The sequence below is a fragment of the Pongo pygmaeus genome, chromosome 2 (assembly GCF_028885625.2).
Source record: "Pongo pygmaeus isolate AG05252 chromosome 2, NHGRI_mPonPyg2-v2.0_pri, whole genome shotgun sequence".
Taxonomy (NCBI): Eukaryota; Metazoa; Chordata; class Mammalia; order Primates; family Hominidae; genus Pongo; species Pongo pygmaeus.
Genome location: NC_085930.1, coordinates 7205497 through 7349675, shown reverse-complemented (window position 1 = coordinate 7349675; position 144179 = coordinate 7205497). Strand labels below are relative to the sequence as shown.

Sequence of the window (144179 nt, the reverse complement as noted above, 5' to 3'; positions counted from 1 at the left end):
CTCAGTAAAAATTGGCAAATGATTTGACCAGATACTTTATCAAAGAAAATAGCAAATGGAAAATAAGCATATGAAAAGATGGTCAGCATCATTAGTTATCAGGGAAACACAAACTAGAATCATTGAGATACAACTCTACATCTATTAGAATGGCTATATTTTAAATAAAATTTAAAACTGATCATATCAAGTGTAGGACAGAATGTGGATGAACTGGAATGCTCTTAATACTGGTGGGAATAATAATAGTGGGAATGTGGGATAGTACACACACTTTGCAAAACAGTTTAGGCAGTTCAGTTTCTTTAAAAGTTTGTCATACACCTACTCTATGATCCAAACGCTCCACATTCCACCCAAGAAAAATAAAAGCATATATACATACAAACACTTGTACATGAATGTTGATAGCAATTTTACTTGTAAAAGCCAAAAAGTGGAAACAACCAAATTCCATCAACAGGTAAATTTGCACTAAAATGGAATGAACTATTGATAAGCACTCCCATATGGTTGAATCTCACTATAATTATTCCGAGTAAAAGCCAGAAGAAGAGTACATGCTATTTTATTCATACATACAAAATTTAGAAGATGAAAACTAATGTGTGGTAACAGCATGGAAGTGGTCTCCTGGGGTTGGGGATCAGTAGGGATCAGTAGGGACCAGCAGGAAGGATTACCAAGGGGCTTCAGAAAACTTTTGTGGATGATGGATATATATGTTCATCACGTTCACAGTCTCACGCATGCACACATACATCAAAGCTTAGCACACTGTACATGTTACATACGTATAGTTTATTGTGCATCTGTTATACTTCAATAAAACTTTTTTTAATAGGCATTAAAAATAAGCTGGGTGGTTTGGCTTCTCTGGGCTGAGCTTTGTTGGTCAGCTGGCAGCTGGCTGGTCTAGGATGGCGTCAGCTGAGATGACTTAATTCCGTTCCGTGTAATCTATTATTGGCCACAAGCTAGCCTGAACTTTGTCACACTGTGGTGGCAGTGTTGCAAAAATGAGAAAGCAACATTGTATAAAAGAGTAAGCAGAAAGCACACAAGGCTTCTTGAGGACCATACTCAGAACTGGTATAGTGTATTTTCTGCTGCCTTCTATTCATCAAAGCAAGTTATAAGGCTAGGTTCAAGGGATGGGGAAAAATACCTCTTTATAGAATGAGCTGCCAACATATCACAACGAACATGAATACAGGGAAGAGAATACTTTAGGCTATTTTTGCAGCCAGCCTAACTTAAGATCATTCTTCCAATTATCAGATCATTATTCTAAGATCATTATTAACTCATGGATTTGATTGTATGATGTATTTGTCAATTGCAGTTATTATCTTCATTGATATTCAAGTTGTCCATATTTGGAGAGTGGGGTCCTGTGTTTACTTGAGAATTTCCTGACATCTTCTGTGGCTGGAAACTACATTTCCCAGAATCACCTTCCCTATGTGGCTTTGAGTCAGATGTAACTTAGACAAAATTTGGAAGTTGGAAGTGGAAGCAGATATTCAGTGGCTTCACAGACCTCTCCATGAGCTACCATTTTGCCTGTGGGAGGAAGACTAAAAGCTTCTCACCCTCTTCTCAAATTCTTGCCTTTCAAGCCACTTGAAGCTTCAAGCTGAAAACATTAATGATGTGATCCTCTGGCTTCCTTCCCAGCCTTTCCACACTCATATAAACTCAAATTCTTATCATAAACCTTTCTGTTTCCATAATAGTTGTCATGGCTCCTCTCTTGTCTGAATCTGAGTTGATAAAGTTGGCTCCTGAGTCCTTTGGATATACACAATATTGTAGTCTTTGGTAACTCAGTTGCTTTCTGGAAGAAGAAGATACTATAAGGTTGTCTTCTTGTATTCCTGTCTAAAATCTAGAACCAACTATTTCTTCAGGGACTCTCTCTGTTTTTTAAGTTACTTGGAATAGTTCTTCTCCATCTGACTACTTATTTATTAATTATAGATGTATTAATAATAGCCTATACTACTATCTGCTATTAAATCCTCTCATTGCACTTATATTCTAATGGAGAAGACAGAAAATAAGCAAATAAAATGAGCAAATAAATAACAAGCAAGTAAAATGAGTAAATAAGTATTTTCTCCACTAGAACGTAAGCCCAGTGAGATCAAAGATATTGATTTGCTCACCACTGTATCCCTAGTGCGTAGAAAAGTGCCTGGCACATCACACGCACTCAAAAATTTGTTAAAGATTAAATGAAATGTTTCTTCCTAGTTCATATCCTTTTCTGCCATTTTAGACCAATGACATGGCCACCACTTATAACAATACTCTGCACAAACAATGCTCGGCATAAAGTAGGGAGAAACATTCACATTGCAGTTAATGAAAACGGCACCCTAGGATGGTGGACAACCTCAATAACAATCCACAGCAGCCCTGCGACCAGATTAATGGACATCTCTAACTGAATGCCCACAGGCATTTGAAACTCAACATATAAAAATCTTATTTCATTTCATTACTATTATTTATTGCCCCATTCTCCTCTTCTAAGCTTTCCTATCTCTGTTTTAATAGTTCCATTACACTCCCAAGAAACCAAACTAAACCGGAAACCTGAGAAGCTTCCTCAATCCCTCCTTTCCCTTATGAGCACATCAAGTTAGTGTGTACCTTGATAGTGAGAGGTGACAGCGTGCTGGCAGTCCTCACCGCCCTCGCTCGCTCTCGGCGCCTCCTCTGCCTGGGCTCCCACTTTGACGGCACTTGAGGAGCCCTTCAACCCGCCGCTGCCCTGTGGGAGCCCCTTTCTGGGCTGGCCAAGGCCGGAGCCGGCTCCCTCAGCTTGCGGGGAGGTGTGGAGGGAGAGGCGCCAGCGGGAACCGGGGCTGTGCGCGGCGCTTGCAGGGAGGTGTGGAGGGAGAGGCGCGAGCGGGAACCGGGGCTATGCGCGGCGCTTGCGGGCCAGCTTCAGTTCCGGGTGGGCGTGGGCTTGGCGGGCCCTGCACTCGGAGCAGCCAGCCGCCCTGCCGGCCCCGGGCAATGAGGGGCTTAGCACCCGGGCCAGCAACTGCGGAGGGTGTACTGGGTCTCCCAGCAGTGCCATCCCACCGGCGCTGCGCTCAATTTCTCGCCGGGCCTTAGCTGCCTTCCCGCGGGTAAGGGCTCGGGACCTGCAGCCCGCCATGCCTGGGCCTCGCACCCCCTCCATGGGCTCTTGTGCGGCCGGAGCCTCACCCACGAGCTCTGCCCCCTGCTCCAGGGCGCCCAGTCCTATGGACCACCCAAGGGCTGGGGAGTGCGGGCGCACAGCGCGGGATTGGCAGGCAGCTCCACCTGCGGCCCCGGTGCAGGATCCACTGGGTGAAGCCAGCTGGGCTCCTGAGTCTGGTGGGGACGTGGAGAACCTTTATGTTTAGCTCAGGGATTGTAAATGCACCAATCGGTCCTCTGTATCTAGCTCAAGGTTTGTAAACACACCAATCAGCACCCTGTGTCCTGCTCAGGGTTTGTGAATGCAGCAATGGACACTCTGTATCTAGCTAATCTGGTGGGGAGGTGGAGAACCTTTGTGTCTAGCTCAGGGATTGTAAACGCACCAATCAGCGCCCTGTCAAAACAGACCACTCGGCTCTACCAATCAGCAGGATGTGGGTGGGGCCAGATAAGAATAAAAGCAGGCTCCCCCAGCCAGTAGTGGCAACCCTCTCAGGTCCCCTTTGACAGTGTGGAAGTTTTGTTCTATTGCTCTTTGCAATAAACCCTGCTGCTGTGCACTCTTTGGGTCCACACTGCCTTTATGAGCTGTAACACTCACCCAGAAGGTCCGCAGCTTCACTCCTGAGCCAGCAAGACAATGAACCCCACCAGAAGGAAGAAACTCCGAACACATCCGAACATCAGAAGGAGCAAACTCCAGACACGCCATCGTTTAAGAACTGTAACACTCCCTGGGAGGGTCCGCGGCTTCATTCTTGAAGTCAGTGAGACCAAGAACCCATCAATTCCGGACACAATAGGTCTCCTATTCATCCCCTTCTCTCCTTTTCTCATTACTATGTCTCAAGTTTAAGATTTCATTGTCTCTCCTTTGGTATCTCTACATCCAACTCCATCCAAGTGCAATCTGTCCTCCATAAAAATTTTTGAAGTCATCTTTTTACATCTCAAGGGTGGTCCAGGTTTTCTCTTGTTTACATCCTTCAGTGGTTCGCCACTACCTGTGTGGGATCAAGTCCATGCTCCTTAGCAAGATGGAGAAGACTGGTCCCCACCCTCCTCTCCAACTTTATTTTATACTCTGCCCCAAGATCTTACACTTAACTTGCTTGTAAATTAAAGCCCATGATCAATTTTATTCTTTTTTTTTTTTTTTTTTTTTTTTTTTGAGATGGAGTCTCACTCTTTTGCCCAGGCGGGAGTGCGGTGGCGCCATCTCAGCTCACTGCAAGCTCCGCCTCCCGGGTTCGCGCCATTCTCCTGCCTCAGCCTCCCAAGTAGCTGGGACTACAGGCGCCCGCTACCACGCCCTGCTAATTTTTTGTATTTTTAGTAGAGACGGGGTTTCACCGTGTTAGCCAGGATGGTCTTGATATCCTGACCTCGTGATCCGCCCACCTTGACTTCCCAAAGTGCTGGGATTACAGGCGTGAGCCACCGCGCCCGGCATTATTCATTCTTTTAAACTCAGCTCAGGTAATACCTCTTTCCTAAAACCTCTCTTAGTTTTCTCCACTCCAGTTTAGCATTCAACTTCTTCTCTTGCTGTATTATCCTGTATTATCTTGAACACCTGTTTTCTCTGTGGTTCTTGTTTTCATTTTCATCTTCTCCAAACCTCTTAGCTCCTTGACATCAAAAGCCATACATATTTTTTTCCTGTTTCCTTAGCTTGTAGCCTAGCAAAGTTCTGGGACAAATACGGTAAAGCTTGATAAATGATTATAGAAGGATGAACAGATTTATATGTTTTTATTTAATAGAGTATTATATTGAAACAATATTACGGGAACTACTACAAACTGAAACCCAAGCTACTAGTATTTCCACACAAGTCTTTATAAAAAGGCCCACTAACACCTTAACACCTCCTCCCAATGTCTTTGTAATGAGCCTGAAAAAGACTGAGGTCATGGACTGACATCCTTGCTAGCACTTTCCCCAGAATGTGCCTGTATGGTTGATATCACCTTTGAATTTTCACCATGTATTGGGGGAAAAAGAGACTGAAGAGAGTTAATGACATAGCATGTGGATAGAAAAAGCAGAGTGGTAACTAGCCAAAGTTAGAGATTTCATCCTCATATTTGAGTAAGCTTACCAAGGTCAGGAAAATTCCACCGTGACTGCAAATGATCACTGTGGAAAGACTAGAAGGTCTAGACTCATCCAGCATATTCTTAATTCTTAGATTGAAAGGACCTTTTCATTAACATCTGTATTTATTGTTTGAAAATGCAGCCAATACCAAAAGTACAGAGAGAAAGAGAGGAAAGAAAAAAAGAAAAAAAGAAGGATTACGAAGAACACCAGGTGTGGTGGCTCACACCTGTAAATGCAGCATTTTGGGAGGCCAAAGTAGGTGGATCACCTGCGGTCAGGAGTTTGAGACCAGCCTGGCCAACATAGTGAAACCTTGTCACTATTAAAAATACAAAAATTAGTCAGGTGAGGTGGCACACACCTTTAGTCCCAGCTACTCAGGAGGCTGAGGCATGAGAATCACTTGAACCTGGGAGGCAGATGTTGCAGTGAGCCGAGATGGTGCCACTGCACTCCACTCCAGCCTGGGCGACAGGGTAATACTCTGTCTCAAAAAAAAAAAAAAAAAAAAAAAACGAAGAAAGAGTTAAATTTAGGCTGAAGTTATTACATAGCACCAAGTGATTTAATCATTAATAATAACTAATAATTTTTAAATTGTTTGAAAAGTACTCATTTTTTGCTCCTATTTTTAACTTTTAACAGGTATGCTTGTAAGCCATATATTATTTAACTTCTAAATATTATGGAGTATTAAAATGCAAATTGAAAACAAAAAATCAGACCTTGCACTGAAAGAATTTCAAATGAATTTAAGATGACGGAGACACACACACACACACACACACACACACACATAACAAGAAGATGGTATAATATAGAATATTTTTCTTGCAGGAAAAGCCTTGAAAATTTTTGGAATACATAAAGTAAGAATGCACTTCACTGCAGCAAAAGTAAGTGTGGCTTTGAACAAAAGTTTGCTTCAGTATAGCTGTTATGTGACACCTAGTAGCTCTGTGGTTTTTGTGGACACGTAAAATCTACTGAACTCTGAAATGCATTTCCACAGTAGTCTATTTTACATAAGTACACTGGTGCCAGACATTTAAGGCTAACCACAGAGTGAAAAAAGCAGCATGCATATAAATATGTAAATAAAAATTGATGTGTAAATAATCATAATCACATCACTACAAACCACATGTTTTTCATAAAATATCCTAGTTTTCAAATTGGCAGGATGATCACTTGTAATTGGAGAAAGCCTTCAAACTAAATAAATATAATCTATTATAAACATAAATGATTTGAATTTATTGGGATAGGGGAGTAGCTATAAATTATTTGATATTTTATCAAATCCAAATTACCACAGCTAAGGCCCGGCATGATGGCTCATGTCTGTAATCCCAGCACTTTGGGAGGCTGAGGTGGGCAGATCACTTGAGGTCAGGAGTTTGAGACCAGGCTGGCCAACATGGTGAAACCCCATCTCTACTAAAAATACAAAAATTAGCTGGGCGTGATGGCACACTCCTGTAATCCCAGCTACTCGGGAGGCTGAGACATGAGAATCGCTTAAACCTGGGAGGCAGAGGTTGCAGTGAGCCGAGATCGCACCACTGCACTCCAGCCTGGGTGGTAGAGCGAGATTCCATCTCAAAAAAAGAAAAAAAAAATTACCATAGCTAAATTTAAAAGTGTAGCCAGGGAGGTCCTTTATGCTTTAATATAAAAATACACTTATTGAATGAAACTGGAGGACACTATGCAAAGTGAAAAAAGCTAGGCACAAAAAGACAAATACTATATAATCTTAATTACGTGATGAATCTAAGAAAGATCTCATGGAAACAGAGACTAGGAGAAAGAAGAGAGATTGGGAAAAGGAAGATGGTAAACAAAAGCTACAAATTTCAGTTAGAAGAAATAAGTTGTAGTAATCTATTGCACTATATGGTGAGCACAGTTAATGTATTGTATACTTCAAAATTGCTGGAAGAATAGATTTTTAACTTTCTCACAAAATGCTAAGTTGGTCAGGTGGTGGATATGTTAATCTTTCTATAATGTATACATATATCAAAACATCACATTGTATCCTATAAATATACATAATTACCATTAATCAATTAAAATAAAATTTTATTTATTTATTTATTCATTTTTTGAGATGGAGTTTCACTCTTGTTGCCCAGGCTAGAGTACAATGGAGCGATCTCAGATCACCACAACCTCTGCTTCCCGGGTTCAAGCTATTCTCCTACCTCAGCCTCCCGAGTAGCTGGGATTACAGGCATGTGCCACCACGCCCGGCTAATTTTGTATTTTTAGTAGAGACGGGGTTTCTCCATGTTGGTCAGGCTGGTCTTGAACCCCAGACCTCAAGTGATCCGCCCGCCTCGGCCTCCCAAAGTGCTGGGATTTTAAGCCACCGCACCTGGCTTAAAAGTAAATTTTAAAAATAAACAGATTATAAATGAGAATTAATAAACAAACATTAAAATTGTATAAAGAATGTTTCCAAATACAAAAGGTTTAAAAAACCAGTTCTCTATGTGATAAAAACCCTCAACAATTTGGGTATAGAAAGAACATATCTTAACACAATAAAGGCCATATATGACAAGCCCACAGCTAATACCATTTTGAAGGGGGAAAAATTGAAATCTTATCCACTAAGACCTGGAACAAGACAAGGATGCCCACTTTCACCACTTTTATTCAGCATAACACTAAATGTTCTAACCAGAGCAATTATACAATAGAAAAAAAATTAAGTGCATCCACATTGAAAAGAAAGAAGTCAAATTATCTTTGTTTGCAGATGACAAGATCTTATATTTAGGAAAACCTAAAGACTGCACCAAACTACTCTTAGAGCTGATCAGCCAATTTATTTAAATTGCAGGATATAAAACCAACATACAAACATCATTTGAAAGGGAAATCAAGAAATTCCATTTACAATAGCTGCCAAAAAATAAAATAAAATGCCTAGGAATAAATTTAACCAAGACATGAAAGATCTCTACAAAGAAATCAACAAAAGACTGATGAAAGAGAGGGAAGAGACCAAAAAAATAGAACAGATATCTGCAATAGTTTGGACATGTGTCTCCTGTAAATCTCATGATGAGTTGTAATCCCTGGTGTTGGAGGTGGTGCCTGGTGGGAGGTGATTGTATCGTGGAGGCAGATTTCTCAGGAGTGATTTAGCGCCTTCCTAGTGGTGCTGTCCTCTCAATAGTGAGTTCCTGCAAGATCTGATTTTTTCGAAGTGTGTGCCACTTCCCCCACCTTGCACCTGCTTTCACTGTGTGACATGCTTGCTCCTGTTTCACCTTCTGCCACAAGTAAAAGCTCCCTGAGGCCTCCCCAGAAGCTGAACAGATGTCAGTGCCAAGCTTGTACAGTCTGCAGAAGCATGAGCCAATTAAACTTCTTTTCTTACCCAATCTCAGGTATTTCTTTATAGTGTCAATCAAGAAAAATGATAAGACAAGTCTCAATCATTTTAGGAGGTTTGTTTGCCAAAGCTAAGGTTTGTTTGCCAAAGCTAAGGACAGGAACCCATGACACAGCCTCAGGAGGTTCTGACAACATGTGCCCAAGGTGGTCAGGGCACAGCTTGGTTTTATACATTTTAGGGAGACATGAGACATCAATCAGTATAGGTAAGAAGTGCATTGGTTTCGTCCAGAAAGGTGGGACCAACTCAAAGCAGGGAGGGGGCTTCCAGGTCACAGGTAGGTGAGAGACAAATGGTTGCATTCTTTAAGTTTCTGATAAACCTTTCCAAAGGAGGCAATCAGAATATGCCTCTATCTCAGTGAGCAGAGGGATGACTTTGAATAGAATAGGAGGCAGGTTTGTCCTGAGCAGTTTCCAGCTTGACTTTTCCCTTAGCTTAGTAATTTTGAGGCCCCAAGATTTTCCTTTCACAATAGCAACACAAGAAAAGACTAACACAATATCTCATTCTCATGGATTATAATAATTAATATTGCTAAAATGTCTATACTACCTGTATTAGTTCTCACACTGCTATAAAGAAATACCTGAGACTGGGTAATTTATAAAGAAAGAGTTTAATTGACTCACAGTTCCCCATGGCTGTGGAAGCCTCAAAAAACTCACAGTCATGGCGGAAGGCACCTCTTCACAGGGCAGCAGGAGAGAGAATGAGTGCCGAGCAAAGGGGGAAAAACCCCTTATAAAACCATGATATATCATGAGAATTCATTTACTGTCACAAGAACGGCATGGGGGTAGCTGTCCTCATGATTCAATTAGCTCCCACTGAGTCCCTCCCAGAACATGTGGGTATGATGGGAACTGCAGTTCAAGAATGAAATTTGAGGAGGGACACAACCAAACCATATCACTACCTAAAGCAATCTACAGATTCAATAAAATTCCTATCAAAATATAAATGACATTCTACACAGAAACAGAACAAAACAATTCTAGAATTTATATGAAACCAAAGAGAAACACAAAGAAACACAAATGGCTAAAGTAATCCTAAGCAAAAAAAGAATAAAACTGGAGGTATCACACTACCTAATTTCAAATTACACTACAAAGGTATAGTAACCAAAACAGCATACTACTGGCCTAAGAACAGACATAGACCAATGGAACAGAAGAGAGAACCTAGAAACAAATCCACACACTTACAGCCAGTTCATTCTTGACATAGATGATTAGAACACACACTGGGAGAAGGACAGTCTCTTTAATAAATGGCATGGGAAAACTGGACATCCTAATGCAGAAGAATGAAACTGTATCCCCATCTTTCACTACAAACAAAAATCAATGCAAACTGGATTAAAGATTGAAATGTAAAACCTGAAACTATGATACTACTAGGAGAAAACATAGAGTAAATGCTTCAGGACTTTGATCTGGGCAAAGATTTTGTAGGTAAGACATCTAAAGCATAGGCAATAAAAACAAAAATAGACAAATGATATTACATGAAGCTAAAATGCTTCTGCACAGCAAAAGAAACAATTTTAAAAAGCGAATATACATCCTACAGAATGAGAGAAAATATTTGCAAACTATTCATCTGACAAGAGACTAGTAACCAGAATATATAAGGAACTCAAACAACTCAATAGCAAAAAACAAAAATCCACTTTAAAAATGGGCAAAGGATCTGAATAAACATCTCTCAAAAGAAGACATACAAATGGCCAACAGGTATATGAAAAGATGCTCAACATCAATAATTATCAGGGACATGAAAATCAAAACCACAGTTAGGTATCATCTTACCCAGTTAAAATGGCTATTACCAAAAAGACAAAAAATAATAAATACTGGCAAGGATGTAAAGAAAAAGAAAAATGTATACGTTCTTGGTAAGAATGTAAAATAGTACAACTAGTATGGAAAACAGTATGGAAATCCTCACAAAACCAGCAATAGGCCTACCATACAATCCAGCAATCTCACTGCTGGATATATACCACCCCCACCACCACGAAAAGGAAATCAGTGTATCAAAGAGACATCTGCACTCTTGTGTTTATTGCAGCACTATTTACAATAGCCAAGATATGGAATCAACCTACATTTCCATCAACAGATGATAGGATAAAGAAAATGGGGTACATATACACAATGAACTAGTATTCAGCCATAAAAAAGAATGAAATCCTGTCATTTGCAGCAACTGGATGGAACTGGAGGTCATTGTGTTACGTGAAATAAGCCAGGCACAGAAATACCAATTACCACATGTTCTCACTCATATGTGAGAAATAGAAAAGTTGATCCCATGGAGGTAGAAGATAATAATGGTAATTACCAGAGGCTGTAAGTGGGAGTAGGGGAGGAGAAAGAGAAGTTGGTTAATGTTTGAAAAAATACCATTAGATAAAAGGAATAAGTTCTAGTATTCAATAGTACAACAGGAAAATTATAGTTACGAATAATGTATTGTATATTTCAAAATAGCTAGAAGAACTTTAATGTTTTCAACATAAAAGAATGATAATTGTTTGAGGTATCCTAGTTACCCTGACTTGATCATTACACATTGCATGCTTGTATCAAAATATCACATATACCCCATAAATTTGTGTAACTATTATATATCTATAAACACATTTTAAATGAGTAAAAACAATTATTTATGTTTTGAACATGAATTATTCTGTCTTTATGAACTTGCTTGTATAATTTACAAAAATATTCTGAATTATTGATGTCTAAATTCTTAAATTGTAGTGTTTTGTAAAGCATAACACACTAAAGGTAGAAAATGTTAACTCTGAGTCAGAAACCACTCACGGATTTCTTAAAGCCAAGAAAGTAAACAGGAACAATGTAATCAGTACCATCAAATCTATATCCAAGTTGTAATCTACTGTGGTAAAATTGGTCGGTTTGGTAAACTGTGAATGGGTTAAAGAGATAATGGTAAGCATTTGCATTCTTGTTATACTACAAATATAAAATATGTCATGTCTATCCAGCAAAGGCTATAGTAAAAATAATCTATAATAAAAACATATCTATTTTTGATAGCCCCAAATTCATTTCACTGCAAGCCCTGATGGGGCCAAGAATCAGAAAAGTAGAGGATGCTGGATGATGGTGGTACAACTCCATGGCATCATATGGAAAATTATCAGATTGCAAGTTCTCTGGGCTGGGCTTTCTACTTAAATACACAACATACACTCATTTATTCTTGTTAGTCCTGGTCCCCCAGAAGCAGACACCAAGATGTAGTCAGAAATTCAAGAGATATAATGCACTTGTGCAAGATAAGTATCCCCAGAAAGAGTAGGCAGAGATAGCCTACAGTCCACCATGCAAGTCCGACACCTGAGAAAGAAAAGGCATAAGGAAGAAAGATAGAGGGGGAAGAGCCTCACACTGTGGTGTAGAAAATCTTTGTGGTGCAGAAAATCTCAGTGAGCCCAATGGGGAGCTCTAGTGCACAGATTGCTAACAGAAGAGTTTCAGATTAAGAAGAAATTGCCATGCCCTAATATCTCTGCTTTGTTTAGTTATCTAGCACCCCTGATGTGCTTAGTGTCTCCAGAGAGCTGATTGGAGAGAGTTGGAGGCTGTCAGCTCACTACACTCTTGGGTGGCAGGCTCTCTCTTGAGGAAAGATCTAATACACCTCTGTGACTGTCACATTTCCTATTCAAATTATAGTGGCCCTTAAAGTTTTCTTTCCCCATAATAACATAGCTTTTGAATGCCAAATGTAATATATACTATCTTAGCAATATGTCATGTGGACAATTTGATCTTGCACTTACTGTGAAAGTAAATTATATACAAGAAAACTTTCCAAGAAGATGCAACAAGACCGTATACAATGGAGAAAGAATTAAAATGACATAAGGCTTCTCAACAGCAACAGCAGAAGCAAGGGGAAAACAAATCAGTATTTCTTTAGGGGTGAAGAAACTTTAAATTAGGATTTTATGTCTAGATAATCATTTAAATGTAAGGTAAGTTGAAGATGTTCTCAAGCATATGAAGTCTCAGAAATTTTATCACACTAAAACTAAAACCATTATTGAAAACACTTTTGGAAATAATGAATAACACTGTTTTTATTTAACCACTATCAAAAATAGAAAAAAAATAGAAACAGAAAGAAATGAAAACAATGCATCAATAAGTGAAATGGGAGAGTTCTCTGGCCCTCCTCATAGGACATGTGACGAGAATGCGGCTCATCTGTTTGGCCGCTGCCACTGCTCAAACCTTTCATGGGAGGGAGAGCACATAGACGGGCAGGTTCAGGAGCCAGGGTATGTGCTTTTGGGCTTTGGCCCGACAGTGATGTCTAGGGATGTGTGCCTGTGACTCTCAAAGCCCCCATGGGTGTGCTACTGTGCTCTTTTAGCTCTGCCATCCACAGACAGCTTAAGTGTTAACCAGCTTAGTGCCCTCTTGGTGCGCAGGTTCTTGTCTGGCATCCAGGAAGAAAAAGGTTACACGTGGACATAAAGGTTGGTGAATGCCGGGATTTTATTGGGTAATGGAGGCGGTTCTCAATGGGATGGATAGGGAGCTGGAAAGGGGATGGAGTGGGAAGATGATCTTCCCCTGGAGTTTGGCTGTCCAGCAGCTGATCTCCCCTCTGACCATCCCCAGCCAAACTCCTCTTGATATTCAGGCACTCCCTCTCTTCTGTCCTTCTCTGCCATGCCGTTCTGCCACTCTTCTGCACTTCTGTTTGTCTGCTTGTCTGCTCATCTGCTCATGGTGCCTGTGGTTTATGGTGTTTATGTGTACAGGATAGTGGGGGGTGGCAGGCCAAAAGACAGCTTTGGGGCACAAAAACAGGAATGCCTGTTCCCATTTAGGTCCTTGGGTTTCCAGGCTTGAGGGTGGGGCCTTTGCTAGGGAACTTTCCTCTTCCACCCAGTATTTCCCTGACCGCTGTTTGTATCATAAGGATTCTGAGATTAAACTAATAATAATGTCAATGTAGTTGAAGGATGATAGAAAGATTGGAGGGAGTTAAAAGAGGGCTAAGATACTGATCTTGGAAGGGAACATATCCATATTGTGTTAGGCTGGATTTTCCCAGAATCAGACCCTGAGCCAAGGATTTTAGTGCAAATTTTTGCGTGTGTGTGGTGATCTCAAAAAGCACCAATACAGGACTGCAGAAGTGAAATAGAGAATAACAGAAAACTAATCTGAATTCAGGATACCTTAACAAGCAGGTTACCACTTGGGGAAATTGGATTAGGTCTCACTGGGGCCCTCCAGTAGATGTAGAATTTACCTCAGAGTTGTTCCATTCAAGGGGCAAGAAAGGTGGAGATCGGCTTCTGGACGGCCAAACTCCAGGAGAAGACCAATTTCTACTCCTCATTGTTTAAAAGCTGTGCCCATGGACAATAACTCCCTGGAGATTACAGAGGCCAAGTACCCTCCACCCAGGAAACCCTCTGGCTAAGGGACGCAGGTACCTCAAGCAAAGAAGTTATTGGCATGTATGGGAAACATAATTGCATAGGGGATATGGCTGTAACTGCTCTACTGTACCCACTGTACTGCACAGATTCACTCATGCTTTGATTTAAATTCCCTCCGTCTAGTCACTATTCTTCAATGTAGTGGCTAGTCACAATTTTAAAATAAAATGAAATTAAATACTAACAATAGGAGGCCAATGGGACAAACTTCAGCCTCTGCTGCTGCAGTTGGCCTGAGGCTATGACTGCTATTCATCATCTTACCTTTTTAGCAGACATTTTACATTTCACTCAACCTTGGCCAGCACTTCTAGTCTAAGTTGCTTCACTTTAATGAAACTCAGACCCACATCCCTGAGGGATCTGATCCGCTTTTTGTTGTTCTCTAATCAGTTCATGGTTGCTGCAATTGCCTGTTCACTGTGATCATTAGACATAGAAGCACCTAGAGGAACCTAGTGAGTCCCCTAAATTCAAGGCATAATTCTCCTTGCTGCCATTAAGTAGTAGTAACTTTATCTCTCCACGACGTTAAGGATCAATTACACCTTCTGCATAGTAATTCTGTTCTTTGTTTGCTGGCCTATTGGCCTGAGGAGCCAAAAATAGCCAGTGGCTGCCAGAGCTTCAAATTTAGTCGAACCTTACTGATCCCCTGTAGTCCAGTAGAACACAAGTTTTGCAGATGAAAGCACAAACCTCCAAAGTGGTGCATTGTGAGTAATAATAAGACCCACTCCTACTTCTATCCTTTGATTCCTGAAACCATATGTTCTAGCTGTCACAGTGATAGGATATACAATGGCCATTGGTTCAAAATATATATCATATCCTAAAAAACAGCACTCAAAAGCCACAATGTCATCCACAAGCCTTATTGTTAAGAGGCCATTTCAACATTCTGTTGAAACAGACAAGAGTCAGGGAAACACTAGGCAGAAAGGGGCGGGGTCCCTAGCAAAGCCCCACCCTGAAGCCTGGACCCATGGCCCAAAGTGAGAACATGCACTCCTGTTTTCCCACCCAAATGCTGCCTTTTCCAAAACCACGTTGGCTCACCCCAACCCCCCATCCTGTACCCATAAAACCCCCCAGGCCCCACTAGCAAAGCAGCAGATTGGCAGAGAAACAGAGAAGAAGCAGCTTGACATCAGCAAGAAGCAGCACTTCAGAGAGACAGCTTAACGGCTATACATTAGAGAAGAGTTCAGCTGGTAACGGTTGAATTCCAGGGGAAGACCACCTTCCCACTCCATTCTCCTTTCCAGCTCTCCATCCTGCTGAGAGCCACTTTCATCAGCAATAAAATCCCCCACATTTACCATCTTCACTTTGTTCATGTGTCCTGATTCTTCCTGGATGCCCAATAAGAGCTCTGGATACAGAGGGCTGTCAAACTGAGTTGTTAAACGCTTAAGCCATCTGTGGATTGCAAAGCTAAAAGAGGGCATGTAACACATGCCCTCTGGGGCTCCAGGGGTCATGGGTATCCCCCTGGATGCTGCTGCAGGGCCAAACAGAGTTCTGCTCCTGCTGGCACCCAAAAGCACTCGTCCCAGGCCCTGCACCCACTCACCTGTGTGCTCCCCATTCCACGAGGGGTTGAGCAGTGTGGGCTGAGTAAACAAGCCAACCCCTTTGCAAGTCCTGCAAAGGGGTCCAGGGAACAATTCTGTTTCACTCTCAGACTTACAGATTAGGGTAATGTGGTATATGGTAGGACCAGTGGATCCTGGTCACCTGGTATTTTCATCCCTCCTTTGACATAAAGGGGCCCAGTGCAACCAACTTGCCACAAAGTTGATTGCTATTTGAGGACTCAGCATCAGTCTCTGCTGCTGGCAGATTTGATGTAATCAATAGCTGCAGTAGTTAGATAAATGTTGGTAGGAGGAATCTGTACCATTGAGCCCATGTGTAGCCTCCATCTCCACCATCATGACCACTCTTTGTGGGTTCATTGTGGGCATTGGAATGGCCAAGATAACAGAGGCTAGTAACTTAGATGAGTTAGTCTGTACACTTGATTGTTTGAATCCTTCACTTTATTTTATGCTCATCCCAAAGATGTATCTACAAGACTCTTCCTCAGTCTTTTTTGAATCTGATCTTCCAATCTTACTCTGAGCTCCTGACCCACCAGACAACCTACATGGCACTTTCCAAAATATTACGTATAGTCTTCTTTCAGACCACTTCTCCAACCACAAAGGTGCTGACCTAGTGTGCTGCTTGAACCCCAGCCCTGGAGGATTTTCCTTCATCATTGTTTTTCAGGGCCACACCTGAGTAGGTCTATAGTACAGCAGCAGTTCATTTTTAGCTCATTCCAACATATTAAGCCAGCTCATCTATAGAACTAAGCATAAAAGAATGCCTTTCATAATCCCATATGTTTGGAGATTTTAAATAGCATACTACTAAATGACTCTTTGGTTAACAAAAAAAAAAGTGGAGGGGAAATTATGAAATACTTGGTACTATACATCAAATCTATGGAACATTACTCAAGTAATGCTTAATGGAAACAGTATAGTTTTGAATACATCAGAGAACTGGAACAATTAAAAATAAATGAGCTAAGAGGTCAAGAAGCTAGAAAGGACAGAAATAAAAAAGATAGAGACATCATAAAATAGAGAACAGCAACAAAACAAAATAAAAAATTTTTAAAAATCAACAAAACAAAACCAGGTTCTTTGGGAAGACATATAAGATGGACATATAAATATTGATGACTTAGAACCTCTTCTAGGTAAAATGCCCAGAGACAATCTTATACAGACCCATAAAGGAACAGATACAAGTTTGTCACATTATTACTTATAAAAGTGAGGACTTGAAGACACCTTAGTTGTTCATCACCTAGATAATAGATAGGTTAAATGTGATGATGCATGTTGCAGAATGTTATGAAGTAGTCAAAAATAATGAATTAGATGTAATCAAAGACAATGGGTAGATCTTGAAAACATGCTGTTAAGTAAAAACAAACAAACAAGAAAACCCTAGTGGAATATCATTTGTGTAAATTAAAAACAAGTGAATACAAAAGAAATATTATGAGTTTTTTAAAGATACAAAAAAATCTCCTAGAATATATCCTGGGGAGAAGGGACTAGATACGAAAGGGAACAGAATCTGAAGAGGAAATATAATAAAGTTAAATGAGACAAAAATCAAACAAGAGAGGGTTGTACAAATAATCACAGCATAACATGATCCAAAAGTGAAACTAACAACTATTTTTGCCAGAGGTTAAAAAAATAGTGTTATGTTACTATTTACTATTAATCACGTGAAATGGAAATTGTATTTCACATAATATAAAGATCACACTCTTTCATAGAGCCAAGTTAATGGACATCTCTCTTGGAAAGATTTTGGGATTTGCTTTCTGAAACAGGTTTCCCCTTGGGTTTCATTTTGCTTTATCTCTGAGCAAACTTTAGCCATAACATCCTCAATCCCCTATTTAATAATCCAATATTATCAATTTTAATTGAATAAGTGTTTATCCAATTTAAACCTTTAGATTATTATCATTCCAAATGAGTCAATTAAAATAATAACATGCAATGAAAAAAGTCACTAGTATAATTTGTAAATAGAAAATACAGAAAGCGTCTTGTACTTTAAGTTATCTAAACAAAATATATTTATTCTTATGTGTCAAATGTATTAGGCCGATAGTTCTAGATTTTGAAATTCTCGTAATCCAATAAGAAATGTTTTTCTAGTAAACAGCAAAATAAAATTCTAAAAACAGGTATTCAGCAGAATAAAACATTTTATTGCATCATAATCAATTTTATAATTATAAAATTTTTTTAAATTTTATATTTAAATAGGAAAGCTAGGAATCATGGAAAAATGTAGTTAGCCAAATATTAAACTATTCTAAAAATAACTTATTATATTATCTAATCCTAAAGTCTTAGCTTTTATCACATTTTAATCTTTCAATTCTCTTTTTTACTTTAAAGTATTTTAATGATCTTTAAAGTAGCTGTACCTTAAGGCATTTTTAGATTAGTATCTAAATGCTTATTTACTTATTCTCCAACAACTGACTATCCTTAATGGAGATATTGTTTATCTCTGTTTTAGATACTTACAGAACATAACGACCAAATTATCTATTCGTGCATTTTCCATTGTATTGAAACTGGTGATAGCTTTGTCTTAAGCCAAACATAGTTTTGTACAGAAACAGACATACTTAAATTTGGTGATCAATTTTGGAATCCAGAGAGAATAGAACTCTCCTTTATGCCAAAATAATTGTCCCAAAGAAATCTTGGCTTCAGGACCTCAAGTTATCAAGGCTGTCAGAGGTCTTATGATAGATAGTCCATAAAAACCATTTGCTAAATGAATCATTTGTGTTGAAAATATAATTTACATGATTTGGTATACTGGGAATATTCCCAGTATACCAAAATTGAGTATACCAAATTGAGTATAGCTGGTACTCAAGTAATACTTTCGAAGGAATGAAGAGCCCACATATACAATTATAGCATACCATTTTTATTTAAATAGCCTTCATTGAACTCTTCTGTCTGGAATAGTAACAGGAAAGTTCAGGAGACAGGAGGTAGGGCCTGGAAGGTAGTGCAGATGGGGCTGAGTGTGAGTTCTGTCTATAAAAGGCCACTGGCTGAGTATGGGTGGGGAGGTGTTACATGTCCTTGAACATGAGACTAGGTGACTTTTAGAACAGTTGTAGATCAGATGTAAACATGCATATGCATGCATTCATGTTATTTCGTGTGCTACTGAGATTTTATTGCAATTAGTTTCACTTTCAGTTTCTCACAGTGAAAGGGTCTAGTTTGGCAGTGTTGCCTTAACGGGCGCTGCTGTCTTACTGGCATCAGCTGTTCAATTTAGCTCCCTTTAAACCTCTTTAACAAAGGACTAGCATCCTATACTAAACCTTTTACAACCTTTTACCAAAACTTTTTCTGATCTGTGCCGATCAGAAGCTTTTGCTAATTCTGCATGTTTAATTCACCTGGGGTTTTTTTGCCCAGGGTTTATTCGACAATAATTTTCTTGTTCTCAGTATCTCCTCTCACTGTGATTTTCAGAACATGATTTGGCTCCTGTCACACTCGGTGCTTTTGTAGAATCTCTCCTGTTGAGTTCTACATCTTAATAACTTCCCTAGATTTTATGTTTTGTTCTTAGGGCTGCCATGATGTATAAATGAGCCCTTCCAATGCCTCAGTTGTTGAGCTATATGTTTTTACATATATGATTTAATTTCCAAATCCCTCTTTGATCTGTGAGCTCCTCAAGGCCAGAGCTGTGACTTACCCATCTTTGTATGTCCAGTATCTAGATTACAGCCTGAAATGTGGCAGGCATTCAGTAATAGCTGAAATGAACAGAAAGAGAAGCAAAATGGGACTTGAACTTGGAAGAAGTTTATTCTAATGGCCAAATTTTTTCATTCTATATGTCATATTTAATGCCAAGTTGTTTTATAGCACTTTCTTTTCATGTATACACTTGCTACCAACCGCACAACAGAGTAGAAATTACTATCCTCATTGTATTAAAAAAAATTAAATAGTAAAGCTAGTAGTTTGCCTGGGGTGAAACAGGATTAGTTTAAGTAGAAAAATGTAATTACATTTTAAAAGTCTTAGCTCTTCTATCCCAATTCAACTGACTAAAAAATAGATATAGAATTTCTCCCAATTCCAACATGTTATCAACCATGGAAGCAGAAATATACGGGGGGAAATTGCCTGTTTAGAATAGGAGTTTGGCTGGGCAAGATGGCTCACATTCCTAATATCAGCATTTTGGGAGACTGAGGCAGGAGGCTCTCTCGAGGCCAGGAATTCAAGAGCAGCCTGGGCAACATAGTAAGACCTAGTATTAGTTCATTTTCACACTGCTAAAAAGAACTTCCCTGAGACTGGCTAACTTGTAAAGAGGTTTTATTATCTCACAGTTCCGCTTGGCTGGGAAGGCCTCAGGAAACTTACAATCATGGCAGAAGGGGAAGCAGGCATCTTCTTCACAAGGTGGCAGGAGACAGAGAAGTGGAGGAGGAACTTCCAAACACTTCTAAAACCAACAGATCTCGTGAGAACTCACTCACTGTCATGAGAACGGCATAAGGAAACCACCCCCATGATCCAATCACCTTTTCCCTCCACACAAGGGTATTACAAGTCCCTTCCTAGAGATGTGGGGATTACAATTAGAGATGAGATTGGGTGGGGACACAGAGCCAAACCATATTAGACCCCATCTCTACAAAAAAAAAAAAAAAAAAAAAGAAAGAAAAGAAAAATCAATGAATAATAAATAAAAAAGTTTTAAAAAATAAATAAGAGGCTGTTGGATCTTACCTAATAGGGCTTGGATTACCATTCAAACAGACCTAAAGGAATTCTATACCAACCCAGCCACCCAGAAATAGAAAGGAGAAGGAACAAAAAAGAGTATAGGCAATTCTATCTATATTTAACATTCAAGAAGTCATCAAAAAAGACCCAAGATTAGAAGGTATAATTTTATAAACTGTCTTTACAGCACACCACAAACCAAATAAAACTTCAGGGAAAAAAGGGTCTACTTTCTGGTTATCTATTGCATTTTATCACTTTATTCTGGTTATCTATTGCTACATAACAAATTACCCCAAGGTTTAGCAGTGTCGAACAACAATTTTCATTACATTATATCTCACAATTTTGTGGGTAAAGAAGTTGAACAGATCTGAGCTGAGAGACTCTTCTGCTCTGTGTGGGATTGATTGAGATCATCACTGGAACCTTTGTTAAAAAGTCTAAAAGGCTGACTTCGGTTGAAAATACTAAACAGAGCACCAACATGTGACCTCACCATCATGGCAGTTGCAAGATAATATTTCTTATATGACAAGCTACAGCTCCCAGAAAGAGTTTTGTAAGTAACAGTTAGTAAAAGCTGTGAGTTTCTTAAAGCCTGGTCCTAGAGACTGGCATAGCATTATTTCTGCCATAATCTATTTGTCAAAGTAGTCATTGAGCCCACTATGATTTAAAGTGAGGGGACATAGATCTTCATGTCAGGCTGGGAGGAATGTCAAGGAATTTGGAGTCATATTTAATCCACCACACAGCCCAATTAACTTTTAACATTTCTTGCTTGTAGATGATATTTTTCAAATTTTTTTTTTGCAAAACCAAAAATGAAGAAAGGAAGTTTTTTGTTCCTCTCTGTTCTCAGAGTACTACTTCTTATAGCTGTATACCATTCTACCTTATATTATGGCCACCGTATGTATTTTGTCACCACAACTAAAGTTGACACTAAGATATTTTTACATTTATGCTTAAGTTATTTATACACCAGTATAAATGAGTAGTTCAGGAAGAAATTTCATAATACCTACAGCCGTCTGTACTCTTTCCTTCTTGGCCTCTGACCGTTTAAATACCTCCAGACTCTGCTCTTCGAAGAGCAGGCGGAGTGTTCTACCATATCAGCACGTCAGCATACATCAGAACTTCTCTCACCGTTGTTAAGCCAAAAAGTACTTTGGGGACCAGATAGACCAAACTTGCCATTTCACAGAAGTTAAAACAGATTCAGAGAAGTTGATACGAACTCACCCAAATTATGCAAACAGTGTATGCACAAGCCAGAACTAACATCCAGGACTTGTTGAACATCTTCAGTTGTATTTACAGCATATGCATTTTGTGTTGGAAATTTTATTAGGAAACTAATAAACTATCAAAAAATGACAAATTAACTAAATCCAGAACACCAAATCATAGAAACTATTAAATTTCCTGAAAGCAAGTTTTTTAAAAAAACTTAATTAGAACTATTAACCATCAGTCAACGCCTGTCTCATGCCTCAGTCTGATTAGTATTCATGACTTTTTTTTTTGAGACGGAGTTTCGCTCTGTTTCCGGGGCTGGAGTGCAGTGGCGCGATCTCAGCTCACTGCAACCTCCGCCTCCACCTCCTGGGTTCAAGCAATTCTCCTGCCTTAGCCTCCCTCCCGAGTAGCTGGGACTCAGGCATGCGCCACCACACTCAGCTAATTTTTGTATTTTTAGTAGAGGCAGGGTTTCACCATGTTGGCCAGAATGGTCATCTCTTGCCCTCGTGATCTGCCCGCCTCGGCCTCCCAAAGTGTTAGGATTACAGGCGTGAACCACCGTGCTTGGCCGACTCTTACTTTTTTAAACTAACTTTCCTTCCTCAGCTGATCTTGCTGCTGCTTCTTTTTTTGTACACCATAAATGTATAAAAATTTTACCTGTCAATTTAAAAATAAATAATCGAAAATAAAAAACAAAAATGACAACAGAGAATCTCAACAAAGTGAAAAGTTGGTTCTTTGTAAATATTAACAAATTAATAAATTTTTAGCAAGACCTGCCAAGAACAAAACAGACAAGACATAGTTTATTAAAATCAGAAATAAGGACATCACTCAGACCCCATAAAAATTAACATTATACAGGCAAATGATGAACAACTTTATGCCAGCAGATTAGAAAAAGTAGATGAAATTGAAAAATTCCTAGAAAGACACAAAAATGGCATCAGAAAAAAATCAGATCAGAAATATAATAGATAGAGTGGGTCTCCCATCATAAGGAATTGGTTACACACACATATACACACAAATATACAACAGAACAATTCACACATAAATAACATTAAGAAGAAATTTAATCTCTCGTAAGTATAAAAACAGAACTTTATTTGGGACTAGTTGGTGAAAGATCAATCTAAATCAGTAAAAATACTTAATTTGGAATTTTTTTACTGTGGTTTCTTTCTTTTCCTTTTTTTTTTTTTTTTTGATGGATTCTCACTCTGTCACCCAAGCTGGAGTGCAGTAGCACGATCTCGGCTCACTGCAACCTCCTCCTCCTGGTTTCAAGTGATTCTCCTGCCTCAGCCTCCCAAGTAGCTGGGACTATAGGCTCCTGCCACCACGCCCAGCTAATTTTTGTATTTTCAGTAGAGGCGGTTTCACCAGGCTGGTTTTGAACTCCTGACCTAAGTGATCCACCCACCTCGGCCTCCCAAAGTGCTGGGATTACAGGCATGAGCCACCATGCCCGGCCTATTTATTTATTTCTATTATGTATTCTCAATTATTTTAGAGAGCTTCTGTAGGTGATAACCTTTGGAGACTTTGCAGGTCAAAATATTTATTTATTTTGATCTCACATCTAAATTCTAGTTTGGATAAATATATACTTTATATACTTGTGGTTTCAAAATAATTCATACTCAGCATTTCAAGCATTTATCTATTGACTTCTGCAGTATAATACCCATCCAATGCTACATCACCGCTCAGCTTCAGGGAACATTTTCTGGACCCTGGGACACAAAGCCAGGCAATATCGTGCACATGGGCTGCCTGGAGTTTGCAACAGCCAGTTACTGTGCAGACAGTGTTCTTTCTTTCTGGAAGCTTTTAGAAATTTATTTGAGTCCTAATAGTTTTGAAATTTCACAAATAATTGTCTAAGGCAAAAGTTTCTTTTGTTTGTTTTTGTCTTAACATTTAGAGCTCTCTGAAATCTCAATACTTGTGGTTTAGGGGATTATGGGAAATTGTTCTCAGTTACATATTTGTTTATTTATCCCCCTCATTTCCCCCTTTTTTTTTTGTCTTCTTGGTACCACTAACTGATAGTGTTATGTATGGTGAATTGTTCCTTTTTTTTTTACTTTTTTTTCTTATGGTAACCATCTCTTTGCCATTTGCTCTATAGTTTGGGGGAGTTCTGTAATTTTATTTCCCAGATCTTCCACTGGTATTGACTGTTTCTTAAATTTTACTTTTTTTAATTTGTAAGAACTATGTTTTCCTCTGATTGCCACCTTGTCATTGCTGTCTGTTCTTATTTTGTGGATATTTTATACTACTGTCTGACACCTTCTCTGAAGATAGTCAATTCAGTTTTTAAATGTTCTCTTATGGTTACTTGGATCATCTAATTGCCCATGTTAGTGAATGCCTTTGGTTTTGTCAAATATGTGGTAAACTATTTGACTGATGTCTAAGTTGATGAGTGAAGGTTCTGTTACGGATTGAATTGTGTCACCCAAAAAGATACTTTGAAATCCTAGACCCCATCCCAGAGAAAGTGACTTTATTTGGAAATACTGTCTTTGCAGATGTAATCAAGTTAAGATGAGGTCATTAGGGTGGCCCTAATTCTATATGACTGGGTTCCCCTATAAAAAGGGAGATTTAGATCCACATACAGAGGGAGAATGCCACGTGCCAACAGAGGCTGAGATTGAATTCCTGCAACTAGAAACCAAGGAACATCAAAGATTGCCCACAAACCACCAGAAGCTAGGAAGAGGCAAGGAAGGATTCTGCCCTACAGGCTTCAGAGAAGAATGACCCTGCTGCACCTTGATTTCAAACTTACAATCTTTAGAACAGTGGGAAAATATATTTGTGTTGCTTTAAGCCACCTAGTTTGTAGTGCCCTGTTACAGCAGCCCTGGGAAACTGATACAAGTGGATTTCCTGGGTTTCATTTGCAGCTGTGTGAGTCCTTTTCCTCCCAATCTTCTCCCCTGAATGGAAGAACTTTATAAGTGAGGCAGTCTTATAAAGTCTACATAGGTGAAGAGCAAACAAACCAAAACAAACAAACAAAAAAAACAAGGCTATGCCTCCCCATCCTCCAGAAGGAAGGCTTTACTTGAGTGATGCGTGAGTCAGGGTTTTATTCAGGGCTCACTCGCATTAGGGAGGGCTATCTTCTTTCCTCAGTCCACCAATTCAAATGTCAATTTCATCCTAAAACACCTGCATGGACACACCCAGAATAAAGTTTGACCAAATAGCTGGCCACCCCATGGCCTACTCAATTCACACATAAAACTATCATAAACCTACCCCTTGTCAACTTGGTACCCATATACATGTCCTTAAACCATACTCAATCTCAAAAAAGACAACAAGGTCGTATTTCCTCCTATCATAATAAAACTATTCTGTGTACAACCAGAAACACACTAACATTTTAGAAGAGGAGATAAGGTCCTGAAATGATGTTAACTCTTCTCCCCGATGTCCTGTAACTTACACACAATGATGTAAAGTCAACACATCTTATTTTACATGATGAGGGGGTACGAGGGAAGAAAACAAAAATATTTGCTTTGTCCATCTATCTACACACACATACACACACACACATTTGTAACAAAATAAGGAGAAAATATTCGTTACAATTATAGTCCTCATTTCGCATTTCTGTAACTGGCCATTTGGCCATAGCTGGTATTTTTGACTACCTTCTTTTGCTACCTAATCTGTATTCCCTTTGCCTTCAGCAAAAACTTAAGCAGCCATAATTCTTTACATGGTGGGTAGCCCAAGTTTTCCTTCCTGAAAAGTCTGAGCTATTAATAGCCCTGCCTGAATTGGATCTTTGCAGTTTTACATTGGCCTTAATCACAGAGCATAGCAGTAATAACAGACACCCTAAGGGACCTCTTGTAGACTAGACATACTCATCCTTACCACCATTGTTGTGTAGTGGTTCTATTCCCCTTGGTAGTCAGGATCAGTCACCCCCATCAGAACACTAACTCCCTTCTTTGCCTGGTGATTCATAGGCATGAGGAGCCCAAAGGGCCCAAGAGGCAGTCTTAACTTCCGGTTAAATGGACTCATTATGTCTCGTGGTGGAAGCATTCCTTTCTTTGGAACTAAGACTTCTAGACCAGCAGAACATAAGGCTGAGGAATCAGGAAGCAGAAATTTTGCTAGTGGATCATTAGGGGTACCAGTGAATGGTGCTTCTCCCATTTTCAGCCCTTGATTCTGGGACTCATGAATCCTGGCCGTGGGAGAAACAGCACCATGTATTGCATGCTGATCCAAAGCATATAAAGCCTTCTGAAGAGCCTTGTCCTAGCCTTGAAAGATAATGCCACCTAGCTGGTTCTGGAACTCTGTCTTTAGAAGGTCATTTCACCACTCTGTTAAGACAGCTTCTTGCGGATGATGAAAAATATGGTAATACTAGGGAATGCATGAGCATGCGCCCATTGCCATACTTTATTTGCTGTAAGTTGAGTTCCTTGATGAAAACAAATGCTGTATGGAATACTATTATGGTGTATTAGACATGCTGTAAGTTCACAGATGACAGATTGGGTAGAAATAGTGTGTGCAGGGAAGGCAAATCCATATCAAGGGTGTCTATTCCAGTAAGAACAAGATGTTGCCCCTTCTATGATGGAAGAAGTTCAATGCAACCTGCCACTGGATAGCTGGGTGACCACCCCAGGCAATCGTGCCTGTTAGTGTTAGTCTCTGCCACTGGCAGATTGGGAACTCAGTGGTGGCTATAGCCAGGTTGGCCTTGGTTGGTGGGATTTTATGCTACTGAACCCATACATAACCTCCATCCTGCTGAAACAGGAGAGTTCCCTGACCCCCTCATGGGACATGCAACAGAGGTGTGGTTCATTCGTTCGGACACCATGATTCAAACCCCTTATGGGCGGAGGAGCATGCAGGTGAGCAGGTGCAGAGGCCAGGGCAAGTGTTTTTGGGATCCGGCCTCACAGCAGTGTCTAGGGGTGTTACAGTGCTCTTTTAGCCCTGCCATTGGGGACAGTTTAAGTGTTAAACAGCTCAGTAAAGAGGCAGTGTGACAGCCTTTTTGGGTTCCCACACCCAGTATATCCCAAATTTTTGTCTTGCAGCCAGGAAGAATCAGATCACTTGGACTTGAAGGATGGTAAATGTGGGGATTTTATTGAGTGATGGAGGTGGGGAGCTGGAGAGGGAATGGAGCGGGAAGATGATCTTCCCTTGGAGTTTGGCCGTCCCGTGGCCAATCCCCTCTCCAGCTGCCCCCAGTCAAACTCCTCTTGATGTTCAGATGCTTTCTCTCTTCTCTACTTCTCTGCCACACCACTCTGCTGCTTTCTGCTCATGGATCCTGGGGTTTGGGCTTTCTGCTCATGGATCCTGGGGTTTGGGGTTTGGGGTTTGGGGTTTATATGGGCAGAGGATAGGGGGCTGTGGTGGGCCAAAGGCAATGTCTGGGGCAAAAACAGGAATGCCTGTTCTTATTTAGGGCCACAGATCTAGGCTCGAGGGTAGGGCCCTTGCCAGGGACCCTGCCCTCCTCCCTCCTGCCCGTATCGCTGCCACCATGGCCGCTTTGTTCATGAGCCCACTGGACAATGACAGGGATGGTTGGGGAAAGAGGCTGACTAGTATCCACAGAACAGGCCATCCTGTCTACTTAACTCCTAAAATCCTCCTCTGCTGAGGTCGCATGTTGGTGAACATTCCCATGGGATACAAATATCTCCACATTTTTTTCCTACTTAAAGAGGTCTATCCACATATCCTTTCCTCAGATTTCCTTGTCACCAATTTTCTAATCATTTTCCTTCCAAGTCCCTCGCCATTTAGCCAAATCACAGGCCATAGGCCATGAATCAGCATATAATTGCATGTCTGGCCATTTCTCCATCCATTCAAAGTGAACAACCAGGTGCACTGCTCAACATTCTGCACATTAAGATTTCCCTTCATCTTGGTCCTTCATAGCCTCCAGAAAAGGGCTGTATTGCTGCAGCTGTTCACTTTGGGATAGTGCCTGCATATTATGTGAAACTATCTGTAAACCATACCTGAATCTTATCTTCCTCCACCAGGTGAATGTAGAGAACTTCCCATGAGGCCATAGGTGCAGGCTGGGAGAGAGAAGGTAATGTAGCAGGTATGGAGACCATGAGCATTTGGGCCACTTATTCATGTAAGATACTTATGCCTGATTTAAATATTTACCACTTGTATTGGATGATGGAGTGCTACTGTTCACACCTAACTTTATGGCTAAGTAGATCAGATATCACTCCATTCATGATGGGCCACTCAGCTCATATGGTAACTTAGTGGTTGCCCATGGCTAAACAGCCTCTGCTAAGAGTTAGTAGCAAGCCAAGAGCTATTTCTCAAAAACAGAGTATTTACCTGCAAAGGATAGCAGTGCTTTGCTCTAAATCCTAAGGGCCTGCACTGTGACTCACCTATAGGGGCCTGCCAAAGGCTCCAAATGGCATCCCTATCTGCTGCTGACATGTCCAACACCATTGCAGGATCATACGGCCCTGGCAAAGAAGTTGCAAGGTAGCCTGGATCTGTGGCAGAACCTTCTTTTGTTCTGAGTCTCAGATAAAAATAGCTGTTTTTCTGATCATTCACTAGATGGGCTGGAGTAACATATTGAAATAAGGAATGTATTGCCTCCAAAATCCAAAAAAGCCCATGAAACATTGTGGCTCTTTTTTTTTTTTTTTGTAGGAGGGGCCATATGCAACAACTTATCCTCCATCTTAGAAGGAATATCTTAGCATGTTCCACACCAATAGACCCTGAGAAATGTCATTGACATGGAAGATCACTATTTTTCCCCTATTTTGTTTGTCTTTTGTTTTCTTGACTTTATGGGCCTTCAATTTGTGTCCGATTTATTTCTCTGACATACAAATGTCTTACCAATACGTCTAGGGTGGTGGCTGCTTCTTGTCCACTAGGTCCAATTAACATACTATCATGGACCAGTGTGATCCCTTATAAAAGGGAAAGGCAATAAAATCTCTGTGAACAAAATTATGACATACGGCTGGAGAGCTGGTAGACCCCAGAGGTAGGATCATGAAGGTGTATTTCTGGCTGTGGCAGCTAAAAGCAAACTGCTTCAAATGGTCTTTATTGACAGGTATGAAGGAAAAAGCACTTTTCAGATCAAGTACCAGGGGATGTGTTCATTTGCTCAAAAAATTAAACCACATCTGGTATAGCAGTTGCAATTGGAGTGACCACCTGGTGAAACTTACAATAATCCACTGTCATTTTGAAAGGTCCATCTGTCCTCTGCACAGGCCAAATAGATAAGTTGAATGGGGATGTGATGGGAATCACCACCTCTAAATCTTTCAAGTCCTTGAATGGGGGCACTGATCTCTGCAATCTGTTTAGGAATGTGCTCTGGCTTTTGTTTTATTGTATCCCTAGGTAGAGGTAATTCTACTTGGCCTTTGCCACCAGAATAGCCCTTACTCCACAGGTCAGGCCACCAATGTGGGGATTCTGTCAGCTGTTGAGTATATTTATGCCAGTGATTCTTTCTGGAACTGAAGGAATAACCATGGGCTAGGCTTAGGGACTCACTGGACTCACTGTGAGATGGACCTCAACTAAAACTCCATTGACTACCTGACCTCCATAGGCCCGATTCTAAGCTGCAACATTAAATGCAGAATCTCTGCTTAGTGGGCTCATATTAATAAATTTGGCCTTATCCAACTTTATATTTCTTCCACTCTTATCCCACACCTTTAGTAACTATTCCCACATATGTTGCCCCTGGATTTCTTCTTGTGTAAATTAAAAACTCAAGTAATTCTTTTGGAGTGTAGCACTCCAATTATGGACCACATTTTGTACCTCACCTCTAGGAACTTCTAGGGTCTTAAGTCTATTTAAGGGTCAAGAAGCAAGGAAGGGTGGTGGGCGTGAATCCTGAGACGACTCATGGTTGTCTTGCAAGGCAACTGCAACTGCTTTAGTGGAGGCCATTGCAATTTCCTCAGGTAATGCAGTGAATCTCCTCAGATGGGAATGGAGAGGCAGCTCTCAGTCAAGGTAGAGTGGCTTCTCCTACTGGGGTTCAGGAGGGACCCCATTGACATTTAGGGGTTCAATGGTACTGAGGTTCATCAGGGCCTTCCCACACGTGCCCATGCCAACGTTCAGGATACCATTCCTTCCCAATCAATATCCTCACTTTAGCAGTTCATACTTAACAAGGCTGGGAGTTCAACTTGCATTGTAATTCAGCAAGTCACAGAATGAGAATCTGGATTTGATTCTCAGCAATCTCAGCCCTGCAGCTACCAGAGCTAAGGGTCTTCTTCAGGGCACACATAGAAGCTTTTAGGTCATTTATGCAGCACTTGAGTTGGAAGCTCAAATGCCTGAGCTCGTCATTTTCTTTTCTTTCTCCACTATATTCAGTGACATTAGAAGCAACCAGCCCATCTCACTATACTCATTAGTTTGCCAAAAATATTTCAAAGTATCTTATACATAGTTAAACAGATTCTTGCTTCTTGTAAGTAGTTGAGTATCCAATGGTGACATGTTGTGTTTCTCCATTGTTATATCATGCCATGAACTATTAGTGCTCTTTTTACTACTGAAAATAAAATCATTAGTGTTTATAAATTTAATCAGCTTAGAGATCCAATTCCAGAAATCCCAGAATTAATTCCTAAAATTCATCCTTAAAATTCTGTTCTTCTGGAATCACTCTTAGTGCCAAAATTTGTATTAGTTACCATCCTATATAAACAAATAGAACCAATGGGATATAAATATTCACAGAGATAAAGATCTATTTATCTGGGTAAGAGAGAGATTTATTATAAAGAATTACCTCACACGATTATACAGAATGACAAGTCCCAAGAGGTGCGGTCAGCAAGCTGGAGACACAGAAGAGTTGGTGGTATCATTTCGGTGAGTCTGAAGGCCTGAAAACCAGGCAAACCAATCATGTGGCTTCATTCCAATTACTGATAGGCCCAAGACCCAGGAAGAGCCAATGTTTCAGCTTGATTTTGAAGGCAGAAAGAAACCAGTGTCCCAGCACAAGGCAGTCAGGTGGTAGAAGACTCTCTCTTATTTTCGGAAGGGTCAGCCTTTTTATTCTATTCAGGCCTTCATCTGATTGGATGGGCCCCCACACCCCATATTAGGGAGGGCAATCTGCTTTACTCAGTCTTCTGATTCAAGTGTTAATCTCATCCAAAACACCCTCATAGACATACCCCTAAATAATGTTTGACCAATATCCAGACACCCATGGCAAGCTGACACATAAAATTAACCATCACAGATACTAAAGGAGTTTGCTGCACTTAGGAGCTGGACAGATACTTGCCTCTTTTCTTTCATTGACAGTAGTCTAGACATCACAAATTCCTCTTCAGAATAATGTTTTCTAGGCCTTTCTATGTTATAACAGAAGCCATACTAGTGATAATAAGCAGTTCATTTTATTATAATGTAGTTTATAGGTTTTATATTCTACTCTTAAACCATTAAATAGTGCTACCTTGTGTTTAGCATACGTACAAATTATAGTAAGACACTGTATAATCATTTACCCTGATGATTATTCAGAGACAACATCTCCTGCTCTTCATTTTTGTTCACTTTCACTAGCCATTTTTCTGAATCTGTTCTGAATTCAGAAGTGGTTTTTTCAGAAAGTGTTTTTCTTTGAAGCATTTTGAGCTTTGGATTTTCTCTGTTCTCTTGCTTCTCAATCAATTAATACAATCTACTTTTCATCATTCATAAATCAACCTGTCCCTTGTCCAGAAATTCCTCAAGATATCTTATCTGCTCATAGGTTCCTTTCTTTCCTTTTAAGGCTACTATGAATTTCTTCTCAGTTATTAAGGTATTTGGTACACAGGAAAAGTTGTAATGAGGATGTGTGGGGAAAATATGTTTCTAATAGGAAAGAGACAGACTAAACAAGCAGTCAGAAATAGAGGAAACAGAGATGATGCAGAAATAGAAGAAAGCTTTAACAGATTATAATAGTTGGCTGGGCATAGTGGCTCATGCCTGTAATCCCAGAACTTTGGGAGGCTGAAGTGGGCAGAACGTGAGGTCAGGAGTTGTAGACCAGCCTGGCCAACATGGTGAAACCCCATCTCTACTAAAAATACAAAAATTAGCCAGGTGTGGTGGTAGGTGCCTGTAATCCCAGCTACTCAGGAGGCTGAGGCAAGAGAATCGCTTAAAACTGAAGGCGGAGTTTGCAGTGAGCCGAGATCATGCCACTGCACTCCAGACTGGGTGGAAGGGTGAAACTCTGTCTCAAAAAAAAAAAAAAAAATTATAGTAGTCACAGAGAGATAACGGAATATATTGTAATCATAGACCGAAAATGGGATCCTATTAAAAGTAAATGTTCTGAAAAGAATAAAGATATCTTAGAAATTCAAAGCAGGATAAAGTTAGTGTAGGAGAGTATATTATCAAAGTGATAATACAATATAACATAATTTATATTACATTTATTTTTCTGAAGGTCTCTCTTCTCAGGCCTCTTTTCTCTTTCTCCAATCTGAACTTATATTTCTTCAGGTCTAATACAGCAGTCATCCTGGGATATCTCTTTGCTTTGCTCTTTCTGAGGTGGTTAATATTTATATTATAAATATAAAATAATATAAAATCACATTATATATTTAAAAACAATATTGAGAAAAGCACTATACTTCTTAATAAAACTCCAGATACCAAAACACCAAATAGTGCACTGTGATTTATATTTATGGAGCAATGCCTTCATATTATTAAAGAAAATTATTTTCAATCTACTTAGCCAAACTTTTAATTAATCATGAGGGAATAATGAAGATATTTTCAGTCACACAAGATATTAAGAAATATCCCTTCAACACCGTCTGCCTCAGGAAGGTTTTGGAGGATATGCTTATGCCAAGCAATGGATTAAGCAAGGCATAGGATCTGGGATACAGAAAAGGAAGGATCTAGCCAGTAAACCAGTAAAGCGAAAGACATCCCAGGATAACCACTGTATTGGACCTAGAGAAAAATAAGTTCAGATTTAAGCAGGAGGAAAGAAGGCTGGCACAGGGGGCCTCAGGAAAAACAAAAACAAAAAACAAAAATGAATTTATAGTTTATTTGACATATATTAGCATTTGGAAATATTATTTATAGGTATTTGACATATCTGTTGGTGTATTTGGAAAAAAATAGAAAGCAAAGCAAAGAAAAAAGATAAAATTATTAGCTTTAAGAAAAATTATGTAAGAAGGGAAAGAATCACAGTGTACTATTTGGTTCGACGGTGAACAATCATTTACATGGTCATAAAAACTGAAATACTGTCTATTGATTTTAACTACAAAAAAATCCCATAGTGAGGAAAATGTGGAATGATAATAGAAAAAGAACAAAATCTTCATTTTAAGCATCATGTGTAAAACTGATAATTCAAAAATGGTAGTATAAGCATATTATTTAAAACTATGAAAGTAAGTCCAGGTGCAGTGGCCCATGCCTGTAATCCCAGCACTTTTGGAGACAGAGGCAGAAGGACAGCTTGAAGCCAGGAGTTTGAGACAAGCCTGGGAAACAAACCAAGACCTCCCGCCACAATACCCTGCCTATATCTACACGAAGTTTTAAAAATTAGCTGAGCATGGTGGCATCCGACTGTAGCCCCAGTTACTTCGGAGGCTGAGATGGGAGGATCCCTTGAGCCCAGGAGCTCAAGGCTACAGTGAGCTATCATTGCGCCACTGTATTCCAGCTTGGGTGACAGGGTACAAGGACCCATCTCTAAAAAGAAGGAAATAAAAAGTGAAAGTAAGTATCAGAAGAAATAGCAAAATGAGTTTAAAATAGGTGAATGGTGAGGCAGGGATTACTGATTATAAGTCATTTAGCATTATCTGATTTTTTAAACTGTGTACATGTATTGTTTTAGCAAAAAATCAAATCTAAAAAGAAAACAGATGCAAATAAAATGATACCAAAATATAATGAATATAATTTTAAAACATATTTGTAAATGTTAGTTCTTTCCTAAATGTGGCATTGATATGATTTGGCTCTGTGTCCCCACCCAAATCTCATGTCAAATTATAATCCCCACATGTCAGAGGAGGGACCTGTAATCCCCACATGTTGAGGGAGGGAGGTGCTTGGATCATGGGAGTGGTTTTCCCCATGCTGTTCTCATGACAATGAGTGAGTTCTCACAAGATCTGATGGTTTGACAGTTCCTCCTTCATATGCTCTCTCTTGCCTGCTGCCATGTAAGATGTGCCTGCTTCCTCTTCTGCCATAATTGTACGTTTCTTGAGGCCTCCCCAGCCATGCCAAACTCTGAGTCGATTAAACCTCTTTTCTTTATAAATTGCCCAGTCTCGGGCAGTTCTTTATAGCAGTGTAAAAACAGACTAAAACAAGCTAGTGCTAATACATTGATACTTTATATAGCCTTAAGGAAACAAATAAATTGATCACATATATATATATATATATCTGTATAGCATTAGCTTCATGGTTAATAGCAGTTAACAGACACAAAAGTCAAGGTGACAGACATTAATATTCACCTCATTAGTTTGGCAGACATTAATATTCACCTCATTAGTTTAAGGTTAATTGACCAACAATAGTGGCAAAACATTTTATTATAAAATCTATTTCTATAGACATGTAGAATCCAGAGACATGAGCATGTATGTCTTGATGAAGATACTAGATGCAGCATTCTGGCAGTATTTGAAGACTGAATTAGAAAAATCTGTTTCATTTCATGGATGTACCTAAAACTTCAGGCCAAAGGTGCACCATTTAGAATCCGCAAGGGAGAGGAGGAGACATTAGGAGAGAAAGAAGAAAGTAATATAGGAAAGAAAGATTAACAGATGGCCATTAGTATAAGAAAGAAGGCACCTTGACTGTGTTATATTACTACTACTACACTGAGTAGTAAAGGAACTAGTATTTTTTCATTCAGCAAGGAGATGCTAGGTGATCCCTCAGCAGGAAACAACACTCAAAGGACTGTAAATTCTGAATTAGCAACCTTCCTGGAGAGGAAGATGACAAATGATTACCAGGCACGAAGTTCCAATCCTTATCTGATACCGGTTTTCTGAAAAAGGAAATTAAGGTGGCATATAGAAATTGTCATAAGTTATAAAGAATTACCTGATGATATGTATGCCATTGATCTTATTCCCATTAACTAGCAGATTTTGAAACCTGTCTACAGGGTTTTAGTAGTGATTAAATTTATGTTTGTTATAGGCATTATTAAAGCACAGTGGAGTAATTTATATAATTACTGTAAACATCTAGAAGGCATAAGCTATTTTTAGAGTAAAAATGCAGGGATAATAAAGTCACAGCTTTGAAACTGACCCTCTTCTCCAATTACCTGCTTGGTAATGAATGACTTGGAAAAAATAATGATGACTTAACTTTATAAATGTGCAACTTAATTTTATAAAAGAATTCAAAAAAGATATTAAAAATATTTGCTAGGCCGGGCGCAGTGGCTCACGCCTGTAATCCCAGCACTTTGGGAGGCCAAGGCGGGCAGATCATGAGGTCAGATTGAGACCATCCTGGCCAACATGGTGAAACCCCGTCTCTACTAAAAATACAAAAATTAGCTGGACATGGTGGCACATGCCTGTAATCCCAGCTACTCAGGAGGCTGAGGCAGGAGAATTGCTTGAACCTGGGAGGAGGAGGTTGCAGTGAGCCGAGGTCACACCACTGCACTCAAGCCTGGCAACAGTGAGACTCCATCTCAAAAAAATAATAATAATTAAAAAAATAAAAATTTGCTCATCAATTAAAATTATTAAATGAAAACTAAAGAATTAAAATGATTTAATATTTTCATTAATAAGGTAGATGAATTATGTCATATTGCTATTCTTTACAGTTTGGATATAACTATTGTGTGAACAGGTTTCAATAAAAGTCTACTTTATATTTTGTGTGTGACAAAAATAATATATAATTGGTTTAAATAAGTCAACTATACAAGAATTTATAAAAAGGCAGATAAATATTCACCCCCTTGCCCCATTCAATGTCACAACTTGTCTGTGATTTTAACATTCGGCGTGTGTCTGCTCATCTGGTACAAATACATTGCACTTATACAGCATTATTCTATTTTTTTCAAAAGTGAGAAAATGCACTGTAATTTTTTAAACTAGCAATTACTGTAGACATCTCTTCTGATCCACACTTTCAGGTCACTTAAACAGCTCATAACATAGATGTGTTATAATGTTTTGACCATTGCCCTACTGAGGGACATTCAGAATATTTGTAGTTGTTTAGTATTATATTAAAATGAACCTCCTTTTACATGTATCTTTATATATTGCTAATTCATTTCTGTAGGATATATTCATAAAAGTAGAATTTGCACTTTGGGAGGACGAGGTGGGCAGATCATGAGGTCAGGAAATCGAGACTATCCTGGCTAACACAGTGAGACCTCATCTCTACTAAAAATACAAAAAATTAGCAGGGCGTGGTGGCACAGCCTGTAGTCCCAGCTACTCAGGAGGCACAGGCAGAAATTGCAGTGAGCCGAGATCGCACCACTGCACTCCAGCCTGTGCGACAGAGACTTCGTCTCAAAAAAAAAAAAAAAATTTGCTAGGTTAAAAATACATAAAAATCGTCATTATCATCATCATTATTACTATTGAATAGGTACTACACAAGCACGGTAAACAGAAAAACATTCAGAAAGGAAAAAAGGGATATAAAAACAAAGTCTATTACACACTGATTCCTGTTATGTTTAAAAAGTTTGGAGAGGCAGGGCGCGGTGGCTCACGTCTGTAATCCCAGCACTTTGGGAGGCCGAGGCGGGCGGATCACGAGGTCAGGAGATCGAGACCATCCTGGCTAACACGGTGAAACCTCGTCTCTACCAAAAATACAAAAAATTAGCCGGGCGTTGTGGCGGGCGCCTGTGGTCCCAGCTACTTGGTAGGCTGAGGCAAGAGAACGGCGTGAACCCGGGAGGCAGAGCTTGCGGTGAGCCAAGATCGCGCCATTGCACTCTAGCCTGGGCGAAAGAGCGAGACTTTGTCTCAAAAAAAGTTTGGAGAATATATCATCTAATATACATACTAACCCAGAAGACTTAATTATGATAATCATTAATGTGTGAATAAATACACCAGTGACTGTCTTGATATCAAATATTCAATGAAGTTCTTGTCTTTTCAGTAAAATGTCTGTGGCAGGTTCTTACTTTACAGGCATTTGAATTGGTCAGCTCCATCACCTAATAGATTCTGAAAATTGATATTTTATGGATTATATAGACTACCAGACTTTCAAAGGATAGGCAGACGTTTTCAAAATCTGCACATTTTGAACTTTTATTGCTCTTCCTATACAAAATGAGAATCCAGATGAACCAGTGATAACTATTTACTGGCAACAAGTCTGATGAATGCTTAAAGGAGTAGTCTAGAAAAAACAAAGACCTCCCCCTAATCACACCCAACCCCCAGGGTCACTATAAGATAACAATGACTCTTAACTAGAATGCATGCTCATTGAGGGCTGGGATTTTTATTTTTTCTGCTGTATCCCCCAGTGGCTAGTGTCAGAGATGGAGATTCAATACATACTAGTTGATTGCATATTATTCAAATTTGGCCAAGAACTTGAGGACATGGTCTTTCAAATTATCTGATTCCAACATTTAAGCCAGGAAGAGCTAAGAAGCATTCACTCTAAATAGTATACACAAAAACAATTGAAAGCAAGTAACATATGGGAAGGGTAATTCGTTAGAAGTGATGTTATACATATGATGCAAATCACACATCACATCAAAGTCTTGTTCTACTTCCTAGTTTTATTTTTAGCTTTCACAGTGCTAGGTTAGCTAGTCTGATCCCAGAAGTATCCTTGCATCATGACATATCACAGGTACATAATTCAACTCACACATAAATGGGAAAAAAAAAAAAGAGAAACTTAGGAGACTCAGAGGCACATTCAATAAGTTTACATTTAATAAAGGTTGTGGTGAGACACTTTAGGAAAACTGAAGACAGAACTCTCATGGTTTGGCAATATTAAACTGGAAGCAGGGCCGGGTGCAGTGGCTCACACTTGTAATCCCAGCACTTTGGGAGGCCGAGGTGGGCGGATCATCAGAGGTCAGGAGATCAAGACCAGCCTGGCCAACATGGTGAAACCCGTCTCTACTAAAAATACAAAAATTAGCCGGGCATTGTGGCACACACCTGTAATCCCAGCTACTTGGGAGGCTGCGGCAGGAGAATCACTTGAACCCGGGAGGCGGAGGTTGCAGTGAGCTGAGATCGTGCTATTGCACTCCAGCCTGGGGGACAAGAGCGAGACTTCGTCTCAAGAAAGAAAAGAAAAGAAAAGGAAAGGAAAGAAAAGAAAAGAAAAGAAAAGAGAGAAAGAAAGGAAAGAAAGAAAGGAAAGAAAGGAAGAAAGAAATAAAGAAAGAAAAGAAAAGAAAAGAAAAGAAAAGAAAAAGAAAGAGAGAACTGGAAGCAGAAGTATTGATTTAAGGCCCTTTCTGCCATTTTGATTCCAGAAAAAATAAAAACTGCCTGATTAACTTTTTGCCAAACAGAAGTGATTAGTAGCAGGATTATTTTCCCTCAAAATTACGTAAAATTGAAGTATTTTTGATTTGTATGCATTTTTTGTTACAAGTGGTAATGAGAATATAGCAGTGAAACTTATAAATTAGGTCCTTTAATAACTAATACTTCCAAAAGTAAAAAAACTAAAATATTTCCAAATAAAAGCAATGATTAAGCTTAAATACTATCTATACAACTTGGGAGCAAAAGGGATATCTGTAGCTATGATGTGAATCTGATTTGACAGATTATATATTTTTACATTGAGTATAATGACTAATATTATAAAAGGGAGCTATAACTAGTAGAAAAATAACTCAGTAAGATTCTGCTGTTTTGTAATCAGGGAATATATTTGTCATTGACTCACAAAACAAAATGTGCTTTCAAAATCTTTTGAAACAATTTTTCTGAAATTTATTTCTAAAAGTCAGAGACAAAACTTTAGAAGTGACACATTTATACTAAGCATACATGCGTGAGCAAAAAAATAAGCACGGAATACAAAAATGAAATAGTGAAATTTTAATACAGTATTCTGAATACAAGTAGAATACCACTAGATAAGAATTGTATTTACCTAAGAAATCTATGATAGTATGGGTGGAGATAAACCAGTTTAGGATAGCCACTTCACTATTCACATTTTAATCAGTGCTGACCAGAAGCTAAAGCAATTTCTTTTAGGCTAAGATTGGCAATAAAATCATAGACCCAATTTCCCTTGTTATGAATCAAATGAACATGTTTTAAGGTGATTTGTCCTCATTTAGCGGTAGCTGGGGTAAGTCAAACCACAGAGAGCCCTTACAAAGACTAAGCACCAAATGATGAACTGTTTGTGGCTTTTGTTTTGGGCCATCTTAAGTTTTATTTTGTGTTTTCCAAATTCTTACAGGCAAAAGTTTTAACATGGACGTTTCAGCTTGGAGATCTTGCCAACTGTACTTACAACAGTTTTAAATCAATTGATACTTTCAGAACAATCTCAAGCTTATTTGGTCCCTGAAAATTCAATAGGGCCAAATGCATTAACTGGAAATAGTATTTTTTTAGTCTTAATCAAAGATGATAATGGATAAAACAACTATATAGGCTCTCAGGCTCTCATACACAATCTTTCTAAATTTTTACCCTGTAAGAAATGATTACAATGTCCTTCAGGCTTGTTATACACCCCCACAGAATCAAAAAGAAAGCCAACAAAGAATTTAACATTTCAACAAGCTAGGAACTATTTACTGTAAGCATATCGTGAAATTCTGGAAGACATACTATCAATACTTTGAGAAAACACTATTAACATGTGTTGAAGAAGGCAGTTTATAAATGAAACATTACAAATCTTATGTTTATGCATACAACTTATAAAATAGAAAAAAGCTGCTATTTTTCCAATAGTATAGCATCACACTAACACTATATAGTTAAGATTGAAAACTTCTGTACACACATTCACTACACCTCCAAAGCAGCATATGCCTCTTAGACATCCTCATTTGTTATCTAACATATGCCAATCATGGTCTCAGGGATTTGTATCAGTTTGAGCAGGCTAAAACAATCATTCTGCCTTACTTAACTTTAGACACAGTTAACTAGCTTCAGGGAACAAAAGTTTCATAATCAATGAAGAAACATTAATACCAAATCCCCACAACAGGATGGAAAACATTTCTAAGGAGAGGATATAATCCTAACAGAATGGACTATGCCCCTAGGTACAGTGAATGTGGGAATTAATTAGGAGTCTGAAAAAATACATTGATATATAAAATTTAAGTGATTATCAAATCAGTAGTAACTACTAGAAACTTAAATATGAATTATTGATGTTTTTCTAATGCAACATCATCCAGTTTACTGCTTAGGACCACTCTCAAAGCTGATCTGCCATTACATTTTGCCATTAGTGCAAATTAATACCCAAATAATAGGGAGCAGTTTGAATCACGCAGAATTTCAAAAACAGAATGATTGTGTATCTTTTTGTATTCTGAAAATAGTGCTATAAAACTCAATTATTCCTAGCTTCTAAAATCTACCATCTTAGATAGTTCAAATTAAACATGGTTGCCTGCAAATTCTTTTCTAGAGGAGGTAAACACAAAACACATATGGTTATGTTTTGCTGCTGGTCTCCTCATATATGTGCTTCATCAACGAGAGCACTACTCTAGGCATGCATTTATCATACTACTTTAACGTAACTGAACATGAGGACAACAGTTCACATTTTGATAAGTGATTTATTTTGGTGGCAGGTTTATTTTTTAATGAAAACAAAACAAATCTCTGAAGTCAAATGGCCAGTTTGACAACCTGAATTAGAAACTTGTCAGTAAAAAAATCTTAAGACATGGAAAGCTGTTACTGAAAAATACACAATCTAACTTTTTTTCACTTTGGCTTTTTCTTTTATAAATGAAGATTTGTGGTAAGTCAAAGATAACTCCAAGTCACACAGGGCATCATTTGTCACTGCGTTGTAACAGAAATATATCTTGTAAGTATTTTTAACTTGAATTTCAAAGAATTTAAGATTTTTTATTAAAGCTCTTGTCCAAGTTTCCAGCTGTTAAATTTTTAAAAAATATAATTTGGGTCTCTGATAGAACTTAACTGGGCTAAGCTACTTGGATAACCTTACAGGACAGTGAGGTTCAAACAGAGATCATTTCCTGAACATGGTTGATCTTTAAGAGAACAATTTCCTCATCCAGTTATGCAGGATACTGCCAGATCTCCACTACAAAAAACCTGCCAGAATTTCTAGACAATTGTTTACCATCCATGTTAAAAACCTTGTACCACCAGAGGCAAAGCAGATAAAGTAAACTTGTTTCTAGTCTAGACTATTCACCTAAATAAACTCATAAAGTCGCAGAGAAAAATTAATGAATAAAGTAATTTTATCTGATCTGTCAGCCAAAAAAACATTACTAATTCTCTATAAAAAAGAGAAAACTCAACCATAAAATGTCTAAGTAAAAATGCCAATCTTGAAGTCTTTTAACACCAAGACATAGAAAAAAGTTTGCAAATTCAAGATGATGCTTAAAGTGAAAGCTATGGTTCGAAATTAGTATTCATAGTAAGAGACTAAAATCTTGTCACTGCAAAATTCCCTTTGGCTTTTGGCATTGACATTGAAAGATTTTAGTCTTTTGGTCACTTGAAGCTGCTACAAAATACAACAATAAGCCTTTAAAATGGGGGCGGGAAAAGTATGGAATTGAAAGATAGTTAAGGTAACTACATCATATACAAGTAAAACATAGTTTGAAATAAACAGTCATTTCTGCTAGGGATCTGAAGATATAAGAACAGTTTTCCACTATCCCTTCCTTTTTGAAGAGGATCCTCTAAAGAAAATAATTCCTTTAAGTTACTGTTAAGTGGTGTTGCCTGGCAGCAGCTTCAATAGGCTAGTCTTCAATCCAAGTAATTAAGCAATCTCACAAGGAATAATCATACATGGCAACAGGGTAAAAAAGCAGGGCAGTTCTTCCATGCACAAACATTTCAGGAGAAAAACCATTAATTTTAAAGATAACCATCAGGTTTCAGGTATCCTAGCACACTCTAAACCTAGGTTTTGCTTTATACCATTGGTGACTAAAATTAACAATAAGTTTTGCAGTGAGGTGTTTTTTTTTGTTTTTGCCTGCAACTATATACACATTGCAAAACTATTCTGTGTCACATGATTTTAAATGAAATAAATACAAAAATGAACCACACAATCAACACATAACTTTAATACTCCACATTTATCTTGATCACAATGGTGGTAACCTCCTAGTCAACAATCTTGTGAGTTGAGGAGTTGATTCTCATTCTCATATCCATCAGGAAGATATGCCCTCCGTAGCTGGTCTGACTTAGGTATGGAGCCTCCATTCTTCACATGGCGAGATAGGAAAGCACGGACTGCTGGGTGATCAGCCTTCTCAAGCGGGATGTTGGCTTCCAGGCACATTTTCACAAAGTCCTGGATAACACTGACTTTCTCTGTTTGCGCAGTACTGTTGCACTGAAGAGATGCAGTTAGGGGCCTCTGCTTCTTTCTCACATTCTGCTCTTCAAATTCTGCCTTCCTCTTGGTATGAGTCTTTGACTTGAGGTGGTCACTAATGGCAGACTTGCGAACATGATTCAGAACCACATTGCAAGAAGTGCAGAAGAGTTTTCCTCCATCTTCGTGCAGCTCACCTCCAAACTCAGTGACTCGATCCAGGGGAGTCACATACAAAGCAGTCTTAGAACGGTTTCGAGCAGGTGGTGCTGTTACTACAAATCGCTCCATTCTGACTCTAAATAAATATGGTTCTTTCAAGACAAAAGAAACAAAGATGAGTATTATAACAACAGTTCATTCTGGAAGTAATTAACAATAAAAGGCAGTATATAAACACTTTAAATACTTCAAAAAACTTAATTCAAATTAGTATACTGTGTGTCTATTAATCTTAACTTACCTGAAATATATAAGGGAAGGCAAAACTAGAACAAGTTACTAACCAGTAGCAATCAGGTCCATTCCTTGATTTTTATGAAATTCAAATAAATTAGACCATAAAGAAAGAACTGAAACTATCCTAGATGTCACTATTAGTTAGGGAAACCTAATCACAGTTCAACATTTAGGATATAAATTACATTCAGGATATAAATTGTATTAATCTTATCCAATTTAGATATGCATTCAAGTTCAAAAGAGCTTCTTTCCTGTCACAATTCTGGGACAACTGATTTTAGGAACACAACTGTGGATAAAGTTTTTTCAAACAGGTAGGCCTATAAACTGCCATAATTCTATATGAAGATGAATATAGTTTCCAAAATTGTTCTGAGGAAAAACCACAAAAAAAAAACCATACCAAATATAACTATAAGCAACAATGACATTAAATTGTAAAGCCAAAATACACAGTTCAAAGTTATTTTGTAATGCATGTATACCTCTGTTTTCCAAAAGGTGTTAAGATATGCAAAGTCTTACTTCTCTAATACTTGTTTCCTTTTCCCATTAAAATTAATAATTACATTTGTTAATACTTATTTCACTTATTAACTAGTAAGAACAAAATCAAGAACATAGTGTCTACTATACAGCAGAACCACAATTAAAATTTGCTGGAAAAAGTACATATCTTCACTATTTGTCCAAATATTTATATTTATTTAATCTAGAAGCAGCTTAATTAATTCCTCAATTTATCCTAATAACACACTTTTATGAGCACTGCACTAAATACCAAAATCACAGCCTTATGGGCATTGAAACCTTTAGATTATAAACATATTTTGGTAGGTGACAAATCATCAAGTCTTAATTGTTCCCTGGGGCCATACCTTTGGGCTCTTAACAATAACCAAGACTTAAGAAGTTAAAGTGAATTTGATAAAATTCAAGATGGAAGTCTGTCTGCATAAATATGTTAGAGAAATAATTCTAAGTGCGCTCTGAAGAATTATGCTTCATAAGTGTAATCAGAAACGATGGAGTATTCCATGAATACACACTAGAGAATAGCTGGGTAACATGAACTCTCTTTCAAAAGGACTTTAAATTGCCAACGTTATCAGATACTCATGGATCCAGAAGATTAAACATTCCACAGAAATTCTGAAAAGTACGATAAAGTCTAGGTTTTAATAGATTTAATTTTATTTTTTCCACTTTTTTTTTTTCTAGTGCACAGCTCTCATTTGCCAAATATTGTGTTAGGCTACAGGTTTGCAACGGCAGAGAAGACAGTTATGATTCCTACCTAGTACTTACCATTACACGTTTATACTTTAAGCAAATGGTATGTGTTTTACACTCCCACGACAAATCAGTACCAATTATAATTAATGGTTCTAACCTAGTTGTGGTAAATATATCAAATATAACCTAGTTGTGGTAAATATGAGGTAAATATACCAAATATGGTTAATGGTTCTAACCTAGTTGTGGTAAATATTAAATATTTGTGCCCCGTAATGCGTAAGTCTTACTTTCTATGTAAAAAGTCTTGTATCTTTAAATATTTGGATTTCAAAAACAATAAGTATGTAATTCTTTATAGCACAAAATGCTCAATCATTTGTGCTAATGTGAAAGGCCTATACTTTCCAATGTTTTCGTAATTTCAAAAAGTCTGTTTATGTTACTGCAGAGGCAAATTTCCACCCAGTAGAGGATGCTCGAGTTTACATACCCGAAGAACAAAAGTGTTTTCAATAGAAAACATTTTCAACAAATGAAGAAATTAAAAAGTGCAGGAATTAGCCAACAAAAGAGAAAAAGCAAATCGTTTGATAGATCAAAATAAAACTCATCATAAGTTTTCAAGTTTAAATGTTTACCGGATTAGTTTCCAGTTTTTTTCGTCTTGATACTTAGCAGGGAATGGTCTCCAGAGCGAAACCAGAGACACATCAAATCCTGGCACTTTCCGTTCGTTCAACCCCGGAGATGCCTTCAAATCAGTTTTTCAACAAGTGGTGGTGGGGAAATAGTTTCTGGGCTTGCACCCGATTTTCCCTGCGGTGCCAGGAAGTCATGCCTTTACTGTAAAACACGAAAAACAAATGGAAGGAAAAAATGGGGGACGGAAGGAGGGTGACTGAAAAGATGAACAAGAACGTCAACAACTGCCACCACGCAGGTGTTTCTAAAATCACTTTATAGGTAACTACAAACCCGATCCCAACGTTTACCCTAACACTTCCCCTCCTAGGTCCCCTCCTCGGTGGTCCGCCCGCTTGGCACCTCCTCCAGCTCCCCAGGCCCCGGGGTTCGGGCGGGGGCGGGGGAGAGGCGGGGCCCGGGACGTTCCCGGCGTCTGGGCTCTCTCCTCGGGCGCCAAGCCCAGCACGCCGGCGCCCAGCCGTCCCGACCCCGCTAGCCGGGCAGGGCCGAGTCCCAGGTGCCAGCTGTGGGCCCGGGAACTCGACAGCCGACTTGGCGGCAGTCTCAAGGGAGGCGGCGGCAGGCGCCTGGCGGAGGCGGCCGCTGTCAGGCTTCCCGTCTCCTCCCTCTTCCTCCCGCCGACAACTGTGCCCCGGCCCCGCCCCCGGTTCCAGCTTCAGGACGGAAGGCCCCGGGCCCAGAGCCCACACCAACGGTCGGGCCCACCCTCGGCCTCCCTAGCTCCTTGGTACCGTAGGATCGAGGCCGCCGTTAGGGAAAGTGGACGAGGCCCGGCCAGAAAAGAAAAGAGAAGGAAGAAAGAGGAGCAAGGGAATAAGGGAAGAGGAGAATTCGTCGCTGCCACCGTCGCCGCCGTTGCCCGATCGAGCCCCGCGGCGGCCGCCGTGTCCCCCGCCGCGCCCCGTCCGCCTGCACCGCCTATGGCAGAGCCCGTAGGCGGACCCCAGCAACCGCCGAGGAGCATTGACCAACAGACGGCCGGTTTATCAAACAGACTGCCGATTTCACCAATAGTAGTGGAAGGGCGGGCATGAGCATGATTGGCAGCTTGCGTCTTCCAGTAAAAACTGGGGGCGTGGGTGGGCGGAGCCGGAAGTAGAGCCCAGCCGAGAGGCCCCTGTCCGGCTAGGGAGGAGGGAAGGGGGAGGGAACTAGAGAGGAGGAGGAGGAGGTTAGCCTAGGCATCTACGGCGGCGGCGGCGCAGGGGCTGGTACGCGCTGGGCGGCGAGAGCCTCATGGCGGAGGAAGAGAGCGACCAAGAGGCCGAACGCCTCGGAGAAGAGCTTGTGGCCATTGTGGAGTCCCCGCTGGGCCCTGTGGGGCTTAGAGCTGCGGGCGACGGCAGAGGCGGCGCTGGCAGCGGCAACTGCGGCGGCGGCGTCGGAATCAGCAGTCGGGATTACTGCCGACGCTTCTGTCAGGTGAGGCGTCCGTTGGCCGCCCCGACTTGTCACCCGGGTCCTGGGCCTCTCTGCGTCTCCTGGCCTTCTCGTCCATGAATCTGGTGTATGTCCAGTGCCCGCTCCTCCCCAACAAGGAGGGTGAGGCTGAAGCTCCCTCCTCCACTTATCCGGCTTGGAGTGGGGGGCGGGGAGCAAGGCGAGGGTGACCCACGGGCTTAGGGCTGCTGAGAAAGTGAGTTTGTCGGGGATGGAGGGGCTGGAAAGAAGGAAGGTCGGCTGTCCGGAAAGCTCTGTCCTGACATGCCTTCCCTACCCCAAACAGACCTTCCTGCCCGAGAGTCCCGCCTTTCTTATGTTTCCTACACTGGTCTTTCTCACCTCATTTGGCACCTCTGGTAACATTTTCTGCCTTCCCCTCTCCGCCGATTGCCCCCCGTGTTCTCCCCTTTTTTTCCGGGATGAAAGACATGCCATCTTTCCTGTCACTGCCACTGTTCCCCCTCTTCTAGGGTCTCCTGTCATCCCCTCACAAGATCCCGCTGGGCCGGTTCTCCAGTTGGCGTAGACGCTGACCCACGGTGATTTAGTTACTTTTTTCGGACAGAGAGTGCGTTAAGGCAATGTGATTGTCATTTTTTTTTAACCTCCTTCCGTTGACACACGCACTCTTTTCTAATTAACTGCTTATAATGAAAGTAATTTTCCTTAAACTCTTGCTCCGGTTAACATCACCAACCCCCCTCATCCTTCAATTTATGATGTATTTTATTTAGCCTGTAAAATACAGTGTCTGAACGGTGACATTAAATTATTTACTCAGTCGACCGTCACAGGGGTTTGATGCTGTTCAAAGTGTTTGTAATCAAATATAACAAATATACCCTACTTTTTTAGGGGTAAAGTTTGTGTACTCTGCATTCTCGTCTACTTGGCATTTGTAATTTAAACGGTTTGTTCCCATTCACAACAGTCTTTTTTTGCAAGCTATTTTGGGAAAAAAAAATTAACTGCTCCTTTTCCATCCTATCCCTTTTAAAATGCGTCCATTATTTTGGATGTATAGGGTTCAGATTCTGGCTCTACCATCTCCTGGCAGAAATTATTACCTTGGACAAGTTACTCTGTGTCTCAGTTTCCCCTTCTGTCAAAGAGGAGTAATAGTTAAATAAATATGTGAAGGGTCTGAATCAGGTAGCTATTAATTTCATTCTAATAACAAGTAGGAAATAAAGTTAATGAGAAATGGGCATCATGTTTGCTGACATTTCTTTCAATGCTTGTAAGGAATTTCTTTAAATGCTTATAAGGGATTTCTTTCAGAGCTTGTAAGGGAAAGCTTGTAAGAATTCCCTTACAAGCATTGAAAGAAAAAGGATGGAGTTGACATTTTTCAGGTAAGTTTTTAATGCTTTAATTTAAATTGCCTTTTGATTTCATGTTTTTCCCCAGTGTCATAAAGAAGTTGGTTTGAAGAGAGTGTCAGTTTGTTTGGCATTGCTATTTAATGACTTTCTTGAAAATGTATTTTTATTTTGATAATTGGCATTCACTTTTATTTTGATAATTGGCATTCACTGAATTTAGAGGTTCAGTATCTTGTTTTCAGAGCACTTGTTTTCTAACTATACCTTTTACATCTAGAAACCACGCTGTTGGTAGATTTTGTATCTATAGGAATTGTAAACTTCTGAAAATTAGGATACAATTTATATTTTTAATATATTCAGGGGCTGAAAATCTATTTAATTTTTTTGTTTTGCTTTTTGTATCAATAACCAGCTACTAAAATTTTAGAACAAATGACAAATTTAGCCTGCAAAACAGTGTCTTAATAGTGACAGTACAATAGTTTAAGAACAAATGAAGTTGACTACTTTATGACTTCCCTACCTCCTGTATATCCAAGGAAATAAAACAGGAAAAACTTAATGAACGTTTATTTTCTATTGCTAAATTATGTTAGACTGACATACTTTCATGTTACCAACTTTTACCTGAAACATAGTTTATTACCTGAAACTTTACATATTTTATAATACTCTAGGTTACTGATAGATCTGCTCTGAGGTTTTGTCTTGATTTTACTTTGCAGGTGAGCTTTGTGAAGTCCTTTTTTATATTAAAGATTTTAGATGGAATAAAATATTCCTTTATTAAGTTGAATTTTATCTACTGAGAAATAAAATTCTACCGTAGTAATTGCTTCATTCGTCAGTAAGGGAAGCAGGGGATTATTTAATCTAATTCCTAGTCGAAGATTTCTTTTTAAAAATTTGGTTTTCTGACACTGAGGCTAATATTAAGTATAATAATTTGTTTTTATTAGTGAATGACTTAATTGTGAGTAATGAAATGGATATTGTGCAGTTGGGGTATGTGACAGTTAACTAAATACATGAATTATACAGACAGGCTAGTGGTGTTTCAAAGAAAGGCTCTGGTTTATCTTCCTCTTTTTAAAGGGAAATATGAATCAAAATTTCTTGGCAGTTAGTTGTGTGGGCAAAGGGAGAGAGGAAGGAACACTTCTTTTCCAGAGGGGTTTTTGTGTCTTTTACCATAAGGAAAAGTAAAACAAGATACAGTGTAATGTTGGACTGGCCCTATCACATCCTCCCTTGGCTCTTGTTAGCTGACTCAATAAATGCTTAAATAAAACTGGCCCTTAACTGATACTTAATTTGCTTTGAGGATGAAAGGTAGGGGAAAGTAACTTTTATGGAAGGCCTACTAACTCTTAAGCTTCAGTCAGCAAGTAACATAGTTGAAATTGAAGCATGAACAAGTTAATGTGTCTTAGTTTCCATTATGTAGACATGCTGGGATTTGAACTCAGTCTTCAGTTTCTGCTGAAAAGCAGTAAGTAAATCCTCAATTATGGAGGGGAATTTTTTTTTTTTTTTTTTTTTTGCAAGTGATGTGAAAGGAAAAAAGTTACTGGAAATAACTTGGTATTATGGATGAAAAGTTTAGAAAGTACTCTTTCATTATGGCACAGTAGTAAGAAATATTTCAAGAAGCAGACTTATTGTCTGACTTGTTAAGTGCTGTAAACACTTTTCTAATTCCTGAAAGTTTTAATGATTCAATTTATTTTGTCACCAGATACACTGAATTTTTTGTCATAAATTGATTGTAAACTAAGGAAGTTAAGATACTTTCTTCTTAGTTCAGTGCCAGAATGAATATAATGAGTAATAAAAAAGGATTTCTGGAACTACTTTGATATGTTGATTGAAATATAATTTAAAATTATTTCATATTACAGTGGGGTTAATAGTCATGCCACGAGGATGTCATGAATATAAAAAGAGAGAATATTTCTCTCTTGTAAAATCCTCTGAGGATTTATGAGGGACATTAGAGATAATCTGTAGGTAGCTTATAATTTGTGTTTCGCAGTAAACTTGAAAGAAAATTTAGAAATGTTACAATTCTTAAATTCTGTTATTTAACTAGAAAAGCCGAATGCTCCTGGTGAAACACAGTGATTTATAAAACAACTATGGCAGGGGTTCTCAGAGATTTTGTTTCCCTTAGGAGACATTTGGCAATGTCAGGAGATACTTTTGATTGTCATAATTGAGGTTTGCTGCTGACATCTAGTGCATGGAGGCTAGAGATGCTACTGAACATCCTACAATGCACAGGATAGCTCTAACAACAAAGAATTAACTGGTCCGGAATATCAGTAATGCCGAGGTTGAGAAACTTGGCTGTACCCTTACTTTGGGACTCTTAGTGGGTACCTTATATGCATAATGCTGATATAAATGGCAGTAAAGTTTTTAATGATCCTCAAATAGTTTTTAAGTAACGACGGTGGGCCAGGCACTGTAATAGATGCCTTAAGAGATGGTATTCAGCAGAAAAGAGAGTTTGTCTCATTGTATTATAAAATACATTCTAATGTCTCTTAATTTAGAGAAATTAAAATTTGTGTCAGGAAGAAACAATCCTTATTTCTTGGTCTTGATATAGGATTTACATAATACTTATTATAGCTCTATGAGTAGTTTTCTAGGGTATAATACATTTTTACTAATTCATGCTATTAATTGGGATTTTTAATTTATCTTTAATTTTTATTAATGTACTTAGTTTTAAGAAGTCATATAAGGCCTAAGTACCAGGAATTGCATTTTGGTGCTAATGGAGACCTGACTTAAGTGGTTTAAACAAGGTGGGCATTTATTTCTTATGCAAAAAAATCTTGAATAGACAGTGTAGGGATGGTACAGTGGCCATACCATCATTTGCTCTTTCTTACTAGTCATCCTTGTCTTAGCATCCCGAGTTTGTGTCATGATCCAAGGTAGTTGCTTGAGTCCCAACTATCACATCTGACTTCCCAGTGGCAGGAGCTGGTTGTCTCTGTGGTGTAAACCAAAACAACTTGTCCTAAATCCTACTTAATGACCCACTTTCATCTTGTGAGTTATCCCCATCTGAAAAGAATGTTAGGAAATTTTTCTAGATTTTTGTTTCTTGAGCAACACGTGCCTATGATTCTGTTAGTATGGAAGAAAACAAGAATGGATATTATTGAACAACCAGCTTCTTTTTTTTTTTTTTTTTTGCCACAGCTTATAACAAAAAATAGCAGTCATGCCCTGTCCTCTTCCTTTCCTACTTCTTATTCTCCAGAGGCTATCACTGGCAACTCTTTCAGTTTTGATGTTTACCTCTATATTTATAAGTAATTTTTTCCCTAGTTGTTTTAGATGGAATCAGTTGGCCCAGTACAGGAAGGAGATAGGGACTACCTTACTGTCTCAGTATTGATCTCACTATTGAGCATGTTCACTATGTACACTTTGATTATACCCCGTTTTTGTTTATCCCTTTCCTTTCTCCTACCTTCTTTGTGTCCAAATGTTCAGTGTCTTCAGAGAATTAGGAGTTAGTTGCCATTGTTTTGTTAGGGGAGGGATCTAGGGGAGATTTTGAACAGATCTTTTTGTTTCTGACTCTGTTTTCACATCTTTTGGAGGTATGTGGTGCCGCAAATTCCTGAGATGTTCTGGGGTTCTGGGGTTGATTCAAGCACACACTAGCTTGTTCCCAAACTCCCTCTACTGATTGATGGCTTGGCTTTCAGTTTCTTGGGTATATTAAGCCAGTTACCACCCATCCATCTAATTTCCAACTACCCATCTGTAGAGATGTCTCCTTTTTTATTGCTTTGTCCTGTGGGTTTAGCTCTTTTAAAACACAAATATTTTTACTGTTATTTTAGTGGAGTTTTCAAGTAGGATCAGACGTAAATGTGGTTCAATCTGTCACGTTTAACTAGAAGTCTCAAATTAGTTTTCTAGCTCAGTAAATAATAGTATGAAAGATGAAAAGGAAAGTATTGAGAATAATTTGCAGTCACTTATTTACTTTTGAAAAAGAGTATCCTATTTTCTGATCTATTCTGTAGTGAATATCCAGAGCTAGAAATGATTTAATTGCATTGATTTATGTTATGTGTTCTTTTTGGCAAAATTATTTTTATTTCTCAATTGCAAATGAAAATTTTAGCTTTTTAAAAAGTTTTCAAATTTTGGCACATTTGGGATATTTCAGGTCTTCATAAAAGGTGAATTCCCTGGAAAGACATTAACTTGTTTATTATAATTAGGAAAAAACAAAACAAATGAACCTTAGATGTTGATGGCTGTATTTGGGGAGCTAAATCCTTTTTTTTGTTATTGTTGCTCCTTAATGCCTTTACAGGTTGACTTTCAGAGTTGAGTTGAACTGATTGTTCATAATGACATTGTTTGTAATAGCAAATCATTGAAAACCACCTAAATGACTATTGTTAGGGGAGGTAGTACCTATAATGTAATCCTATGTCCCTTTTCCCTAAACAATCATGTATTTAAAGAATATTAATACGAGAAACTGTTTATAGTATAACTACTGAAAAGACACAGGACACAGGTGATTTCACCTTTGTAAATAAAAAGACTGAAATATACCAAATTGTTGTTAACTTTGTGGTGGTATGCCCATGGCTGAATTTTATTTTTTACGTTTGTTTATTTTTTTAGATTTTTAAAAATTAAACCTACTTTATAACCAAAGAAAAAATTAAGTATATAAAATAAATTTCATTTTCTTTTCCTACCTCACAGATTGTTTATTATTATTATTTTTTTGAGACAGGGTCTGGCTGGCTGTGTTGCTCAGGCTAGAATGCAGTGTCTGCCACCTAGGCTCACTGCAACCTCCCTGTACGGGGCTAAAGCGGTTCTCAGCACCCATCAGCCCCCACTCCCAGTAGCTGGGACTTCAGGTGTGCACCACCATGCCCGGCTAAATTTTTGTAGTTTTAGTAGAGACGAGGTTTTACCATGATCTGCAGGCTGGTCTTAACTCCTGAGGTCAAGCGATTCACCCACCGTGGCCTCCCATGATGCTAGGATTACAGGCATGAGCCACCCCGCCTAGCCCTAGATTGGTTATTTTGTACAAATAGATACAAGGTTATTTTGAGTATGATGAAATTTTAATTCTTTGTTTCCCCAAAACATGTGAGATGCTTTTTTAAAAAAATGAATTTGTTAAATAAACTTATGAACATCATTTTAGAATGACCAATGAGGTTCTAAACTTCAGTGACTTTTTTATACAGTCTTTCATTAGATACGTGACTATTACTGCTTTCCAAATAACCACTCATTACATTGCTTCAAAAAATCTATCCCTGCCAGGGTGTGGTGGCTCACACCTGTAATCCCAGCACTTTGGGAGTCCAAGGCAGGCAAATTGCTTGAGCTCAGGAGTTCGAGACCAGCCTGGGCAACATGGTGAAACCCTATCTCTACAAAAAAACAAAAATTTAGCTGGGTGTGGTGGCACACACCTGTAGTCTCAGCTACTTGAGAGGCTGAGGTGGGAGGATGGCTTAAGCCCAGGAGGCGGAGTTTGCAGTGAGCGGAGATCTCCAGCCTGGCTGACAGAGCGAGACTGTATAAACAAACAAACAAAAAAACAAAAAAACCTCAATTTTAATTTTGTAGATAAAATGGCAGGAGGAAATATATTTAAATGGAGTCATTGCTTTTAAGTTTTTTAGTTATATCATCTTTTCACAGTTTTGCCAAACACAAGTAAGGCACCATTTGTACTGTTATTATTGGCACTGAATTTTCTTGCTTTCCTGCCAAATTATGTTAAACTACACCTTAAAAATTACAAACAAAAACAAAAACAAGAACTTTACGAAACCTGTAGTAAAATATGTGTCTGGTAAGATATGTGAAGAAATAAAATAAGATCAATTAAATCTGGCCCATTGAATGACACGTTAATTGTATATTAATATGTAACGTTAAAGATATTAGGAGATGGTGGGACATTGTGGCAAACTAAATTTGAGAGGAGGTTGAATTGTATAATTTATGAAATCCTAAAGTCTAGTACATTAACACTCTATACTGTCAACTTTTCAAAGCAGTGGTGAATACAAAAATAACTGAAAGACTCCATCTAAACAGTAAAAAAGTCACTAATGTGAAGGTTGAAGCTTGTCAATTATATAAGGCACTGGGGATACAGTGGTAAGCAAACAGACATTGCCCAGTTTTGTGTGCAGTTATAACTTTGGTAAGTGCTATGAAGAAAAGATACACAATACTATAAATGGGAACTAATAGGCTTGACTATGTATATTTGGATACCTGGGCAAGTTCTGCTCTACTGAGATCCTTTGGTTTGGTTTGATATGTTGAATTTAAGGTGCTTTTGCCTCATCCAAGGAGAGATCTTAGAGATAGCTGGACTTAACAGAAGCCAGAGCTCAAAAGGGAGGTCCGGTTGTCATAGCTGTGTGGATGGTATTCAAAGTCATATGTGTGAATGAGCTCATATAGGGAGAGAAAGTAGACTAGGAAAAGGAGGACCTTAAAACTAAAGCTTGAGGAACCTCAAAATTAAATGTCTCAGTAGGAAAGGATGTGTCTTCAAATAAAGTTTGAGAAGGATTAAAGAGGTTTCAGAAACCCAGAGAACTGTGGTGTCATAAAAGGCAAGGAAAGAGAATGTTTTAGGATGGGGTGAATGGTAACTGGCATTGCAAACTGTTGAGATCCAATCGTTGAATTAACATGGAGTCTTGGGTGACTCTAAACAGCTGTTTTGGTGTAGTGATGGGATCAGGAGTCAGGCTGGAGTAGTTCCAAGAGTGGGAGGTGAAGGAATAGACAGTAAGTATAAATAACCTATAAAGGAGAAGGAAAGATATGGTGGTAGCTGGAGGCATTGTGGATTGAAGGTAATACTTTTCTTTTTTTTTTTTTTTAGTAAATTGGTGTGAACTGTGTACACTTAAAGTCTGGTGAGAATGAGCCATTTGAAAGGAAGATACAAATCTACAAAAGAAGGGATTATCTATATTATAAGACCCCTGAAGGGGAGGAAGGACAACAGTCAAAGCACAAGTGGAGGGGTGTTGCTTTATATAGGAGTTTTGTGGTAGGAGTAAAGTTCATCTGTTAAGAGTACATGGAGGCGGTTGGTAGCTGATTAGAGAGGTATGTTGAATTGACCCACAGAACCATTTGAATTTGATCATTGTGAATGCAGAGTGACCATTAGTATGTACCTTTGTTCATCAGTGCTTATTTGTCTAGGTGAAGGCGTGAAAAATGAGTTACATTCACTCAGGATTAGGTGTAGACTATGATAAATCAGTTAATTAACTTTGAGAAAGAGAGGGACAGGTTCATTTTCGGGCTCCACCTGTGGCAAAACATAGCACAGGGAAGTAAGAGGAGAAGAAAAGTGGTTGTATCAGTACATATTAATAGACAGGTGCACAGAATTGCTCTGTGTACTGTGAAAATAAGTATGCATATATAATGTCATAATAAAACATGTACAGTTTGTTAATATGTATTTCTACAACTAGAGTTTATTGACATTAACCAGTATGTTTTGGTTACTCTAAAGTTGAAATATTATAAATACTTTTCCCAGTGATTTGATGTGTGTATGTTAATGTTTTTAATATCTGAAAGCTATTATTGGAATACTTTGTATGTGTATATGCTGTATATATATATATAACTCATTTTGAATGTTTTTCATGAATCGGATTGTGATAAGTCATTTACCTGTTTTAGCTCATTTAATCCACTACCCTACAAGTTATGTGCCATTATTCTCATTTTTATAGGTCAGGAAACTAAGACCAGAAGAGATGGCTTGACCAAGTCCTGTATCTAGTATGTGATAATCAGACTGTAACCTAGCCAGTTTGACAGTCAAAAGCCAGCCCGTGCACTTAGCCTCTGCAGTGCAATACAATACATTGTATTGTATTAGGAATAAGCATTTGGTATCTATTGTACCATCTGTGCATATATATTTGATATATACTGTAGCTTACTAAAGCAGTTTTGATTGAGTGGAAGCAGTGGAATGGACACTGTTAAAAAGACTCAAGGCAGCAGAAACTAAAGATGTTCATCAATGTGAAACAGAAGAAAAAAATCAAATTCAATCTAGCAGAAGTTCCACATCAGAAGCGATTCTCAGGCCAGGCGCGGTGGCTTACACCTGTAATCCCAGTACTTTGGGAGGCCGAGGCAGGTAGATTACCTGAGTTCAGGAGCTCAAGACCAGCCTGGCCAACATGGTGAAACCCCATCTCTACTAAAAATACAAAAATTAGTCGGGCATGGTGGTGCATGCCTGTATTCCCAGTTACTTGGGAGGCTGAGGCAGGAGAATCACTTGAACTCTAGAGGCGGAGGTTGCAGTGAGTCTAGATTGCGTCGCTGCACTTCAGCCTGGGTGACAAAGTGAGACTCTGTTTCAAAAAAAAAAAAAAAAGAAAGTGAAAGTGATTCTCAACTCTTAGTCCACCCCCCAACCCGCTTACTTGCATGGGATATGCTTAGATGAGATAGTGACAATGGCTCAGTTATAACTTTTCTTCATAGCACTTATCAAAGTTATAACTACACAAAACAGGACAATGTTTGCTTACCACTATATCCCCAGTGCCTTATATAATTGACAAGCTTCAACATTCACATCAGTGACTTTTCTGCTACTTAGATGGAGAGTCTTTCAGTTATTTTTGTATTCACCACTGCTTTGGAAAGTTGACATTATAGAGTGTTAATGTACTGGACTTTAGTATCTCGTATAATATGTTACACAAATTATAGCAGTTTTCAAAATACCAAAGTTATGGTGACTACAAACCAGTAGAAGTTATTTTATGTTTATTATCTTGTGTTTTGAAAGCAGGAGAGTATGGGATGTGTTTTAAATGTTTATCCTAAATGATTAAAGTTTGTCAGTCTCTCCATATTTAGATTTAACCTTGAATATCTGGAAATCCTACCAGTCCCAAATACAATGGATGTGCTTTTTTGGCCTTTATCTGTCGTACTGTCATTTGACAAATCTCTCAAATTACGGAATTTATTTTTAAAGTCTAAAATTTACATATATTCCATGCTCATGAGAGCATGAAGATCTCTTTTTCAGCTGATGGGGTACAGATCACCACGACTTTTCTGGACTACAGTTTACCAAGATATTAGAAACCTTAAAAGAATTTGTACCTTTTGACTTAGTCATTTTTCTTATAGCATTCATTTCTGAGGAATTATAAATTTGGACACAATACTATTCTTCATAGCATTAACTATAATTAATGTAATGAATGAATTAAAATAGGAAACCAACCAGAACATCTAAAATAGGTGAATATCTTTTCATCTCCCATAAATTAAAATTTTATGCAGCCATAAAAAATGATCTTTTCAGTGTACATGTAATGATTTCGGTAAAGTTTTATTTGCATTTTCTTGGTGAGCAGATCCAAATTCCTTTTTTTTTTTAATCAGATTCTTTTAAGAATTTCAAAACTTGCCAAACAAATACAACCCAACAATAATTCAGACACACCAAAAAAAGTTATGAACCTTTGCTATATGCCACTGTGGCAAAGGCAACACTGCCTGTTTTTTTTTTTTTTTTTTGCAAATAAATCATATTGGTGTTTGCCCATTTAATTTTATATACTCTGTGATTGCTTTCATGATACAACAGCAGGGCTGAATAATTGGGTTGGAGAAAGTATGGCCCATAAGCTACTTTTTGGCCCCTTAAGAAAAAGTATGTCAGTTCCTGTCCTAGATTCTCGTTTATCCTTTGCAAAAAGTCTGTGAAATAAGTACAGTTTTTATCGTCATTTTATGAATGATGTAACTGAGACTCAGAGAGATTAAGCAACTACCTTAAGACACATAGCTAGAAAAGGGTCAAGATGTTAATAGTGGTTATATGTGGGCAGTGCAATGATGGATACTTTTTTTCTCATATATTATCCAAATTTAACATAGTGAGTGTACATAACATAAAACATAATCAAGATGAGGGAAAGATATAAAACGTAGGTAGAAGAGAGTTGTGAGAATGTTAAAACTCATTCATCTGTTCTCAATTTATTACTTTGATTTCCTGCATATCATCCTGTCATCCTGTGCTTATAAACTTAGAATAGATATACAATTTTTGCTTTCCTTCCTGGCACCTAAAACTGTATTATGCAGTTCCCCAATTCTTGATTTTATTTAAAAAGTAAGAAATTATTATCTCGTTTCTTAAAAACTTCCGTATTGGGCCAGTTGTGGTGGCTCGCGGCTGTAATCCCAGCACTTTGGGAGGCCGAAGTGGGCGGATCACCTGAGGTCAGGAGTTTGAGACCAGCCTGGCCAACATGGTGTTACCCTGTCTCTACTAAAAACACAAAAATTGGCCGGGTGCGGTCGCTCACGCCTGTAATCCCAGCACTTTGGGAGGCCGAGGCGGGCGGATCACAAAGTTAGGAGATCAAGACCATCCTGGCTAACACGGTGAAACCCCATCTCTACTAAAAATACAAAAAAATTTAGCTGGGCGCGGTGGCGGGCGCCTGTAGTCCCAGCTACTTGGGAGGCTGAGGCAGGAGAACGGCGTGAACCCGGGAGGCGGAGCTTGCAGTGAGCTGAGATCGCGCCCCTGCACTCCAGCCTGGGTGGCAGCGCGAGACTCCGTCTCAAAAAAAAAAAACAAAACAAAAAAAACAAACCCACAAAAATTAGCCGGGCGTGGTGGTGGGTGCCTTTAATCTCAGCTACTCAGGAGGATGAGGCAAGAGAATCACTTGAACCCGGGAGGCAGAGGTTGCAGTGAGCTGCGATCGCGCCATTGCACTCCAGCCTGGGCGACAGGCGTGAGACTCTGTTTCAAAAAAAAAAAAAATCAAAAAAACTTCCGTATCAAACTTCACTTGTGAAGCCATTTTGTACTTAACTTTTAAGACTTTTTATCTTCTCTCTTATATTTTAAAGTTAACTTCAACAACTATTAAATGCTCATAACTTATAAGTGCTCATAAAGTGCTGTATTTTTCTTGTCAGACAGTACATACTTTTTCTTAATATCAATCAGTTGAATATCCTTAGATATCTTAGGCATAAATCTACATATATAAAGTACAATAATTGAGTATTGTAGAGGGTATTCCTTTAAGAAAATAATAGGTACTATGTGAAAAGCTTCATTTTAGTGATTATAGGGAATTTAAAGGAAAAACCATCCTTGCCCTAAAGGAACTGAATTATCTAGTAGGGGGGAAAAGGCATATCTAACTATTATTTCTATCTATTATGACCCTGATCCAAACCGTAGTTACCTTTCTCCTGGATTATTTTATTTCCCTGTTTCCACCTTTCCTCACTTTCAGTTTATTCTTTACACAGCAGTCAATGTGATCCTTTTAAAGGTATGGGTGAGGTCTCTTCCAAACCTTCCATACTTCTGTGTCTCAGAGTCAAAGCCAAAATCCTTAATAGTGTACCGCAGGGCTCCGTAATCCTGCCCCGTCCAGCTTTGTGACTTTTTCTTTTATTACTATACACTCACCAACACTAGTGTCTTTGCCACTCCTTGTACGTATCGGCTTCTTGGCTTTTGTTTTGTCTGCCAGAAACATGTTTCATTTGGATATTATATAGTTTGCTGTGGGATCCTGCTCAGATAGCCTCTTATTAGAGAGATAGAGGCCTTCCCTGAACACCCCATGTAAAGTAGCATCCCATCTCTAGTATTCTTTTACCCCTTACCTGTGTTTTATTAATATTATATTTAAAGGTACTTAACACCATCTAATATATATTCATTTACCTCTTATCCCTCCACAAAAAAATGAAAGCATCAGTGAACTTGGTACACAGTAGGCACTCTAAGGTTTGAAAAAAATTAATGAATAAATATAAATAAACCCTAAAATAGGGAAAGTGTGATTAGTGCCACTATTTTAATTCCTATGCAAGTTCACATGGAGAGACCATTTCTGATAGAGATAATTTGGAAAATTTTAATGGATGAAATAGGATTTGACTTGACTCTTAAAAAAATTGTTAGTATTAAAATGAAGGCATGAAGAAAGGAAATAGTATGGGGTAGGTGGACATTTTAAGTAGAGGAGATAACTTGTGAAAAGATGGATGGCATGGCACATTTATGAATGGCAGTAGTTAATTGATTAGAAGTATGGTTCCTAATGTGTAGATCTCCAGACCAGCAGTATGAGCATCACCTGCAAACTATTAGCAGTACAAATTATTGGCTCCACCCAGACCTACAGAATCTGGAACTGTGGGACTAGGGTCCAGCGATCTGATTGTCACATTTTCCCAATGAGTCTAATGCATGCTAAAGTTTGAGAGCCACTGGACTAGAACATAAACTCAAAAAAGTATTGGTAGATAATAAGATTGGAAAACTGGATTGAGGCTTGGCTTAGGGGTTTCAATTCTGTGGGATAACATAGCATTAAAGGCAAAGTCATGCCAGTATTAATCTTAAAATGTTGTTTTAAGATACCATAGGAGGTAAAGAATGAAAGTCTACATAAAAAAAGTAAGCTATCGAAGTATCCCAGAAAAGGAATTGAGGGCCTGGCTGAATAATGGCAATGAAAATGGAGTGGCTGGAACAGTTTCAAGGAATGTTATGTATAATAAAGTACTTAGCATTTTGCTAAAAGTGGAGACAAAGCACCAAAGAATTCTATGAAATTATACTGGGTTTCTAATCTAAATATCTGAGAGTATAGTGATGGTATTAACAATAAATGGTGGGAGGAACAATTAAGGTATCTAAATGAACAGTATAGTTTTGGTTCTATTGGGTTTGAAGAGTTAGCGCATTCTTCTTAAAAAAAGGAAGAATAAAAATTGTTAATCAGTAGCTACAATGTACATTTTTATTAATCTTGAGTATATTTACCCCTATTTAAGAAGAGAGCAGTGGATTTTCTAGTAACTTATGGTAAATATAAAACTCATAATTTATTTTCTCCTTTTAGTAATGTCTCAGTACTTAAGAGTATAAGGCTTTTTAAGAGAGGCAGCCTTTTTTGTGTTTGAGAAAGCTAGTTAACCTATGATAGTTTTTTAGTTTAAAATTTCCTTTCCAGTTTTAATTTGAGGTTTTAATTTGAGCTTTGGTACAGGAGACCAAATGTCCACAAAAATAAGAATCTACCAGATTTGATCATTTGTCTCCCATTTTTGAGTTCACAAAGAAAAATTAAAGTCTAGAGTCTAAAGACGTTAAGATCCCAAATTCTTCCCTTTCTAGAGTATTACTTAATCAGAGCCAGGGGGTCTCTCATGTGCCCCTATGATTTAGAGATGGGTATTTTTCAGGAGCTGCAGCTTGGGTTTTCTTCCTCTGATTGGGAGTGGCTTCTTTTAGCCCTCTAAAGGAGAATTCTTTAACTTCCAGGCTCTTTTGTATCTTACTTTTTTTTTTTTTTTTTTTTGAGACTTAGTCTTGCTTTATCGCCTAGGCTGGAGTGCAGTGGCTTGATCTCGGCTCACTGCAACCTCTGCCTCCTGGGTTGAAGCGATTCTCCTGCCTCAGCCTCCCAAGTAGCTGGGATTACAGGCATCTGCCTCCATGCCCGGCTAATTTTTATATTTTTAGGAGAGACAGGATTTCACCATGTTGGCCAGGCTGGCCTTGAACTCTTGACCTCAAGTGATCCGCCCACCTCGGCTTTCCAAAGTGCTGGATTATAAGCGTGAGCCACCACGCCCGGCCTGTGTCTTACTTTCTTAAGAGTCTTGAAGATCAGTAGGGCAAACATTTATTACTGCACCCAACCCAATACACATTAAATTTAGAAATATACTAATATTTCTGTCAACTATACTGTGTACTAAATTCAGGGAATTACTTTTGCCAGTAAAAATTAGTGATATCAGAAGGACGATGGATGTACAGAAAACAGGATACCAAGTGACTTTTGGTTTAAACCTCACCAGGCTCACCAGTGTACCAGTTAGTTGTGCCAACTGCCAGTGTCCATAACTTGTGCTTATATTTTACTAGGAAAACTCATCAAGTGGTTAATTGTGCTACTGTCTCTTTACCATATTTTGTGGAGGGTGCTCTTACCTGACCATTTCCTCGTTCCTGAAAGTAGTATCCTAATTTCTGTCTTTTTGCAAAGTTTACAAATTTCCATGGACGGTAGCCCCAGGTACCTCATCTTAATTGATGTTTCCTACTTTATATTTCCATCATATTAAAAGCTTTTAATTTCTATTTCTTCTGTGTTTTCCCAGTACTCCTTGTGCTGAAATAAATGTGGAATCTCTTTAGTGGCACCGCTTCTACTACCTGTTATAAAGAGCATATCACTTACTTGTAGTTTGTAAAGCTTCAAGCATAGTAATTTCCTTGCAGTCTCCACAACCTGTGTTCTGCTCTTGCATCTGTATTTCTGTAGCCCCAAACATGTGCCAAGGCATTTTTAGTCTTGTGCTACCTGGGCTGTTGCCACACCCCCTGAAAGTTTTAGACCTATCATAAAAACACTTTTTTTGTGCCCCCATGTTGTATTATTTGGATAATAATCATTGAACAGGTATCTAAAGTGGAACCACTTTCGTTGTTTCTGAAGTCTGTGCTTTTAGGAGCCCAGTAAAGACAATATCTCTTCTGCTGCTTGCTCTTTTAGACCTTTTCTTTGCTCTGCTTTTAATTATTCTAGGCCTTGCATAATTTGTTCTACTTTATTGGCAGAATAAACATTCCTTTTTGTCACATTTCTTTCAGCAATAGTAGGATATGTCATTTCAGATAAGCAGCTGGTTTTTGCGTTTGTTTACATTTGAGCCTGTTATTAAATTTGCCTCGCCTATCTTCCTTTTCTTTTCTCTTGGTTTTTTTGTTCCTTCAGTTATCTCTTGTAGTGTCTTCCATAATGTTAGAGAAGGAAAGTCAAGGAGTTCCAAGTGCATCAAAAAGCATTCAATATCAAGCAAATTTTGCTCACTCTCGTATCTGACTTAAGAAAAAAATCTTACCAGCACAACATCAAACCCAAGACTGACCTCTTAACTTTGTTTCTCTTCAGCATAGCTTTTCCCATTCACTCCCCTGAGATCTAACTTTGACTTTCTGGAGCACTTTTCTTTATGGCACAATGCCATACTGTATGTTGTCCTTTGTGGTAACTATTCACCTGAAATGCTTCAGATATTTTAAGGTAATCTCCCTGCTTTTTAATTTATCAAATCTGTACAGATTTTATATTACTTGTATAGTATTCTCAGTCTTCAAGGTGTGGTTTTTCAGTTGCTCTTATTATAGACTTTCTGCCTTTTAAAAAGCAAGCTTCTGCCATATTGCCATAGTTGGCTCTCCAGTCTGGTTCACTCTTGACATTTCCATCCCATAGTTACCTTCTGTCCCTCAGTTAGGTACTTTTGTAACCAGTCACCCTTCCTTTATTATGAGTAACATCTATAATCTCTTTTTCCCCAATTTCATCTTTAAATACAGTTACTTCTGATATATATCTCCTTTTTCTTTTTTGATATCTGTCTAGTCTAGCCTGTAAGAGTGAACTCTTATTCCTAAGGAAGTCCCTCTTTTCTTCTATCTTAATCAGTATGCCCTCCTTTTATTTTTCTTTAATTCTTCCACTGTTAATTGTGAGTGCATCATCTGTTTTGTTTTTTGTTTTGTTTTAAACAAATTTAGTTCTTGAAACTGAGCAAACCTCATCCTAGAGTTGGTGTTTGTTCATCCCTTATTTTAATTTGATCTTCATATACTTCTTGTGCGTATATTTTGGGGTTCCCTTGTCCATGTACCAATTTTAATATTTATGAAGGAAGCATTTAATATATTACTCTCAGCTCTGATTTTGGAATCAAATGAAAAATTGGCAGGGATCAAAATTCATCTAAAGCCTTTAAAATGACCTACTGTTCATAAGAGGAAAGTTGGATCTTTAGGCAGATACCTAAGCTGCCACATGGAGGACTCTGACCTGCCTCAAAAGTGGTGGAAGTAGATAACTCAAGAGGGATATGAGAACCAGACCAATACATTAACCTTGGCCAGGAGCTGATAGACTCTTATTAGTATTGTTGATTTTACTTCCCTGGAGTAAAAGAATTTTAGGGAAGGAGGAAAATCATCCTCTCACTGGTATTTTTTGAGACAGAGTAAGTTCTTATTTTATAAACAGGAATGTAGAGGAAAAGAGAAAATGTTTGCCCCAAACTTACCATGTCCAGAATTTGGGAAGAAGATAAAAATATAAGAATCAGAATAGAGGAGGAGGATTCTGAATGAATTTTTGTTGTTTAGCCTTCTCTACTCATCTCTGTTTCACTCACCAATATAGGCAGTGTGCTTTCCATTTCTTTGCCCTGGCTTATGTTGGTAGTTACAAAAAAGAGAAAAAGTTGCAGACTTAAATTTGTTTTTTTTTTTTTTTTTTTTTTTGAGACGGAGTCTCGCTCTGTCGCCCAGGCTGGAGTGCAGTGGCGCGATCTTGGCTCACTGCAAACTGCGCCTCCGGGTTCACTCCACTCTCCTGCCTCAGCCTCCCGAGGAGGTGGGACTACAGACGCCTGCCACCACGCCCGGCTAATTTTTTGTGATTTTTTTAGTAGAGATGGGGTTTCACTGTGTATGGGGAATCATTGTTCTTCATTTAATTTATGAAATATACCTATGAAAAACTTGCATTTGTGGGAATGTCAGAAAAATTATACTGCTTCTGAGATGGGGAAACCTTTTCAAAATAACACATAGGAAAGATAAATGAAACATGCTGTAATACTTACTATTTTTATGTAAACTAACAGAATGCAATTTAACAATATTTTAAAAAACTGAAGAAGTCACAACTGATTTTAAATATTAATGTCAAATATCTTGGTTCAAAGAGTTATTTACTGTGTGTTTAATGGAAATCATTTCTCAAAACCAAGGTTGTTTTTTAGTGTAGAAGTAATTCTGTATCCTCTGTGTTGTAGCGTCACTGTATTTCATGAGTCACCAAAGCCCCTTGTTTTGTATATATGTTGAATTTTAGGTGACTATTATGAATGTAAATAAAACTACTTCATAGGCTGAATTCCTTTGTGAAATGTTGTGAAATTTTTTTGTATTTAATATAAAACATGCTTAATATGCTAATTCTGGAATCCCTATATTAGCAAGTATAATACTCTTTACATTTCAAATTTTTGTCAGTATCGGACTGATTTCTTTGTTAAACTAGTTAGTAGGGTTTTGATATATATTCTTTCCTCTTGGATGGAATTAATTCCTACAACATTAATTTCATTCCTTCTTGTGGATGTTCATTATCTTCTATTAAATCAACTGGTATGAATGAAGGGGGTAGACCCTCTGCTTTGCATAGAAAAATAAAACTACTTCATTTTATATTTGAAATTTCTAACAAGGTGAATGATTTTCAAATTAGTAACTAAATGTGGTTAAAAGTATTAAAGCCCAAAACAGATAGGGAAAGCTGGTAGGGTATTTTTAAATAAGTTTAAATCTCATCCCAGGATACTGGGGCAGGGGGTGGGACAGGAAGCACTTTATTTAAGATTTGAAGATACAAATAACTGAAGAGATGCTGTTAGTTTAGATAGGGGCAAATATTCTGTTTTCCAAAAAGGTAGATTATGGGAACAGATGGCCACTAAAAGTAGTATAATGTTGAGCAAAATTATTGAATGGTTAGAAAAGGAGCTGTTCATCTCTAGCCCATCACTATAGGTTCATTAAATCAGGTCATTCCAAATTTTTGTTTCTACTTTAAAAAAATGGATTACTGGTAATGGATATGAGAGATATGACAGGCTCATCATATATGGATTTCAGCATGGTTTTGTATACAGAATTTCTCATGGTATTCTTATAGATAGATAGGGAGATGGGGGATGGATTAGTATTACTAACTGACTTAACACCGTTGACTAAAGAATACTGACTAATGGTTCTAAGGATAGCTAAGGAACTGAACTTGGTTCTATTATAAATATCTCTGTGTGAATTTTTTTTTGTATACAACTTTGATGATAAAAAACTAACTTTTCAGATGTATAGGTGACAAACTGGGAGGAAAACCTAATGTATTGGCTAAAAAGTCAGTGTTGAAGGTTTGGGCTGAAACTAAGAATGGGAAAAGTGAGAGGATTAACGTACAGTTATACTGTAAAAAATCAACTATAAAAAGTTATGGGATCTATATGAAAAAGAGCATTTTTGCTGACTCAACCTAAAGTAACTTCAGGCTACATTAATATTATAGAGTCAAAAACAGGGAGATGATAGTCCAACTAATTCTGACTAGAGTTGACTGAAGTCTTATGTTCCACATTGGGCGCTGTGTTTAAGAGGAACATCCACATTTTGAAGCACAAACAGATATGCTAATGAGAACTGAAAATTTTGTAGACTGTGGAGAAATAGTTAAAATGGATGAAAGGATAGCAGATATTTAATCTAGGAAGAGACTATAATGAAGATGTATGTGATAGCTGCCTTATAATATTTGATGGGACATTGCATGTTTTGTTTATATAATTTTAAAACTTCAAACTGGAACTGATAGATGGATGTCACATCTATCTATTTTTGTTTCATAATGAAGAATTTTCTAATAAGGATATCTGTAAAGTTAAGTAAATTGTCATTTGAGATTGTGAATTACCCATCAGTAACAGTATTCATGTTGGTTAACTCTCTGGGAGTGATACTGTAATGGGTATTTTTGCTGTGGTTGGTAGGTTGGACTAGATAATCTTCAAGATTCCTTTTAACAGTATGATTGTATGGAATATTAATATTTAGAGATGCTTACTCCATTTTGAAAAGATTTTGTCTTATTACATTTACAGAACCTATCAAATACATTAATGTTGTATAAATGTCAACTTTTAAGGAGTAGTGAGTTGAACAGTCTGCTTTACTAAGCCCCCCAAAATACCAGGTTTTAGGTTGCTTGCTACTGTAGATTATGTTCTTTGCAGATTTCAAACAACTTTTAACTTAGAATGTATTTCTAAACCATTTTGGTGTTTTTTTTTAAAACATGACTTTTAGATTTCCATTACATGATTATACTGATAGAAAAGGTCAAATTGACAAGTGACTCTCTTTTTTTCCAAACAATTTATCTTTTTCATTCTCCAGGGAGAATTGTAAAAACAGTGAATCTTCAGGTATCTGTTCAGGCATGTAGCATTTTATTTATATTGCCGTATGTAGGATATGCATCGTTTGTCAGATGAGCATCGAACTAAATATCTGAAACTCAGCAGTCGTTTTCAGATCTTATTTAGGAGTGAACTGTCTGCTTGCTAAAAGTGAGTAAAATTTGTTGTAATTAATCATACTTGGAAACAAATAATGAACCAGTTCATACTGATGTAATGAAATTGTCACTAAAGCAAGCTTAATTTTGTTGTTTTCTTTTCTTAAAACAAGGTGCACTAGTAATGGTGCACTTTATATCTGTACTGTCTTTATATCTGATAGCTCTTGTTACATGCCAGGAATTATCCTATATTTTAATATATGTCTTATTTAAATTTTCAGTAGGCCTGTGATTAAAGTGATATTAAATTCATTTTATAGGTAATTTAGAATGGAAGTTTAATGATTTTGCTAAGGTTACCAGCTAATAAGTGACAGAGCTGGAATTCAAACCTAGGTCTGTCTGCTTCCAAAGCCTATACTCTTTCCATTCTGCTGCCAATTTACCTGCTTTATTTTTCCATCTGACTCTTAACATAATACCTACAGGCAAGGGCAAATCTTGAGGTGCAAATAGGCAATAAAGTAGAAAAAGTAAATGTAGAAATCCGCTTATGTTATCAAATAACATCCAGAAAATCTATAACAACATTGAAATTTGAGGGAAAAGGTTGGAACAGACAGATTTGTTTTTAAATTTTTTAAAACTGAACTAATTTTAGACGTACAGAATACAGTACAGCTATTAAGAACAGGAAAGTAACATTGGTACAATAGTCACAAAATTGTAGACCTTTTCAAACTTTTCCACTAATGTTCTTTTCCCATTCCAGGATGTTATCCGTGATCTCACGTTGTATTTAGTTGTTTCTCCTTAGTCTCTTCCAGTCTGTAACAGCTCCTCAGTCTTTCCTTGTCTTTGCTTGCCATTTTTGAAGAGCACTGATCAGTTATTAATATTTTGTAGAATATCCCTCAGTTTGGGTTTGTCTGATGTTTGCTTTGTCGTGATTGGAATCAATCTGTGCATTTTTGGCAGAAGTGCCACAAAAATGGCATTGTGTCTTTCTCAATGTATTGTTATGAAGAGATTCATGATAATAATGTATTTTATTATGTAGTTCACAGGTGATATTTACCTTGGTGGCTTTAAGTTTATGTATGTGGGGGTTTTCAACTGTAATGTTACTGTCTTTATATCTGTACTGTCTTTATATCTGTTGATAAATGTCTTGGGGGAGATACCTTGAGACTGCAAATCCTGCTTCTCCTCAAACTTTCACTCACTATTAGCATCGATGCATGGATGTTGTCTGCAACATTTGTCATTGTGGTGTCTGCCTAATGGTGCTTCTCTGTCTTACTCCTTCTTTCACTGTAAGAAACAGCTGTCTCATTGCTAACATTTATTTAATTATTTGTATCAGTATGGACTTACATATATTTAATTTATTGTATGGATTAAAGTCCAATGCTATCATTATTTTGTTGTTCAAGTTGTGCCAGCTTTAGCCTTTAGGAGCTCCTTCAGGTTGGCTTCCATATTCTCATATCCTGTTGTTTTTCACAGCATTTCTCTACTTTCTGGCACCACAACATGTTCCAGGCTCATCTTGTGTTTTCCCTATTCCACCTCTGGAATCAACTGCTTTGTTCCTTTTATTGGAGAATGGTGTTTAGAGGCCAAGATTTGGGCACTAAGTGTGTTTACTGTTACTGTAGAGTCATTGCTTCTAGGATCTCTCAATGGATAGCTAGGAAATATTTTTATATATACAACTACATTACAAATGAATAACATAAGCATACTGAAGGGGGTAAGACTAAGCTAATGTGTTTTAAAACATTTTAGGTATTTAGAAAATTAGCAAACTTATCAATGCACAGATTGTATTAGTCTGTGTTCAACAAATTCATACAGGCGTGTATCACAGCCATTCTTTGACACCCCTAAAATGGAGGGTGATTGTGACACGTCTTCTGGTTTGTTAATCAATTTTTTTTTTTTTTTTTGAGATGGAGTCTCGCTTTGTTGCCAGGCTGGAGTGCAGTGGTGCAATCTCGGCTCACTGCAACCTCCGCCTCCCGGGTTCAAGTGATTCTCCCGCCTCAGCCTCCCAAGTAGCTAGGACTACAGGCGTGTGCCACCACGCCCAGTTAATTTTTGTATTTTTAGTAGTGACGGAGTTTCACCATGTTGGCTAGGATGGTCTCGATCTCTTGACCTCGTGATCCACCCGCCTCGGCCTCCCAAAGTGCTGGGATTACAGGTGTGAGCCACCACACCTGGCCTGTGAATCAGTTTTTAAAAGTGGCTGGATTCACTGTAAACAAATGATGAACTTAATATTAGTGAACAGCTTGAATGACACCTATGAACTGTGAGGTGTTTGAGGTAATGAAAGTTGATGACAATGGGAGTCTTCAGGGAGGAAAGAATAATACGGATGTGAATAGCCAACTAATAGAAATAAAGACATTCTTGATGCTGTGTTAATGATCTAGTCTGTTAATAGGGGTTTAGATATGAAGATCATTGTTTGCTCAGTGACAAACTAATGTTTGGTAGTTTTCTTTGTTATATTACATAAAAGGAGAGCTCAGTTAAGAAACAGATACTCATATGTTAGTTGATCACTTTATATGTTTAAATAGTTGTGTATTACTTAGGCTGCCATAAGAAAATGCTTGGTGGCTTAAACAACAGAAATTTATTTTCTCACAGTTCTGGAGGCTGGAAGTCCCAGATCAGGATGCCAGCGTGGTCATGTTCTGGTGAGGGCTCTTTTCATGGCTTGCAGATGACCTGTGTGCTCACATGGCCATTCTTTGGTGCATGTGCATAGAGAAAGAGAGAGGTCTTTCCGCCTCCTTCTCCTTTTCCTGCCTCCGCCTCTTCACTCCTCGTCACTCCTCTCACTCTTCCTCAGTCCTCCTCCTTCTTCCTCCCTGTTCTTCCTCACTCTTCCTCCTTACCACCAATCCTACTGGAATAGGATTTCACCTTTATGACCTCATTTAAACTTAATTACTTCCTCAAGGCCCTGTCTTCAAATACAGTCCCATTGGGGGTTAGGGCTTCAACAAATGAACTTTAGGAGGACAAAATTCAGTCCTTAACAATTTAGATGATATATTTTAGTGTTCCTAAATGATTTAATGTAATTTTAACTTAATAGTTTTATATTGTTTACATTTTGACAGTTTTGACTGATGAGTCTTTTCTCATTCTCACATAAATTTACCTTGGTTAATTAAGATATGACATTTTATAGTATATACTATATCCCATTTAGAGCAGAGTATATGCTCTTGAAAGTGCTGCTGGATTATTAGAATAGTCTAACATCTTTCTTTGGCATCAGCTTTGTCCTCTTCAACTCCCTTTATATCATAGCATGCTTCTGGCCTTGGCTATTGCTTCTGTCAGCAGTGTTCCTATAATTTCTGTAAATATTCACTACAGTAATGTTTGTTATGCTCTTCAAAATGAGAAAAGGGTTTCCACGATCCATAAAAGATTGCTGGCTTTAATCTTTTGCTTCTTAGACCATTTTCTTTAAAAGTTTAGAACTGTAGTAAGAGTGGGTTTTTAAGATCCAGGAAAACACTATTCTTATTTGTTTGCAGCAGCTTCAGCGTTATCCTGGCCGCCATTATGTTAATGGCAACCTACTAGAATACCAAAAAAGAAAGAAAGTGAAAGATGTGGTGCTTACTGCCTTGTGGCCTTGTAGAGCACACAGATTAGCTGAGTGCGCACGATAGCACTCACAGCACAGGAGAAAAATTTCATTTTCATAGGGCAATGTAATGTACTTATTTCATATATATATATAGAGAGAGAGAGAGAGAGAGAATATTTCAAAGAGAAATAGTGTTGAAATAGTGTTAGAATGAATTACAGTGCCTGACACGACATTAAACAATGTAAGACAGTATCTAAATTTCAGTTGATTTTATTTATGTCCCTTTCAGGGTATTGTAGCAAACCTAATGGAGGTGTTGCCCACAAGGACTTTTATTGTGTTAGGTTTGGCCTCAGCTAGACCAGGCAATGCATTGGTAGCCGAATCTGGATGAATGAAGGAAGCTATAATGAGAACAGAACCTGAGAAAGTAGAAAGCTTGTCTTCTAAGGAGATAAACCCAACCCATAAATAGGGAGCAGATAAGGTTGCAAGTAAATATGGACTGGGAACAAGAAAAATGTGAGGCTGTCGGGTACCTATTTTTTATGTGGCACCGGAGTAGGGGTTTGGTAACCAGAGAAAGGCAATAAAGCTGGTCAAAGACTTCAGGGATGAGAAAATTTAGAGCCAGGGAACCAGTGTTTTTTCTAACATTCCTCTTTCTCAGTCTGTAGTGATGACTGCATAGTTAGTAGTTTTACTTTCCAGCTAGTGAGAACTGTAAGAGCCAGACGAGATACAAGTTCAGAGACAATCTCTTTTAGCTTTCTTTTTTGTCTGTATGTGTTCCCAGAAACATTGGAAAGATGTGTGAGTACCTGGTACTGCCATTTGGAATTGTCAAGAACTGTGAAGAGTGAGATTTTATCCAAGTTTGCCTGCCGCAGTTTTACAGGTGCTGGCAAAGACACGAAACTCTTGAGTCAGACATAATGGACTTTATTAATCATGGCACAGCAAGCAGCATGAGTTTCGTGTTTATGATGATGCCCCTTGCTACCTCAAGTCTCATGCAGTTGACATGGTAGCCCAAGTGGATGCTACACTTAGTAGTTTTTCATCACAGTTGAGGAACCTCAAGTTTAAGGAACGCTAATCTTTTATAATGGTCTACAAGCACATCTGCCTGACCTTTGCCCTAGAGGGAGACAATATCTTTATTATACTGGCTATAAACAGGTTCTCTGCTCTGGAGGGAGACATCATCTCTGTTTTTTGAGGCTGCTTCCTATAAATATCTTTGAAAAGATAAAGTCAGCTAGGACTTTTTGAAAAATTGTAGAAATGTGAGAGACCCATGGAAAATTGTCTCCCAGTAGTAAGTGATTAGTGTGAAGTCTCTTGGGCTCTGAGTGTTCTTGGCTTTTGTATTCTAGTTTTCTTAGCTTATGTATCAGGAGTCAGCAAACTTTTTTCTGTAAAAGGACAGACATTAAATATTTAAGGCTTTGTAAGCCATATTCTTTCTGTCACAACTACTGAACTCAGTTGTTGTAGCAGGAAAGCAGCCACAAACAATACATAAATGGATGAACCTGGTTGTGTTCCAATAAAACCTTATTTATAGATATTGAAATTTGAATTTCATGTAATTTTCACATATCACAAAGTGATTTTTTTTCCAACCACTTAAAAATGTAAAATCACTTTTACCTCGTGGATGTACAAAAACAAGTGGCAGGCCAAATCAGGCCTGCAGGCAGTAGTTTTAGATGATGGATTTTGTTAATATAATATATTGTTTTAATACAGCATTCTTGCAACATAGCAATTGATGTTTCTAAAAGTTTTCTCATAAATTACCCCAATTTGGCTTCAGAGAGCATTGTCATCTCCATTTTATGGTAAGGAAACTAATGCATTGAGAAGGAAGATGACCTGTTGACCTACCCAGATTCATAAAACTAGTTAAGTGACAGAGCCAAGACTGACTGTATTCTGGACTATTTTCCCCATAATATGTACAGGTTAAATATTCATAATCAGTATGATGTCATATATCTTTTGTTGTCAGAATATTCATTTATTGCCAGAATGCTTAGAGCCTTATAAATAATAATGATGATAATAATGCATGATCGTTTCTAATTTTCTTTATTACTATATTCCACTCTCTAGCTATTTTAATATTGAATAATTGTTATTTTCACAAAAGCTGGATATGGGAGGTAAAGGGCATTAGTTAACAAAATTTGGTAAAACATTGGCAGTTGAATAGTACAGACATTCATACACTATGTTTTCCATCTTTTCAAAGATAATAATTGATTTTATTTTCAGATATATATCATCAAAATAAACAGTATAAAAGATCCCTCCCTCCAGTCACCTGTGTTCATGCCAAACTAATATTTTAATTTATCCAGTAACTTTCATGCAAATTTTTAAACTCGAGATGTTGAGAACATTTTCTATAGTAATGTCTGGATTGCTTCCCTGTCAGGTGGTTGAAGATTATGCTGGAAGATGGCAGGTCCCTTTGCCACAGCTTCAGGTTCTTCAGACTGCCCTTTGTTGTTTTACAACAGCCAGTGCATCATTCCCAGATGAATGTGAGCACGTACAGTATGTTTTGAGTAGCCTTGCTGTGTAAGTACTTTTTACTTCTTATAAATGCATTATTTTTCTTGATGTGTTTGAGAATTTGTTTTTGATAATTTGTTCTGAAGAAGAAACCTTTCCTAAAGTATTCCCTCAAAAAGAAATGTTTATTTTTTCACTTAAGTATTCAGGCTTAATTTTGAACATGTAACCATAATTTTACTTTAAGTTTTAATAGTTAAATGGAATTTTGATATACAGATTCTTCTAGTTACTACAAGCACTTTACTTTCCTTTTTAATTCTCCAGATTGCCTTGGGAAGCTCTAATGGTAAGTCCCAGAGAGACCTTAAATCAGGTCAGAAAGAGGTTAGGAAAATCCTGTTTGTTTGTTTTGTTCTTTTTGAGAAGGAGTCTCGCTCTGTCGCCCAGGCTGGAGTGCAGTGGCGTTGTCTCGGCTCACTGCAAGCTCCGCCTCCTGGGTTCACGCCATTCTCCTGCCTCAGCCTCCTGAGTAGCTGGGACTACAGGCACCCGCCACCACGCCTGGCTAATTTTTTATAGTTTTAGTAGAGATGGGGTTTCATCATGTTAGCCAGGATGGTCTCGACCTACTGACCTTGTGATCCGCCTACCTCGGCCTCCCAAAGTGCTGGGATTACAGGCTTGAGCCACCGCGCCCGGCCCATTGTTTTGTTTTTTTGAGACAGAGTCTCTCTGTCATCCAGGCCGGAGTGCAGTGGTGTGATCTTGGTTCACCACAACCTCTGCCTCCCAGGTTCAAGTGATTCTTATGCCTCGGCCCCAGAGTACTTGGGACCACAGGTGTGCACCACCATGCTCGGATAATTTTTGTGTTTTTAGTAGAGACGGGGTTTCACTATGTTGGCCAGGCTGGTCTTGAACTCCTGACAGGTGATCTGCCCACCTTGGCCTTCCAAAGTGCTGGGATTACAGGCGTGAGCCACCATGCCTGGCTGAAAATCCTGGTTTTTAAAAAATGCTTATAGAGAACTTCAAATTAAAGATTAAAAACTGAACGTTTGTGATTATCCCTTCTGCCCTCCTAAGAACCCACTAAAATTATAGTAAAGAAGTAAAAGAGAGAAGAGAATGAAAATAAATAGAGAAAGATTATCAGTGAATGAACGATTTCTACAGTTTTCTGGGGGACAGAAAGCAGATAGAGGAATGGTCATGGCAACACGCAGAGCAAGTCACAGCTTCATCTGTTATTTATTTATACCTCAAATTGTACTCACACCACAACAGTGGCTTATAAAAACACTTGTCATTACAAATTGCAATAGAAAGTATCAGAGTATGTCTCGTAGGATAAGTATTATTATGTGAAACATTTATTTTGGGGAGAATGCAGATAAAGAAATTAATTACAATTTTTTAATTTAGTTCAATCACCAGGCCTTATGGTCAGGTTGGGGTGGGGAAATAGCATTAGAGGTTGAGTATCCCTAATCTGATAATCCAAAATCTGACATCTGAAATGCTCCAAAATTCAAAACTCTTTGAGTGCTAACATGATACTCAAAGGAAATGCTCATTGGAACATTACAGATTTCAGATTTCTGGATCAGGGATGCTCAATCAGTAAGTATAAATACAAATACTACAAAATGCAAAACCTGAAACACTTCTAATTCTGAGCATAAAGATAAGGGACACTCAACCTCTATACTACTTTTTTATTTCCTCTATATAAATTAAATAACCTTGGAGCAATGACCTTTGCATTCTGGCATTTACAGATTCCTCAATGAGACTACTAGCTAATTACTTAATTATGCTAAAGAAAAATTCATTAGTCAAGAAACTCCAGACTCATGCTCATAGGGCTCCCAATTATTTACATATGGCTTGGTTTTTACATATTAATGAATATCTAAGAATCATCAGATATTTAAAAATGCCTTCAATATGAAAAAATGCAGTGAAAAAGTGAAAAATAATTTTGAAAGAAACAGTTAATGTTAAATAAAAATGAAATATAAAATGTATAATTAGCATTTTTAGAGAGAATTGAGAAGTTATGTACAACATTAAAAACATCAGTATCATGCTGTGTGAAAGGAATAATGAGATATGAAAAATGAATTTGAAATTAAGAAAGTATGATGGTTAAAATTTAAAGTTCTGTAGGAAGGTTGGAAGATGTAAAGCTGAAGAAGAAATCCAGAATGTAAAACAAAACCAAAGAGAAATTAAAATGTGTGTGTGTACGCTGTGCCTCTTTAAAAATTGATTTGTATATATTTAAAATTGTAGGAGGGAAGGAGAGTTTAGAATATATTATTTAGATTTGGAAGAGTGAGGCAGTTTAAAAAAAAAAAAAACCTTTATTTATTTATTTATTTATTTATGGACGGAGTCTGGCTCTGTCGCCTAGGTTGGAGTACAGTGGCATGATCTTGGCTCACTGCAACCTCCATCTCCTGGGTTCAAGCAATTCTTCTGCCTCAGCCTCCCAAGTAACTGGGATTACAGGCACCCGCCACCATGCCTGGCTAATTTTTGTATTTTTAGTAGAGATGGGATTTCACCATGTTGGCCAGGCTGGTCTCGAACTCCTGATCTCAGATGATCTGCCCACCTCAGGCTCCCAAAGTGCTGGGATTACAGGCATGAGCTACCACGCCTGACCTAAAAATAACTGTATTAAAAAAAATTATATTTATTTTGTGATGCCCGAAGGAATATGTGAATGTATTTGTATTTGAACTTTTTGATTATACCTGACAAGTCTTACTCAAGCTTAAGTATTAAAAAAAAAAAAAAAAAAAAAGGCCGGGTGTGGTGGCTCACGCTTGTAATCCCAGCACTTTGGGAGGCCAAGGCAGGTGGATCACAAGGTCAAGAGATTGAGACCATCCTGGCCAACATGGTGAAACCCTGTCTCTACAAAAAATACAAAAAATTAGCCGGGCGTGGTGGCAAGCGCCTGTAATCCCAGCTACTTGGGAGGCTGAGGCAGGAGAATCACTTGAACCCAGGAGGCGGAGGTTGCAATGAGCCAAGATCACGCCATTGCACTCCAGCCTGGGCAAAAAGAGCAAAACTCTGTTTAAAAAAAAAAAAAAAAAAAGAGTGTTTTATTAGATAACTAAGCCATAGAGGGACTAGTTTCAGGATTTTCTGAATCTAGAGAATAAAATAAACAGTTGCTAGATGAGCTAATATCATCTAGAAACTGTTTCTTTCCATCTTTCCTCTTTGGGCTTTATTCTTTCAGGGCTGTTGACAGTTCTAGGATTAAGCTCAGTTTATTAACCAAGGAGGAAGAAACCCCTTCTGCCTACTTCAGATCCCAAAAATATCTTGAGAAGAACTCTGGTCAGACCTGAGTTATGTTCCTACTGCTTAGATTAATCAGTGTGTTGAGAATGTCATAAGATTTTGGGCTAGTCCATGGCTAGGGAAAAGGAGAATAAGTCATGCGGTGCATAAAGATGTTTCATATGAGATGGTGGTACCATGAGATTATAATGGAGCTGAAAAATTCCTATTGCCTAGTGAAGTCATAGCTGCCATAATGTAGTGCAACACATTATTCATGCTTGTGGTGATGCTGCTGTAAACAAACCTACGGCTCTGCCAGTTATATAAAAGTATAGCACATAGAATTATACATATAGTACATAATACTTGACAATGATAATTATATTATTGAATTATGTATATGCTCTACTTTTTATTGTTATTTTAGAGTGTACCCCTTCTACCTATTAAAAAAAGGTTAACCGTAAAACAGCCACAGGCAGGTTCTGCTGAAGGCATTCCAGAAAAAGACATTGTTATCATATAAGATAATAGCTTCATGCATATCGCCCCTGAAGAACTTCCATCGTGACAAGATTTGGAGGTGAAAGAAAATTATATTGATGACCCTGATCCTATGTAGAGCTAGGCTGATCAGTATGTGACTTAGTTTTTAACAACAACAACAAAAATGTAAAATACAAAAATGAAAAAATTTTTAAAAATGGAAAAAATTTAAAGAATAAGGATATAAAGAGAAAATATTTTTATACAGCTGTACAAATGTGTTTGTGTTTTGAGCTAAATGTTACAAAATAGTCAAAAAGTTAAAAATAAAAAGTTCATAAAGGTTATAATAAAGTTAATTTATTATTAAAGAAAGAAAAATTTGTTTGTAAGTGTGGTATAGCCTACATATACGGTGTTTATATTTCTACATTAGTGTGTAGTCATGTCATAGGTATTTACATTCATTCACCATTCAGTCACTGACACACCTATAACGACATCATTCTTGCAAGCTCCATTCATGGTAAGTGCCCTGTGCACATAAACAGCTTTTATCTTTTATACCAGGGGTGTCCAATCTTTTGGCCTCCCTGGCCACATTGGAAGAATAAGGATTGTCTTGGCCCATACATAAAATACAGTGACAATGACGACATCTGATAAGCTGAGAAAAAAAAATTGCAAAAAGATTACGTAATGTTTTAAGAAAGTTTACGAATTTGTGTTGGGCCTCATTCAAAGCCATCCTGGGCTGCATGCAGGCTGTGGGTTGGACAAGCTTGTTTTATACTGTATTTTTACTTACTTTTCTCTGTTTAGATACACAAATACTGTTGTTACAGTTGCCTATGGTATTCAGTACAGTAACATGCTATACAGGTTTGTAGCCCAGGTGTGTAGTAGACTATACCATTTAGCTCTGTGTATATACATTCAGTGATGTTCACACAAGGACAAAATCACCTAATGATGCAATTCTCAGAACATATCCCCGTCGTTAAGCAACATATGACTGTACTATGTTGGCTGCCCCATCAGAACCACAGAAATGTTGGAGAGAGGAGCAGTTTCCTTAAAGAATTGGCTACGTAGACAAAAATAATAAACAAAAAATAAATAATAACACTGCAAGGAAAATGTTTACATTATTTTGCAGATTACCAACACTGTTTCAGTTATTCTCTACTGATTTTTGAGGAAAATAAGTATTAAAATAAATTATTCGTAAGCAAGAAGTATTACTGTTTCAGTGCCTATTGGAATTTTTTCCCTCTTTCATCTATATAATCTTTGTTAACTTTAGTGTTATGTGAAAATTCTTATACAGTTTTCAAAAGTTCTTTGGTTTAAAATGTCATTTATTGACTTCTCTTGCATTGCCTGCTAGCTGATACGGTTTCACTGTGTCCCCACCCAGATCTCATCTTGAATTGTAGCTTCCATAATCTCCATGTGTCATGGAAGGGACCCAATGGGAGGTAATTGAATCATGGGGTCGGGTTTTTCCTGTGCTGTTCTCGTGACAGTGAATAAGTCTCATGAGATCTGATGGTTTTATAAAGGGCAGTTCCCCTGCACACGCTCTCTTGCCTGCTGCCATGTAAGACATGCCTTTGTTCCTCCTTCGCCTTCTGCTGTGATTGTGAGGCCTCCTCAGCCATGTAGAACTGTGAGTCCATTAAACCTCTTTTTCTTCATAAATGACCCAGTCTCGGTATTTCTTCATAGCAATATGAAAATGGACTAATACGCTAGCTTTTCTGCTACTGCCCATGTAAAAAATAATGTGTCAAGCAGAAGCAAATCTTATCTAAGATGTTCAATGTAAGGCAAAAGAAATATGTTATCTTGATGACTTACTAAATAGTAAGATTTCTTAGAAGGAAGACTTTTTGCATTATTTGTATTTACTTTACAGAGAAGTTAATTATATTTTCCATACCAGAAGAAAAATGGGGAAATAGCAACATGTTGGTTCTACTAAAAGAGTAGTAAATCTACAATAGTATGTTATTTTATTTAAATATTTAATCAAAAAATTTTTCTAACAATTACTGCATAATTATTTGGTCATTCTGTAAAGCTCTGCTTGCTTCTAGGGATAAAATAGAATATAAGATAGATAAATTCTCGTTCTCAAAGATGTTACAGAGCTAAGAGATATTATATTAAACAAGCAGTTATACTTTTATGTAATTGTAGTTAGGAGAGAATTACAGAGTGCAATGAGAGGGCATAACAGGGACTTGACCTGTCTTGGAGGTCAGTAAAAATGTGCTGGGTGAGCTAACTTGCTGTACTCTGAAGGAATGACAAGAATAACTTAGATGAAGGAGCAGAAGAGCCTCTTAGGGATGGCAAACAATGTTTAAGGCACCTGGATATTAACAGATTTCAATATATTTATTATCTGTTTTTACAGTTCTTTTGATTTACATCATGACTAAATTTTTTATTTGCTTGACATATGAAGTTTATTAAATAATGTTATAAAATAATTTAAGGAGATTATGTCTTTTATATATGTGTAACGTTTGCAAATAAAATATGTTATATGGAAAAATTGTAAGTTACTATATTCTCTGGCAGTATTGTCTGGTATATATGTCCACCTTAATAAAAGCCTTTATCTACTTTGTAATTATACATATGTATTGATCTGCCTTCTATCAGCTGGGAGACTCGAAAAATTAGAGTTTTGCTAGTGTTGTCTACAGGGAAGGAAAATGGATTCTGCTTTTATTTATACCTGAGTGTTATTTCAGATGTTACAGAAACAAAAAGTCATGTAGTGAATTGTCTTAAATCAGCTAATTATAATTCTGTCTAACTACCTGGGTTGACTGTCCTTGTAAGATGTATTTTCTGAAGAAACAGAGATTTTGCTTTGTGCATATGGACCTCAAATTCATTCTTTGTAGATAAGAAAACCGAAGCCTGAGAGGTTGGGGGACTTTTGCAAATTGAGTTAATTAAGTGCTTATTGTTTTTTCCTCTTGCCTTGTTTTAGACTGGTTAAATACTGATTCCTAAGTTAAGTTTCACAGGTGGAACAAAGCCAAACACCCTGAAACTAAGTGGACTTTCAGGCAGAAAACATAGACTTTATAAGTTTTACATAAAAGAAAAGCAAACTGTAATGCTGCCTTCACAGCCTCCTTTTACCCAACAGAAAGTAAATATTCATAGATTTCAGCATTCCAGGTAGAGGTGAGTTACGGGACAGCAGGTATTTGCCTGACAGCCACTAGGTCCACAAGAATCACTGGAGGAGGAACTAGTTCAGCTAGTAGTATTTGGTGTGTGCACTGGCAAAGACTAAAAGGTGTTTTGGCAAGCTGTCTAAGAGAAAAGACCAAAGGGTCTTGTCTTCATGGAGCTAAGTGGGTATAATCAGTCTCTTATTTTGAGTGGCTAGATCTTCTTGGACTAGACTACACATGTAATGTTAGATCACTGATCCTTTCTGATTATGTTGCTAAACTGTACTGTATTTCAAACAGCATTTATGCCTAGCCTAACTTCAGTCTCTACTCTATAATCAAGTTTTACTTGATTGCATTTATAATTTAAGTCTAGGCTTTCAACTAATTTAGGAAATGACTTGGAAATAAAGGAAAGAAGGCTAATTATAAAGGTACGTTTGTTTTTTGCGGGGGCTGGGCCCCACAAAAGGTGTATGTCTTGTAGGTCCCAATGAGTATTGCCCATCTCCACAGCATCTAGTACTCTTACTACTTCCTGACTCTTTATATTGACGAACACTTATTCAACACCTTCACCAATTTTGTATCTATTGTCTTTACTAATCATTTGTGACATGTGAACTTAGTCATTTTAGAGAAAAATCTAGGTCGTCTAGCCTTGTATTTCTTTGTCTTCTCTCTCTGAGGAAGAGATAATATTTTTTTTTTTTTGAGGCAGTTGGTGGTCTTAATTCTTTCTCTTTCTCTTACTAAACTTCATGAGATGGTTTTGTTTTTCCCTATTACACTAGAATATTTTGTTTATAGGATTTGTTGTAGCTAAAGTCAATATTAAAAAACTCTTAGTGCATTTGTTTGTATTGGCCATCGTTAGAAACTTAGTATTGCATTTGGTCTTAGTTGTGACTAGCATCTTTTCCCCAGTAATTTTGGTCTTTATTGCTCCTTTTATTGATTTTGGAGTAAAGTCGTTGGGACTATAGTTGTTTTATGAGCAAAGAGATAGATTACTAATTGGTGTATTTGTGTTGGTAGGGATGGAAAGTGATCAAGGGAAAAGAAATACCCTGTTCCCACCCACATTAGTATTTATATCAGAATCTAGAGGGCTGTAGATGTGTAGTTTTGGAAAATGGCATTTATTGTTTTTCTATTCTAAAGGAAGGAAAGCTTGATAGTTCTCTTGGTCAGTGTGGATATACAAAAATTAGAGCAAAAAAGCAGTTGACTACAAGCTACTATTAGGAAGATCTTTATTCTTTAAAAGTTATTCTTTAAAAGATGTATATAGTCATTATGAATGGTTTAAGTACATTTGAAATTTTTTATTTTGAATGGCTTAATCTCGTGCTAAGTCAGATCATTAAAAAACTACAGATCTGACTTTTTTTTTTTTTTAACTTCCTTCCCACTAATATTTTTGGTTTATAGAACTAGACTACAATATTATACTGGCAGCTTTTACTGTGGAATGAAGAAAAAAGAAAAAAAATTACATGAAATGCTTCTGTAATTATAAAATTGACAAAATTTTGCTCACTACTTCTTACAAAGAAAACTTATGAGAAATTATCCCAGGATTAAGGCACTGGAAGAATTTCTTCCAAGTCTGCTGTATAAGAAGCAATGAACAGAATTACAGAATTCAAAATATTTAAGCAAATCATATATTTTTAGTAATTTATTGGTTGAAGCTTATTAGCTATAGTTTTCTTAAGCTTTGGTATCTTGAAAAGGTTTTCCCTTTATAAGAAACAATTTGCTCCTTGTTTTGTAGGGAATAATTTTCAGTGAATTCACTTTTGTTTCCTTTTTTATTTTTTCCCTCTATGAATAGGACTATCAGTTATGTTAAAGAGAACCAATACCATCTTTTCTCCTGTAGAGCACAGTGATAAGCATATTTTTTCAAGGATATGTTTAGGATAGAAAGGGGTGGGGAGAAAGGAAGAGACAGGAATGTGAATGTATTATGTACTAAGAGAAGTGACAGGGATCACCCCCTTTTAGCCCTTTGCTGTTTTTTCCTCTTTGGTTTCTGCATCCTCAAGGTATGCATGCAACATCAGTCTCTCTTCATAAAATGCTGTCATAGTTTGTAGACATTTCACATTAGCTTCTTTTGCAAGAACCAGGTCTGCTTCATCTGTCTTTCCATTTCATTAAAAACATAAATCGCCACAGGAATCTGTTGCCCCAATGATCTTTTCTGGTTCTAGCCTTATCTCGAAGCCCCAAGCAATATCATCACTCTGTTCTCTTTTTTGGACTTGATACTGTCAGCACAGTTTGAGAAACTGGATTTCCTTGCTACTTTGTGACTTCTCCCCAGGCTTGTTATTTTCACCCTCCTTCATCATCTTAAACTTTTTTGTAAACTAAGAAATGAGCTAAAGGCAATCCAAGTTTTTCTCAGATTCCCAAGTATTGTGCTCCTCAGAAAAGCCTTTCTACTTCAGTAGATAATCCACTTGCCCCTTAACTACATGCCTGTCTAGCACCTTCTCCACAGTGTACTCCTCTTCATTCTCTGATGAACTGTCAGCTGTGTGCTTGGTTTTCTTTCCCATGTTGCAGTGTTCTACCTGAAGGACTAAGGCCACTGCATCCCAGATACTCCCAGTTTGTTCTTTCCCTCTGGGCTGTCAGTAGTGGCCTCCCCTCCTGGGTCTAGGGCTTGGCAGACTGACCTTCATTTTCTTTTTGATTAAGATCTATTTCAGTCAGGATTCAATTAGGTAAATGTAAACCATCCTAGATAATTCAGTAGAAGGAACTTATTCATAGAATCACTTTTAAAGGTGTTAGAAGATCTGAGAGAACAGACAGGAGATGGTGAACCTGAACATTGGCAATTGTGGTAAGTTGCTGTTAGCTCTAGAAATGGAGGGACAAAGGAAACAGAAAGTATTACTAGAGCCCACAGACAGGGGATGGTTGATGAGAGGAAGCAGCACTGATTTGTGTGAGAGGGTACCTCTGAAGAGATATAACTACTGCTATAGAGGATCTTGAAGCAGAGGGGTAAGGGGAGAAAGACCCTCGTTTCTCCTTCCTCCTGACTTCTGACTTCTGCCATTGACTCCCTTTAGCCAAAACTAACGAGAACCCAAAGACCTTTGTTTTGAAAGACATTTCCACTGATTATTGAATTTTAGATTGGCAATTTTTTTCTTCTTATACTTTAAAGAAGTCCATCCAGTGTCTTCTGGCCACATTTTCTTCTGATGAAAAATCTGTTTTTTATCTGGTTCCATGTATATAATGTACCCGTTTAGGGGCTTGCTTTTAAGATTTCATCTTTATCACTTTTAATTTTTGAGTAGGTAATACATGTTCATGGTTCAAAATTCAAAAAGTATGGAGTATACAATGAGATACCCTTGCCATTTACATTTACCTGTCCCCTAGTTTCCTAGTTTCCGTATCTGTAGCCATCCAGTGTACTTATTTTCATGAGTTTTCCTTTCAGATATATAATGCATATATAAGAAAAAAACTCATATTCTCATTTTAGACAAATGCTAGTATACTGTACACACTGTTTTGTATCTCTGTTTTTCACTTACATATCTTTCCCCATCAGCATAGAAAGAACACTGGTCATCACATTGGCTGTAGAGTATTTCACTCTTATGTGTATATCAAAATGTAATTAACCAGTCCCTTATTAATGGACAGTTTTTGTTTCAGTCCTTTGCTGTTATCAACAACCCTTTAATGAATTACCATGTATGACCGGAATATGTACAAGGGTATTTGTATATCTTAGATGTATCCTAGGAGTAGAGTTAATTGCTAGATCAAAGAGTGTAATTTTTCACTTATCATACATTTATACAAAGAATGTAATTTTTCATTTTGGTAGATACTGCCAAATTTCCTCTGTAAAGGTTGAACCAATTTATATTCTTGCCAGCAAGGTAAGAGAGAACCAGTTTTCTCACACCTTTGTCAACAGTGTTTTTTTTTTTTTAATAATGGGAGACTTTAACACCCCACTGTCAATATTAGACAGATCAATGAGACAGAAGGTTAACAAGGATATCCGGGACTTGAACTCAGCTCTGCACCAAGCAGACCTAACAGACATCTACAGAACTCTCCACCCCAAATCGACAGAATATACATTCTTCTCAACACCACATCACACTTACTCCAAAATAGACCACATAATTGGAAGTAAAACACTCCTCAGCAAATGTAAAAGAACAGAAATCACAACGTACTGTCTCTCAGACAACAGTGCAATCAAATTAGAACTCAGGATTAAGAAACTCACTCAAAACCGCTCAACTACATGGGAACTGAACAACCTCCTGAATGACTACTGGGTACATAACGAAATGAACGCAGAAATAAAGATGTTCTTTGAAACCAATGAGAACAAAGACACAACATACCAGAATATCTGGGACACATTTAAAGCAGTGTATAGAGGGAAATTTATAGCACTAAATGCCCACAAGAGAAAGCAGGAAAGATCTAAAATTGACACCCTAACATCACAATTAAAAGAACTAGAGAAGCAAGAGCAAACATGTTCAAAAGCTAGCAGAAGGCAAGAAATAACTAAGATCAGAGCAGAACTGAAGGAGATAGGGACATAAAAAACCCTTCAAAAAAAATCAATGAATCCAGCAGCTGGGTTTTTGAAACGATCAACAAAATTGACAGACTGCTAGCAAGACTAATAAAGAAGAAAAGAGAGAAGAATCAAATAGACGCAATAAAAAATGATAAAGGGGATATCACCACTGATCCCACAAAAATACAAACTACCATCAGAGAATACTATAAACACCTCTACACAAATAAACTAGAAAATCTAGACTAAATGGATAAATTCCTGGACATATACACCCTCCCAAGACTAAACCAGGAAGAAGTTGAATCCCTGAATAGACCAATAGCAGGCTCTGAAATTGAGGCAATAATTAATAGCTTACCAACCAAAAAGGGTCCAGGACCAGACGGATTCACAGCCAAATTCTACCAGAGGTACAAAGAGGAGCTGCTATCATTCGTTCTGAAACTATTTCAATCAATAGAAAAAGAGGGAATTCTCCCTAACTCTTTTTATAAGGCCAGCATCATCCTGATACCAAAGCCTGGCAGAGACACAGCAAAAAATGAGAATTTTAGACCTATATCCTTGATGAACATTGATGCAAAAATCCTCAATAAAATACTGGCAAACCGAATCCAGCAGCACATCAAAAAGCTTATCCACCATGATCAAGTGGGCTTCATCCCTGGGATGCAAGGCTGGTTCAACATATGAAAATAAATAAACGTAATCCAGCATATAAACAGAACCAAAGACAAAAACCACATGATTATCTCAATAGATGCAGAAAAGGCCTTTGACAAAATTCAACAACCCTTCATGCTAAAAACTCTCAATAAATTAGGTATTGATGGGACGTATCTCAAAATAATAAGAGCTATCTATGACAGACCCACAGCCAGTATCATACTGAATGGGCAAAAACTGGAAGTATTCCCTTTGAAAACTGGCACAAGCAGGGATGCCCTCTGTCACTACTTGTATTCATCATAATGTTGGAAGTTCTGGCCGGGGCAATCAGGTGAGAGAAAGAAATAAAGGGTATTCAATTAGGAAAAGAAGTCAAAATGTCCCTGTTTGCAGATGACATGATTGTATATTTAGAAAACCCCATTGTCTCAGCCCAAAATCTCCTTAAGCTGATAAGCAACTTCAGCAAAGTCTCAGGATACAAAATCAATGTGCAAAAATCACAAGCATTCCTCTACACCAATAAAAGACAAACAGAGAGCCAAATCATGAGTGAACTCCCATTCACAATTGCTACAAAGAGAATAAAATACCTAGGAATCCAACTTACAAGGGATGTGAAGGACCCCTTCAAGGAGAACTACAAACCATTCCTCAATGAAATAAAAGAGGATACAAACAAATGGAAGAATATTCCATGCTCATGGATAGGAAGAATCAATATCGTGAAAATGGCCATACTGCCCAAGATAATTTATAGATTCAATGCCATCCCCATCAAGCTACCAATGACTTTCTTCACAGAATTGGAAAAAACTACTTTAAAGTTCATATGGAACCAAAAAAGAGCCCACATTGCCAAGACAATCCTAAGCCAAAGAACAAAGCTGGAGGCATCACACTACCTGACTTCAAACTATACTACAAGGCTACAGTAACCAAAACAGCATGGTACTTTTTACCAAAACAGAGATACAGACCAGTGGAACGGGACAGAGCCCTCAGAAATAATGCCACACATCTACCACCATCTGATTTTGACAATCCTGACACAAACAAGAAATGTGGAAAGGATTCCCTGTTTAATAAATGGTGCCAGGAAAACTGGCTAGCCATATGTAGAAAGCTGAAAATGGGTCCCTTCCTTACACCTTATACAAAAAATTAACTCAAGATGGATTAAAGACTTAAATGTAAGACCTAAAACCATAGAAACCCTAGAAGAAAACGTAGGCAATACCATTGAGGACATAGGCATGGGCAAGGACTTCATGACTAAAACACCAAAGGCAATGGCAACAAAAGGCAAAATTGACAAATAGGATCTAATTAAACTAAAGAGCTTCTGCACAGCAAAAGAAACTACCATCAGAGTGAACAGGCAACCTACAAAATGGGAGAAAATTTTTACAATCTACTCATCTGACAAAGGGCTAATATCCAGAATCTACAAAGAACTTAAACAAATTTACAAGAAAAAATCAAACAACCCCATCAGAAAGTGGGTGCCGGATATGAACAGACACTTCTCAAAAGAAGACATTTATGCAGCCAATAGACATGAAAAAATGCTCATCATCACTGGGTATCAGAGAAATGCAAATCAAATCCACAGTGAGATACCATCTCACACGAGTTAGAATGACAATCATTAAAAAGTCAGGAAACAACAGGTGCTGGAGAAGATGTGGAGCAATAGGAACACTTTTACACTGTTGGTGGGACTGTAAACTAGTTCAACCATTGTGGAAGACAGTGTGGCGATTCCTCAAGGATCTAGAACTAGAAATACCATTTGACCCAGCCATCCCATTACTGGGTATATACCCAGAGGATTATAAATCATGCTGTGCACACGTATGTTTATTGCAGCACTATTCACAATAGCAGAGACTTCAAACCAACCCAAATGTCCATCAATGATAGACTGGATTAAGAAAATATGGCACATATACACCATGGAATACTATGCAGCCATAAAAAGGATGAGTTCATGTCCTTTGTAGGGTCATGGATGAAGCTGGAAACCATCATTCTGAGCAAACTATCACAAGGAAAGAAAACCCAACACTGCATGTTCTCACTCATAGGTGGGAATTGAACAGTGAGAACACTTGGACACAGGAAGGGGAACATCACACACCGGGGCCTGTCATGGGGTGGGGGAAAGGGGGAGGGATAGCATTAGGAGATATACCTGATGTAAATGACAAGTTAATGTGTGCAGCACACGAACATGGCACATGTATACATATGTAACAAACCTGCATGTTGTGCACATGTACCCTAGAACTTAAAGTATAATAAAAGAAAACTTTATTATGACAATTTTTGAGTATACTTGAAAGTAAAAGTAGTAGAAGCAACTATCACCTAGCTTCAACAGTTATCAGTATATTGTCAATCTTGTTTCAGCTATATTTCCCCACTCCTTACCCATTGCTAGTTATCTTTTTTATGTAAAGCTTTATTAAAAATTATAAATTACATATAATTCACCCATTGTCAGTTTATAATTCAGTGATGTTTTGGTAAGTTTTATAGAGTTGTGCAACCGTTACCACAATCCAGTTTTTCATTTTCATTACCCCTGAAAGCTCCCTCATGTTCATTTGCATTCAGTCCCCAGTGCCTACCCAGCTCAAGGCAACTACTGCTCTGCTTTCTATCTCTATAGAGTTGCTATTTCTAGGCATTTCATATAAATGATATCATAGAATATGTAGTATTTTGGATACTTTCACTTAGATCAAGTGAAAATATTTAAAAATAGTCTTGCAAAAAAGTCATGTAAAATAGTCTTTTAAATGACTATTTTTCACTTAGAATAATGTTCTTGAGGTTTACCCATGTTACAGCATTTATCAGTAGCTCATTTCTTTTTGTGCTTCATAGATTTCAGTATATGGATATATTACATTTTATTTATGCATTCAGCAATTGCTGGCTATTCAGATTACTTCCAGTTTTGGGCTATGAACATTTCTGTATGTGTCTTATGTGGCCATATCTTTTCATTTCTCCTAGGTAGATACCTAGGCATAGAATTGTTAGATGTATGATTAGTTTATGTTTAGCGTTTTGTAAAACTGCTACTCTGTAACCAAAGTGACTGTACGATTAAAATTCTAACGTTTCCTATGGGGGTAGCAGTTTCTTTACATCTTCACTAATATTTTTTATCTTTTTCATAATAACCATTTTAATGGTTATACAGTAGTATCTCATTTTGGTTTTAATTTGCATTTCCTCAGTCCTGTCGTTGGTAAGCATCTTTTTGTGTGCTTTGCTATTTTATATTTTCTTTGGCAAAATCTATCAAATTTTTTTGCCCATTTTAAAATTGTATTATTTGTCATCTTACTGAGTTCTAAGAATTCTTTATGTATTCTGGATATACACTCTTTATCAGATATGTGATTTGTGATTTATCCCATGCTATATCTTGTCTTTTCATTTTCTCATTGGTGTCTTTTGAAGTTTATTGCTGGTTTTAAGAAATTTGGTTATAATGTGTTTTGTGTAGTTTTCTTCATGTTTCTTGATTTTAAGCTTCTTGGATCTGTGGGCTTACAATTTTTGTCGACTTTTGGAAATGTCCTCAAAAAACTTTTTTTAGAAACCACTATTGTGTTTTCTTCAGGGATGCTACCTGAAGGGGAACAACAGCTGTCCTGCAGCTCATTAATAGCTCTAGTCGTTTTTTGTCTTTCTCTTTTATTTTAAGTAGTTTTCTATTGCTATACCTTTGTTTTCCCATTATACTATTATCTTCTATAATGTCAAATTTGCTGTTAATCCCACACAATGTATTTTTCATTTCAGACATTATATTTTTTATGTGCAAAAGCTTGACGAAGGTCTTTTGTGTCTTCCATTTCTTTACTTAACATGGTTAATCTTTTCTCTATCACTGGGATTCACAAAATATGGCCCATAGGCCAAATCCTAAAATAGTATCTGGCAATTCAGTCTCTACTGTAAACCCAATATAATAGTGCAAGAATTTGAAGCCAGTGGTGCACTGTTTTTATCATATACTAAATTTTCACATACTATTGTGGTCTCTTTTTGGATTTTCTATTGTTTCATTAGCCTATTTGTCTGTTCGTGTGCCAACACAATGTTGATTTAATTATAGAGGCTTTACAAAATTGGCTAGTCCCTTTTCATTTCTCTTGTTTCATGTTTCCCAGATATGCAATTTTGTAATGAAATTGTCTACCCCCAGAAAAACTTGAAGATACTTTTACTGTATGTAAATGTGTAAATTAGTTAAGGGGAATTTAGCTTTTAACTTATTGAGGTATACACTTTATATACTTTATCTTCCTCCAGTAAAATGACATTGGAACACTAACGCTGAATGAATGCTTATATGTTATTGATGTCATGTGTTTTTGCTCTGTTTTTAAAGCCTAGATGAGATTATTTTTATTAGTACTTCAAATTGTCAAAATTCGTTAGCCTATATATTTACTGATTTGCATCTTAGACCTTTCTTTCCAATTTAATTTCTCATGTTTTTGTAAATAATCTATTTCTTTCTCTGTTTATCCACTGCTCTTTATTGGTATTTTATAGTTTATTATGATTAGCTAGATGTATAATTATTTTATTTATCTCTATTGGCATTTTCTGGGCTCTCCTGAATCTATGGATTTGGATTTTTCATCGGTTGTGAAAAATTCTTATCCAGTTAATGTCTTTGCCACATTTCTTATTTCCCTTTTAGAACTATGATTAAACATGTATACTCCACCTCTGTGTTCCTTAACTCTTGCTTCTTGTGTTTTCCATTTCTTTGTCTTCCTGTAGCTACTCTGGATAATTTTTTCAGTGTACCAATTTTTTTTCAGGTGTATTTAATCGTCCATAAGATCTGCCTGTTGACTTTTAATTTCAGTGATTTTATTATTTCTGGAAGCATTTTGACTACTGATAATTTTATCTTGTTCTTTATATTTTCAATGTCATTTCTTAAACTATATAATACCCATATTTTATATTCTGTGTGATTTTCATAAAGTCTCTGTGACTAACGTTCTTTTGGCCTTGTTCATAGTGCTGTGTTTCCTTGTATTTTGTGGTTTTTATTGTCCTTATCATTATTATTTTTGTTTATATTGTGAGTTTGTATTTTCTAGAATAAATTTATTTGTGGTAATTGAAGCCTGGATTGAAAGAATTTGCATTTGTTTTTGTCAGGTACCTGGAGATATTACTAGCTTGGGACCAATATTAGCTAAATTCTTGGCTTGAGAATTTTTTGACCATGTAGGTATATGAATTCAGGTCACGACCTACATGAGAAGATTTTCAAAGTAGTTTTTTTTTTTTCCCTTTTTCTACTTAGCTCCAAGGTCACACTGGCAGTTTTCCTTCCAGTCTAGAAATGTGGGGAAGAATATACTGGTGTAGCTATTTGAATTTTTAGTCAAGGCAAGCTATTTTATCTAGCATTTTAATTGTTTTCAGAGGGAGAATCATTAAAGGTACCTAGTGACTCATACTATGGAAAATACAATGTATAGTTTCTTTAGTTTTGTCCGTACAATAGTCTCCCTTCATTTGTGGATTCACTTTCTGCGGTTTGTTACCCATAGTCAACCATGGTCCAAAAATATTAAATAGAATATTCCGGAAATAATACATTTTAAAATTGCAGGCTATTCTGAGTAGCATGATGAAATCTCACACCATCCCAAATAGGATGTGCATTATCCCTTTGTTCAGTGTATCTACACTGTATACGCTACCTGCCCATTAGTCATTTTGTAGCCCTCTAGGTTATCAGATCAACTATCATGAGTATCACAGTGCTTGTGTTCAGGTAGCCCTTATTTTACTTAATAATGGCCCCAAAGCCAAGAGTAGTGATGCCGGCAATTCATATATGCCAAAGAGAAGCTGTAAAGTGCTTCAATTGAAAAGGTGAAAGTTCTCAACTTCAGAAAAAAAAAAAATTTGCATGCTGAGGTTGCTAAAATCTCACAGTGAGAACAAATTTCCTGTCTCTGAAATTGTGAGGGACAAAGAAATTCATGCTAGTTTTACTGTCACACCTCAAACCACAAAATTCAAAGCCACATGGTGCATGTTAAGATGCTTAGTTAAGATGGAAAAGGCGTTACATTTGTGAGTGGGAGACATGAACAGAAACATGTTCAAACTGATGAAAATTGGGTTAGGTGCTATCCGTGGTTTCAAGCATCCAGTGGGAGGGAAGGGGTCTGGTAATGTATCCCCTGTGGATAAGTGGGCACTAATTGTGTGTGTGTGTCTGTGTGTGTGTGTGTATGAACAAAACTGTTAACTTTTTCCTCCCTCAGTAAAGATGTTACTGAAGAAAATATTTTGAAGATTAAGTGCATTAGAATAGTTAAGTATGTCAACGTTACCCACAATCAAATGCTCTTTGTTCCTAAGTAGGACTGAATAGAAATTTCTATAAGATATCAAACCTTCAGTTAGTATATATAGAAAAAGTTCTTAAAAGTTGAGTGTTTTAAATAAAATGTGGGTAAAAGTTTATTATATTATTGTTTGACTCATGTAGAGTAGACCTAATTTTCCTTTACTTAAATTGGTAAGTGGATTTCTTTTATTTGGAAAATTAAGTATCATATTTAGTGGAATTTTCCTATGGTAGATAAATGCACAAATCTTTCTTGTATTTTAGTGTAAAAATTACTAATACGCTACAGAAATCCAAAAAAGAATAAGGGTTAGCAGAAGTTTAAGAGTTTGTTTATAAGTAGACCTGCACAGTTTAAATCTGCATTATTCAAGGGGGAACTGTAAATCATTTTGTTTGGGAATATCCTGGGTAATTATTTCAATTTAGGTAAGTGAACTGTACATAACTTATAATTTGGACTAAAATTTTTTATAAGTGTATAAACAACATATTAAACATGGTAAAAAATAATATATTAAACACATTTGTTGTAGAAACATATTAAACATGTTCAACATGAAAAACTGCTAAATATTATGATACAATAATAAATTTTTGGAAAGAAATCTTTTGATGAGTTTAATCAGATTTTTAAAAAAATCTTCATAATTTAAGAATAATTAGCCTGTTACACTTCAACAAAATTGACATATGCATAGCTGAGCAGAACAAACCTCTGAAGATCTTTTGTTTCCTTATAGATTGTTGAAGAAAATCTGGATGGTGACACGTTAATAAATAATGGTTGTACTATGTTATTAATCAGCAAATACCTATGCACTAAGTGCCAGGAATTGTGCCAAGTGCTTTTCAAGAGGTAGTTACTATTATTACTTGTGTTTTATAAATAAAGAAACTGAAGCATTGAGGTATTAAGTAACTTGCCCAGGGTTACTCATCAATTAAGTAGTGGAGCTGAGATTCAAACCCAAACAGCTAGACCATGGGCCTGTAAAGGACCAGATACTAAATATTATAGGCTGTCTGCCTGTAATAGGTCTGTGTTGTCACTGGTCAACTCTACCACTGTGGTATGAAAGCAGCTGTAGTCAATATGTAAATAAATGCATATGACTGTGTTCCAGTAATACCTTATATATTGGCACTGATCATTGAATTTCATGTAATTTTCACCCACCATGAAATACTGTTCTTCTGACTTAAAAAAAATTTAAATATGGCAAACCATTCATTTCTCATGTACTATACAAAAACTGGCCTTCCTCGGGCCAGATTTGGCCTGTGAGCAGTAAATACTTGCTGACTTCCTTAAAACTTCCTCTAAGGAAAAGGTTTGATGTGTTTTGCCTTTATTTACTCTTATTTTGCATGTGTTTTTTCTCTTTTTAATATCATTATCATGGAGTTGGACCATGTTATTTAGGTAACTGGTAGTGGGGCATGCACACTACCATGTGTGCTTTAGATGGTACAGTCCAAACAGCAGTTTGTAAAGTTGGTAAGTAGTGGGTTCATTTCTGTGTTTTAGGAAGATAATAACTGCTGTGTTGAACATGGATTTTGAGTAAGTATGGAATGTTAAGAGTGGAGGTCCATTAGATGTTTAAAGATGAGATAGATGTGAATTAGTGCTTTGTTACTAGGAATAGAGAAGATTCCAGAGATGCTTTTTGTTGGGCTTGTTTTATACTTATTAATAGTAAAATGAAAAATTACAAAACGATTAATAACGAAAAATAATTCACCCTTTCATTTCTTACCCCTAGTTCTTATTTACCCTTTGCAGAGTCAGTTGCTGTGTTGGATATCCTGCTAGATAGTCTGACAATGTACAAACTTTATGTATTGGTGTATATGTTCCCTCCACCCCCTGACCCCTCACCTCCATTCCCATTTACACAAAGATAATGTAATGAATATATATCTCTGGGTCTTTGCTTAACAATATATCTTGGAATTTTTTAATTCATATAGATGTAGCTATATTCTCACTAATGTTCTATTAATATTTGTATTATATTTCATTGTATGGATATATTTAATTTGCCTAGTACCCTATGGTAGACATTCGGAATATTTCCAGTTTTTTGCTTCTATAAACCATTTGTAATGTATATTGTTGTTTCTGTCTTTGAGCTTATATATGTATATTTTGAGGATGAAATTTCTATAAGTAGAACTGCTAGGTCAAATGGTATGTGTACATTTTAAATTGTGATGAGTATAGGAACATTTACATTCCCTCCAACAAGATTATCAGGTCCTGTTTCTATACACCAAAGCCATCGTAGAATACATCATCTCTTTTATTTTCATAAATATGAGAGGAGAAATGGTATTTAATCTTCATGATTTTGGCCTAATAATGAATAAGAGCATGTTTTTCTATTGGAAAACAAATCCACTTGCATTTATTTTCTGCGAAATATTCTCTTGCAGTTTTCTACTAGGTTATTGACTTTTTTTTTTTAAACCTAACTTGTAGAAGCATTTAAATTAAGGAAATCATCAAAGAATCTTTTTCAGTGTATCAGTTTGCTTTTGATTGGCTTTACGTTTTTTGGTCTGTTGATATTTTAAAATTTGTAGTAGTCAAATTTATAAAAGTGTCAGGTTATGGAGTATGGGGATTGTGCTATAAATGTGTAATTATGTAATATTTACGTCTTTTATGTAATTTTAAAAGCGTATATATTCTCATATTTACATTTTATAATTTGTCTATTAGTGATTTGTTTTGATTAAAAGCAAAAGCTATTATACAAACAACTTTAGGTAGTTACACTGGAGAATCTGCTAGATGAATTAAGATCTAAGATTTAGAGGGATTTGTCACTTGTACTACTTTAAGATTGCTAAATAATAAATAATTTTATAATTTTCCATGCTCATGATTAGGAAATCATTCATGTTCCTTTCTTTATGAATCATAAATTATTAAGAGCACATAAAGTATTTAGTAACAGTATTTACAAATAATTTATTGAAAAAGGAGGAACTACAGAATTTGAGCAGTCCTGTTATGAGTGGGATAATCAAGGTAAGCTTAGTGTGAGGAACCATGTGTCATTTATTAGATATGGTTGTTAGTATATGCTATAATATAAATGTTGGCCGAGAGTTTTATGGTGATTTTCTAACTTACGTTTTTGTGTTTATTTTATTCAACTCTTGTATCACCCTGAAAAAAAAGAGATTTTGGATTTTCTCTGGAGTCCCACTATATTAGGGTGAAGCCGGACTTTGGGTTCATTTTAGATGATCCTTCTGTGTATAGCTATCATTGTTGTGACCTTGTGTGCCATTAAATTGTATTGCATTGTGGTCATTAGTAGGCATGAGTAGTATAATTGTTTCATTCTATAGTTCTAAAACTTAAGTATATTTCTTTGTATTTTCCTTGAAGGCACTTCTTTTAAAATCTTACAGAAAACATAATATGAATTCTAGTGATCAGTACAATTTTTTTAAACCAAAATATTTTAAGTCAAATATTTGATATTAGATAGCTGATACTGTTTGATAATCTTTTAATTGGAGCAAAACTCAAAGAAGCAATGAAAGTTATTCACTTATTCTTTCTAGGAGTTTCTTTGAGTTGCTGCTGTTCTTTGGAAGAGATGAGTTTTATGAAGAGCCCTTAAAGGATATTCTTGGATCATTCCAGGTAAAAAACGGTTTACTATTTCACACTTTGTCTACACTTAAAATAGACCATTATGCTCCCCCTAAATATAGCTTATTGGTTATTTATTGCTTATAAGTTTTTAATGGTTGCTAAGGTGACAGTGTTTAAGATCCTGTTATTACTGGCTGATAAAGAAAACTCATACAATTAATTTTTAACTGTATTCCCAAGAAGTTCATAGCTGGAATTCCTATTCTACATTTGTTAGAAAAGAGCCTGCTACCACCCTTGTGGATTCCTAGAACTTAGCCCTGGTGAAAAACGATTCTTCTTTGCCAGACTTGAAGCAAGCTGTCTATCCCATGCCACTTTTTTCCTTGGCTGTACCTTGATTTTCTCTCTAATAATAGCTTTCCCAAGCTAGGAGACAGAAGATTTTTTTTTTTATTTTCGGGCACCTGGTATAGGAGAGAAGAGAGTAAATTCAGATGGGAATGACAAAAGAGTCAAGACCTCTCCTATAGATGAAAGACATTTGATCTTTTTACTACTTACTGGGAGGCAACCCTGACCCACTCGGTGAAGTAAAGGAAGATGTACTTTGAGCTCCCCCTAGGGGTGAAGCGTCCCTGATCACCCATTTAGAACTGAAATATACAGATAATGTATCTTATATTTGTTACCATGGTGTTAAAGGCTTATAGACAACCAGTACTGCTGTATTAGGTACATTATATTGAACATTCTACCTTAACCATTCTTACCTTCAGCAAAAGAGGTAAAAATACCTGTTCTCATGGAACTTATGTTCCAATTAGAGTATATATTCAAGTATTTAAAACTTATTAATTTTCCATTCCATTTTTCTTTTGACACTTGTATTCTCCGTAATCCATTCTTAAACTTTTACTCGGCAAATGTTTAGTGAGTCTGCACAGTGTGCTAATGCACTAAGGTCTAAGAAAAACAGTAGTAAGCAAAACAGAAAAAATCTTCCTATTGTGGAGTTATTAATGATTCTGGTATAGGGACAGAAAGACAATCAAACCTTTATAAATGAAAAATTGACAGATTGCTTAGAGAAAAATAAAGGAGGACGAGGATAGTGCTGGCATGGTGATATTGGGGAAGGATATTTCAGTATTAAATGGGGAGGTAAAGAAATACCTCATAGAGATGTTGGCTGACCACTGATAATGGGAACCACTGAAACGTTTGGAGTAGATGAGGGACAATATTTAACTTCCACTTTAAATGTATGAAAAACATTAACATTTGTGAAGGGATATATCCTTTATTTTTTCCCTTGTAAGCAGGGTGCCCATTCAGTTATCAAAATAATAAATTTCTCAAGGAAAAGTTAACAGTTTTGCATACTTTTCTATCTCCTGCTCTGATCCTTTGACACTCTCTAATCCTGGCTGATTCTAAAGCCCATATACTACCCCCCTCCCCCAACCTTTTAAAAATCTCTGCCATTTCTGCCACTTTTGTTACTGTGGCTTCTTCCTACTCTGAATTTCCTTGAGCCTCTAACTCCTATCTTCTAGGATAGGTTTCACCTTTTGCTCTCATGTTATCTTTACCTAGAGAAACATCCTTCATTTGCTGACCTAAGCTTATGCTGTAGGTGCTTCCCAGGCCTGTGCCCTTAGGAACTCAGGAAGGGCGAACATGTAGTCCATCATGTATACCTCCCTAAAACCTTGTATTTTCCAAGCTTATGAATTCTACAGGCTTCTGAAAGGCTTCTGACTGACACTGATAATAGTGACCAATAGTGATAAGTGACTAATTCAGTGACAACCCCAAATGTCACTTTTTGAAATATTTTTAATAAATTGTACTGTGCAAGTAAGTGCAAACCCTAGCTCCCCAAGTGGTTCATCTCCATACATCTTTCATACAGATTCATACCACCATAAGAGGATGTTCTTTCTTGTCTTCCATAAGTAGGACAAACACAGTCCTACTCATGTTTTAATGTACATAAAGATCACCTGGGGATCTTGTTAAAATTTAGATTATTAATCAGTAGTTGTGGGAGGGGGCCTGATAGTCTGCATTTCTGATAAGCTGCAAGGTGATATTAATGCTGCTAGTCCCTGAACCACACTTTGAATACCAAGGTATTCTTTGTTGGATTTGAGTTAACTTCTCTTTCCCCTGCTGTATTTCAACTGTGAGTTTACCAGGTTTGCTGCTTACACTGTGTCATCCTGGGCAAGTTTCATAATTTCTGTATCAGTTTCTTTATTTGTAAAATGGAGGCAATAACTATACTTGCTGCATAGTCACTTTATGGGTTAAATGAGTAAAGTGCTTGGCATAATTCCTGGCAAAATGATCATGTCACTGTTTTTAAGGTAGGCAGTAGAGCCTGTCTGGGGAAGGGTATGGGTTCTCAAGTCTTACTACCTGAATTTTTATTTTTACAATAATACCAAAACCAAACTATTAGATTTATTATTTTCTTCCATGAATTTCTGATCTCCTAAAATCTGAGTTGTTCAAGTAGAAATTTTTAACTCTTCTTACCTATAATTTTTCCTCTCTGTTATTTCTAGAATTCTTAGAGCCAAATGTTCCATTTACTGGCTTCCGAAAGTCTTCTTAGCCTTTTACTTCCAGTAGTTTTTGTTTATGTTTCTCATACGATGCATCTGCCTCATCATCATCATTATATCTAGCAGTTTTCGAGATTCCCAGTGAAGTGACAAAAATAATGTAAAATGAGGGAAAATAATAATGATAAATGCTGGAAATTAGGATGGGAGCTTTATGTCAGTTGCTCAGGGATGAAGCCAGATTGACAGATGGGCCAAACAATACTTGATTGACTGAATACGATGAAACAGGGAAATGTGTGAGAGAGGAAAAGATAATATATAGAGAAAGAGAGAACTTCCAGTGGTATCCAGTCATGTCTCCCTCTATCCCCTGCTTGTAACAACAAGGGCTGGAGGAAATAGCAGGTGGTAGGGATTTGGGGTGTGGTCAATCTCATTCTTGTTGCTGCTTCTCAGAAGTGCATCAGGCATGCAGCAGAGCCTAAAGGACAGAAATCCTGAGTGACTTTTATACCCACATTAAAAATAAGATATATGGGCCAGGCGCGGTGGTTCACCCCTGTAATCCCAGCACTTTGGGAGGCCGAGGCGGGCAGATCACCTGAGGATGGGAACTCGAGACCAGCCTGACCAACATGGAGAAATCTCATCCCTACTAAAAATACAAAATTAGCAGGTTGTGGTGGCTCATGCCTGTAATCCCAGCTACTTGGGAGGCTGAGGCAGGAGAACCGCTTGAACCTGGGAGGCAGAGGTTGCCGTGAGCCGAGATCACACCATCGCACTCCAGCCGGCGCAACAAGAGCAAAACTGTCTCAAAAGAAAAAAAAATACATACATATATATTTTATATATACGTATATATAATATATACGTATATTATATATACGTATATATAATATATGTATATATTATATATGCGTATATATAATATATGTATATATTATATATGCGTATATATAATATATACATATATGTATGTATATATAATATGCGTATATATAATATATACATATATGTATGTATATATAATATATACATATATAATATATACATATATGTATGTATATATAATATATACATATATAATATATACATATATATGTATGTATATATAATATATACATATATTATATATATGTATGTATATATGTTGTGTGTGTGTGTATATATATATATAAAGATGACTAAAGAGGGTAAATACCTCAGTTATCATCAGTTAACTGGAAAGATAAGACAGTTTAAAAAAATTTTTTTTTAAAGGATCTGTTACATTTTTGCCGAGGTTGACTTTATAATATCTTCCATGAATATAAGTGAAATTGCAAAGAAGGGACAACCCGAAAGAACATACAGAGGTAAAATATTATATAGAGATGGAACTATTAAATTGAAGTACAATGAAGGCAATTAGGAGATTAACTCCAGCAAAAACCAAATTAATGAAGGAAATAATATCTAAAATGTAATTTAATTTTCAACTCATAATTACTTGCAGACATAACTTGATTCTACTTTTTAATTCTGGGGATAAAGGAAAGTTCCTGAAAATGTAGGACTCATGTAGAACAAACAGGATTCCCACAAAGGAAAAAATCAAATCAGGCTGGCAATAAAATTCTCCATAGTAACAAATGCTAGCATAAATAATGTCTGGATTTTTTTAAGGGGAGAAATATGATTTAATAATATAGTTGTCAAGCCCTATAGTTTATAAGATAGAGCAACAGAAATAAATAGTCTAAATACTTGGAAACCAATGACAGGTCTTTTATCAGGACAACAAAGTAGCATGCCAGGTGATCAAAATAAAGAATTTACAAATGGGGTCATTACAGAATAAAAGAAATAGGACTGACCTGAGGAAAAAATAAGGCATTTTTATTATGGTTATCATGAAGAATCCATTAATGTCTAATGATTCCAGAAAAGGAAAATATAAATTGTAAAAAGCACACACAATAATCTGGAACTAAAATCTCAGATTATGGTATTGATTGGATGGAGATAAGGAAGATAGAGAAGAATCAAATGTATTTTTGGGCATCTATGCGGAAATAACTACAGGGTGGTGACATTTGTTAAGGGAGCAGTGATTATATAAGGGGAAGAGCAGCATATAGAAAGATGTTAAGTTTCATTCTAGACACACTGAGTTTTAAATGTCTGGAACTTATAAGTACTGTTGCCCAATAGATGGTTGGTTTAAAAAAAAAAAGCCAAGAACATTTACTACTTTTATGAATTAAGAGAAACATAGATGTTTTAGTTGTTGTTGTTGTTGTTGTTTTAATAATAAGTGAAAAAAGCAACTGTGGGGTAGTAACTGAAATGCCAACTAAACCAGTAATCTATAAGTCTTACTACCAAAGCTCTACAAGTGTTTTAATGAGCCTGCCCTGACCTTAGAGAAAACTCTATCCTTATCCCGTGGAGCCAGTATAAGTCGCAAAGATCTTTTTTGTTCAGGCTAGAAGTAGGCCTTAATTAAGCCTTCTTTCCCTGAGACACAACCTGTTTTTTATTCGCTTGTCCTTTGGGTCAGTCAGGAAAGGGAGTTAGGAGGTGGTATGGGATATCATGTCCCAAGCAGGAGGCTCAAGGCTATCTCACTGCGTAATATACCATAGGAGAAGTGGAAAAAATCATCAAAGGTAAAAGAGCCAGCCACATGAAAGGAGTTGAAAAGCCCACCCTGCTTTGTGGGGCAAGTGTTGATCTCCCCTAAGAAATAAGAGTGTATAGTCATCATAAACCAGCAAACCTCCCAGATTTTATTATTTTTAGCTAAGATGAAGACGTTTAGAACTACTGACTTTGCACTAAAACCTCAAAACCTGGACCATGGCCCTTCTCTAGAGTACTTGGAATAAGTTTCCCAAAGACTTAATGTGGGTAGGTCCTAATCTTGGTAGTCACAACAACCTTTGTAGTGCTAGCTAAAAGGCTTTAAAAGAAAACAACCATATCAGCTTAATAGCAAAGCATTTTTTGAGGCGAATTTTCAAAACTGTGCTACCATATTTTCTGCTCAAATAGTTGTCTCCTGGGTCTACTCAACTGCACTTTGACTGTGTGTGACTTTCCCCCCCTAAGTTTTTCCACCATTACTTACAAAGCACTAATCCTCATGTATTCTATTTGTGGTTAGATGTCTCTTTCACTACAACATTAGATCCAGTGGTCGAAAACTGAATTTCATCCTTGTGTCTCCAATACTAGTAGTCTTAATCCCTTAGTACGATATAAATGTTTGCCAAACAAATGAAAGATAAATAAATCCACAGTCATTTCTCAAGTTTAGGCATTCCTCTGTTTTTTAAAAATTTCTTTTAGTGATATATCATCCTTTCTGAACTTTAAAAAAACAAAAATACTTTAAGTTCCGGGATACAAGTGCAAAACATGTACATGTTACATAGGTATACATGTGCCATGGTGGTTTTCTGCACCTATCAACCTGTCATCTAGGTTTTAAGCCTTGCATACATTAGCTATTTTTCGTAATGCTATCTCTCCCCTCACCCCCGTAACCCCCGACTGGCCGTGGTGTGTGTTGTTCCCCTCTCTGTGTGTCCATGTGTTCACATTATTCAGCTCCCACTTATGAATGAGAACATGTGGTGTTTGGTTTTTTGTCCCTGTGTTAGTTTGCTGAGGATGATGGCTTCCAGCTTCATCCATGTCCCTGCAAAGGACATGATCTCATTCCTTTTTATGGCTGCATAGTATTCCTTGGTATAGATGTACCACATTTTCTTTATCCAGTCTATCATTGATGGGCATTTGGGTTGGTTCCATGTCTTTGCTAGTGTAAATAGTGCTGCAGTAAACATACATGTGCATGTGTCTTTATAGTAGAATGATTTATATTCATTGGGGTATATACCCAGTAATGGGATTGTTGGGTCAATTGATATTTCTGGTTCTAGATCCTTGAGGAATCGCCACACTGTCTTCCACAATGGTTGAACTAGTTTACATTACCACCAACAGTGTAAAAGCTTTCCTATTTCTCCACAGCCTTGCCAGCACCTGTTGTTTCTTGACTTTCTAATAATCACCATTCTGACTGGCGTGAAATGGTATCTTACTGTGGTTTTGATTTGCATTTCTCTAATGATCAGTGATGTTGAGATTTTTTTCATATGTTTGTTGGCCGCATAAATGTCCCAGAACTTAAAGTAAAAAAAAAAAAAAAAAAAAAAAGACATATAAATGGCTACAGGTATATGAAAAAATGCTCATGATTACTAATCATCAGAAAAATTCAAATAAAAACTACAGTGAGATGTCATCTCACATCTGTTAGAATGGCTATTATAAAAGGCTGGGTGCGGTAGCTCATGCCTGTAATTCCAGCACTTTGGGAGGGCGAGGCGGGCGGATCACAAGGTCAGGAGTTTGAGACCAGCCAGACCAACAGGTTTCACATGGTGAAACCCTGTCTTTACTAAAAATAACAAAAATTAGCCAGGCGTGGTGGCGCACACCTGTAATCCCAGCCACTCAGGAGGCTGAGGCAGGAGAATCGCTTGAACCCAGGAGGCAGAGGTTGCAACGAGCCAAGATGGCATCACAGCACTCCAGCTTGGGTGACAGAGCGAGACTCTGTCTGAAAAAAAAAAAACAGAATGGCTATTATAAAAAACAGAAGATATAACAAGTATTGGTGAGGTGTGGAGAAAAGGGAACTCTTCTACATTGTTGATGGGAATGTAAGTTAGTAGAGCTACTATGGAAAATAGTATGGGGTTTCTTCAAAAAAATTAAAAATAGAGCTACCATATAATCCAGCAATCCTACTAGTGGGTATATATTCAAAAAAGAGGAAATCAGTGTGTCAAAGAGATAACCTGCATTCCTGTGTCTGTTGCAGCATTGGAATCAATCTGTGTCCATCAATAAATGAATAGATATTTAAAAATCTGGTATAAGATGAGTGTGTGTGTGTACACACATACACAGACACAGAGTGAAATACTGTTTCATCTTAAGGCAATCTTGTCATTTACAACAACATGGATAAGCTGGAGGATATTATGCTAAGTGAAATAATCCGGGCACAGAAAGACAAGTACTGTATGATCTCACTTATATGTAGAGTGTAAAAATGTTGAACTCACAGAAGCAAGAGTAGAATGGTGGTTACCAGGGACTGAAGGAGGCAGTGGATGGAGAGATATTGGTCAAAGAGGACAAAGTTTTAGTTAGACAGCATGAATAAATTCTGGGGATCTATTGTACAGCAAGGTTATTATGGTTAATAGTAATGTATTGTACACTGGAAAACTACTCTGGTAATAAATCTTAAGTGTTCTCACTACAAAAAAAAAATAAGTTATGTGAGGTGATGAATATGTTAATTAGCTTGGTTGAGGTAATTATTTTACAGTGTATACTTATATCAAAACATCACATTGTATGTACACTGTAAATACATACAATTCTTATTTGTCAATTAGAAATAAAAAAGATTGAAGCAATAGGGGCCACTGTGTACATCAATGGAATTGTTGGCTGGCAAGTTTCAATTTAGGGTAAGGGACAGGAAAATTCCTAAAAACCAGAATTAGGAATGAGTGTATATAATCCACAGTAATGGATTTTTTAAAGAAAATTAATTAGGTTAATTTTTTTAAAGAAAAAATGATCCTTTTTGTTGTAACATCCTTCCCTAACCACCTTTTAAAAAACAGTACCCCCCACACGCACAAAAAAATAGGTGTATTGTCTAAAACCGTTTATTTCATAGTCCATTGGTTACCACCTTGCAAAGTCAGGTGGAGGATGAATCAGTAAATGTATTGGTGGGACGAAAACATCAAATATTTATTTGTGGAGTCTACTTTGACAACATGCAGAAAATATGAAAGTTGAAATATGCTCAACTGTGAGAAAAAGTATAAGGGAAAAGATTTCACTATCTATGAAAGAAACATATTTGACAAATGTACCATACATTTATCATTGGGAGGGGAGAGGACTGATGTTAAAGTTTCAGATTCTGAAATCATTTTGTGAAGATTGTATTTCTTACATAATTTTTCTTAGATAAGCCTTGATATTTTTCCATTGGTTTTTATCTATTTGAAATAGTTAATCCTGTTTAATAATTCATGTATCACTATGTCAAAAAGATTTTCACTTTGTGGTTTTTCAAAATAATCTTCTGTTTAAGAAAGAAACACCTTACTTCAATTCAACTGTTGAACTTGTATAATTATTTTGAAGAGGAACAAGAGCCAGAGTTATTTAAAACAAAATTTGCAATACATAAACTTCAGACAGGTTAAGCCAAAGGGATCAAGATCAAGCTTCCAAAAGATAGGACTGTCAGTGTCAATAAATTGAATATATTTCAGGAAAGGCCAGTCAGTATTCCTTGACATGGGAATAATGACATAGAACAGTCATTTCAGGAGAGGGTACTAAGCATTGTGTATTGGTAGTTATTCACACATAGCATCCAACCATAAGCAGATTGTGAGCATCTTGCAGTCTAGTGTTGTCAAGAGTAGGCATGTAAGTGCTTTTAAAATCAGTGATAGGATTAACACTTTGAAACTAGCTCTGAGAACACATCATTAAAGCATTCATTGTTCACTGAAAGATCATGTAGAGTGTCCTAATACATAATAACTAGAATTCTCAGCATATTAGTGCTTGAAGCAATTTATATTTTCCCAGATAAAATATATTATAGAAAATTTAAGCTGTAAGGAACTGCACAGGGCATTAAGTTCAATCTCATTTTTAAATAAGTGATGAAACTAAGGACCAGAGAGATTCATTCATTCATCCTTTAAACAATAATTATTGGAGACTAACTAGCCCACTTTGTAGCTTAGGCAGCACTGTGACCTGTTCCCTTGACTGACTCCAGTGTTTCCGCTAAATCAAATTTTATATTTATTTCTTTGTATGCAAACCTGTGCTCAAAAAATCCTGCATGCACCTTAATTCTGCTTCAAGGCCTGTGTTAGGATGATGACAGTAGTTAGAACAGTGACAATTAATATGGTAGCCATATTAATTCATTACTTATTTTAAAATGCTGATGATAGGGTTGTACTTCTATTAGCATGGCAACTACCAACTAATTTTGAAATATGACTATGCTGTTAGTTGATGGTTTTACTGTAGTTATGATCGGCTTCCTCTTCAGATAAAACTCTGCTAATTAAAAGTAGCATGTACATTTATTACTTTTTACTTATTAAACAAGGAATAATTATTCATATTTTAAATATTCTTTTTTCAAGTCCCAAAAAGGATATCTTTAAATAGCTCAATAAATACATAATTCTACTTGTTAAAAAAAAATCAAATAATGTAACTTACAGGCATTCATACATTTTTATAATTTTGAGACTGAGAGTCATCTTAAAAATGATTAATCCAATTCCCTTATTTTACACATCTGAAAATTAAGTCGCAACAGAGTTGAGGTCTATGGAAGCAGAATGAGGGCCTAAGTCCTACTCGTAACCCAGCATTCTAATTCTTTCTATGCCATATTCCTTAATCTATTATAAAGATATGCTTATATGTTTACAGTAATGTATATGGCAAAAGAACAGGTTTAAATGTTTTATTTATACTGCTCTCTTGAGAGCTTTATTGTCTAAGCTTTTAAAACCTTCTAAAGACTGCCTTATTAGGAATGGGGAGGGGTGAAGAAACTTTAGTTTGGTGATCTGAGTGGTAGTCGATAGAGGCCTAGACTAGAATGGTAATTGTAGAAAGGGCAAGGAAGAAGCAAATCAGGAGACGGTGAAGAAAATTGACATGACAATCAATAGAAGACAAACATGAGTTTTATATTCAGCCCCAAACACAAATATAAAAACAAATAATACCTAAGACCAGGGTCTCCAGACTTCACATATACTATACAGTTTTTAAAATACAGTTTGAGCACATATCCCCTTTATGCGTATATTACTTACGCACATGTACTCATACTATATACATTATAAAACAAAAGTACATTTAAAAAGGATAAAACTAAAATAATGTTTTAAATTCAACAGTATAAAGTCAGTGACATTAGTGTGATTATGGCGTATTTTTGAAAAATTTTCAAAATTACTGTATCACAGTGATATAGTAATTCAAAGTCTAATTTTAGATTCAGTTTACTTTGATGTTTGGTCATAAGTTAAAAGGATACTTTTGATAGAAAATTTTCTTGTCTGAGCATTAGGACAAGTACCTAATGCATGTGGTGCTTAAAACGTAGGTGATGGGATGATAGGTGCAGAAAACCACCATGGTACATGTATACCTATGTAACAAACCTGTATATTCAGCACATGTATCCCAGAACTTAAAGTAAAATAAATAATAAATCCAAACAAAGATGAGCAAAATAAAAAAAAAGAAAATTTTCTTTTCTGAATCATGATGCTCGGTTTGAAATGCCTTCTGTGAATTATGCAAAATTTGACTACCAAATTTGTATTCCTAAAGTCAATCCATGTTTTCTTTAATACTAACCACTGTTAACAATGAATTAAAAACTCATTAAAATGTTCCAGTTGAAAATTTTTTCAACAGAAAATTCTTAAGTTTTTTAATGGCATAACAGAAGCATTATAGGTGACATACTGATTTTTGGCAACAGCAATCATGTAATAAATGCAAATACTTCCAAGCGTTCATTTTAAATCATTTTCTTTGTAAAAACTTTCTATTGAAAAACAGTAACTTCTTTCATTGTTATAACTGTCCCCTTTATTTTATATGGGCAAGCTCAGAATGATTAATTTTTGAAAATACCAGGTAAATATTCCTCAGGAACCTATCATAAAAAAAGAATGGCAAATTAAACATGATTTCCTTTCTGTAAAGGAAAAATGCATAACATCCTTAAATTTTATAACTTTATGAAGTGCTTTGCTATGAGATAACCAGTGAACGTGTAATAAGATTTATGATTATTCTCATCTCATTTCAAAGTATTATAAAGACTACTGTATTTCAAAGATTACGTTTTTATAATATTAACCATATTGAAGACCTTTTACATTTTTGTCTTAATTTGCTGCAGTAACTTACTTATGAGTGAACTGGATAGGTGGTGTTCTGTAGCTTTATTCTGAAATCTTCATTTCGTTCAGACTCCATAGTGCTTCCATTTACACAGATTTCCATAAAACCCTATTTTGATTAAAAAGTTACTTATTAGTGAGAATGTATCTTCTCTGGCACACCTTTCCTTTCCTGTCTCTGTTTGAAAAAACTTTTAACCACCTAAGAAGATGTCAACACTTAAGATAGTAATGCAAGGCCTTCCTCTTACATTAATAATGTAGCACAAATGTTCAATATGGCAGGAGAAGAAATTAAGTTTATTATGGATTAAGGTAGCTAGTAGAAGCTTCTTGGGGAAAGTGGGATTGTGTAAAGATAGGATTTAGATACATTTATGGAAGTTGTAGGAGAATGACATGAGAAATGGCATAGGTAAGAAAAGACAAGGTGAATTTTGGGAGATGTGGAAGAGACCAGACTGAAGAAAAGGATTCATGATGTGCAATAGGTGAATGAGTAGGCAGGTAAGTCCAGAAGTCCTTAAATTTGAGATTAAAGTGGTAAGACTTTCATCCTTTGATAAACTGCTGACGGATCCAGACCAATTATGTAGAATGGCCAGAACACTGATCCATAGCTTCACAGACACGTTGTAGGTGCCTTCTCTAAAATGGCAACCAGTTCAGGGAAAAGAATCTTCCTTTTGGAGTAAAATATTAAGAAATGTATTCTGAAAGAAGTGAGGGAGTTGTATTTTCTCTCTACCTTTGGCCAAGACACAAAGTTGAATGGAAGTAATTAAGGGGATTATATTTAGCACAGTGTAATGTGGGTATAAATAATAGTAGACTGATGACTTAATAAAGGATTAAGTTAATATAGAGGCGCAATTTATTATTTAAGTAAATATTCTAGAAAAATACAATATGTATAGCTGGGTACGGTGGCTCACACCTGTAATCCCAGCACTTTGGGAAACCGAGGTGGGCAGATCACCTGAGGTGAGGAGTTCGATGCCAGCCTGGCCAGCATGGTGAAACCTTGTCTCTACTAATAATACAAAAATTAGCTAGGCGTGGTGGTAGGTTCCTGTAATCTCAGCTACTCGGGAGGGTGAGGCTGGAGAAACACTTGAACCTTGGAGGCCGAGGTTGCAGTGAGCCAAGGCCGCACCATTGCACCCCAGCCTAGGTGACAGAGTAAGGCTCTGAGTCTCAAAAAAAAAAAAAAAAAGAAAAGAAAAGAAAAGAAAGAAAGAAAAATACAATGTGTATATATACCCTAGGAGAGAATAAGTTGTGAATTCTACAGTAATTTAAGTGCTTCCTTATTCACTTTGGAGGTGTTAAATTGAATATCATCCAAAAAAGCCACTATTCTATTTAAGGAACGAGCAGCCAAAAAATACTTGTAAGCTTATTGTTCTTTCTTCCTTTGTCTTTTTAAATAGACCAAAATGAAATCTTTATTTCATCTGTTTCCTATCCTGAGCTGTTTTCCATAAGAGGGTCTCCAAAATATGGTATTTTTGACCCACGAAGTGTACATACACAAAAACACCATTTATAATTAATTTTTATCTTAGAAAAATGAATGGAAGCTAGTTTACTAATTTTTAACAAAGATCAGCAAGAGTCAAGTATATAATTCATAATGTAATCATTTATGGGAGTAGACACTAAATGTGGGAGGTGTAATTTTAAAAGTGTCCCAAAGTTGCCTATGGGTGGGAGTTGTTAAATATTCAAATTATCAGGGCTTTCCCCTAGAAATTCTGATTCAGTAGGTCTAAATTAGGTCCTAGGAATCTGTTTTTTAAAAAGAGCTCCAAGTGTTTCTTATTTTCAGCCAACTTCAGGAAGTTGGAAATACATCTTGACTTAGTCCTAAGTCCAGTTCTAAGTCCCATAGTACTGACTGATGCCTCACCTATCCTTAGACAACTAGAAAGATGGATTGTCTCAGGACTGAGCAGCAGAACTAAGCTCATCAGTGACTCAGGGACTAGTGTCCAACTTAACCTTATTTCTCGTGCTTTGATTGGACCAAAAGCTAGCTTAGAGTAGTTGAATTTTCGGGGCAGTAATCTGTATGTCTAGAGTAATTTGGGAGCTTGCTACCTTGCTTACCTTGGGAGGTTTCAGTTGATCATAGTTTTTACCCATGAAGCTGTTGCCAAGAATCATTACAGTGTTCCATGTATGTTAAATTCATGGCTGATCAATACCCTTATATTTACCTCATATTTAATAAATGCTTTAACATGCTGACATGAGGAAATGCAGAAATTTCATGCCAAGGAAATTAGATGCCCTAAAATAAAATATTTATTCAAACTGCTAAAATACTAGAAGAAATAATAGCCAATGTCTTTTGAGCGCTTACTAGGTGCTAGGCACTGTTCCAAGCACTTTCTAGTACTGTGTATTATTACTTCATCCTCACAACAATCCTATGAAGTAGGTGTTTTAGTATCCATTTTACAGAGGAATTGACTGATAGAGCAGAGAGGTTAAGTAACTTGCCCATTGTTGGTGGGATTTTTGTTTGCTTGATTGCTTAATTTAGGACCAACCTTAAATAACTTAGAAGATATTTATTTTCATAATGTTTGACTACTTATAAGTGATGTTTTGACTGGACTGAATGATTCTTTATTTTAAAACTTGGTTTCTTCCACTACTTTCTTCTCTCATAAAACAAGTAAAACCTCTTTTGTATATTTTAACCAGGAATGTAATGTGGCATATATAAATCACTTTTTATAATCTCAGCAAATTATGAAAGAATATGACAGTTTAATAAAAGCAAAGTGTTTGTAGCCACTTTGAATATGTAGCCTTGATTCATCTAATAAGTAACATTTCTGAAGATATGTTTTTTAAATTCTGAAGCTTTGCTTTATAACTGCTACTAAGTTTTTAATATCTGAGAGATTTTGTGAGCACAGAATTAAATTCTGGCAATTGCTTGTGTTTTGATTGATGTACAATACTCAGTTTCTTTTTTTTTAAACATTGCCAGTTTCTACATCTAGTTTTTTTCTTAACGCTTTAAGCTCTATTTATGCATTTTTGAAAATAATACTTTTACTAGATATTCAGTTAATCTTTTTAAATTGTCAAATTTGATTCTCTGAACCATTTTAAAAAACAATACCTTGGCCGGACACGGTGGCTTACACCTGTAATCCCAGCACTTTGGGAGGCCGAGGCAGGTGGATCATGAGGTCAAGAGATTGAGACTATCCTGGCTAACACGGTGAAACCCTGTCTCTACTAAAAATACAAAAAATTAGCTGGGCATGGTGACACGCGCCTGTAGTCCCAGCTACTCGGGAGGCCGAGGCAGGAGAATCGCTTGAACCCGGGAGGCAGAGGTTGCAGTAAGCCAAGATCACGCCACTGCACTCCAGCCTGGGCATCAAAGTGAGACTCCATCTCAAAAAAAAACAACAAAAAAAAAACCAAAAAAAAACCCAATATCTTAACAAAGTTATGTAATGAATCAAAAAGCATAATCAAACTAAACAGATCTTATAAATCTAGATCTAATAAATGAGATTTATATATTCAGTAAACTAAAATTCATTGCTTACAAACTTGTTACAAATTTCATGTTATAATGACAAGTCCAAGCAGATTCTCTGAAAAACATTTCAAATATCTTTTTTTAAAAACCCAGAAAATGTATGGACAAATTCACAACTATTGCCCAACTTAACAATACATCTTTATCTTAAATCTAAAGCAAAGTAGAGGTTGGATTTACTTATTTATAGATTTATTTCTTTAACCTGTCTTTTTTTTAATCCCAGAACTGCAAATCTAATTATCCAACAAAGGGAAACAGAATCTCCATCTTCCAGCCTTCTACCATGACTTAGATTATATATTTGGGATCAGGACAGGAGACTTTTGTCTACCTGCCAGCCAGAGAGAGACTTTACATTTAGCAGGCACCCCACGCCCCCTGCGCTACCACACTTTCTTTTTCTTGTCAGGCTCTTGCCTGCCATTGTTAGAGGAATTTTATGAACCTTTATATAAATTTAACTGAACATTTAAGTTTCAGTTTTTTGCAACCTGGTTCTTTTCCTAGAAATGATGTGTCCTTTAGGTTACACGTCATCCCTATTTGGGATTTTCCAAGTCCAGTTATACAGATACTGCTGTATAACCTTTGGCATTAAGGCCTATTTGTGTTCATGGGGTTTCGACACCCTCCTTAGGTTACAGTAGTAACCCTTTCTCTTTTATAATTTAATAGCTGCCTCACTGGCCATCAGTCATTTTATTGACAATGATGATCAAGTTTAGTTTTTAACCCCTTTAAATTCACAGAGCCAAAATGATTTTTCTCTCCTAGGAATGCCAGAATCACCTCCGCAGATATGGAAATGTGAATCTGGAACTGGTGACTCGAATCATTAGAGATGGTGGCCCATGGGAAGATCCAGTGTTGCAAGCTGTCCTTAAAGCTCAGCCAGCATCTCAGGAGATAGGTACTTCAGGAGATTCAAAATCAAACCAACATTTGTGAGAAGCAAATACACTTTCATTTACTAACTAGAGCAGTAATAGTAATTTTTCTTCATTTTATAATACTGAATAATGGGAGTGATGTATTTTCACATGAAAAGTGTTTGTTTTTCTAACCTGGCCCAAAGTGACTTCTGACACCCGGATCGGTACATTTATTTCTCGTAATGGAAATTCTCAGTGGTAACACATCTACAAGATGCTATTTATTTATTATTTACAGAGAGTGTATTTTTGTCACTTCAGTTATATTAAAATTTGCTTAAGTAGGAACAATTTTTTTTTTTTTTTTTAAAGAAACAAAAAGTCTCCTTTTCATGAAAGCACATGGAATCTCACTTCCCTTACACAGGAAACTTAATGAGGGCTGGAACTCTGAATTTTTGTCACTACTACTGCATATCCTATAGCTAACCCAGTGCTTGGTACAGAGTAGATGCTTAATATAAGTATTTGTTGATTGAATGAATGACCACATGATGAATGTGTGAGTGAATAAGTGACTAACTGAATGAATAAATCTGAATTCTAGAGCAGTATTTCCCAAACTTCATGCATTAGAAGTTTTGTCTTATACCCTTACTACCTGCATATTTCTTTGATATCACCTCCTGTCCAATCTGATTTAACAGTGGTACTTTGTAGGCCAAAATTTCCTTTCAAGGCAGGAGGCTTTGTCAGCTGCTGTTAATTCTTTTTTAAAATGTTCCCCATATTATTCCTGAACCCCAGAACATTTTGGATCACCAAAACTGTAGAATGTAAGCTCAGTAACAGTGAATAAGCATAAAAGTGTAGAAAACATTTAAAAGTGTGGCGAAAGCCAATGGAGTTTAGTTATGAGACAGCCAACGGGAAAAAAACAAGACCTCCCAACCCTGGAACCAGTTAGACCTTGGTTTTGTGAAAAAGACATTTCATACCACAAATTTTGTTGAGCAGGTTATTTCTGTTAGTCACAGGCTAAGGGGTTAGGGTGGGTTGTGAATGCAGTTAAGTGGAGGAGGAGCTGTGAAGGGATGGGAGGTGGGACAAGACTAGGAGGATAGGGCTAAGGTATATGTGACAGTGTTATGAAGAACCCAAGGGGTAAAAAGGACACTGGTGTTTGATGTGTGGATCTTGAAAAGGGAGTTAAAAAAAAAAAACTGAAAAGGGAGAGAGTTGGAGCTGAGGAGGAAGAGTTGGATTACTGAAGAAGTATGAAGAGTCAAATATAGGGAAGGCAAGGGTGACAGACTGGAGGAAATTATGAGGAGACTGCATGTGCCCAGAGGGGAAGAAGCTAGACAAAGACAGAGTTTCAAGAGAAGTGAGGGCAGAGGAGAAGAAAGTTTGAGCTTTTAAGGGATAGATTTAGGCTTCACTCGTAGGCTTCACTCGTAGGATCTAGAATAAACCTGTTGTTGGTTCGTCTGAGGGCTGATGGCCTTTTAGGCTGGGAATTACATTAACATAATAAATACTCCTTTGATACCTATACTAGCATACCTCACACTTTGGGAAAAGCTGCTCTAGAGCCTCACTGATATGGATGAGTTTTCTCTAGTTGGTGATCATTAGGGGAAAGATCAGAGTGAAGTTATCTTTGCATTAACTATACAAATCAGTGTTTGCATATCATATATTGTAAACAGAATTGCAAGACAAATTTTTAAGCCAAAATAAAACATTTGTAAGCACTTTAGAAGCTACTGATTAAATATAAGTAATTAAAATACTTCTGGATTCAAAATCATAAAAATACGGGTTCCAGTTCCTGCTCTGCCACTTAATTATTTGTCCTTGGGCAAGTCATTTGACCTCTCTGAGACTCAGTTTTGCAGTCTATAAAGCTAGTATCATAATACCCATCATAAGGTTGTTGTTAGGTCTAAATAAATTTATGTAGCTAATGGTGTTTATATATTTTAAAATTGTGTAAAGTATTAATTAGTAATTATCCTTAGTGATACATAAATGTATATTAATAAGCAGTCCTATTTGGCACTACTTTTGGATTAATTTTATCTTTAAATAAAATATATTTTTCTTGTGATTTAACTTTTTCATTAATTCAGATTACATCTCTATAATTAATGTGAACTAACATGGTTTTAATGTGACAGATTAGGATTCAGCCTTTTAATCTTAAAGAAAATATTGAGCAGTAAGAAGATAAAGTATGTAATCTTAGACTAAAAAGACATAGACCTACTTGGAACATATTTTAACATATTAATGAACTGAAAGAAGAAAATTTTTTTTCTTTTAAAATTTTGTTTCTGTTATTTACTTTTTAGACTGAGAAGAAATCAACAAATATTTCTTGAGCACTGTTTTGGTGTCACTCTTATTTTCCTTTTTCCAACCATATAACTGAATATTTTCACAAATAAACTCCTACTAAGGAAAATGCTATTTAAGTAGTTAAATCTAATTAGAAACCATATTTTAGTGGTAAAGTTTCAAAGAACAAAGTTTGAGAGAATCTTTTCTTGAGAGTAATAGAGTCTGTTTTCTTTTTAATATAGTGAACAAATATTTAAGTTCTGAAAATCCACTGTTCTTTGAACTACGTGCCAGATACCTAATTGCTTGTGAACGCATACCCGAAGCAATGGCTCTTATTAAATCTTGTATAAATCACCCAGAAATCAGTAAAGACTTATACTTCCATCAAGCACTCTTCACATGTCTGTTTATGTCACCTGTAGAAGATCAGCTATTCCGGGAGGTATTGTTTGAGACTATTTTTGCCTATTACCATTTTAACCCTACCAAAAAAAAAAAACCAAAAAAAAAAGTAGCCCACTGTTGTTGTTAAATTCCTTTTACAGTAATGCCAAAGATTTAAGGATTACATTATCTGGATGTGTTTTCTTTTGGCACCATAACTTAAGGTCATGTTGAATTAGTCAAAATCTGATATTAACAAATGATGAAATCAATAAAATATACTCATTAATAAGTATTATTCACATTGCACTTTTGATGTGATGGAGAAGAGGTCAAATAAAAGTCAACAAGCTCACAGCTTGCCAGGAGTAAAAAAAAAAAAAAAAAAAACAAAAAAAAAACCCAAGCAGCATTATGATCTTGCCTTTAAAATAAAGTACTAGAGGTAAAATGCTCATGTTTATTTTGTGTTAAGGTGAAGAAATTAATCTCTTCCTAATATGGATCGTATGTACCTATAGGTTGTGGACATTAATGAGATTAAAAGTAGTCATTGTAAAATGTAGGTGCTGTACAGTGAAACTATGAAACCATGAAAATATTTCTGTACAAGTCATCATTGTCTTTGTAGAAGAAAACTAGAAATCTAAGCAATTTCTTTTGAATGTTTAAACATTTATTGCAACTAGCTTCTTAGATATTTTTAATTATATGAACTGATTTCTCTTTTCCTCTTACAGCATTTATTGAAAACTGATTGTAAGAGTGGAATTGATATCATCTGTAATGCTGAAAAAGAAGGCAAAACTATGTTAGCCTTGCAACTCTGTGAATCCTTTCTTATTCCACAGCTCCAGAATGGGGATATGTACTGTATCTGGTGAGTGTTCGTAAATAAAGACATTGAAATGGTAAGATGGGCAACAGAAAGGAAATTGCAGTTTGAACTTTTTTACATTGTGTGAAAATGTCAAGCTGCTTTTAAAAAAAAAATTGATTGTGCAAGGAACAATAGTAGATTCTAAGAACTAGAGACTTTAAAAAGAAATGATAGTGTGCCACTAAACTGATAGTGTAAATGTTTAAGGGATGTACTATAATGAAACAGTGGTTTGAAATTAAATTTTAATTTGGAATCTGAGTTTTTAAAACATTTAAAAGTTGCTAGTAGAATATATGAAGCAGCAGGTTTACCTAGCAATCATGTAATTTAAAATGTAATATGAGTGTTTTTAGGTACCTAAAATAAAAACACTCTTCAGGGGCTATTAAGAATTTCTGTTTCCTCAGCTCCAGTACACCCATATACACACATACACACACAAAACTCTTACCACTTTGCTATTTCATTAATTCTTAACAGAAAACTAGGTTTTATTTGCTAAACATAATCTGAAATGATCATGGGCTATAAACATTTTTTTAAATTCTCAATTAAAACAATAGCTTGAAGGCATATAGCTGCAAATCATAATACTTCAATATTCTTGGTTATTTTTTGTTTTTGTTTTTGTTTTTTGGAGACAGGGTTTCACTCTGTCTCTCAGGCTAGAATACAGTGGTGCGATCACGGCTCACTGCAGCCTCAACTTCCTGGGCTCAAGTGATTTTCCCACCTCAGCTTCCTCAGTAGCTGGGACTACAAATGTGTGCAACCACGCCCAGCTAATTTTTTTTTTTTTTTTTTTTTTTTTGGTAGAGATGGGGATTCACCATTTTGCCCAGGCTGGTTTGGAACTCCTTGGGCTCAAGTAAATCTGCCCTCCTCAGCCTCCCAAAGTGCTGGGATTACAGGCATGAGCCACTGTGCCTGGCCCTATTCTTGTTTTATAGATTAAAATCTTCAAACTCAGAGATAAGAGTCAAATAGCTAGTTAGCAGGAGACCTGGATCTGGAAACAGGTAAATTTGTTTTCTAGGGGTTACAGTATACCTTTAGTTAGATTATGCTAATTTTTATTTAAAATTATACCATGTAAACTGGAATTTCAAATAGAGAAAGGGATTAGGAGGTAGTGGTAAGACATACACACACCTTTATATACAGTTATGCAGCACTTAATGATGGGGATACATTCTAAGTAATATGTCAATAGGCAGTTTCCTTGCGTGAATATTGTAGAGGTACAAACCTAGATGGTATATCCTACTGCACATCTAGGCTATACGACGTAGCCTATTGCTCCTAGGCTACAAACCTGTACGGCAGTGTTACTGTACTGAATGCTGTAGGCAATTATAACACAATGGTAAGTATTTGTCTATGCAGACATATCTAAATATAGAAAAAGTACAGTAAAAATGATGTTATAATCTTATGTGACCACTGTTGTATACGCAGTCTGCTGTTCACTGAAATGTGGTTACACTGCATATAACTGTAGTTTTTGAAGTATTATCATTTTTTGATATGTGGTTATTTGGAAACTGAAAATAGTCATGACAGTTATAACAGATCTTTTCCTATGGGAATAGGAATGTTCTCTGCCCTGAGCTATATCACACTATTTAAACAGGGTGTCTTTAGTTCTTTCATTGTAATATACTCATAAATAAACTAGAAACAAGTATACACACACACACACACACACACACAAAACAACAGAAAAACACATTTTATTTTCTTATTCTCTTGGTAACCCATTTCTACTCTTTAGGGAAGGACCTAAATATTATAATGCCTGTCTTCCGGCTCCTGGCCACAGAAACCTTCTAAGAATAGAGGCTCAGTGTCTCCAGCTGCCTAACCAAAAACGAATCTTTAGCCTTCTTTTTGTCCCTTCCTTCTAAATAGCGTGGCTTCTGATGGCCTACCCTCTTATTTCTTCTACCTGTTTTCTATATTTCTGAATGTTAAGATCCCTTTTCTTCCTTCTAAAAGTTAATTTTTACTGTAATTTGATGAGCAGGATTTTTTCTCAGCCTCCAAAGTCTGTGCTGTCCGTTTCATCCTGGCCTAGCCTATGAGTCAGCTTGTCATTTATCTCCCCTCTGTGTGAATAGAACTAGATCCACGGTTTTGCTGTATCCCAAGCCAATGGGGCAAGTTGCTAAGCCCATTTCTCCTTCACAATCATTAATAATAATAATAGCTGCAAATATTTGCTGAGTGCTTCCTATATTCTTTGCTGTATATATGCATATGTCATTTAACCCAACAAGCTTATGGAAATAATACTGTGTTCAAGCCATTCAGTACTGTGTTCAAGCCATTCAGCTAGTAAGTAGTGAAGCCAGGATTCAAACTTAGGCAGTCTTCCAGCCTCTGCTATATTAAAATTACTTAAAATAAATGGGTCAAGTTTGGAAAAAAAAAAAAATCTCTATTGTAAGCATGACCGACGTCATTATATAGGCTTTTTTCAGAAAGTAGATGACTTAATGGTAATATTAGTAGTTAATAGGGTCTTTTATTAGCTAGTTACCTGGGAAATGTGTTTGTACACTGAATGAGTGCTGTGTTTTCTAATGCACATATTGAATAAAGGAAAACGTGTATAAGCTTCATTAAACCTGCCCTTTTGGTCTTCTAAAAGAAGACTGTCAATGGTTTTCAGGATTTTTTTGTTGTTGGTTTTTGTTTTCCTTCAGAATCCACTGTACAACTAAAACCTCAGATCCCATGTTTTAAATCCAATCAAAATGGAGCTTCATAACACTATCCTAAGATTTCTGCTTTGCCTGCTTTAAAGCAAAAATCCATAGTGGTAGCCTTCTCTTGGCAAACTTATTAGGATATTGCAGTGTACCTATTACAGGCTTTCAACATTTAGGGGAAGTATATGCCAGACATTTCACCTAGGTGTTTCAGTTGTCTCTCTTAATTCTTTTAATAAAGATGCTGAATAGGAATAATCCCAACCTTTATGTATAAGAAAACTGTATGTAAAAGAGATACCAGTCATACAGGTAGTAAGAAATGGAGTTGGAATTTGTACTAGTTAGTTTGCAAGTGATAGCATCTGTGCCTAAATAGGAAAATATTTAGGGTGCAGTATGAGCTACATGAAAGCTACATGGAAGGCCACAGGTAGTTCTCAAAGATAACTGCTACCAGGGACACTGATATTGCTAATGTTTTTCAAAATCTCTTTCTTTTCTGTCATTTGGCTGCAGTCTCTCTTTCTGTAGACCAACATGAACATCAACAAACCCCAAGCTTAATAGTTTAGAGTTGAGAACATTCCAGAAATTCTGACTAGCCTGACTGGGATCACTTTCCCACCCCTGAATTAATATCTGAAGGGGAATGCAGAGGAGGGTCACATAGGAGACATGGCCACTGGTTTTCTACCTTTGTGTTTTAGGGCTTTTCCTAGAAAAGCATGGCTCATTGAACTGGGTGTGCCACTCCAATCAGTGTATAATGCTGTATTGAGATTTAGGTCTCTCTTACTTCCAATTCCATGTTCTTGCCACTGCATCCACTAAACAATGTGTCATTGTGTATATTTACAATATATTAATGGTTGGGTAAATAGGTAGGATCGATAAAATATAACAAGGAAGCATATGATAGGCATGAAATCAGTAAGAGGGATCTTTTCTGAAGTGTAGGTATCACTTTAGTTTGGAGTATTCATGAAGGCTTTCCTGAAGAGATACTTGATAGGGCCTTTGAAAGATAAGCTCATCTTAGGAATGAAGTACTTTCCAAATACAGCAGTCAGCATAAACAAAAGTAAGAATAAATGAAGCAGTTTAGCTGAAAATTAGGAGTTTCTAAGATTCAAATCCTGAAACTCCTAACTCTACAACCCACATTTCTATTGCTGTTAACTTTATAGCATAAGCACTAAATGAAATGTGATCAGGGAGGCTGAAAACAGATCAGGTTAGAAACCACTGTAGAAATACATGTGTAAAATTAAAGGGCCTAAAAGGGTAACATTGAGAAAGAATGATAGAGCTGAGAGCAAAAGTGTACTTGAAATGTAAAGACACTGCAAGATAAACAGGTTAGAACCAGACCAGAATAGAGGAATGTTTAGTGTCACTGCCTAATCTAGGAAAAGATATCAATTTTGCAGGAATACGATTAGTTCTGAGTGGGTTAAGGTGATGGAAAGCAATATAAATTGAAACACCCAGGCATGAAAACTGGAAAGCAGTAAAAGCTAGAGATGTGGTAGGAAGGTATGAAACCTTGTGAGAGTTCTAAAAGAGTATGAGTTAAAAAAAAAAGGGGGGGGGGGAAGTAGTGGACTGAAACTTAATAAAATGGAAATGGAATTGGAATTTTGGTTTTACTTCTCATATGTTGCTTGATGTCATTTTCTGTTTTGTGTTTTCTGTATTGTCTGAGTAGACTATGCGTACCCTCATGATGGTAATCAAGCTGTCCTTAGATTTAATACCTGTATGTGCTGAGCTCAAAGTATATGCTCATCACTTTTAAAAAATATTTTCATTAATTATTTTAATGCTTTTAGATTGATGCTTTGTACACTTTTATGACATGTTTTAAAGAATTCTAATTTGCTAAAATGTGACATCCAAATATATCAGCTCTATCATATGATTTGCCTTTGCCTAAAAACCCACTGCTCCTAGCCTTGTGCATCAAATAACAGTGGCCGTATTTGAGAAAAGAATCTACCTATGAAGTAGTTCAAATGGTCCATAGCCTGTCTGTTTTAAAAGTACGATATCTGAAACATACTATTTCAGAATCAATACTATAACATACTTACAGTTTTAATCGTTAGTACTTTTGATATCTTAATAAATTGAAAATGAAAAGTATGAACCATTTCTTTATACAGAGTCTACAACATTGGTTTCTAAATTTACAAGTAAAATATTAATTAAAGGCCAAAGTTTATTATTTTTAAGTAATATCAGTATTGGCACATTAGGATTAGAATTTCTGTTTTGATCCAATACTAGAGACATCTTAGGTATGCCAACATATTGTTGGAATTCATTCCTTACCACTGTACATTTGTGATTTCTGATATTTCTTCCTCTCCCAACTTCTTTTAGTCTCATACAGGTAGAAGTAGCAGCTTGGGGGTGAACGTAATACATATTTACACTCATATACATCCCAGCCAGGGCACTATAGAATCAGGGAAAGATAGCTAATGTCTGTATTTGAATAAACTGTATTTTTGATAATTCTCTTTTTTTCTCATTTACAGGGAGTTGATTTTCATATGGAGTAAACTACAGCTTAAATCTAATCCTTCAAAACAAGTTTTTGTAGATCAATGCTACCAGCTTTTAAGAACAGCAACTAATGTGAGAGTCATATTTCCTTTCATGAAAATCATCAAAGATGAGGTAAATAGGATATATTTGTCCCTTAAATTTAAAATTCAGTGACAGTTCACTGAAACTTCAATCTCTTTTGATAAAATTTATTTGATTTTAAAATTGAAGGAAAGGAGGATTTTAAGGCCACATTCTCCGTACATTACATTCTCCTCTGCCCTAACTCCAAACTCTCAACATGGGAGGCTGATTTATTGTTACTTAAAATTTAACATGGAAGCAATCGCTTCCATTACAACCTTTTTTCTTATAATTAAATATTTGTTACTTTCATATTAGCCTAAATCCCATTTATAGAATCTTAAGTAATTTGCAAATAAACTTGGTGTATCTATCGATAATACCAGTTCACTGTCACAGAGAAACTTAGTTCCAGTTTTAGGTCTGCTGTTTACGTGTAAAGGAACAATGAATTCTGAGATGTTTTTGAAACTTAAGGACAAAGTTTTTAAATTGTTTATTTGAAGTAATTGTAAAAATGTGTTACCTCTTTCTAAAAATAGTCCTGAGTCAAGTTTTTCTTGGGCCACTTGCAAGTGAGTACAATCCTACATGAGTCTTACGTAGACATGAAAGTGGATCCTGCAGACCTTTTAGTTTTTCCCCCAAAATATCAATAGGACTTTGAGTATAAAGATAAAGCCACTTTACATTTTAGGTAGCACCATTAAACTGAATCTCTATGTTGATTACTTTTAAATATATAAGGAGGCATCTATTAAATAATACATTTTAATTTTTTTATGTATTTATGCATTTATTACATTCATTATCACATCACTCATTAGATGTATCATCATGTAGTGATCATATTCCCATGATAATTTTGCTAACTGCATTCATGGTATGCTTATTAAATAGTGAAATATCATTCAAATGCATTCTCAAAGTAAACTTCTCCTTCCAGCAAAAGACGAAAACTATGTTACAGAACACATCTTAACATTTGATGTGCATCAGAATCACCTGTAAAACTTAATTTTAAACAATAAAGATGTATCCATATTTTTGTACATATGATTCTTATTGGTACCAAAAATTGAGATATATTATTATAGAAAGTTTATGGTGTAAGTGAGGTTTTGCCAGTCATCACAGAGCTTTCTTATTTTCCTATGTGGGGTAAACCTACTAATATATTATAAAAGGAAAATTCAAAGATGAAATAAGTATTAAAAATATGATGCTTAATAGTTTATACTCTAAAAAGACTTTTATTTGTTGGAATAAATCATTCAGTTACCTCAGTACTGTGAGGAGTCATAAACACTGTGAGTTTAGGAGACATAGATGGCGTATCTAAAAAGGGTTCACAGAGGAAATACTTCCAGCTGAGTGTTCAATGACATGAGGGTAGTACTAACATTTGTAGAGAATTTTATAGTTTACAGAGCATGTTTTCCTCATTTCTTTATTTGTTTTTCACAACCATCTGGTGACATTAAAGGGTAGCAGAGAAATATGGGGAAGTGGGTGGGGGATGAGACTAATGGCAGAGACTGTGTGTGGTAGGAGGAGTGGTTGTTGGAGATACTTAAAGGAATTTGAATGCAACAGTTCATTCATTTCATTGAACAAATTGTAAATTCATAAATATCCTGGAACCATCAAAAGATTTCAGGTAAGGAAGTAGCCTGTTCTCTTTTTTGATGATCTTAACATTTTTAAACTTGAGCATCTGTATACGTTATAATTTTATGAGCCAAGATAGAGGATGTAGGCCAGGCGCGATGGCTTACACCAGTAATCCCAGTACTTTGGGATGCCAAGGTGGGCAGATCACTTGATGCCAGAAGTTCGAGACCAGTCTGGCCAACATGGTGAAACCCCATCTCTACTAAAAATACAAAAATTAGCCAGGTATGGTGGCTCATGCCTGTAGTCCCAGCTACTGGGGAGGCTGAGGCAGGAGAATTGCTTGAACCCGGGAGGCAGAGGTTGCAGTGAGCTGAGATCGTGCCATTGCACTCCAGCCTGGGTGACAGTGCGAGACTCTGTCTCAAAAAAAAAAAAGGATGTAGATAGACGTATGGAGAAAGAAAAGTAATTCTGTTTCGAATGAATGGATTTTGAATTGCTGTATCTGAAAAATCTAGGTAGTAAAGTCTAATTATAATTTAACTACTAATTTAGAAATTAGTAGTTGGAATTCAGAAAGGATTCCAAGTTGTAAATGATGGATTTATAGGAGCAAACTAAGTAAATGGAATAGGTCTGATTTTCACTCATTCTGCAAACACTTATTCAGAGGTTACTATGTACCAACTTTTATGCTAAAAGTTGGGAGGCATAAAAAATGAGACACTGTCCCCTGTAATTTAGGAATTCAAAGTTGGGGGGTGAGGACATACACATACACAGATATTTATAAAACATAAAAATGAGACACTGTCCCCTGTAATTTAGGGAGACATAAAAAATGAGACACTGTCCCCTGTAATTTAGGAATTCAAAGTTGGGGGGTGAGGACATACACATACACAGATATTTATAAAACAAAATTGAAATGTTTTTTAAAGATAAGTTATTCTTGGTGGAAAGAATGGGGAATTTTAACTGCACCTCAGGGCAGAAACCAGGATAAGTGGGGAGAAAAACCTTCAGATTAGAACTGATTCTCAAAGAATGAATAGGAGGATCAGTAGGAATTTACTAGCTGGATAAAGTGTAAATGGAATGTGCTAAGTTAAAGTCTGCCTGTGGGAACTAGTTCTTCAGGGTTACACAGCATGTAAAGGACTAAGAAAACGTGAGGCTGGCAAGGTAGTATTCCTCCCTGTAATCTATACTATACCATATGTAGGCAGTATGATATATATATACATATATATAATGTTAAAGACATTATTATGGTATCTCCTCCAATCAAAATAAGCCTTTAGATTATTCCAAACCACCGGAGACACTATTATAACTAAGATGGGTCGACAATAGATTCCCAAGTAAAAGCTGATGCAATTATCCTTGAGTCATCAGTGAACGTTTCAAAGCTTGAGTACTATTCAGATAACTTCCAGGGGGCTCATTATTCTGAGCCTTATATACCTTATTAGATTTGGAAAGATTATAACTGCCTTCTTTATGTGTGCCACATTTCCCCCCTTATTTGGATAAATAACATTACATAATAAGCAAAATAAGTAATTTTTTTTCATATAGCACTATAATAAAAGTTCCCATGAGCAGTTTTTTTTAAGCCTAGTTTTATTTCTTGATGTGGAAAATGATAAATCTGTTAAAATACACATAATTTTGACCCTTCTCTCAAAGAATATGAGATTTGTACCTAAAATAATAAATGGGGGTCTAGAATTGTAAGAAATCTTAATCACCATAAGTTTATGAATCACTATGAGTCCATTTTGTATTATGGATAGTGGGGCTTGTCAAATGTGAAAATTAAATAAATTAGAAACTAAAATGCTATCTATTCCAGATTATTCTCAAGTTTAAAAAAAAGAGAAAGGTATATATTTAAAAGAGTTAAACAAGGCTACTAAATATGGAAAATTGCACATTGGAATACTATGTTTATTCAGCTTTCATTTTAAGAGCTGTGTTTTTTAAAGATAGACTAGTATAACCATTTTTTGGAAAAAAAAAGTATTTAGCACTAATATTTTTCTTTTTACAGGTTGAAGAAGAAGGCTTGCAAATTTGTGTTGAAATATGTGGTTGTGCTCTACAACTCGACCTTCATGATGATCCCAAAACTAAATGTCTGATTTATAAAACAATTGCACATTTTTTGCCAAATGATTTGGAGATCCTCAGGATTTGTGCACTCTCAATATTTTTTCTGGAGCGCTCCTTAGAAGCGTATCGTACTGTTGAAGAGCTTTACAAACGTCCAGATGAAGAATATAATGAAGGCACAAGTAGTGTTCAAAATCGTGTTCGTTTTGAATTGCTTCCAATTTTGAAAAAGGGATTGTTTTTTGACCCTGAATTTTGGAACTTTGTAATGATTAAGAAAAACTGTGTAGCATTATTGAGTGATAAATCAGCAGTTAGATTTCTAAATGAAAGCACACTGGAAAATAATGCAGGTAATCTAAAAAGGACGGAGGAACAGCAAGGTTTGGATGAAGGGTTTGACTCTCTTACAGATCAGAGCACTGGAGAGACTGATCCTGATGATGTATCTGGAGTGCAGCCTAAAGGTCATATTAATACGAAGAAAAACCTTACAGCTCTTAATACTTCCAAAGTAGATCACAATGTCCCAAGGCATCGTTGTATGTTATGTAACAAGGAATTTCTAGGTGGTCACATTGTAAGGCATGCCCAGGCTCATCAGAAAAAAGGCAGTTTTGCATGTGTAATATGTGGTAGGAAATTTAGAAACAGAGGACTTATGCAGAAGCATTTGAAGAATCATGTTAAGAAGATACAGAGACAGCAAATTGCTGCAGCTCAACAGGATGATCAGGAAGTCACTGCTTTGGAAGAAATAAATTGTTCTAGTTCTTCCATTTCATTTGAAAATGGGAATTCTGATAGTAAGGATTTGGAAGTAGAGACTCTTACTGCTTCTAGTGAAGGAAACAAAGAAGTCATCCCTGAGCATGTGGCTGAATTCATTGAAATTCCCATAAGTGTACCAGAAGATGTTATTGAAAACGTTATTGAAAATGGCAGTCCTAATACTTCTTTAAATGTCTTCAAGCCTTTACCTGAATGTGGGGATGATTATGAAGAGGAAGAAGATGAAGAAGGTGATTATGAAGAAGATGATTATGACCTGAATCAAGAAACTTCAGTAATTCATAAAATCAATGGAACTGTGTGCCATCCAAAAGACATATATGCCACAGATCAAGAAGGAAACTTTAAGTGTCCTGCTCTTGGCTGTGTCCGGATATTTAAAAGAATTGGGTTTCTAAATAAACATGCAATGACCGTACATCCAACTGATTTAAACGTGCGACAAACAGTAATGAAGTGGAGCAAAGGAAAATGCAAATTTTGCCAAAGGCAATTTGAAGATTCTCAACATTTTATAGACCACCTTAATAGACATAGCTATCCAAATGTGTATTTTTGTTTGCATTTTAATTGCAATGAGTCGTTTAAGCTGCCGTTCCAGCTTGCCCAGCACACAAAAAGTCACAGGATATTTCAAGCTCAGTGTAGTTTTCCAGAATGCCATGAGCTTTTTGAAGATCTTCCTCTGCTATATGAACATGAAGCTCAACACTATTTAAGTAAAACACCAGAATCATCTGCACAACCAAGTGAAACAATTCTTTGGGATGTTCAGACAGACTCAAATCCTAATCAGGAAAAAGACTCATCTAGTAATGAGAAACAAACTATTAGTCTGCCAGTTTCTACTAGCAAATCAAGGAAAGAGTCTACAGAACCAAAGACATGTATAGAAAGTATGGAAAAGAAAACAGACAGTTTAGTTCAGAATGGAAATGAATGTTCTGATGACACTGTTTCAAACATAAGCTTGATAGACCAAAAGATGCCTGACATAGAGCCAAATTCTGAAAATAATTGTAGTAGTAGTGATTTAGTCAATGGACACAGTGAAATAGAGCAAACACCTTTAGTTTCATCAGATCCTGCTTTGAAAATTGATACAAACAGAATCAGGACAGAAAATGGTTCCATTTTACCCAGTGTTGTACCACAAGAACACAATACCTTGCCAGTATCTCAGGCACCTTCCAAACCAAATCTGACAAGTGAACATACTTCATATGGCTTAATTTTAACAAAACCATACGTCAGACCATTGCCTCCCAGTTACCTTGATGAACGGTATCTTAGTATGCCAAAACGCAGAAAATTTCTGACTGATAGAGTAGATGCCTGTTCTGATCAAGATAACGTGTATAAAAAATCAGTGAAAAGATTAAGATGTGGCAAATGCCTGACCACCTACTGTAATGCAGAAGCACTTGAGGCTCATCTTGCACAAAAGAAATGTCAGACACTCTTTGGATTTGATTCAGATGATGAAAGTAAGTCTTCTATCTTCTTAGTAGAGATATCTGTAGAAAGAGAAAATGGCATAAATAAAACTACTGTAGATCTTTGAGATTTAAAAAATTGATATTTGTGTAGCACAGATAGTGAAGCATTACTCCATATGTTATTTCCTTTTAATACATACAACCAGTATGAGATGATACTAATATTCCTGTTTTATAGATCAAGCAACTGAAATTCACAAGTAATTTGCATAGGGCTTTGCCTATGAACTTGTGCAAGGCAGAACCTGAACACAGGTTTTTCATATTCTTTGATTTTACTTCTTCCACTGTATCAAAGGTTATTCTTCATTCCAAGTTTCATATAATAAAAGTTGTAATTTTGATGGGAATTATTTTTCATATGCATTCCAGAATATAAATCAAGTGAATCTGTGTGTCTCTGTTACAAAAATAGAAGTAGAAAAAGAACAGAAAATAATTGAGAAACAAAATCAGAAAAAGAGCTTGTCTTTCTACTAATATCAATATCCTTTAAAATGACAGGGTATAAATTAAACAGGAATCTGACTTGGAATTCCGGTCGAACGTCAATAAAACTTGAATTAACAGATGTGTTCTGTTTTACAGGTGCCTGATGAAAATGTTTCAGAAAGATCTGTCAATCAAGCAGTAGTGTGAAAAAAGCACTATAAGAAAATGCATCATCAGTTTGCTATTTCCCTGATGGCCTTAATTTTAGAGTGGTCTCGGATTACTAAAGTAAAGACAAAGCACATTTTCTAGAATGAACTCACAGAGATGTGCTGGCTTTGACTCCAAAAGGGTTATTATAAAACTCCCAAAGTACCAGTTTTCAGAAAACCACATTTTAAAGTTTATGATGATTAATAGCAGCAGCATGTTCAGTTTCGCTTATATGAGAAACATGTTTAGGCAACTAGTCAGAAAACCAGCTATGGCCTTACAGAAAGGGAAAAGTTAACCCATTATTAAAAAGTGTGTGTGGGGAGGGGGGCTGGTTTACAATAATAAACCATTTAAAGTGTTTTATTCTAAAAATGGGGTTTGTTTTCTTGTCATGCATAATCAGATTATGTCCCCTCCCTTCTGGTTAAACATGGTTTAAGGAACCGCTGCTGTTTGGTTTGTGATATGATTTAGAAACTTATACATTAACTTACCACAGTGCTATCAATTAAAGATTGTAACTGGTTTCCAGATGATTAATTAGGTCAAAGTTCAATGAATGGCACGCCAGCATTGAAAATTAAAAAACAAAACAAAAAAAACCACAGTGCTTTGCTAATAAGCTCTTGATAGAACCTCCCACTAACCACTTTTGTGGTACAAATTAGTTACATTTAAAGGGCAGCAGTGTCAATAAAATAGAAAAAAAACCGATCAGTAACTCTGGGGAGAGATGAAAGGAATCTAAGACTTTACAGGCTTTGTAGTTGAAGGAAAACACTGAATTGCAAATTATTCAATGTGAATAGTGGTAAAAGCACACTGGGATATTTCTGTTTGTATATATGTTGGGACATTGCTTGATGATTCATAGTAAAGTCCTTTAGACATTAATGTGGGTTATCTAAGTACAGTCCTATTAAAATAACTGGCTCAAAAAATCAGCTAAGAATCAGGTTGAGAATTCATTCTCATTTTATTCTATTAGGAGAGGTAATTCCAAAATAAGCCATACTGTTCCTGTTTTTTTAATTCATTAGTGATGACTCTGGTCTGAATAGTAATTTTTATATGTAAAAGGAAGTATTTACACAAAACATTTGCACAAGAGCACAGTAAGAGATACATTCAAGCATTGTTTTCCTTAGTGATGTTATTTTCCTAAGAAGATTTTAACTTAATAAAGTGTTAAAACAATAAATATTTTTAAAAATACCCTCTCAGATGTTTTCCATTTGTCCATTATTGAAGGGAGGATGCTTAAAGACTTCCTTTTACCTAATAGTGTGTAAATCTAAAACAGGGACAAAAATAACAAAAAGGCAAAGTGTTTCAAAACGGATCTCATAATGTCCCAATGTCAAATATTCCAGTTATTCTAAATAATAAAATCTTTGTTCAAGGCAGATAATCTCATCAGACCCTATTGGAGCTTCTTAAATGAGGCTATTATGGAAGTGGAGAATTTCTTCCAGGTAGCATCCATATTTTATTAAATTAGGATTTCCAGATCATGATAGATCAGATGATTTTTTTTTTAATTTCCTGGTTTTATTGGTTTATCATCAGCATTCACTACTATGCAATGATGGTCATAAGTCCATTCCAAATTTAAATTTGTTTCTGTTATGTAGCCTACATTAGGCTGTGGAATTTACATTTAGGTAACTAAACACAGCTCATAATTAAAATCTTTAAGGTCAGCTAAAAAAAAAGTTTTCTGTATTTCTTGATACTAAAAATGTAATGATTTTTATTTTAGTTCATTCTATAAGTATGTCTTGTAATAAAAAGTCTGTTTGGAAACTGGTTCATTTGGACAGTGAAGTCTTGAAATATTTCTGCTTTGTACATTTTCCAGAAGTTTAATATTTTATCACATTTTCCATAAGTTGTAACAATTGATATAAATCCATGCCCACAAAGTATTCCATTTTCATTGCTTTTACTGTTCATGCCAAGATGTTTCAAATATATTCCATTTGTAATCTGTCTTCAACTTGAGGTTTATTTCTACTTTTGTGTTGCTAAAATTATTTCTGAAAGACTGAGATCAAACTGGTTTATATATAACTAAATCAAGGAATGTTTTATAAAATTCTATTTGACCACACTGTCTTAACCTCGGTTTATATACTTCTCAAATAGCTATTGAAAGAATGTGTTCATTTTATTATGTCTGTCTTTTAAAACATAAACCCTACACATTTTGCTTTTATAGGGTGCATAAACTTCCAACAGTTCTAATTTGAGCTTCAGAAGAAAAGGAAGCTTGCTTCTTATTCCTCAGATTCTTCTTCTTTTTTTCTGTTTTGAGGATGTATTCATCCTACATGGACCAAGTTTCAAATCTTTGTTTTTAAATAAAAATTTCCTTCAAAAAATTAAATGTTAAATTTCTGCTGTGTGTCAGTAAGGTCAAGAAAATAGCAAATCTGAATTTTTGCTGCTCAGATATTATGGAGGAGGTAAAAAGGGGAATCCCCGTGGACAAGGACACTGGTACTTTGGGCTTTAGCCATATTCATTTTTTAAAAACCACCAATTATATAATACTTAAATAATTTATATCATTGAACTTGTGATTCTTTTCAAATCACACTGAAGGTTCAGCCGTACTCCTTTCATGTTTGGTTTAATACTGTTGTATGGATGAAAAACCTAAAAGGGATGATAGTGTTTATTTTTTAATTTATTTGGTACTGTAAAACACCTTTTCAGAATGAGTAAATGCTGCATATGCATTTTGGAGTTGTTAATATGTGAAAGATATTACAGATTCAGCAAGAAAGGAAATTTGTGCTTCCTTGTTGAATGTTAAATTATTTTACTTTGCATTTTATAAGAGTACAAATTAAAACTGAGCCATTGAACTGCAATAAATCAACAATAGTGTCTCATTTCAAGAAATTTTTTGTACTGTACATAGATTTGTTCAATAAAACGTCCTTGTTGGTAATCAAGTGTTCAATTTTATGTAGTACATTGCTTTCAAAAGGAATTAGACTTATATAAGGTATATATTAAATGAAAATGTCTATTATGTCTCATAAAGGAATGGCATATTTTAGTATATTACCGTATTTGGATTGAGTGATTTTTTTAAACATAATGTAGAAAATAGAAATATCTAAAATTTTACACAAAATAGGCATTTTTGGACATTTTAATGAATGCCTATATGGAGGAATAAAAGTTGATAGAATTCTGTTTTACTAAAGTCACTTCAGGTAAGTGGGTTCAGTGTGATATAGTACTTTCTGCAAACTTAGTAGGTGTCGGAACTCTCCAAAGGCAAGACAGTAGATAAATTTGTCTACATTGGTAATTCTTCAAAAATGAAGAGCTTCTGGTGGAACTTAAAAAAAACAAAGACTGAAATCATTTTGAAATATTACAATATAAATGATGATGAAAATTACTTCCTAGGAAAGAATTTCACTGGGGAAATGTGGAAGTCAGTAAGCTGTAACCAAAAATGATGTCTTTGAGCATGAGGGCTCTTACTTTTTTGGTTCACTAACAAACGAAAACCCTCCAAACTATTTGCTATAACTTGCAATTGGAAAAAATGGGGCCTTAAGTAGGAAAAAAAACTTCTTTGATGTGATGAGACCACACTGCAAATAGATAAATGGGATAAAATGATTTGTGCATGTTACAAACATTATGCCTTGAAACACTATGAGAGTGTTATTGAAACATTCTAGAGCTGAGATCTAAAATTATCAGTCTGATTTATGGTCATATGCTCTTAGACTCAATATATTCCATATTCAAAATAATGAATGTATTGAGGTATTTGGACAAAGTTATTGCGGTTTAGATAACTTTTCATTTTCCTTTTCTGAAATTTGAAGAATTCTGGGAAGCAACTACTACTAAATAGGTTTCCAAGATAACCAAATTAAGCTGATTTTCATAGCATAATATCTGTACTGATATCAAGAATCAACTGATAAAATAGGGACAGATGTTTTAACTGTACATCAAGATTTGAAATAGAGTCCAATCCACTAATACTTGGAATAAAAATTGTAAAAGAAAGTTTCATGCCTTATTGATGGGTACTGCACATTGGGGGGAAGAAATGGCTTGTTTATATATGCTGCCTCTAATTGTCACAACTCAAGGGTAAATATGAACACTGCTCTTTAGACATCAAAGCTCAGAAAGGTTAACCTGATTAAAATCACACAGCTAATAAATGCAGAGGGTGACTGAAAAATCAGATGTGTCCTAAAACCATGTTTCCATTGTGCCACACACTTTTCCCTACAAATGTAGACCATGAGTGGATCTAATAATCCAAATAGGGTCAGATTTGCCTGAGGATCAGTGATTTCAAAGTCAAAGGATGAAGCCTGGTAGAGATATATCTGGTTGATGTAGTATTATCTTCTAGCAGTGATTCTTAAAGTGCGGCTCTAGAGCAGCAGAATCAGCATCACCTGGAAATTTGTTAGAAATGCTAAATTGTGGTCAGGTTGGAGGCCATCTGGCTTAACATCCTCCAGGTGATTCTGATACAAGCTAAGGTTTGAAAATCACAGATCTAAAGCAATAAGGTTCTTTGTATTTCCCTAGAAGATAAACTGTTTCCCCTTAAATTTATAGAACCCTCTCAAAAATTAGTTTCCAAGACATTTAAAGAAGTCCCCTATTAATAGGTACTTAAATTGTTGGGTGAATCGATACTTTAGTAATAAGATCTAATATCCTAAACTGCTCTAATGGGGAGGGTTTTTTTGTTGTTGTTTTTTGCTCAAGTTGTATTCAGTAAATGAAACTACCAGAACAGAATTTGATGGAAACAGTGCAGAGAGGTGTGGGGATCAGTTACACTCAAATTCTAGCATGCTAGTTTTATCGTTGTGGAGAGTTATACATCCCATTGATACAGAATTTTGCTAAATTTCTCTTCATGTTAGGTATGGCTCCCGTACCCTGTCTTTGGCTCCAGTCATATTTAAAACCCCCACCTACCCTCATCATGTTATTTTAGTCCATGCATTTTTCACTACTATTCCCTTTTTACTGGTTGTTCACCTTTTTGTCTGTCCCATCTCATTCTTTGATTTAATCCTTCCTAAGCATAACCACTTTGTCAGAAAGCCAGATCTCTTGATTACTCCCCCAGCATTCCTCCTCTCAATAAATGGCAACTAGTTGCCCAAACCAAAACCTTGTAATCATCTCTGACTCTATCATGCCCTTCACTCTAATTCAAGCCACATTTTCTCTAACCTGGACTATTTTAATAGTCTCCTAACTGGGTTCCCTGCTTCTACCGTTACCCTCCCTTCAATCTTCACACCAGCAACGAAAGTAATCCTGTTCTGAGACAAGTCAGATAATGCCATTCCTGTTTAAAACCTGCCAGTGCCTTCAAAGCTCATTTATTCAACAAATATTCATTGGATACCTACCATGTGTGGGCCTCTGTAACAGGCAATGAAAGACAAAAATCCTGGCCTCACAGAGCTCATATTCTATTGGGGGACAACATACAGTGAGTGCTATGCAGAAAAATAAAGTGGGTAGGAAATGCATAAGTAAGCATGGTGTTGGTGGTGATTTTAAGCAAGATGATGAGGTAAGGCCTCTCTGATAAGGTGACTTGAGCAGGAACCTGACTAAAGTATGGGAAAGAGCCATTCAGATATCCAAGGGAAGAATATGCCAGGGGCAAGAGCAAAGGCTTTGAGGCAAGAACCTATGGCAAGTTGAAGGAACAGATGATAAGGGAACCACTGACTAGTCTGGAGAGATTGACAGAATAATAAGGAAGTCAGAGATAAAAAATGAAAGCTGAAGTCCATATAATGGTCTACAAGGTTCTATATCTACACTATCCAAGACAGCAGTAACTAGCCATGTGTGGCTATTAAAATTTAAATTCAAATAAAACTTAAAATTCAGTTCCTTAGTTGCACTAAACAGTACAAGCTCAAGAACCACATGTGTCTGATAGTTACTGTATTGGACAGCAAAAAACATTTTCACCATCTCGAAAAGCATCTTGACAGGTTTTATATCCATGGCTCTTAATTGTGGGTGATTTTGCCATGCAGGGGACATGTAACAATGTCTGGAGGTAATTTTGGTTGGCACAGTGAGGGAAGGAGGTGCTACTGGCACCTAGTGGGTAAAGGATGGGGATGCGTTAAGCATCCTACAATGCACAGGACAATCCCCTCGACAAAAGATTATCCTGCCCAAAATGTCAACAGTTCTATGATTAAGAAACCCTGCATTAGATCAGTCTCGACTGTAACTCTAACCACATTGCTCATTGCCTCCTCCTTGCTCAAACGGGCTCCAGTCTCCTGGACTCCTTCCTCAAAATCTGTACTGTTGCTTCTTCCTACCATGCTTCTCCTGCGGTTCACTCACTTTCTTCTGATCTTCAGTCACTTGAAGAAGCTTTCCTTTCAACCTGTATAAAGTACTAACATCCTCGCCCATCCCTGTCTTCTGGATTTATTTTTTTCCATAGCATCTCCTGGCCGACTATATAGTTTCTTACATGTTTACTGTCTATTTCCTTCCAACAAAATGCAAGCATTGTTTTTTCTCCCCAGTACAAAGAACAATAACTGGCAAGTAGGTGCTCAATTATAATACATTTTTAATGAACGAATGAAATAAGTTGGACATGCCCTCCACGTGGTCCCATACCAACATATTTTAGCACTTATCTTGTCATCTCTTTACTAACAACACTCCCAAAAGCTCCTTGAAGAAAGGTCAGGGTCATGTCTCTGAACCTTCAATAGCTAACATAGCAGGCATTCATTAATACTTAATTTAAAATATGAAGAATTGCTGTGTTGAGTAAATGGTACCCCAAATAACATCCACTGACAATTTCACCATATTTTGAATGCCTTGTTTTAAGGACTACATGTACAATATATGACTGATATTTAGCTATTATTTATTTTTGAGACAGGGTCTCGCTCTGTCTCCCAGGTTGGGGTGCAGTGAGTGTGGCGCGATCTCGGCTAACTGCAACCTCTGCCTCCAGAGTTCAAGCGATTCTCCTGCCTCAGCCTCCGAGTAGCTGGGATTACGGGCGTCCACCACCATGCCAGGCTAATTTTTTGTATTTTTAGTGGAGACGGGGCTTCTTTATGTTGGCCGGGCTGGTCTCGAACTCCTGGCCTCTTGTGATCTGCCCGCCTCAGCATCCCAAAGTGCTGAGATTACAGGCATGGGCCACCGCGACCGGCCAAGCTATATTTTAAACAAAGTTAAATTTGCTCACCAGGATCTGCAGACGTGTACATTTCAGCTACTAAATGGCAATACCCCATTTAAATGTCAACTGATCAAAAATAGGACTTAAAAATGGAAACAGAAAAAGGCAAGTGACAGTGCATTTGGTCTGATTCCTATTTAGCAGAGCATGACTATTTCTCTCGTAAATGTGTGTTGCTACCATGTCAATAGTAATAACAGCTAAAGTTTAGTAAGAGCTCTTTAGTAAGAGCCCCATGCACTGTTCACCCCGCCCCCACAGCCCCAAGAGGTAGGCATCTCCACTAGATCCACTTCCATTGGAAACTGAAGGGGAAAAGGCTAAGGAGCTTGCTTACAGTCAGGGTAAATGGCGGAGTAAAACCCTGGCAGTCTGGCGTCCAGAACCCCCAACCTTAAATTGCGCGCGACATCGCCTCTTCTAAGGCCGAGCCGGCAACAAGGGAAATGGAGGCAAGAGACGGTCCCGGCGTGTTTGAGAGGAAAGTCCGCTGGAAGGCGGCCAGACACAGTGGATTATCTATTTTTAACTTTTCATACTATAATGTTAAACAAAACTAAATTATTTTAATTTACTTAATTTAAGGAATCAAACTATCGGCTCACCCAACTCAGAAGTGGCCGCAGAAGACATTCAAGCGCTCCCGGGGGCCCGGCCCGCGGGCGGGGAGGAGCCGCCTCCATTGGCCGGCCCCGCGGCATCACGGGAGCTTGCGGTGCGCCCGGGTGGCGGGCTGCTTTCCACGCACCTGCACCTGCGCAGCCCTCCAAGGCGCTCTTTTGGAGGAGGGACTTCTCTTTCGGTAACCAGCTCCCTTGCGGAAAGTCTATGTTCTCCATATAAACCCAGCACTTCCCTTAATTGAGATACGTGGAACTTCACTCCGTCCCCAGCCCGGAACCACAAGTGGGAGCACTGCGTTTCCTGATTGACCTCTTTGGCGATTACTTCCGCCCAAAGGGGCCTGGAATACTGGAGGCCCTTCGACCGAGAACAACAAGAAAGGCACTTCCGGTGTCTGTTGCCAGGCGCGGGCCCAGTGGGCCGTAGGGGCGACAGTGTTGCCGTCGTCTTTCCCCCCAGTCCCGGGGATGGAGATGTCGGGACTCAGCTTTTCAGAGAGGGAGGGCTGCCGTAACCTACTTGGCCTACTGGACAACGACGAGATCATGGCCCTATGCGACACCGTCACCAACCGCCTGGTGCAGCCTCAGGACCGCCAAGGTAAGGGCCGACCCTTCCCCGGCCTCGCGCCTACCCCACTTAGGCAGAATCCTCGGGAATGTTGGCCGCAGCCGCAGATCCACAGCTCTGGAACCACTACGCCGACTTGGGCTGCCGGGTCAAGAGGGGGAGGTGGTGGCGGTGATAATGGCACGGCTTCCAGGTTTTATCCATTGAATATTATGGACAGCGCTGGTTGATTCAAGGATTCGGAATAAGTAATTTAAATTTTTAAAAATTTTTAAAAATGTTCTGGGGAGCCAGAATGTTTTGCATTTTCAGTTTCGATCAGCTGAAGAGTCAGCTGCTGCTCGGGCTTTTTTCTTCAAGTTTGAGTGGGAGGAGGATGGCAAACATTTTGTGTGTCTCTGGTAAAAAGCAACTACTGTAATTAAATGGCGGACACCTTGAATCCATGTCTCCTTTTGGAAGCAAAATTTTTCTGAGATGATTTTCGTACTAGGAATACATACAAGCGAGCTAAATACATATTCCGGTGGATTTTTAAGGGGTATTAGTGCTAAGTCTGATTGTGACTAGTCCATATAAAAATGTAAAGCGTTTGTTCATTTTGTGTGTCGGGTGCCTAGTTTTATTTTAAATTTGCTGAATTTTACTTCACTTCAAAACGTGAAAAATTCCAGATTCCCATATTAGTATATGATTATCTTTAAAAGATTCTGCTCTTATAAAACTGGGTTTTTCTGCTTAAGTCGGATTTCATTTTTGGCATCGAAGAAAGTCATTTGTCACTTCGAACCATGGACACTAAAAGAAGAAATTCCAAAGAATTAAGACCGAAAATAGCTTTAGACTTATATGGTTCTTCAGCGTTTATTTTACATGGCTTTCACCTTCTTACAATCATGGTGAGTGTGAATTTAAAATTATAATGGATAAAATGCTGCATTTAATTGATAGAGTATCTAAAAGCAAATAAAAAAATTCCCAGTTCAAAAACGTTTAAATGACTTGAAGAAACATTCTTGGGGTGGGGGATGGAGAATAACACTTAAGCATATGAAAGTATACTCAGCATCTTTAGCAACTAATGAAATGAAAACCAGAAACAGAAGTTGTCTTTTCTGTGTACCAGATTGGAAAAAAAAATTAAAATACAAACTATAAACGTCAAGTGTTCATGATCAGGTGAAGCAACTCGTTGACAGCTAGTGAAGGAGTTTAAGTTAAAACTACCACTTTGAAAAAACAAATTTGACATCTCCTAAAATGGCAGATTAGACACATACTCGAGACCTAGTCTTCTCAAACTTGAATATACTTTTGAATCTCTCAGGGATCTTGTTAAAATGCAGGTTCTGACTCATTAGTTTTAGGGGAGGCCCAGAAATTCTGCTTCTAACAAGCTCCAGGTTGATGCTCATACTGGTTGCCCCTTTGAGCACTGGGAGATATGTATGAGAATGTTCAAAGTAACAGCGTTTGTAATTGGACACAGAATAGAAGTCTGTAAACAGAAGAATAGTTAGAAACCTTGTGTACAGTCATATAACTAATTATGATATAGCAGTGAAAATGAGTTAGCTATGTATATCAGATTAATCCAGAAAATATTGAATGAAAAGCTGATTACAGAAAACTATATACTGTATATGGATGGATTGAATTTATAGCACAATTTAAAACATACCAAACTTAGTTCAGGGATACGTACTTATGCTGTACAACTATAAAAAAAAGGGAGAATTTTAAAGCAACATTTAGGATAGTAGCTACTCTGAAGTGGATGAGAAGAAAGAGGAATAGCATTAGGGAAGAGATGAAATGGGGGCCTCAAAGATAATAATTTCTTATGTCCTAAGCTAGGAGGTATGCAAATGGGAGTTCGTTTTATTGCCATTCTGTATGACTCACACATGTCAGAAATATTCTTTGGTCTTGTATTTTAAAATACAAGTAGGCCAGGTGTGGTGGCTCACACCTGTAATCCCAGCACTTTGGGAGGCCGAGGCAAGCGGATCATCTGAGGTCAGGAGTTCGAGACCAGCCTGGCCAACATGGTAAAACCCTGTCTCTACTAAAAATAGAAAAATCAGCTGGGTGTGGTGGCACCCACCTGTAACCCCTTGGGAGACTGAGGCAGGAGAATCCCTTGAACCCAGGAGATGGAGGTTGCAGTCAGCCGAGATCGTGCCACTGCAATCCAGCCTGGGTGACAGAGTGAGACTCTGTCTCAAAAGAATAAAAATTAAAATAAAAAAATATAAAGATACAAGCCCTGGTGCTGCCACTTTCTAGAAATACAATAATTGGGCTGGGCGCGGTGGCTCACACCTGTAATCCCAGCACTTTGGGAGGCCTAGGTGGGCGGATCATGAGGTCAGGAGATCGAGACCATCCTGGCTAACATGGTGAAACCCCGTCTCTACTAAAAAAATTAGCTGGATGTTTTGGCAGGCGCCTGTAGTCCCAGTTACTTGGGAGGCTGAGGCAGGAGAACAGTGTGAACCCGGGAGGCGGAGCTTGCAGTGAGCCGAGATAGCGCCACTGCGCTCCAGCCTGGGCGACAAGAGCGAGACTCCTTCTCAAAAAAAAAACAAACAAAGAAATACAATCATTGATACCTAATATGGCCTCAACTTTCATTATCTGTAGAGCGAGGAGATAGGACTAAAATTCCTTAACATCTAAAATATTGTTGTAATTGTCCCTATTTTTAGAGGTTGTACATGAATTTAGGACTGTTGGCCTTATTAGAAAAAATATTTTTTCTGGCTTAAATGTTTTCTTAAAATGCAATTCTTTAAGAGAAAATGCTGAACTTTCACTATCACTTATGGGAAGTGAAAAGAAGAGATTTTACCTAAGGGAAGTTTAAGGCATAAAGATATTAAAAGAAAACTGACAACGGACTTCCTGTTTTTTAAAAATGAGACTGTCATGCAACAGCAATAATGCTGCGACAAGAGTTTATAAACATTATTTGATAGAGTTTCTACTGACCTGGCACAAATTTGCGAGTGCCTCATGATTTTTTATTAATCTTTGCAATTTCTTTCTAGATGCTGTTCATGCAATATTAGTATACAGTCAAAGTGCAGAAGAACTTCTGAGGCGTAGAAAAGTCCACCGAGAAGTTATATTTAAGTACTTGGCAACACAGGGGATTATTATACCTCCAGCTACTGAAAAACACAATCTTATTCAGCATGCAAAAGATTACTGGCAAAAGCAACCACAACTGAAATTGAAGGAAACGCCAGAGCCAGTTACAAAGACAGAGGACATCCACCTATTTAAACAGGTAAAATAAATCTTATGGTTATATTCTGAAACTTTGTTCTGTCTGAAACTTTGTTGATAATCCTAGATCGTGGGGAACATGGTTAATAATGTTTGTGGGGTTTTTTTATTTTTATTTTTTAAGAGATTCTCGCTCTGTTGCCCAGGCTGGAGTGCAGTGGTGTAATCATAGCTCGCTGCAGCCTTGAACTTCTGGGCTCAAGTGTTCCGCCTACCTCTGCCTCCTGAGTAGCTAGGGCTACAGGCATGCACCACCATGCCTGGCTAATTTTAAAAATTTTTTGGTAGGGATAGGGTCCCAACTATGTTGCCCAGGCTGGTCTTGAACTCCTGGCCTCAAGTGGTCTTCCCGCCTCAGCTGGAATTACAGGCATGAGCCACCATGCCCAGCCTATTGTTTTTAGATTTTATAATTTTAACTTTATTTCATATCCTATCAATCCTGAAGGAAGGAAGAGACCAGTAAAGCAACTAAGAGCAAAAATATTTCTGACATATAGTGATGCATATATAGTCATCTATTGATATGTGAGAAAGTATTTTTCAATATCAGCATCATCAAATGAGGACTGTTGGATTTTTAGAGAGTAAACTGCAAGGTTAATTTTAACTTTAGCTCTGTGTAATTTTTTTCACTTTAGAAGAATTTTATTGCAAATTCTTTCTTACTTGTAAGACGTTTTTGGTATTGCAAAAATGTCATGAAAGGAACCTAAAATTTTACTTTAAAAAAAATTTTTCTTTTAAGTTCCAGGGTATGTGGTATGTGTGCAGGTTTGTTAGATAGGTAAACATGTGCCATGGTGATTTGCTGCACCTATCAACCTATCACCTAGGTATTAAGCCCAGCATGCGTTAGCTATTTTTCTTGATGCCCCCCCCCCCGCCCCACATTGGAACCTAAATATTTTTTATACTTTTTTTTTTTTTTAACTAGAAAAAGTCCTATTGTAGAAATTTTCTCCAGCGGACATTGGCTGTTTCTGTTTATATTATCTCCACTGTACATTTGAGATATTGCACAAATATTTAAGTGTTGCTTGAATTAACCTCTATGTAATTTGCAGATTTTTAAACTACATAACCACATTTTTTGAATTAATGAGGTTTCACAGTGAGAAAGCTTGGCCTTCACATTAGGAAAGAATCTTTTAAGAGCTTTCTTACTTTATGTACTGATGAGAGCATTGACTTTGAAATCGTACAAATACGACTTCAAATTAGGGTCTGCAATATGCTAGGTGTGTTAACTTAGGCAAATAACAAGTGCCACACACAGTGCCCAGTATATTAAATAGCAGGTGCTCAGTAAACCTAAGATCTCATACATCTCAGTAAAGTACTGTGTTGTGGAACACATGGATGAATGAGATCTAGTCTATCAGGTAGATTTTTACAGTAACTTTTTTTTTTTTTTTTTGAGAAAAAGTCTGCCCTGTCACCCAGGCTGGAGTACAGTTGGCATGATCTCAGCTCACTGCAGCCTCTGCCCTCTGGGTTCAAGCACTTCTCCTGCCTCAGCCTCCCAAGTAGCTGGAATTACAGGCATGCACCACTGCACTCAGCTAATTTTTGTATTTTTAGTAGAGACGGGGTTTCACCATGTTGGCAAGGCTGGTCTTGAACTCCTAACCTCAAGTGATCTGCCTGCCTCAGCCTCCCAAAGTGCCGGGATTACAGGCATGAACCACCACGCCCAGCTTACAGTAACGTTTTCTGTGAAAAAAGAGAAATAATAGAATAAAATTAATCCCAGTTATAGAAAATAACCTGTTTCAATCACCGTTAAGAGTATCTATTTAAAGACAATGAAAATGTTTACTTATATTAACTTTATGTCATTTATATGCAAAATGCATCCATTTAAAGAGAACGTTTTGAAGGTTTTCACATATATACCTGTGATATACATATATACCTGTGAAAACACTGCCACAATCTGAAGAAACACTTACATAAATCATCATATAATTTATATATTTTTATATATTATATATTTATATATATGACTATTCATACTGATTTTTTTTTTTTTTTCACATGGAGTCTCGCTCTGTTGCACGGGCTGGAGTGCAGTGGTGCTATCTTGGCTCACGGCAACCTCCACCTCCCGAGTTCAAGTGATTCTCCTGCCTCAGCCTCCCAGGTAGCTGGGAACACAGGCACACGCCACCATGCCCGGCTAATTTTTGTATTTTTAGTAGAGACGGAGTTTCACTGTATTGACCTCGCCATCCGCCTGCCTCGGCCTCCTCCCAAAGTGCTGGGATTACAGGCGTGAGCCACCACGCCCGCCAAGTTCATACTGATTTTTAAATTGGCCTTACTAAACCTTACTCTCTTAGCTGAATTTTCAGCAATTTAAGCTGGAAATTTCTAAAATGATTTTTCTCCTTTTGAAAAAAGATTTTTACTATGCATAATGGGTTCAGCAAGTTCACATATAGTTCATTTCTCTCTGGTGTAATGGGTTCATTCAAACTTAATAGGCTAGATAGAAAAATAGATAAGAAAGTTAAACCTTAGTGTTATTTTGTATTTATTTTATTTGTTTCAATCAGCAGGTGAAAGAAGATAAAAAAGCTGAAAAAGTTGATTTTCGTCGCCTAGGAGAAGAATTCTGTCATTGGTTCTTTGGACTTCTTAATTCTCAGAATCCTTTTCTAGGACCACCTCAAGATGAATGGGGACCACAGCACTTCTGGCATGATGTGAAGCTTAGGTTTTATTACAACACATCAGAACAGAATGTTATGGACTACCATGGAGCAGAAATCGTGAGCCTTCGTTTGCTGTCACTAGTGAAAGAAGAATTTCTTTTTCTCAGCCCCAACCTAGATTCGCATGGACTGAAATGTGCATCTTCTCCTCATGGGCTGGTTATGGTTGGAGTTGCTGGGACTGTCCATCGAGGAAACACTTGTTTGGGCATTTTTGAACAAATTTTTGGACTCATCCGCTGCCCTTTTGTGGAGAATACTTGGAAAATCAAATTTATCAACCTGAAAATTGTGGGAGAGAGTTCCCTTGCTCCTGGAACATTACCGAAACCAGCTGTTAAATTTGAACAAAGTGATCTAGAGGCCTTTTATAATGTAATCACTTTATGTGGTACCAACGAAGTACGACATAATGTAAAGCAGGCTTTGGATAGTGGAACTGGGGACCAAGTTTGATGTAGTGGAAATGAGCTGAACAAAAGAGAACGGGGTTTACCTGACCCTCTAAAGCGCTAAGTACTGTCAGCCTGAAAAAAATCTTCTATACGGAAACTCTTCCAAATACTGTATCAGTAATGTCTGAATGATTTCAGTTGTGAAAATTGACATATTTTAGGTGAAATACCTTTCTGGACTACAGACTTACATATCGTGAATACTTACCTATTTCTACCCGAGTTGCAGCAAGTATTCTGAAAGCTTAATGCAAATAAATCCCACTTTAGATCTTACAGCTAACTGTGTGCCTTAGAAACCAGGTAATATTTTCCTTTTACTTAGTGAATATTCTGCTAATATCTGCACTTTTCATGTGGGAAAGGATTAATAATGGTCCAGGCTTCCCCTCTTTAAGTTTCATGTTTATTTTTGTCTAACTCTGGATAATTGTATTTTACAAATGCACATCTCACTGTAGTATATTTTTTGAAACTATTAAATATTTTAGAGATGTTTAATGTAAACTCAAAGTTCTCATTTTAGAAAATTTAAATAACATTCTTTTTGCAAAAAGTCCAAAAATTTAACAGTTGAAGAAAAACTTACTACCTCTTTAAATATTTGAGAAACATTTTTCAAAGTTATCAGCTGTAGTCCAAGCTAAATATCTTTTGTAATCTGCAACATTTTCCTTACTGTTTTTGGGCAGTGATAAATGCTGTTCTCGAAACAAGACTTTATTCTTACCTAGGCTTCAGCCAACAGTTTTATAGAGCAGTTACTATAATACAATATAAAGGAAATATGCTGTTGAAATTTTAAAGGTATGCCCAGTTCCTAACTTTTAAACGAATTGCTGTTCTTCCTCTTGGCTGATCTTGGCAGAGGTGCAAAAAAACCCCAAAACAACCCCATGCATTTATAATGTGTGTATACACATATACATAAGTATACATATACTCCCACATTATAACTTAGAATGTTTAGTTTTTTACCTGTTACTAGGTTTGAGTTACATGGTTGAGTTGCCAAATTATTTACATGCTTTGAAGTTTAAATTCCTCATCACCTAGCAACTGTTTGCTGATCATGGATTTTTAATTTATAAAAGTACCATTTGGAAAAAACTCAATTGGAGAATGTGATGACATATTGTATATGTTACTTTTTCCTTTGCTATAATCATCTAGGGAGACTGATAAGAATTTTGGAAATGGGAGGCTGGAAACTCATCTTTTTTTGTTTTTTTAATGCTATGCCTCTTATGAGGAATACGAATTGGTATGTCCTAAAATAAGAACTTAATAAAGGAGGGAAATCCCTTTTGTCTGCTGTAAGAATAGTATATCGTTCAGATTTAATTTATAGTTGTGTTGCTCTTGAAGTTTTAGGCATTTAACGAGAACAAAGAAAATTTTATAACTGCTAGTTACACTATTATTGTAATATAATTAAGTATAAAGAAAATAGTGTGCAAAATAATTTCCTATCATATTTTTATAAAGGTACACAATCAGGTCACAAGTCCATCTTTATCCATCCTATACCTCTGCTTGAGTTTTGAAAACTGGGTTACGTTTTATTTCTTAGTTTGAAGTTTGAAATATCATTATGAAGTGTAATAGGTAAACATCCTAAGTAAAGGATAAAATTAAAAAGCATTCTTGTTACTACAGATACTCAAAAAGGGCAGGGATTTCCTCTAGGTACCTTTAGTATTGAACTTTTGAGTTCGTGTGAAGCACAAATAAGGCTGCAATTTCTGCACATAGTTTTGAATCAACCTTAAAAATTTAAAATCTTTTTGATAGTCTTAAGATTCTTGAGGACTAATGCTGTTTTATTTCATGTTTATTTCATGAATCCCTAGATGTGGGCACACTACAGCCTAATATTGGAGTGAATGCATTAACGAATGAGCAAAAAGCAACTTATATACTGTATACAAAAGGCTTTTCCGCTTCTAGAGTTTATCTTTGGTTCTTCTCATCAGTGTTACTTTTTCAGTCACATAGTTTCTTTGAATTTCATACTTGAATATGCAGAAACTTTTAGGCCCCCAAAATAACTCAGATTTGTGAGGAGAAGGATACT

At 36.9% G+C, this 144179-nt stretch overlaps 4 protein-coding genes and 1 pseudogene across 10 annotated transcripts; 2 read left to right on the top strand and 3 right to left on the bottom strand.

Moving 5' to 3' along the window:
- Positions 1–38908: 38908 nt before the first annotated feature.
- Positions 38909–42823, bottom strand: CGGBP1 (CGG triplet repeat binding protein 1). The gene has a single exon (XM_054479564.2). The coding sequence runs from the start codon at positions 42821–42823 to the stop codon at positions 42320–42322; it is 504 nt and encodes a 167-aa protein (XP_054335539.1). The 3' UTR covers positions 38909–42319.
- Positions 38909–45924, bottom strand: LOC129032421 (uncharacterized). The gene is made up of 3 exons (XM_054479565.2): positions 45670–45924; positions 44872–45076; positions 38909–42846 (listed from the first exon to the last, which is right to left on the bottom strand). Exons 1-2 carry the CDS (start codon positions 45900–45902, stop codon positions 44992–44994), a joined length of 318 nt encoding a protein of 105 aa, XP_054335540.1. The 5' UTR covers positions 45903–45924; the 3' UTR covers positions 38909–42846; positions 44872–44991.
- A 154-nt stretch (positions 45925–46078) lies between these two features.
- Positions 46079–130138, top strand: ZNF654 (zinc finger protein 654). 6 transcript variants are annotated; one of them, XM_054479556.2, is made up of 9 exons: positions 46079–46360; positions 73061–73206; positions 95414–95495; positions 111434–111569; positions 114120–114322; positions 115005–115144; positions 120408–120549; positions 124175–126515; positions 127116–130138. In XM_054479556.2, exons 1-9 carry the CDS (start codon positions 46175–46177, stop codon positions 127121–127123), a joined length of 3384 nt encoding a protein of 1127 aa, XP_054335531.1. In that variant the 5' UTR covers positions 46079–46174; the 3' UTR covers positions 127124–130138. The 6 variants fall into 6 exon arrangements, with proteins under 6 accessions (XP_054335531.1, XP_054335530.1, XP_054335533.1 ...); XM_054479555.2 differs by lacking the exon at positions 127116–130138 and having other exon boundaries at positions 124175–127109; XM_054479558.2 differs by lacking the exons at positions 111434–111569; positions 114120–114322.
- Positions 81965–82754, bottom strand: LOC129032419 (chromobox protein homolog 5-like; annotated as a pseudogene).
- A 5263-nt stretch (positions 130139–135401) lies between the features above and the next one.
- Positions 135402–143425, top strand: C2H3orf38 (chromosome 2 C3orf38 homolog). Of its 2 annotated transcripts, none has more exons than XM_054479561.2 (3): positions 135402–135663; positions 138687–138928; positions 141489–143425. In XM_054479561.2, the coding sequence occupies exons 1-3, from the start codon at positions 135531–135533 to the stop codon at positions 142101–142103; spliced, it is 990 nt and encodes a 329-aa protein (XP_054335536.1). In that variant the 5' UTR covers positions 135402–135530; the 3' UTR covers positions 142104–143425. The 2 variants fall into 2 exon arrangements, with proteins under 2 accessions (XP_054335536.1, XP_054335537.1); XM_054479562.2 differs by having other exon boundaries at positions 135441–135663; positions 141492–143425.
- The last annotated feature ends 754 nt before the right edge of the window (positions 143426–144179 follow it).

What these genes read in the sequence shown, in the direction of transcription:
- CGGBP1 (XM_054479564.2), bottom strand. Translation starts at nt 42,823, where the DNA reads ATGGAGCGATTTGTAGTAACAGCACCACCTGCTCGAAACCGTTCTAAG.
- LOC129032421 (XM_054479565.2), bottom strand. Translation starts at nt 45,902, where the DNA reads ATGCTCCTCGGCGGTTGCTGGGGTCCGCCTACGGGCTCTGCCATAGGC. An exon ending in ACGGCGGCCTCGATCCTACG is followed by an intron (nt 45,077 to 45,669) that starts GTACCAAGGAGC and finishes CGTGTTTTACAG; the next exon opens with TAAAGGCATGACTTCCTGGC.
- ZNF654 (XM_054479555.2), top strand. Translation starts at nt 46,175, where the DNA reads ATGGCGGAGGAAGAGAGCGACCAAGAGGCCGAACGCCTCGGAGAAGAG. An exon ending in ACTGCCGACGCTTCTGTCAG is followed by an intron (nt 46,361 to 73,060) that starts GTGAGGCGTCCG and finishes CTTCCCTGTCAG; the next exon opens with GTGGTTGAAGATTATGCTGG. An exon ending in GGGGATATGTACTGTATCTG is followed by an intron (nt 115,145 to 120,407) that starts GTGAGTGTTCGT and finishes TCTCATTTACAG; the next exon opens with GGAGTTGATTTTCATATGGA.
- C2H3orf38 (XM_054479561.2), top strand. Translation starts at nt 135,531, where the DNA reads ATGGAGATGTCGGGACTCAGCTTTTCAGAGAGGGAGGGCTGCCGTAAC. An exon ending in GCAGCCTCAGGACCGCCAAG is followed by an intron (nt 135,664 to 138,686) that starts GTAAGGGCCGAC and finishes ATTTCTTTCTAG; the next exon opens with ATGCTGTTCATGCAATATTA. An exon ending in ACATCCACCTATTTAAACAG is followed by an intron (nt 138,929 to 141,488) that starts GTAAAATAAATC and finishes TGTTTCAATCAG; the next exon opens with CAGGTGAAAGAAGATAAAAA.